Below are 143,053 nucleotides of genomic sequence, written 5' to 3' on the forward strand. Positions count from 1 at the left end.
TGTTGAGCAGGGAGACCTCTCCAACAGGAAGGTCAAACAGGAAGGGGGCGTTCCACACTGCATTATGTCCTCCTGCCCCCTTGGTCTCCTTGGTTCCTATCACCTTTCCATCCTGGCGCAGGTTGATGACAACATAGTGGTCTGTAAGGACATCATGACATCATTATTGGGGGACATATGAGGGGGGGACAGAAAGATGGTGAGAAACATGCACACACACACATACACACACATTATTCTCTATTAGGCGGATGTCTGGTGGATTATCATGTCCTCAAAAGAACATGAGGTCCTTCTCACTGTTATTCATCTCTCCCTAATTCTCTCTCTCTCTCTCTTTCTATCTGTCTCTCTCTCTCACAAACACACACACACACACACACACACACATACACACAATGCTTATATAAGGCTTTAGAACTGAAGATCATGGAGAATCATGTCCTAAAACAAAGTATCTATAAAATCCACTTAAAAACCCTTTCAAAAACACTATTCTCCCATCCTGTTCTGACAGCTATTGTTTCTATGACTATTTACACATTTATAAGAATAAAGCAGGTGGTGTTCTATTTCAGGCTCAGCCACACTGCCCAATGTACTGCAGAGATGAGTTTCTGACAGAGAGATGAAAGATGAAATAGTACACAGGAAATGACAGGAGGCTGATCACTTTCCTTAATCTGATTATGGCGCTCAATCAGAGATGTGACTAACCAATGCTGAGACTGGATCTGAGTTTGGGTCTTTGATCACACATGGCTAGGGCTGGGGCTGTAACCAACAATGGCTGAGACTGGGTTAGGGTCTGCATCAGGGTATCTGAAGTTGAGGGCTTACCTGGGGCACCTGGCATCCTTGTTAACTTGGCCAGGTTTTCTGCCTTGCGTACCATCACCTTGATCCTGTGGGCTACGGTCTGGTATTGGAGCAGGATAAAGAGCTGGCCCAAGGACCGGGGAGCACACACAGAACTCTTCCTACGACTTAGTGTCTCCTGGGAACTCATGCTCTGAAAGGACACAAAAGAAGGGAAGAGAAACGAAGAGAGGAAAGGAGAAAAGGCATAATAAAAGAAGTTGAATTAAAACAACATTTTCCAAAAGATTTATTTTGTCAACCAGGTGCTCTACAAGGTGTCCTGAAGAGACAGAACTTCCAAGTGCCTTTCAACAAACCCTTCTCATCCTGACACTGTTAAACACTGGAAAGGCAGGAACGCATCCCTAATCTGAACCTAGTGTTCAGCAGCCCCACCTCCAGAGACTTGTGTGTTGATAGGCGGAATGAATCCCATTAGCTGCTCATTTAGGGCCGCCAGACTCCGCCAAGCATGCTGCTGTGAGCCCATCACTGTGTGTGGGGGGAACCAGCAGAGTGTGACGAATGTTTTAGCCGGCAAGTGAGCTTCACTTCACTGCTTCAATCTGTCGATCTGTCAGTCTTTGGGTCTGTCAGTTGTTGTTTCCCACAGAGACTAATTTCTTCCAATGTCTGTTAAGGTACCAAGACTGTCACAGAACAGAAAAAGAGAAGTTATTAATAATAATAATAAGAAAAATAAGATCAAAGGAGGAAAAAAACCCTCTCTCTGTATCTCTCTGTTTCTTTTTGTATGAGCGACCCAACTCTGATGATGATCATCAATGTCCCTTTGGACTAAAGCATCAAATAGCATGGGCAAGTGCTGAGTAACCTTTAAGTGTACTGACCAACCCTGCATGTCGAGTCAATGTGATGTCATTTGGAGTGTAATTAATGGAAGTGTGTCTCTGGAATTTGATCCCTGCAATTCTACCACAGCATGGTCTGTTCTCCACAGTAATGTCCCCACAGGAGAAGTTGTAATGGATCACATCCGTATGTCACAGGTGTCTCATGAACACCGCTTTAGCCAGCTACTCTGTGCTCACCGAAATGCCAGAAATTCAAATGAAACCGGATGTATTACACTCTCTACCCACAGAGATCTCCCCATCAAATACATCTCCTCTTCATTCCTCTCTTCTCCTGCTTCCACATCTGACACTGACCCTAACCACTGAACCTCACATACATATTGATGGAGTCTGCTTCACTGCGACCTTGTTTACCATATCCACACAGGCGTGACATCCTTGGCTCTGCATCTACATCTGACATCCATGGTGAGAAACGGCATCCAGAGGCTCTTTAGAAGATACACTCCCTGGATTATGTACATTCATATTTCATGCCAGGCACCTTTTGTATAAATGTCACACACACACACACACACAACGTGCAACCCCCCCCCCCCACCCCCCGTCTGTCAGTAATGGCCTCTGGCAGCGTCTCCACAGCCCCATAGAGGACAACGCGTGGGCACAGAGCCAGCTCACTGCACTCAACATGTTTCCGCTGCAGTCACATTTCCACAATGTCATCATGCCCAAGCAGAGGGGGGGGGGGGGAAGGAACACTAATGGGTGGCCTATTCTGATTAGACATCACATTCCCTCACGAGTAAAACATGATAGGGGCTATTCATAAGCCTCTGCGTGCGTGGTCGTACCATGCATTATGTAAGTCAACAGAGAAGGGAGAAGTGGATAGCAATGGAAAGTGTGGCGTGTGTGTGTGTGCCTGTGTGTGTGCACTTCCTTGTGTACATGCATGTGAGGCGAGTGCCTTTGATAGCCCAACAATGCGTTACTGTGCTTTTACAGTGACAGACAAGATGATGTGGGGGGTACCTTCTTCAACTGGCTCCTGGCAGGGCTGAGCTCCCTGGTGTAGGTGATGGTGGTGTCTGGCTCCCAGTCCATCTCCCTGCACGCCATCTCCAACTCCCCCAGGGCGGCCTCGCGCAGCCCAGAGAAGTCCCTGCTGAAAACGGCCAGCCGGAGGGTGCAGGCACGGAGCTCCTCCACGGAGCCCACCTGTAGCACAAAGCTCTGGCTCTGCATCTCTGGGCTGAGGCTGCGTCTGCGCGACGATGCCACCTGTTGAGGGGAGGGGCAGAGCGGAGGAAGGCTGGCCCGCACCAGCACCCCGCTCCGGCGCCGCGCCGCCCCTGACAGGCCCAGGATGCTGGCGGTCAGCGTGCCCCGCCCGGGCGAGAAACGAAGGGAGAAATGGAGGATCGGCGCGGTCTTACTGAGGATGGATAAGGAGCCGGGGCTGGAGCTGGAACCGTACTGTGTAGGGGCGGGCTCCCCCTGTTGGACAGGAGGTTGCGTGGCAGTAGTGGCGCTCAGACGGCTGTGCTCGCTGCAGAGGATGCTGTCGCCGCTCACCGTGCAGCGCCGCTCGATGGCCCGGCGTGTCTTGGAGACCAGACTCAGCTTGGGGATGGAGGGCAGGGAGGCACGCCCGTGGACTCGAGGCTTGTTGGGGGAGGAAGGCGCGCAGGGGGTGCTGAGGCGCCGCATGGGGAAGCAGGACCTGGGAGACGTCCTCCCCTCCGAGAACGGGGCCGAGGGATTAAAGGGCAGGGCGCTGAGGTCATCGTCAGAGGGGGAGGAGCTACTCCTGGGGGAGGGGAAGTCCAGAACGTCGCCGTCCAGCTCCTCGTACTGCTGCTTGATGGGTAAAGTGCCGGGCGCGGGGTTCAGGGTCACGGTCACGTGTCTGGAGACAGCGGAGTGAGGGGACAGGGCGGCCTCCATGTCCTCTGGTGGATGGCTCTTCCCTCTACGCCAGCACAGGATACAGCCCAGGACCAGGCAGAAGCAGAACACTGCCAGACCAACTGCCAGCAGGATCTGCAGGTGGACTAGACACACACAAACACACAGACACATACAAACATCGACACAGGGCGGTAAGTAAGGGGTTAATGTCTGCAGTGACATCAGTGATTCGAAAGAGAGAGAAAGAGAGAGAACATTAATTGGTGCCCATTCATTATAAAAGAAATTATACCATACCTCACATTTACTAATACAGCAATCATCTTACTAAGTCTCCACACTTGTCATCTATTATCACATTAAACAGGAAATGTCTAAAGTTTCTAATCATGATAAATTGTTTAATTTTGGAAGCTGAATCTATGCTGTTGTTGCATTGATCTAAAACAGAGCCAAGTAAACACATTACAGTTGTTTCATCATCATTTATTCCGGCTACTTCCAAAGCAGTCCTACATGAACATTGCGCCATCTGATTGATTGGCCATTTTTTTTAACGGTCTGAATTTGTCACTAAACCGACACGCTGCCTTTACGTAAACAGTTAGTGACAGTGTCACAGTGACTCATTCGTCAGGCCAAACTTAATTTATCAGGGATGATAGGATGCAAAACATCTTCTTCAAGGGGCTCTTAACAGAAGATCACAGAGAACACAAATTATGATCCTGGCCCACTTACAAAGAAACAGCAGGTGGGTCTGTAAGGGCACCTTGAGGGTTACCTAGATGTGGATGTTTAATAGGCAAGACTATTTCCCCCCTGCCATGCCCTTAATTGTTCTGATCCATTTCACGCACTGTTACAGGCTTCCAATAGAACAATTCCTTGGGCTACAGTTGGAGCTGGTGCTATAAAAAATGAACGGGATGATGCCCTTCAGACAAGACAACAGGTGTTTGAAATTCAAAAAGGAACAAAGTGACTCATACAATACCAGTTCAACTATTAGGTTGGCTTAAGTAGTAGTCAAAAATACTGAATTGTGGTATTAAAAAGAGGGAAGACAGATCAAACCTGACAGGTCTGCCTGTCACAATACATCACATAAGCCCTACTAAAGCCCACCTAAACATAATAATAATAATAATAATAATGGAAAAATCGAATACACTACCCGCCAAATATAGTTTTTCGATGCTAGCCAAATCGGAATACTTTTTATTCTAACATGTTTATTTCCCATTTCATAATGAAAAATCTTTGTAAAGTACAACCAATCCTCCTGCACTCAACATGTTTCACATACAACTTTTTCCTGTTCTGAATGCTACCTGTTGCAATGTACAATTATTCACGTGATAAAAACGTGAATGAACGCAAGTTTATTATTGTAACATTTTATCTCCATTTTATTTCAATAATAGAATAATTGTTAAACTTGCAGGACCGTTAACTCTGTCGAAAGCATGTTATGATGACATGCATATTTTATCTTTTTTTTTATATAAAATAAAAATCACAGAACTTTTAAAGAGAATGATAACTAAAACGAACGCCAAGGTTACTTACCTGGAAGGGCATGGTACGACATGTTCCTTATGTCCTTGGTTGAATCAATGTGAACGCGGTTTAAGATCAAAATCCATTTCTTTTGTCCAGCACGCGCATTTTCACGTTGACTTCCTTGGCACAGGATAACGCATATGCGTCGTTGTGACAGACCCTTTGCTTTTAAGCCAATGACTGCTTTCGGTGACTAAGCTTTCATACCAATTGATCTAAATGTGAGTGGGAGGTAAGGGAATCTGAATTAAGCTTTCAAACATAGAGACTCGACATCACATCAAATGCTATATTGATGGCATGATTGTTCAAATTGAATAAGGAATTAGAAATTTACCTGGAATTGATGATTATTGTAGGCATGTGATGTAAAATTATGTTCCATACACACCATTTAAATGTTTACTTTTCTTATTGTCTTGTTATAAATCCACCCCCCCTCCACACACACACGCACACACACACGCACGCACACACACACGCACACACACACGCACACACACACGCACACACACACGCACACACACACGCACACACACACGCACACACACACACACACACACACGCACACACACACACACACACACACGCACACACACCCAGCACTGTGTGCATCCACTGCCTCTGACTCATAGCCCACTGCGCCAAAGATGCGCTCTGCGTTTCCTCAGATCTTTCTTCTGAAAAAGGCACAGGCATTCAGCAGACATGGTCCCTACTACTTTGAGATTGTCATCTCCTGTTATCTCCAATCTTCAGCTACCGTGCCCTGGGTTTACCCCACACAAATATCTTCCATCTCACACACACTCATAACACACACACACAAACCATGCAGACATACAAACATGAATACACAGAAAAATACACACAAACTCACATGCACACACAATCACCCACAACATGCAGACACATAAATATACACACCCACACACATATGCACGCGCACACAGGGAGCATATTTGAATTTATTTTGAGTTATTACCATAAAATGATGTGAGGGCAGTTATCAGAGTATGGTCTACTTGCTGGATGAAGCAAACAAAGTCACGTTTACACCATGGAAATGGCTAAGATGTTTGATGGCAAACTAATTAGCCAGTTGAGGGTTCCATTGCTGGATATTGTCAATAATGCAACCATCTACAGTAGCCTGTTTGCAACGCAATAATGTGTTGCAAATGTTGCAATGCTAACCAGACCATACATTGTGTTTTTGTTGAAATGGATGTAGGTTTACTCTTGACAAATGTATTTATTGTATATCACTTTGGACAATGTAAACAGACTATACCTTTTCTCCCAACTACTTTTTATTCTCAATGAAGATGTCATAATTCATCAATTGTTTGACCTTCTTTCCATTAAGCCTATATAACAGGCCTGCCTTGAGAAGAAAATACCATACAGAATGACATCTTTGTAAAAACGGTTTCAGTCCAGATAACTGCATTGACATGCTTGTGTGAGTTTGTAAACATTTTACAAAAAGTGTTTGCGTGGGACCCGTGTAATCTGTTCAGATCAGACAGGCCAAACAAAAAATTATAACCAATTTAACATAGTCTAAGAAACTGAGAGAGATAAATTAGTTTGCCCTGCCAGCCTGCTTACAGTCATCAACTGTGCCAAAGGTATTGTAAAAATTCTTGTAGTGAGAATGATGCTACTGTTTGTGGCATTGAGCTGTCTTGTATTTCACACTAAATGTTTATAATCTGAAGCGAATTTATATAAAAAACTAACAAAAAATCAGCTGACTGGATTTACCATTTCAAAATCATTTACAATAAATGAACAGTTGGGGGGTGTAGAGGATCATTTATAACTGTGTTTTACTATAAGTGAGCCATGACTTAAAATGTAATCAAGAATTATCACGAGACGTCATAGTCAGGCTTCTATATTGGTAATAGCAATGAACAAAGGAATTTGTTAATTAAATAGTTCATTAATCCATGAATTAATGGATGGATCGATGGGTGAATTCATGGATGGATGAAGGGGTGTGTTGTGTAGCTCCAGATGTGTGTGAGGGAGCAGTGTGCAGCCGCCACATGTGTGAGCATGCAATGTTCAGCTCACCTTCTAGGTTCTTGGTGAACAAGACCTGTAACAGCAGCCAGAGGAAGAGCAGCAGGATAACTCCCTCAATCATTCCCTTGCAGCAGAAGAAGAAGACAGACTGCCAGACAGGCTGGCCAGTGTAGTCCTCCTCCTGGTGGGGCATGTTGAACTGGACCCAGAAACAGACTCAGACCCAGATTTGGTAGCAGCCAGGAGCTGGGAAGTCCTGCCTGTGTGATACCCCTGATGACGTCCTTCCTCAGAAAAGTTTGTATTCAGTGGTATAGTGGTTAGATGTTAGGGTTCCCTTGCAGGAGATCAGTGGTTGACATCCAGTGTTCAGAACAGTTGGACATTGTACTGAGCTTGACATGTTCTAGGCTGTTAGACATCCCGGCTGAGAAGACTGAAATTGTGCTGGTGAGGATTTCCCCAAAAACTTATTTCAGTGCGCCTCTCTATCCAGCTATGCTGCCATTCTGTCCAGGAAGGTAATCCCTTCCTTCAGAGGAGGGGAGTGAGTGTGCCACTCTGGCTCCAAGTGAAGTGAGGTTCTCTCTTGTCCTGCAGTTACTGTCTCTGGCCAGAATCCACTCACAGCTGCAGTCCTGGTTCAGTTTCCCCAATAACACACACATTTGAACACACACACAGACATATGCATATGTGCACATGTACACACATTCTCTATCTATCTATCTATCTCTTTTTCTATCTCTTTCTCTCTCTCTCTCTCTCACACACACACACACACACATACACGCACACACACACAGTCTAACCCTATTCCTCAATCAGCACAATCCCCTGGCTCCTCCCTTCCTTGAAAGACCTGCAAGCTGTCACTTCCATGAGCAAGTTCTGTTTCAGCAGAGTAGGGATGAAGGACAGACCAGTACTCAGTATGCTTACACTATTCACTACACACACAATACTCTCATGTGGCATAATTCTAATTATATTTGCTTAAACTTGGACATCTAACATGATATTGTAAACCCCATCTAATGCTAATATCCTAAATACATTAAGCCATAATACAACATTGCATACAAATGAAATCCTGTACCACAGAGTAGCATCTTTTGTAGAGAGAGAAATGTTTTTCTACATTATTTTGAACTGAGCCCAACTTTTCTGTTCTCGTCACTTGGTATTTCAATTAGCCTGGAAACACCTTCACAGCTTCAAGACATCTTTTTAAATCATGCAAGAATAATACAGCAATTGAGCAAATAATATATACAGCTAATATATTTAAAGATGGATGATCTTGAGAGATATTTAAAGATATCTAAAGATCAACCCTGTAACAATACTGACACCTATTGGCCATTGATGAGTATACCATTGACTGTTGCATCATCAGTAAGCAATTAATCAATTTCCATTAAGTCAATAATAAATATATTTTCTAAAATGTTATTTACACGGTTGAATGGGACGGTGGTCAGAGCCATCTATCAGAGCAAATGAATCGTGAGCTGACAGATTAATCTGGTTTCCAGGCCAGGTCAAGATACTCAAACAGATTTCCCTCCAATCAGAATTTGGTCGGACCAATAACAACCATTTATCTGATATCAAATCAAATCAAATCAAATCAAATTTATTTGTATAGCCCTTTTTACACGCAAGCATGTCACAGAGGGCTTCACATACGCCCATAGAACTGCCCCTCAACCAACCTAAACCCTCAAGGAAGACAAGGAAAAACTCCCAGAAAAACTCCCAACGGGAGAAAAAATGGAAGAAACCTTGGGAGGAGCAATTCAGAGAGGGATCCCCTCCTCCAGAGACGGTTGGCAAGAGAGAGGAGCAGAACACAAGCTAAACATAGTCATACAGTGTCAATGGGTTTTAAAACACCAAAAATCCATTGTTCGGCTTTATAGACTTTGGATGGGACCTGGAAACTCGCTGTTGACCGTCATGGAGGCTGGTTTCCGGTTGACGACCTGGTCCAGCGTTGGTAGACCGACGACCAGGCAGGTCCTGACAGCTCATACCCCCCACACCACAAGGGATGTGTGGGGGGGACAGAGAGGAGAACAGGGATTAGAGAATGCCAGGAGCAGCTAACAGTTTCAGTCGTAATAGAATGAGATCCCCACCGGTCAAGTGTGGACTAGTGCAGCAATTTAACAAAGCTAAGAGGGTATGTGATGCAGCCCCACACACCAAGACAGCGACAGCCCCCCTTGGTTGGAACATGAAATCTGTTCCAGGGGAAACAACTCTAAAATAGGTTATATTTATACGAATAAGGATGAAAACAACCAGCCCCCCGTTGTCTCCAACTAGTAAACTATAACAATTAAAATATACAGCAACGGAACTATTACAGTAACAATATACAATAACAGGTTTACTTTATTTGTAACATTTAAATGGGCAGTGTGAACATAAGCTAAAATTACAATTTAAAAGTTACATGTGATACACACATAGGCAAACGCACACCCCAGGTTTACATAGAAAGTACACACATTTAACAATCATAGGATTGACTAAACAGGAACGTTTTTAATCTAGTTTTAAATGTCGAAACAGTATCAGCCTCCCTAATTGAGACAGGTAATTTGTTCCAGAGAAGAGGTGCTCTATATGAGAACGCCCTACCTCCAGCAGTTTTTTTCTTAATTTTGGGTATTACCAGATAGCCGGCATCTTGAGATCTTAGAGTCCTTGCGGGGCAATAGGGTGCAAGGAGACCGGAGAGGTACAGTGGTGCCAATCCATGTAGAGATTTGTAAGTTAGTAGTAAAACTTTGAAATCAGCTCTGGCTTGGATAGGGAGCCAGTGTAAAGAGATAAGAGTAGATGTTATATGATCAAACTTTCTTGTTTTTGTCAATAGTCTAGCAGCAGCATTTTGTACCCGCTGTAAATTTTTCAAGTAGGTAATTGGGAGGCCAGAGAACAACACATTGCAGTAGTCCAATCGGGACGTAACAAAAGCATGTATTAGTTTTTCAGCATCATCCTTTGAGAGGAATTTTCGTATTTTGGCAATATTACGTAGATGGAAAAATGCAGTTCTGGTGATTTGTTTAATATGGTACTCAAACGAAAGGTCTGGGTCCAATGTGACTCCTAAATTTTTTACCAACTGGCTTTGAGATACTTTGACACCATCTAAGTTTAAGGTCAGATTGGATAAATTATTTCTGTATTTTTTAGGGCCGAAAATTTGAACCTCGGTTTTATCCGAATTAAGAAGAAGGAAATTTGCTGTCATCCAAGTTCTCAACCCGGAAACACATTTTTCCATAGCATGTGGAAATTCTCCAGGCTTTATGGACATGTATAGCTGAGTATCATCTGCATAACAGTGAAAATTTACCCCAGAGCTTCTAATTATGTTTCCTAAAGGCAACATATAGAGTGAAAATAACAGAGGGCCTAGAACTGAACCCTGTGGTACTCCGTATTTTACAGTAGTGCTCCTGGATGAGCAACCATCATAGTGGACATATTGTGATCTATCAGATAGATACGATCTAAACCACTGAAGTGAAGTACCAGAGATCCCAACATAGTTCTCCATACGCTCCAGGAGAATCTCATGATCCACAGTGTCAAATGCTGCACTAAGGTCTAGAAGAACCAGAACAGAGATAGAGCCCGCGTCAGAGGCTAATAATAGATCATTGACTACCTTAGCTAATGCAGTTTCAGTGCTGTGGTGAAGACGAAATCCAGACTGGAGAGGTTCATAAAGCTGATTTGAGGAGAGGTGCTCAGTTAGCTGTTGTGCCACAGCTTTTTCTAAAATTTTGGAGAGAAATGGCAAATTTGAAATTGGCCTATAGTTGCTAATACAACCTGGATCCAGGTTTGGTTTTTTAAGAAGGGGCTTAATAATAGCTTGTTTGAAATTGTCAGGGATTTGTCCAGTTACAATAGATTCATTAATAATACTAAGCATGGAAGGTCCAATAATAGGGAGAAGTTCCCTACAAAGTTTGGCAGGGAGGGGATCAAGAAGGCAGCTGATGGGTTTCGAGGAATCTACCAGCTCGATGAACGCTTCCATAGAAATAGGGTTAAAGTGGGTAAGAGCCTCAACATGCAGCATGCTGGGTATAGAGTCAAATTCTGTGTTGATGGCCACTCCTCCAGGCCTAGTCTGTAGTTTGTCCCTTATTGCATAGATTTTTTGGTCAAAGAAATCTAAGAAATCATTGGGAGAGAGATCTGAACTAACGCAGAGTGTACTTTTCTTAGTGAGTTTTGCAACAGTATCAAATAGGAACTTTGTGTTGTGTTTGTTCTTACTAATCAATTTCGAGAAATATTCTGATCTGGACCTGATGAGGACTTGCTTGTACTCAATTTGGCTGTCCTTCCAGGCCAGGCGGAAAACCTCCAATTTAGTGGTACGCCACTTATGCTCTAATTTTCGAGTGGACCTCTTGAGAGTGCGGCTCCCCTCTGAATACCATGGAGCCATTTTCTTGTCTTTTCTTTTCCTTGGTTTGAGTGGGGCAACATAATCTAGGGATAACTGAAGAACCAAATTCAGATCCCTTGTTTTAGCATTTAATGATTTATTTGGGACGTCCAGTGCTTCTAGTGCAGCAGGTAGAATATTAGCCAGTTCCATAGCTGTGTTTGGGGTTATGCAGCGGCTAGTAGAAATATTCTGGGTGCCTCCAAGGCTCTGGCAGAGATCCATTTTAAAGGTAACCAGGCAGTGGTCTGATAATATAGGATTGTGGGGGTGGACAATGATGTCACTAATCTTGATTCCCCGTGTGAGAACTAAATCCAATGTATGCGAGTGAAGATGGGTAGGTTTAGAAACCACCTGAGTGAGACCTGTGGAATCCAATAGAGCAGTAAAGGCCTTACTTAGAGGATCTTTTGGGTCATCCACATGGATGTTAAAATCACCCATAATTAAGACAATATCAGTATATGTCACAAGATCAGCACTAAAATCAGCAAATTCCTCTAGGAAGAGGGAATACGGGCCGGGGGGCCGGTATAGAGTAACTAAACTAAATGAGGGAGGGGGGGCAATGGTAGAAGAATTAGTCCTTTTTAGAGTAGTTGGTGGTTTCATGCAAATTATCTCAAATGATTTAAAGGTATTTACGGATTTTAGGCTAAGGTTGAAGCTAGCTTTATATATCATAGCAACACCGCCACCTTTCTTTGAGACACGAGGGATGTGTGAGTACGCAAAATCCGGAGGCGATGCTTCATTCAGGGAGGAATATTCTTCAGGTTTTAACCAGGTTTCAGTGAGTCCAATCAGGTCCAGGTTGCATTCAGACATCAGATCATTAATCAAAACTGCCTTTGGGGATAGAGATCTGATGTTTAGGAGCCCAACATTCCAGTATGGGTTTTTGGCAGCTTTAGACGTAGGTAATCCTTCTGAAAAGGTGGCACTGCTATCAGAGAACTTAGTAGGAAGAGCAACGGGGGAGCAAGGCTGAATACATATCAAATTGGTATAATTCCTAATAATTGAGGGCCGGAATTTGGAAAAATGGCGGGGGACAGACACCGTCTCAATGGGAGAAACAACATCAGCATCCACGCTGGCTACACTACAAGCTGAGCTATCGGGCCCCCAACAGCTCACAACATGCCTATCAACATATCTATCAGACTCTCTAAGAGACTGTGGCCCGGCTTGTTCTAGTGAGTGTCAGGCCTGCTCTAAAATAGCTTCAATATTCCTAGACAAAAGAAAAGCACCTCTCCAGCTAGGATGGAGCCCGTCACTTTTCAACAAGCCAGGTTTGGCCCAGAAACGAGACCAATTATCTACAAATCCTAAACCCTGTTCTGAGCAAAAGCGAGCCAACCAGCGGTTGAGAGAGACAAGCCTGCTGTAGATCTCGTCAGTCCCCTTAACAGGTAGTGGGCCAGAGACTATTACTCGATGCCGACTCATCTTTTGAGCAAGGTCACATGCCCGAGCTATATTAACCTTCGTGACCTCTGACTGCCTCAGCCTTACATCATTGGTGCCGACATGAATGACAATATTCTCATACCTATCATCAGTGCGTGCGCCATGTGCCTTAGCTTGGGCCTTTGCCTTAGCCCTAGTGCTAGCCAGCACCCTAAGATTAGCTTCTATGTCGGTAGCTCTGGCCCCCGGTACACAGTAAACTGTCGCTGGTTGCTCTAATCTAATGTTACGAGTGATGGAGTCACCGATCACTAACGTCTGAGGAGTCCCACTCCCACCATGCTGCAAAGGTGAAACCGGTGGGGCTAAACTTGAGTTCTCCCTCACGCTAGGACTCCCTGTCTGTGATGTTGCGCCAGTCGCATCTAAAGTTACTAGCATACGTTCTTCCTCAAGCGACTGAACGCGACTCTCTAACAGAGTCAACTTATCGAACAAAATGGCACATGTAGGACAAAGTGAGTGGTCGTGAGACATTATAGTTAACTTACGTGAATAGTTTATGCCAACCAAGATAATCCGTCAAGAGCGTTGAGTTGGTTAGTTCAACGGGAACAGTAGCGTCGAGCTCCAAGGAAGAAAGCCGCGCCGAGTAAACCTATAACTAGACAGTAGATGTATGGATTAAATCGGTAAAGACAAAATAAATGAATAAACGAATTAATATATAATATATAGCGGTTAACAAGAAAAAGTTTGGGAAAAGTTTGGAGCAGCTCAGGTGCAGCGCGGTATGTCGTCAGACAGGAAACAGCAGCATGATATGTGAGGGGTTATTATGTGAGGGGTTATTATGACTGTACAGATAATCACTGCCGAGGCATTAAATGACAGCCAAGAGGACATTGTGATGCTCTAATTGGTTGTATACACAACATTGTATGTCACACCCTGATCCGTTTCACCTGTTGGTTTGTCTCCAGCCCTCACCAGGTGTTCCCTTTTTCCCTGTGTTCTCTGTTCTGTCAGTTGCCAGATTGTCTTGTGCTTCACAGTTGTTTCCAGCATTCCTGATGCATTTTCTTGTTCCTAGTATCTTCTGTCTTCACAGTTTTGATCGCTGCCTATTTAGTCTCCCGACCAGGGCCGGCCCAAGCCTTTACGGGGCCTTAAGCAGAATTGATTTGGGGGGCCCTTTACGTTTTTAATATACATATATATATATATATATTTAAAAAAAACATCAAACTGTAATTTCATGTGCTCCTAAGCTGCCGCGTAGTTTGCTTATGCCTTGGGCCGGCCCTGCTCCCGACCATAGGCCTGCCTGCCCCCAGTGTACCTCTGCCATTCGGCCCCGATCCGACCGCCCACCGACCGACCAACAAGCCTGCCTGCCGCTTCCTGTCCCAATTTGGGTCCACTATCCTGCCTTGTCATTATATCTATTATTAGAGACCATTTAGGAAATAATTCAGACTGTCCTTACACAAACATATTTGAAACGTTCACACACATCCATACAATTGAAAACTTCAGTAGGTTGAACCAATATTTTCAAAAACAAAAGTTTAGAAAGAAAAAGAAAACCCCTTGTAAATCTGAATTTAACTGAGAAGTTCGACTCATTTGCATTTCCAAATTGGTCTGGCGATGTCAGATTGGAAGGTGTGTGAGCTGGTTGGAAGCTGTTAGGTTTTATAAAGATATATATATATACACAAGTATATAAAATAGTTTTTTTATTTATGCAAATCACTAGTCAAACATAAGCATCTTCATTATGCTGATGTAGATAGATGGATGATGATGGTGCCTCCATTTCTTCTCCCCACGAAGAGTAATGCTCATGTGGCAGGGTTGGATGGTTGGATGAATGTGTGTGTGTGGGTGGGGGGGGGGGGGTTGGGTAACGTTGGATGGTATAGGGTGAGTGTGTGGTGAGGGATAGTCAAAATGGTATATTTAATGTGAGGTCTGTGTGTGGCTCTGTGTGTGTGTGAGGAGGGGAGGGGGGGGGTGAGGGGTGAGGGTTCTAACCCTCCTTCTGCTTGGTTCTCTCCATTCTTTTCTTTGCCTTTTTAAACAGAAGCCTGCCTAGGAATCCATCTCTGATGGCCTGAATCTGGGACAGGGCAAACTGAAGGTCTGTCTGAGCCTGCTGCTTCTCCTCCTCCAGCTCTCTCATCTGGAGTTCCAGGTTTTCCATTTTCCTCCTCCAGTCCCTGTCCTTCCTCTCCAACTGTTCATCACTCGACCCCTGCCACTGCAGGCACAGGGTGTGAAGAGTGTCTTTATCGAGGGAACTGATCTCTTCCAGGTTGTTGACCATAAGCTTGATCCAGCCTTTCTCGGCCTCCAGGCGGCTCTGCTTCATCTCCCTGAGAGTGACCTGGGCCTGGGAGAGAGCCTTCTCAGCCCTCCCCTGTGCTGCCATAGCTTGGATCTTCTCCTCTACTAAGATGTTCTGCTCCTCCTCTCTGTTCTTCATCAGGTCTGTCAGTTGGCCTGTGAGTGACTCCACCTGACCCTCCATGGCCACCATGCTGGTCTGGGTTTCAGCCAGAGCTTCCTCAGCTTGGGAGCATGCCTGGAGAGTCAGTCTGGACTTGCGTTTCTCTTCGGACAATCTCTCATGAAGAACCTGTTTCTCCCGCGTGTTGTGTTTTACAACGGCCACTAGGCTGGCCTGGACCTGGACCAGCGCAGTCTCAGCCTTCATCTGACCATTCAGAGCCTCCTTCATCTCCAGCATCATCTTCATTTCAACCTTCTGCTGGTTCTGTTTCTCGGTCAGATGGTCGCTTGCCATAGCCATCATGCTGACCTGGGTCTGCTCCAACAGGTCCTGCAGGCGTGTGCAAGTCTCTGTGGCTGACCGGGTCTTTGTATCGGCCACAGTCAGCCTTCCCTGGAGCGACTCGACCCTCTGCCTCTCTTCCCCAAGGCTCTCTTGCAGTCTCTCATTTTCGTCAGAGAATGTTGCTGCCTGAATCTTGGTCTCTGCCAACTGTCTCTCCAGGTCAGCAGCCCTCTCCCTGAGCATGTCCATCCCCTTATGAAGCCACCTGGTCTTCTGTCCAGAACGAGCCTTCTCCTCTGCCAGCTCGTGCTTTAGCCGCGCAGCTGTACCAAGCAGCCTGTCCATCTCTCTCTGCATGTCTGCAGTCTTCTCCTTCTCACGAAGCACCTCGTGCTCCTTTTGGTTAATCTTTATCAGAAGCTGCTGTTCCGCTGCCCTCCTTTCCTCCTCCATGAACTCTCTAGCGCGGCGCATCCTCGACTTGCGAGGTGCCGACGTCTCACCAGCGGAGGCCTCCGCTGCCACCGTTACAGGGGTAAATGCCGGTTTCACTTCAGGAGCAGAAGAACGGTCAGGGTTTTTGATGATTGGTTGAGCGTCCTTTATTGTACTCTCTTCTCTTTGCAGAGCTGCCATTTCCTGCGCAGCTCTCTTTTCTGCCTGCCTCACTGACTTTCTTTTCATTGCGACGTAATTTCTGTCAACGACGGAAGAAAATCCAAATATGGCCTCGATCGCTCGATCGTTACTTAAATACAGGAAACGTGATTATGACGTTGTATGTCCTGCAATACCGTCATCAATGGCTTGGAATATTTTATCTCCGTTCTATTCACGTCACACACGGGGCTGGGGCGCAAACTCGTTTCGGCGCTCTTGTCCAGAGCGACTTAAATCGTATTAGTACAGGGACATTCCCCCCTTGTGTGAACTTCAACCTGTGGCAGAGCCCACACATGACCTACATAGTGTTGTGTGGCTAATAAAATCATTGTCTATGAATACAATAATGTGCCTTGTTCTTCTAAAGTCATATGTGCCTGGATCATAACTCATGATCATCGGCATTTGACTTCCCTACTGGAAAATTTCTATAAAATCAAGACAAACCATCACCAGGGATTGATTTTGGATCCATTTCAGCCCACAAGCATTTGAGGGATTCGAGAACCCCGTTTACACAACAACGGTGTTTTTCGGGCCTGAAATTACAGCCTTTTGGAAGAATGTGGGCAGGCGCTTATAGTGTCTACATATAGATAGACCAAGTGATATGCCCACTGCAAACATTTATCATATTCTCATAGGCTATATATCTTAGTGCATTTAAACCAGCCAAGATTGCACATTTGTGTGGCAAATCATATTGTAATGACCACGATTATGGTATGGTATTAAGAATTAATCGAGGCGATTTAGATGTCCGAATGTATGTTAATTAATTCAACTGGCTGTGGTTCTCACCATAACCCACGCCGCTTAATCCTTACCGCTAGCAAAAAAATGTCTTTTCCAGTTTTCAAGACAAAAACAGAGATATCAAGAAAGTAGCTCTTAATTATAAATTACCAAACCCCGCGGGATTACCCAACTTTTTTTTTTTTTTACACGCATCACCCCTACTTCCCTATAGGCTATGGTTTAGAAACACGGTGTCCGTCCGTCTGAGGGTCACATCATCAAACGGTGTAGGAAGTATGTGTCGCTTTCTCTGTTCGCTTGTCTTTTCAATGGCGTTTTTTGTGGCTTTCTCATTAAAACATATACACGTATCTCAAACACCAAGAATTACTCTAACAGCCAAAGGTAAGTGTGAAGTATTTCTGTTGCGAATATTTGCCTATATGTAGGCTATTTAGTCAAATATTGATAATAATTCAATGATCATTCAATAACTGAGGCGCTATAGTTTGTTATATTTTTACCCGTTACCCGAGCGAGACGCTGTAGCAGTTGACACTGGCAAGCCAATTAAATTGAATTGTTTAAAGAATGACCACTCAGCTCTATATGCTATTTTATTTATGACTTCGGCCTAGGATTGCCAACTTCCTCAACCCCAAATGAATGACACTCAGGGGCAAATCTCGGTTTCCACTTTTGGGGGGGCTAAGCCCCTGAAAAAAAACTATAACTCAAATTATTTTACCTGTGACCCAGCAAAACTGTGGGGGTCTGGGGGCATGTTCCCCCCAGAATACATTTGTGAAAATATCATTTTTATAAGTGTCCTCTAGTGGGTTTTAGGAAGAGAAATTAACAAATTTATATATATATATATATAAATTTTGGGGGGTAATGAAACAACATAGGGCTAGATATGCCCATGGGGACACTTTCTTCCAGGTGCGCGCGCATGCCAATAGCTGACCAACAATAACGGAAATTGCAAGCTTTCATTAGCCATACCATAAACCTACTCATTTCAGTGTAATTTTGGCAAACCACTACTAACTGTACTCGCTTGGATTTTAGTTCATAGTAATAGTCAAGACGATTATTACAAGTTTCTCATTTTGACACACAATAACGCTCACCTCACCAGTGGCCAGTTCACACACTGTCAGTCACCAACAAGCAACAACCGTGTCCCATAGCAACGTTTGCGTGAGTTTTGGCGCGTTTACAGAAGCCAATTACAGCCGGCGAGGCTGAAAATACATGTTATGATTTGCATGTGTTTCCACCTAGAATTTATATATAAAAGGTTGCCATTGCCTGAGCAAAGACAAGTGGAACTGCTGAAATGCCCAGAAGAAAATAAAGTATATGTCGCAGGGAGACAGCTTCTCAAGGCTGACTTTCACGCGCGGCAGATTAAAGAGGTAAAGATATATGTATTCTACAGCCTCAACCCAAACTTTTTGTTAGTTCCTCAAGCCTTCTTGTTCTGTTTAAGAGCAATCAGGGTGTTGCATAAAACCATTTGTTCTAAGAATATTCAAGGTCCCTAACAGAAACGCCATGGTAGTGATGAGTTAGCAGGAGTTGTGGATGTACTTGATGGAGATGATGGATGGCTTCAACTGTCTTTTTGGCAACTTATTTTCAGATTCCTGTGTTTGAAAAAGTTTGTGATATTCCACTCTCATCTGTAAGTACATTTTCATTTGTTATTTAAATTAGTGCATCGAAATTCGACACACCTTTTGGATACAGTTTGTGTAGGGAAAATAAATGCCACCAGCAGTAATTTTTATCTTTTTTTTGTGCTTTAGGATTGTCAATACAACATCACAGTGTTATATAGTAATGAAGAAACAGGCCAACTTCTGATATGTGGCGGGACAAATGGAGATGATGGCATGTGTTGTCACAAGGTATAGCACATCCTGTACATATGTTGCTGTAATAAATTAATTAGAAGGGTGAATGTTAACAGTAGCCTAATATTTCTGTGTAGAACCCAGCGAACTCTTCTGGGTGCACCCCATCTGAACACATAAAGCCAAACTATCAGGAACGGGAGCCATCTCTCCTCATTGGTGAGGATGGATTAACACATCATGCTGCTTTTTCAGATCAATTCTACTGTAGAACATGTGTTGTCCGGGACAATGAAGACTCCACAGTGGCTGTTTGTAACGTAGCCCATGTTTGTTTTGGTCCAGGTACTGCTGATGATGAGCAGCTCTACACCACTCGGTCTGGTACTGAGGGCCCAGTAGGCATCTACAGGTTTGGTAAGACCAAAACCACCCCCAAGGACAGTCATACAGGTATGAAGGAAACAGTTGGCTGTTGGATCCAACAAGTGGTTGTCCATGTATGAGGCGATGCTGCTGACATTTTATTAGTAAAATGGTCTTGAGAACAAGCTATGAAAGACATTTTGCAGTGAATGTTTTTTCCTTTAGCTGGTTACATTTCTTTCAGCACTGCATCTTAAAATGTAATGTTCAAATGTGTAGTCAAAGGTCAGTGGACTCACTGGAAAATAACTTTGGCACACAGAAAAGCAGATGTAAACTTTTTGAGCCGTTTCTTTTCTTCTAATTTGCTTGTCATACCTACAGCAAGGACCTCTTTTGTCTGTGATGAGTCAAATTGAGGTTATAAAAAGGACCATATCCAGGCTCAAAGTCAAGTCGTAAAGCAGTGCAGTCTATAGAGATGTCTTCCTGTCCCCTCAGAGCTGAGGTACTTGAGTCTGGTGGTGAGTGGCCCAAGAGAAGAGCGTCTGCAAGACAAACTGTATGCCTTTTACATGGAAAAAAATCCTGATCCTAACCGTGACTCTGAATTGTGGATTCCCAGGGTGGCCCAGATCTGCATGGTGAGCTGTGTCATTCTAAAAATCAAGAACCTGCATTTACGCATGTTAACATACATTTCCCAACTTTGCTATGACTTTAGGAGTTGAATTTGGTATTCTATCATCACGTTAAACCATAAGGAGGCTTCTCATTATAATGTAAATTATAATCCATAATTCAAATGAAGGGCTGTTAACAGGCTTCCACAGAGCTTGATAACAACCCATTCATTTGCATCAGGTGTGTTGGAACAGGGAAACATCTAAAACATGCAGGACATTTGCTACCACATGTCTCCTGCACTTTGGCTAGTACATAAAGCATGCCGCATATGCATGCTGATTGGTTGTTCTCTGGTTCTAGGCCGATGTGGGTGGACCCAAGGGGACCTTCCAGTACTCCTGGACATCCCAGCTGAGAGCCCGGCTATTGTGTGGTGACCCGACCAGCAAGCAGTATTTCAGCCAGCTAGTAGATACAGCCACTCTGAAAGCAGAGCGCTGGCAGGACACCAGGGTCTATGGACTCTTCAGAAACACCTGGTAGGACAAAACCCATCATGCACATGCAATAGGACATGCAATGTCCTATGATGCCTCTAACCCAAACCCACTAGTAAAGAGCAACTGAAAACTGTCATTGGTTGCTCGGGTGAAAAGATACTTGACCAAAAACTAAACTTAAAGTAACTTCAACTTAATTAAGTTGTGACATTAGGACATGTTTCAATGTGTTCTAATTCTGACACTTTTTAGGTCACAGTTCTTCTTTCTAATCTTGGGAACCAGCAGTTTCCTTTTGAACAGACAATTGTAACCATAGGTTACTGATCTGTCCTTACTTCTCCCTCCAGGGGTGTGAGTGTCGTGTGTGTCTACACCATGAAAGATATTGACAGGGTATTTAAGGCCTCCGACTTCGAGGGATACAAAGGGGACATCTCAAGCCTACGACCTGGAATAGTATGCCTTTAACTTAGTATTAATACTGTTATAACTCTTCTACCGCCTGTCCTTTAATATTGTGTTTGTTGTCCTTCTGACAGAAGCAAATACCACTTTGGGCTAGTGATACTAAGCCGTTATTATTGTAGATGTCTACTGTTGATACTCTGTCCAACTTCAACCTTCCTCTTCCTGTTTTAGTGCAGCCAAGACAGCACAATACTCACCCACGAGTTTGTGAAGCTGGTGAACGACCACAATGAAATGGTGGATTGGGTTATGCCAACTAGCAACAGCGGACCTCTCCTAGTTCACCACCACAATTACACACAGATCCTGGGGGATCGGGTCCAAACCGCCGATGGTAGACAACACACGGTCCTGTTCTTATCCACAGGTAAGAGAAGCTACAGGCACCATTAAAAAGTATATCTGATTAATCAAGCTATGATTGATGAAATAGTACTTTGACTAGAATGTTGTGCAAAGCCCATTCACACAAACCACAAGTTATGAGTTTTCACGGGAAGACTCAACCTTATCGAGTTTCGGGAAACTACACATCACCTAGTAAACAGATGTTGGAAAACTTGGTTGGTTAGTGTCTTACTGTGCTGGGAAGGTGCTAGCTCTTACTATACATTACACATATGAAGACTAACATGCCAGCTTAAGGTTAGAACATTTGACTGTTGATCAGGAAGTTGCTATTAAATGAACACATGACAACATTGCAGATGTTGTAATGTGTACTGGAAGTTACTCAACACAGAATGAGGCATATCCTGCAATAAGTTAACTGTGTGGGTTGAAACTTCATACCTGTCAATATTTGAGTACTAAAATCCAGGACACGTCAGAACGATGGGGCGTGGGGGGGGGGGGGTCAGAGACATAGCTTGAATAATTGAAATAAAGCTTCACGGGAGTTTCACAGGGAGGGGAGGGGGGCGGGAGACGGGTGTGAAGTACGGCAGACTCCCGGGGAAAACGGGAGTGTTGACAGGTATGACTGAGACCAGAACGAAGCTTGCTAAATAAATGATGTACAAGACACCTTGAAGAAATCTGTCTGTCCTATGTTAATTTATTTTTATTTTTATAAAAAGCATCTGATAAATACGTCTTTAAATGAAAAGGATTGTTTCATTAGACTGACCATCTGTGTTTCTTTTGTAGAGAAGGGAGTCATTCATAAAGTTCTCGAAAAGGATGACAAAGCGTTCATCATTGCTGAGTATCAACCCTTTAACAAAAGAACGCACATTCTTAACATGATGATCCACTCCTCCGCGGTGAGTGGGGCAACTCAGACTTTACTGTAGCACACACACATCCTGTATAAACACATTCACAAGTAGATATTAGATACAATAGGTAGTAAATGCCTAGGCAAATATGTAGTTATTGTTCCACTTCATCGTATGATGTAAATTATAAGAAGGGCTACTGTACATGAAGGACATCGACCATCATCTTTTGTTGTTATGATTTCAGAGCAAGCTTTATGTGAGTTCCAGCAGTGAGCTGGTCCAGGTGGACCTGGGCAGCTGTGGCCAGTATGGACCCCAGTGTGAGGACTGTGTCCTGGCCCGGGACCCTTACTGTGGCTGGAATGGCACACACTGCACCCCCGCTACAGGGTACAGACCTGCACCCCGCACTGCCTGCCCTCTGCTCAGCATCGCAACATGTACTGTGGTGTTGGAGAACTGAGAGTTACATTTGATTTGTACTGACCAAAAAAAGAGAGACAAAGAATGGGGGTCGTAAATCGTCAATCTTAGGTGGTTATGTTTAATCCAACGCAAGCGTTTTGGCTGTCGAATATGGGGCCTCTGTGGCTTGTGTTCACACTCACTTACTAAAAATAATATTTAGTAATGGTACACATTGAAGCGATACCATATATGGTCAAGGGAGTAGTGAGAAAGAGCTGTGGCTTTCCTGGAACAGGATGTAGCGACCACAAATGATGGACAAATGATTGTCCATGTTAGATATAAAAAATGACCTTTCGTTATCAGTTGTAGCAATTTGAGAAGCAGTGTGGGGTATCAATTCACTGGTTATCACTGAAGATCAAAATCTTCCTAACATTTGAATATTTTGATGTCCTTTTACTGCAGCATGACTGATGTGACCCATGGGGATGCTACTATTTGCGAGACCCCTCAAAAGGAACTTTTATACAAAGGTAGAGTACAGTCTGTGGTGGTGCTGTAATACCTGATGATGATGATATGGTGTGTCATTTTGTCAGACGTCACATGAGCAATAAAAACAAAGCTAGTTTAAACGTTGAACTGAATTGAAAGAAACATTTCCGTATTTTTCCCTTCTCAGTTCAGACAAGTTCCCCAGCGACAGATGTCCGCCGTGTAAAAATGGACTCAAAGCACTTCCTCATCTGTCCAATGTCGTCCAATCACGCGCAGTACAGCTGGTATCGCAATGATGAGTCCCTTCCCTTCCTTGCCACCGAGCGTGAGTGTCTGCTGCTGATTGAGAGCATGAGTTTTGGGAACGCTGGCACCTACAGGTGTGAGTCTGAGGAGGGGGGCTACCGCAGGACCCTGGCACAGTACACCTTACTGGTGGAGGGTGGCACACCTGGACTGGCATCATGCCATCTGGGCTGGATCATTGTTATAGTCACAGGGGTGCAGATGCTGATGTGTTAGTTTGTGTGCTTATAGGCACTTAGAAAATGTGAATTCTTCTTTGAATGGGCACTTATGGGCCTCATCCAACGTTTGCCACAATTTGCACTTTTGTTTTGCTAGGCTGTGCAATACAGCCATGCTACCTCAGGACTTTCTGCTCTTCATGACTCGGCAGCAGCTTGTTATTGCACTGTCTTGGATTTGCATAGAGAAATGGAACTGTCCAAGAATCCATCTGATCTTTTTCCATTATTTAATTTAACATGACACGATTATGAAATGTATTCCTACAGGCAAGGACTCTTAAATTATTTAACACCTTTAATAATATATTTTAGATTTATATATATACACGTTTTATTTTACTCATAGGAGGAAATCCCAGGGGGGGACACAACCCCACCATTGTGGGAAAGGAAATCTAAATAATATTAATGATATACATTTAACTTATTACAATGTTGGTTATGTGTCACAGCAGTAATTTTAAAGTAAAGTCTCCCTCTCAGGAATTGCTCTTGAGAAAATGTCATATAATTGTCCCCCCCAAAATTGATAGCAGATTTTCACCACTGATTTTACTGGCTTGCTTTTCTGCCAATAGAAAAGTCTGCTGTTGCTGTATGGACCTCTTAGTCTTATTCCAATTCCTAGTTTCAGTTCATTCTGGGCATACTCTGTCTATTAGCTAATGACATAAACTTCCTCTCTGCCAGGGAGTTTCTGTGAGATTGTCCTCTTATCGTTATGATAAAATATTATGCAGCAAATGTTCTGAAACGTTTCCTTGTCATTGTTGTCATTTGTATTGCAATGCAGATCAAAAACAAAAACACTCCTTTTAAGATATAAAGTAAAACTTTATCATGACATACAAGTTTAAAGCCCTGAGAACCACATGTTTATATTACTAATGTGAACAAAACTGAATGTGTCAAAATCACTTTGGAAAAGTGCTCCTCTTTTAAATACAATCTGCACAAACCAGTTTAACAAGTATTCACGTTCTGTCCTAATTTTGCTTGAATTCAAAAAGAAAAACTATAATATCAGTAATATCATTATTATCATGTCCATAATAATAACAACAGTACAAAACAGATGCACAAACCCCACAGATCAATTTATATAAGGAGCATTGTACAAGCCAAAAACAACATAAAATTGATAAATGAGGTATATTCAATAACCACTTGCATATGAACCTGTTTACACAGATCACGTTAGATGTAAAACTATTACAAAGCTAATGAACTCCTAACAGTCTTAGACAACGGTCTGCAGACTTCCAACTTCACAGTTTCCTGAGTGATGTGACCTTGTCTGTAACTGAAAAGGAAAAAAATAAAAGCAAAACCCAAATGAGTCTAAAAGAGCACTAGGCGAGTCACTACAGCTACAGCACTGCATTTGTTGGTGTCACTATAAGTAGACATGCCATAGGTCATGACTTCAACATCAAATGCAACAATGACTGCAGCTCAATGAGGTAACATGGTGATAAGAGGTAGGGGGTCTTCAAGAACACATGTACACACACACACACACACACAATCACAATGTTAGCCTGAGCTGTAAACTGTATTCACAGAGTATGTGGGTTTGTCTGCCCGTTCATGTTATTGTTTATGTTCTGCCAGCCCTGCTGCAGTATCATATATATGGCATTACAGTTAAAAACAATCCCCCCACTAGCATCCACACATCCACTCACTCTCTCAGACACACACACTCATGCAAAGGCTGTAAGGTTACACTGTCAAACTGACTGATTGGATAAAACAAATGTTTTCTTTTTCCAAAACGACAGAGAAACCAGAAGTATTCTAGCAACACCTCCTACAGTAGGTGATAGAGCTAAGTCATCATTATATACTGTATGTCCATCAGAAGGAAAAAAATAAAATCAATGCAAATAAATATCAAACCTTGGTTTGGAAACGTATAAACAAACCTGGTGGTAGGTGTCTAATGTCTGAATGATTGAATTAAAAAGACAGTGGAAACACCGTTCAACTCTTCAAAGGATTAAGCTTGAAGTAAAACAAACAGTTCTTTGGAGCGGAGCTCCTGAAACGTGCTCTGGTTTTCTCACCAGCAACTGATATTAAGGCAGCAACTACATCTTTCATCTGTACAAAATGTGGACTTAGTTTGTCATCTTGAGGGACTGCAGGGGTAACTTCAGGTCCTCAAAGCTGGAACTGTGAGCCGCGCTGCAATAAGGTCTGCAAAACCCAACACCAAACAGCTTTACGCTGTCCACTAAAAAGCGTCAAGGCTTGTTCGGCTCTGTGATTAACATGGTGGCTGAATAAAGGTTTTTCAAAACAGATAAACTGCCTCACATTCAACACGGTTAAAGCTCGAAAATCAATTTCCCCCCTCAAAAAAAATACTTTTCTTCTTTGAATTGCAGAAAAGAAATACTTTTGAGAGTGCCTCCACCTCTGAGGGGAAAACCGGAAAAAAATAGGATGTGATCTTTCTCCAGACAGCCACACTGGCTCTCTGAGGAGATTGTTCCCTGAAGTGGTTCTTAGAGAGTGGAGCTGTTCCGGGCTGAACCTTAATAGCCAAATACCTGTTTACAGCCAGTGAGATGGGCTCCCATCGGCTCTATCCTCACATGGGTCTGCGTACGTATACGTGGAGGTCAAGGCTATGCAAAGTTGATCCTGGCTGTCTTTCTAATTTGTAGATTCTCTTACCTTGATTTTATTGGTCCCCACTAGCCAATGACAGCACAGGATTGTGTGTGTGTTCCAGGCTAGAGGACTCACTCTGCTAGTTTTTGGTATTCAGCTGTGCAATAACCAAAAGGCCACCACCGATCAGTTACTGGGGGTGTTAGAAAAATGACTGGTCAACTGATTGTACTCATGCAGAGTGTCATTGTTGCCTGTGGCGCAATGCCTCACAGCACAGATTGCTTTCATTTCATACAGACCTAAATTAAAACCTAAACTAAACAAACAGCGATGACATACAGGAGAGCAAGCCTATCCCAGTTCAGCTTGGTACAGTACGTGTCCCTACTACCTCTGCCAGACAGTGGCTCACCTAGATGCCCAGAGTTCAGGAGACCACTCCTGAGGACCGAGGAGTTTACTTTGGTGGAGGTTGACCACCACTGAAGTCATGTTGGCTTTGCAGCAATGAGGTATGTAGTGTCGTTCTCCATTCCAGAGTCTGAGGTATTCTTTGAGAACAGTCTCTTCGATTTGTGCATTCTTTCGGTATGATCCTTCCCACTCCCCCCGCCCCGCACCCCCCCTCCCCCCCGCGTAAAACAACGTCCCGCTGAGACTTCACAATGCTTCCTGAGATAGGCGCCTCTCGCCAAATGGAGAGGCGGTGGTGAGGTTTGGAAAGGTATGGTTACAAGCAAACGCTGTGGAGGGGAACACACACACAAACATACACACAACAACTCCTCCATCTAATGCAGGAACTTAAAAAACCTTGGAGCTGATGCTACTTTTCTGATAGTTGGAAAGTAGGGTGCGGGCATAGGCCTGGGGCCTTGCTAGTTCTGCAGCTGGGGAGCATTGCTGCTTTTCCCAGCATGCTGCGGTGCCACAATGACGGATACACGTCCCTCCACGCCGAAGTTGAGGTTACAAGGTCCTTCCACTGAAGTAAGAATAAGATGTTTTCAGACCAAGTCGAGTGGCGCTGTGCCTGACCATTGAAAGATGATGTGAGGAATTAGGTGTTGATCTGTGCGATCGATATCCATTTGGAGTATCAGGCGATGTAGTGATCTCTCTCTACTACATGCTCATCATCATGGCAACTTGAGCGTCCAGGTGGTTAAATGCATAGGTTGTGTGTTGATTGTGAGGTTTCCGTTGCAAAAAGCAGAAAAAAGAATTCCCCCTGATTTTAACAAGATGAAAAACAATACAAAAATTACGTTAATTCATGTTTTTAAGTATAGTCCAACTGAGGTATAGATGCCACTGCAGGGTACTTGATTAGAGGTATGTATAAAGAATAAAACAAAACAAAAAAAATCTAAAACACTAAAATCAAAAGGACAACAACATGGCAACAAACAGAAGTCCTAAATAATAAAACTCTTCAAGTTCGGTTGTGGAACACCTGTCAATGGGTTTTGGCTGTGGATTTTTGATTGTGTTTAGCATATCTTTTTGGGATAAGAGTGTCTGTGTCATGAGTGTGTGATTGTATGCGGAATAAAATGCATAGGTGCATGTCTGGTGTGTGTGTGTGTGTGTGTGTGTAAGAGGACAAATGATATCATATGATGGACAGCCAAGGTTGACAGGAGCGATGAGGTATTTGTTGTGCAACAGTTTCTTTGTCTTAATGATTTCTGTAATCATGCTGGGCCTGGGCATTGAGGAGAAGCCTGAGGATTGTGTTCAAGAGCTAGCCCAGCTAAGGTGAGCCGCTGGTGGATGGCTCGGCCGAGCCGGGCCCCTTGGAGGATGAGGAGGAGGTGGGACTGTGGCTCTGGGCCGATGGGGCAGCAAAGTTGAAGCTAGCGCTGGCTACAGGAGGGACAGCAGCTGACATGGCCGTCCCTCCGCCACCTCCAGCCTTCTGAGCAAACAGGGTTCCTGAAACACAGAGGGTCAACAAGGCTCTTCAGACATTTGTACGTTTATGCAGTTATTTCCTTCATTATGAAGCCATTTGAGAACGTTTTTGAAAGGCAGTCCCCCCCCACCCATTACAGTACTGTTATTGACAAAATGGATGCATTCCCCTGCTCTATTACTGTCCAGACTAGTGTAACCAAGCTATGACTAAGCTTCCTCCTTTTTTGGTTTTGATAGGGATGGTCATCAGAGCTTCCCCAGTCTACTCTGTGTAAAATATATCAAAAGCCCTGGTTAAGAAGCTTGTATGTTGGGGATGCAACAGTGATTGACAGCATCCTTTAAAACACATGATGGACAGTGTTAGACATGCCAAGCTTACCTGAGTAGAGTGTGCCATTGACCTCCACAGACACGCTGATGCTGGTGTTTCCATTGGTGGAAATGCTGAGAGACATATCTTGTTTTTCATCTGGAGAAAGAAAAGGAGGGAAAGAAAACTGTGAGACACTGAGAAAGCAGAACCTTGGTTAAATAAACAAGTAAACAATTGAGAGAAAAACAGACTAGCCCATTGAAACTGATGACACATCAGTTGTATCACCAACAGGGACTATTGCACAGTATTCTTCCAGAGCACGGTGCATGTGACCCACTGCCAAGGAAAGCACAAGATGTTTCACCAATACCCAGTGAACAATGTTCAACTGTGAAATGTTGGAATGCCCTACACTAACATCTGAAAATGTGGTTGTCATGGGTTTTCCATATGTTCATTCAGTTCACTGAATCAGTTCTTCTAGTCTTCTATTTCTCTTTCACTCTCTCAACATTCTGAACAGCGTGTGTTGTCGTTTAGACACCAAACACACACACATACCAGCAACTTACAACACATAGGCCATGTGCCTATCACACACACACAGAGAGAGAGAGAGAGAGAGAGAGAGAGAGAGAGAGAGAGAGAGAGAGAGAGAGAGAGAGAGAGAGAGAGAGAGAGAGAGAGAGAGAGAGAGAGAGAGAGAGAGAGAGAGAGAGAGAGAGAGAGAGAGAGAGAGAGAGAGAGAGAGAGAGAGAGAGAGAGAGAGAGAGAGAGAGAGAGAGAGAGAGAGAGAGAGAGAGAGAGAGAGAGAGAGAGAGAGAGAGAGAGAGAGAGAGAGAGAGAGAGAGAGAGAGAGAGAGAGAGAGAGAGAGAGAGAGAGAGAGAGAGTTTGTGTACATGCATGTGTGTGCTCGGCCCATCTGCCACTGACCTCTGGCGGGGGCGCCCAGACGCAGGTTCATGGGCACCTGGGAGGCCATGGCCAGCAGGTTGTGCTGGAAGGCCTGCTGCATCAGTCTCTGCTGCTCCTCTGCCAGCCTGGCCATCTTCCTCTCGGGACCCTCGCCCACGCCCGTCTCCAACTTCTCCCGCAGCTGCTCCAGCGTGGCGGCCCGTGCCAGGCCGGCCACCTGCTGCTGCCCCAGAGCCAGCGCTGCCATGGAGGGCCGCGCCGCCGCCGCCGCCAGCATGGAGGGGGGGATGTCTTCTGGAGCCAGAGGGAGGAGGAAAGGAGAGAGGTGAGGGGCGCAGGGTGAGGGACGGAGAGTGAGAGGAGAATCAAACGGATGAAGAGAACGGGGGTGAATGGAGGAACGCAGGGTGTAAACAAGGACAAGAACCAGGAGCGAGTTCACGTTGAACATGATTTATGGGAACTCATTTAAATTCTTTTAAAGGAGTTCAGCTTGAGGACACTGGAACACCTGATCAAAATGACAACTACATGTTGAAACTATGTTGAACAAAATGAAGGAGAGGGAACAACAACAAAAAATCCCAATCCCTCCCTAAAAAAAAGATCAAAATAAGTGCCTGACTGGGTCATGTACTGGTCCACATTCCATAGATCAGATGTTGATAAGAGAGAGACAGGTAATGATAGTGATCTGTTTTAGATCTTCATTGATGTGGTTTGAAGGTTTTAAACCACACTGGCCATAAAGGGCTGTTGGCGTGGGAACCTGCTTATTAATATGTAGTAAAGTCTGAGTAGAAAGAACAGCCCTTGGTCTGACCCCAAGACTCAGAGCCTCAGACTATTACCTAACACACACACACACTAATTCTTTCTCTCTTATACACACACACACACACACCATAATGCACGAAGACAGGCACAAAACACACCTGCTTGGATCTTGCACACCAGAAGACTACAACAAACAAGGTATAGTTTGAGGACACAACAGATATGGTAGAAGAGCTTGTCCACAAAAAAAAAACGTTGAAAAGAAAAAAAGGACCTTTGTCTGTTCTATTGTCTATCTTTATATTATATGTGTGACCAACATGAACTACCAGTATGTAAATATTATACTGCAGTTTCACTTATGTACAACAGAGGGCGGTATGACACCATCAATCACCATTCTGATCGCGCGCAAGTCTACATCTGTCCTCAAACATCCATTTACCCACTGAACCCTGTTGCCCAGATGACGGCTAACCCTAGTCACTTCCTATTTTCTCGCTTTGTGATTTTGGGATTGGTCAACCCTTCATTTCCCTCTACCCACCTTTCTTGAGGGAGTGGCCAGGGGAGACGTGGAAGCCATTGAGACCCCCCGAGGCGCCGACCCCCAGAGTGGACAGGTGCATCTTGGGAGAGGTCAGGATGTGAGGCGCGGTGCTGGGGGAGGGCGAGAAACGGAAGAGGCTGCTGCTGTAGCTGGGGCGCCGGCCTTCACGGCGATTACTGTCGATGGCCGCCTGCAGCTCTCCAGGAGAACTCAAACCTTTCCTCTCACACTCAAATGGGTAAAGGTACTTCATATACCTGGAACATACACACACACACACACACACACATACATACACACACGGTTATCAGAAAACCCCAGGGCAGTATCAGAGAACCATGATAGGACGGAAAAAACACCTTCCTTTGGAATAAGGAAAACAATGTATGCAAGACATGTCGCCACAGTGCATCATGAACCTCCATCAGTGTATCTGATACACTGATAGAGACGGTGCAGAGCGAGCGATACATCATGTTTGATAAAGGCCATAAAGCGAGTGGCCTCTGTAAGAACGCAGCAGCGACGTTGGCATGTTTCCACCTTGTCATAAAAACATGGAAATGCCAGGGAGCCTAATGGGAGAGAGCACTGGAAGAGATCAATACTGAGCGGAGGCAGCCATTACAGAAAGCCGGACGATGGCTGGAGAATAGCACAGCAGAGTCAGCCAGCATTAAAAATACATTGAGCCTCATTAAGGCCCTGGGATAGTCAACAGAATTGGAGGTATGCTTGCATGCATGTATGGCCGCATGTATGTTATGTACTGTACATAAGAAAGTATGTATGTATGTATGTATGTATGTATGTATGTATGTATGTAGTAAGGAATAGGCAAGGCTATCGTTACTCTCAACTATGACCTAAATCCCATCAATAAATCCATTGAATCAATGGGCTTGTGTGTGACGTAATGGATGAGGGATATAGAATGAGAGGGGAGAGAAAAAAGACTGGTTAGAACCCAAAGATAGAAAGAGGGAGAGAGCATGTTGATAATTGTGATGGGATATGATCGAGTGCGCCTGAGTGCTCGTTTGTTGTGTGTCTGTACGAGTGTGCATGCATGCTTGTTGTGACTCACAGCGTGAGCGTCTGAGTGTGCACGTGAGTGACTCACTACGTGGGAGGACGTGCAGGCATGCATGAGAGTTAGAGACTAAATGTGTGTGTGTGTGTGTGGTAATGACTCACCGTGTGTGTGTACCAGCATGTGTATGCCAGGGACAGACTGCATGTTTGCATGCGTTGGTGACCCCATGTTCGGACGTGTGTGTGTGTGCGTGTGTGTTATTGACTCACTGCGTCCGGAGGGTGAAGGCAGCGCTGGTGATGGAGGTGGGCAGGTTGAGGCCCTTGGTGATCTCCCTCCAGATCTTCTTGTTGATGACCTCCACCAGGCCTCCCTTCTCCGTTACCAGCTTGTAGAGCATGTACAGGTCCAGCACCTGCTTAGCCATGATGGGGATCCGGTTGACTGGGGTCCCTGCAGGCGGTGGGGAAGGAGGAGGAGAAGGAGGGAGACACAAACCACATTCAGACATCCCCATAGACCGGAAACACACAAACAAACTGTACTACTGTTCAACTCTGCTCCCCCCCCCCCCCCCCACCACCAACATCCCAAATCCCACGTACACATATATACGTATCCATGTACGCACACACAAAGGGTTGATAAAAACATATTAGCCCAGTTACGGCATAACCAGCTTGACCTGGAAAGGAGGATTTGACCAAAACAACCAGGCTGAATACAAAGACTGCAAGGTTCCAGACTTCTGATACATGTGCATTAATCTTGTCAACAGCTTATCTGCACTAAAGCGTGCAGGTAGTGTGTAGACGAGTCATGGGACATGTGGTAGGTAGTGTGTGTGTGTGTGTGTGTGTGTGCGTGTGTGTGCGTGGGTGTGTGTGGACTTTAGAGCATATAATTGTGTGAGGGTCACAATTAAGAAAAGTCAAAACACCCCACTCGACTAGAAGGGTCTGGCACGTGTTGGAGATGTAGGGGGTGGAGGGTGGGGGGGTCAGAGGAGGGGGGTTGGGAAAGGGAGGGGCATTGTTCAGTCTAATCCTGGGGCAACAGGGGGGGGGGCACCCTGTAGCCTGCTATAATGAAGCTCATTTAGAGGGATTGTGTGCGGTAAATCCACACACCCCTTCAGCTGTTAGCCAGTCACAGAGTCAGTGGCTGGGTTAGCCCCAGAGCTAGCCTGATAGCATGGGGAGCTTCTGGGGGCCTGTGCAGGATTTGTGAGAGCAGGTTAATGCAAGCCAATCCCTAAGTTCCCAAGGCTGTTCTTAACCTGGAATAAGACCCATTAATGTCTTTTTCAAAAAGCAATGTGATCAGTGACCCAGGGGATTAGCCCTGATTTGATGTCTCAAGTTAGCAACAGTTAGACCATGCCAGGTTGTCTTTGATTGACCCATTTGCATAGGGACCTATTGCTGGTGGTGGGTTGCAGTTAAAAGATAGGTGTGGGGGGGGGGGCGGGGGGGGGCACATGGCTTTGTGCAGGGGCATCGTTAGATCCTTTTTACTGAGGCACGTGCCCCAGTATAAATCTGCTGTGCCCCAGTAAAATCTAAAGTTTGAACAATTTACTTTATTAGTCAGTGCATTCATTTCGATTGATAATCCCGGAAAAAATACATGCAGTACCCCAATCAATGCTTGTAAAATCAAAGCAGTTTAACCAAAAACACAAACCGATGTCCGCAGAATTCCATGTCAGTGCGCTCTTCTGAGCTTGCCAAATAGCCACTGCAGCATGCACAAAGTCCAGGTGTTGGACTCGGCAAAAAAACTATATTACATGAAGCTCAAAAAAACAGTATTTGCGCTCAAATGAATGCAAAGAAAATGTGCGTGCTCGCATTAACTATTGATATCCCTGCCAAAGCTGATAACAAACTTGCGTCCCTGAACTGTTGTTTAGTGGGTTAAGCAAGGGGAGTTTCCATAACCTAGTAGGGCATTATGCGCAGCAAGCTTGAAAAAAAAAATAAAGGAAAAAGAAGGGATATGAATAGGGGCCTGTGCCCCAGTAGAGTTTTATGTCTAACAACGGCCCTGGCTTTGAGCAGGGTGATGAGCAGGGGGGGGGGGGAGAGTCGACAGCTCAACAGACCCTTCCTGCTAATGACTGTTATACAGTACATTATGATATCTCTGTGGTCAAGGAATGCAACCAAACTCTACACACCCTGTATTGAGTGTTACAACACTCTATGCTCCCCATCTTATGTCATCTCTTCTTTGTCTCTTTAACCTTCTCTTAATTCTCTCTATTTTCATTCAGGCTGGCTGGCAAAACGGTCTCGTTGTACCAGAGCTCTGAGTGAAGTCCACAGGGGCTTCCAGAACACACACACAGGAATTTGAAAGGCGCCCCACCCCCGCCACACAGGCAGTTATTTAATGCAACGCTGGACATCAATCCTGCATCGAACAATTAGTACAAGCACAGGGGTCAGGGGTTGGCCAGGGGTTATTGATGTGTGAATTAAAGTGCAGGTCAGCAGGAAGGCAGGTTTTCATACGGGCTTGCACTGAGTCCCCCGGGACAATGACCAGGCAGCAGACGGGGCACAATAGAGCCGTCCTGCCATGGCGGCGTTGCAGTCAGGCTCCACCACTCGCTCACGCCCGCACTGCCGCGGCCCGCATCATCCCGCGCGTACACACAAATATAGTGCCAATGTGGAAGAATCCCTTAAAGCCAGGTGCAGCAGGCTTGGCACACACAAAACAACAAACAAAAAAAGATCCATCCTGGTCAAACCAAATGGGAGAGATCTTGGACAAAAGCATGCGCAACGACTGTTTGCTTGTTTGTGACTTCTGGTCCAGTCCCTAAGCATTGTCCTTCTGAGCCCACAGGCTCAGAGACTCCAACACCTTACTCGCCTTGTTCACCTTTAGTCCTATACTGCCAAGCTCGAGGTCACAGAACCACTCCATTGCACCGCCATGATATCAGAGGCTATATTCAGCAGAGGCATTAGCTCATGGAGCCTTCATTCAGGCCACGCTATTGGTCGTTTTCCTCCTGTCCGTGCGGCTCTGTGGCTCTGAAGCGGTCTGTAATTGGCTACAGGCTTCACCTCCCATCATCCTTTGCCCTGGACTGATTCCCCCCGTGGGACAAGGCCATCAGGAGCAGGGTGATTAATGGCCCCGGGGTTGAGAGGTCAGAAGGGTGGGAAGTGCCATGGTTGGGGCCCCCACGGACCACTCCCTAAGTCCTTCCTCCTCCTGTGTGCTACTTCTACAGCCCCTGAGCAGAGCTCGGAGCAGAGCTCCACACAGAGCCTTTAGAACAGAGCTCATTCCAGAGCAGAGCTCCCCAGTAGAGCCTAGTGAAGGGCCTGAATTTGGGAGGGGCACAGGATGGGTAGCGAGGGGTCGGCTCTCACATAACAGACAACAGCCATATACTAAGGCACAGCTGTCAGTATAGCCTGTAGCACTATGCAACATGAGAGATATGAGAGAGCGAGATAAAGAGAAAGAGAGAGAGAGATCCAGCAGGACAGTTCCATACACATCTAACCACTTGGTTCAGGTCGGTAGCGTGATAGTGGATGGAGGTGTTCCATTTCCACATGACAGTTCAACCCAATCTACCCATCCCTACTGTCCCAAGGACATATTCCATCTCAATGTGAAAAAAACAAGGTCAGCACATGTGACCCTTGACCTATTTTTGGAGGGAAACAGCTGTCTGCATTAAAGGGTCCTATCATAAATTAATGGTCCGGTGCTGACACCATTGTGCTAAATTAAATATTGCTGATTTCACATTACTGGCATTCTTTAAATAATTAAGAGCTGGAGTGACAGCCTTCTAACAGAGAGGCCAAGGGAAGACTGGAAGCAAGGGTGCAGGAAATGAATTTTTCACCGAATGCTTGACTCTGTGGTGTGAGGTTTCACTACCAGGAGACCACACCTCCTCAAGACCCACTACGGAGAGAGCAACGAAGGGTGGGAGCAGAGGAAGGAAGGATAGGGAGGAAAGACAACAAAGACGAGAGAAAGAGAAGGGGCAGGAGAAAGCATAAAAAAAAAAAAAAAAAAAAGATCTTTACAGGACACACTTTTCAGCGGTTTCAACTTGGGACCCCCATCTGTACCTCCCAGAGAGAGAGGAAGGGAGGGAGGGAGGGAAGAAAGGAAGAGGGCCCAGCTAAAAGCTAGCTGAAGAAAAACAGGATGACGCGCTCTGAGAAAGGTGTTAGCCACCATGATGGGGCCCCTCGCCTCCTGGCTCTGTCACTGTCTGAGTCCTTTCAGACCCTGCACTTCCACTGTGTGTTTATGCTAGTCCCAAACCTCCTCGGCCAGCGTTTACATGTTCGTGGCTTGAGCGTTAGACAGCATTGTCAGGGGCTAGGCCAACCAACACACCCAGGTTTGTTTTATTTTAAATGTCAGGGACATAGAAGGTAAAGCTGTGCAAAGGGGGTGGAATCTATCCCTATCTTTAGTCAGGGGAGGGCTACTCACATGACACACCAATTTATATCAAGTGGTAAGAGATATATATGCGTGCGTACATACATTCACACTCCCACACACATACACACACACCCACGTCGCTTGATATGCTAGGTTAAGATTACACCACACATAGCAAGCAACTATATCACTAGCAACAGGTGGAGAGAGAGAGAGAGAGAGAGAGAGAGAGAGAGAGAGAGAGAGAGAGAGAGAGAGAGAGAGAGAATGAATGAAAGGAATGTGGCAACAGTGTCAGCAACAGTGACTGACAGTGAATGACATCAATTCTCTGATGTGTTCGATCGATTTTAATCTCAAATAAGTAGAGAAAAAGACTCTGTCCTCAGGTTGGTCATGTCACCTTTCCAGGACTGTATCTACTGAGACTGGAAGCACTCGACTCCAAATCGGCCCAGGTCCAAAAAGTAGATGATAATCCTTAAATCCCATCAACAACAATTAGTCGGATGACAGCAAAGTGGGTGAGCTCAGGGGATGGTGGTGTGTGTGTGTGTGTGTGTGTGTGTGTGTGGGGGGGGGGGGCAACGGAAGACAGAGAGAGGAAAAGCTGTAGAAAGAGTAGATTATAAAGACAGTGGCAAAGAGGGTGGGAAAAAAAGAAAAAAAGAAGAGAAAAGAGAGGGATAGAGAGGGCGGGAGGTGCAAGTAAGGGAGGCAGAGAAATACGACCCCCTCTCCTTGGGTCATAAAGATGGGTCACCTGGTGAAAGATGGGGGGGGAAGGGGGAATTGAAGAGGAAGGGGGGTGAATGAGGGAGGGGAGAGGGGATGAAAAGGGTGGACGGCACGAAAAGTGAGACGGCCAACCCAACTGTAACCCAAGTCCCTGCAGTCCCCTGCTTTCTTCAGGGCGCGACAGGCTCGGACACCCCAGACCCGGGTCAACAGTGACAGAAAGGTGAGAGGGGGAGGGGCACATTCATCCACGCATCCATGACTACATCTATGTACATACGTTTTAGGTACAAAAGCCCATATAGAACTAAACTATTTTGCAAGCCAAAATATTTGGTCGAATAGAAAAAGGTGGGGGGACGGGGGGGGGGGGATGGGGGGCTATATCGGAGTCTGGGTTCCAATGACAGTCAGCAGTCAGTCAGAAACTGCAAGGACCAATGAGGTGGTTTAACACACTTCTATTAGAGAGTAAGCATGGACAGAGAAAGATGTCTCAACTGGCAGGTGCAACACTGACAGGTCCCAGGGGGGGGGCCCGTTCACCCAAACACACACACACACACACACAATTCCTTATAACACACCACGCTGGCTAACTGCTCCAATCAATGGACACTCAGATTGACAGATAAAGCTATCAGCTGACGACCCTCATTTGGAGGCCTGCTGGGCAGATCGATACCCCAGGCATCAGCTGCCTTGGCCTGGGGAGGAGGAGACAGCTCTGGAGGATGGAAAGATAGGTAACCATGGAGCTGATCTGAAAACACACACAATCATGTCCTGAGGAGGTTACCAAACTACATGTCCCTCTTCTGGATGAGAAACAAGGAAGGGGAAGTGAAACCACTGAGTGGATGGGTGTGTCTGTCATAAATGCAGTAGAAGATTCCAGTCGTTTCTATATTGTTGTTTCCCCTCCCTCAACCCTTCAGTCAAACCCCATGTGTCCTGCATGGCAGACTCCAGGCCTGCTGAGTGATACAGTCCTGCTATGGAACTGTGCTGCGCTAAAGGTCAATTTAGGGTACTCCGTTTTCGAAAAAACTGACACATGGGAACACCTTCCTCTAGGTGGAACGCCCTCTCCGAAAGCCCTAATTTCGGATAGTTACGGATACCTCCTTGGCTGTGATTGGTCCGCTAACGGCATCATTTCCGTTGCGCCACCTCCTACAGTTCACCTATTCTGGCGGTGAATTGTTTTCAGCTCACAGCCTACGGAGAGAACCATAAATGAAAAAGAGTCAATCGTATCCGTCCGTATCCATCCGCCCGCCCATCTGTAAACTGAGTCGGAGTAGCATCTAAAGCCCTTAAGCTGTGCTACTGTAGAAGGAGGAAGAGGAGGAAGAGGAGGAAGAGGAGGCGCTGAAGGGGGGAGGGGGGATCGTCCTTCGGGTGCAGTAAAGGAGTTCAGTGCTATCCATCACTGGAGTGTGAAGGGCAGGGAAACACTGAGCCCCTCGACATACAGCGCACAGATGGAGAAATGGACAGAGAGAGAGAGACAGAGACATTTCAACTCTCAGTGGGCTTCACAAACAGGTTGAAACATCGACTGAGAGCTGCACGACAGCACCGGCAGAGAGGAGGACAAGGAGGGACACAAGGAGGGGGACAGTGAGGCAGTCCTCCTCCCCTGGTCTGCTCGTTGACTGGTGACTGATAAAGACTCTCCAAGCTCGGCAGCTTGGAAGACCAAATCCCTGTCCAAGATGTCCATAATTAAAGAGGGAAGCCACCATCTAACAACATGAGGGAGCTTTCTGCTTGACTGACTGACTTATTGAGGAAATGACAGGGAGCACAGACATGCATGCGCACATACACACTCACACACACTCACACACAAAGGACAGGAAGCAAGAAAAAAAGGCAGGACCGATTTGGTTAGGAACTAAACAAATAATCTTGAGTTGTTGACTCCAACCTGGCATCCCACAGACGAGGAAACCCACTATTTCCTTGTGTTATGGGAAGCAGAGTATGATGCCACTGTACTGGATGAGCACAGCTGGGTTGTAATTTAGCAGGGCTGGGTGGGGCTGAGTTGAAAATGGCCTAGATAATCTCAGGCTTCTAACATGTCGACACCGTGACCACATCTTTAATCTTTAAACAGAAAAATGTCTCGCCCTAAGAATAGTGTCCCTTTTGGGCTCCTGTCTGGGGCCGTTTATTAGAAAGGCGTGGTTGTATCTTTGTGGGGCTGTGTTTCACATATCACACCCTTTCCTTGGCCTGCGGGCCCAGGCAGCCTGCATGTCTGTCTATCTGCCTACTTTTCTGCTGTTTATTTCTCACCCTGTCTGCCTCTCTACCTGCCTGTCTGGTTCTCTACCTATCTGTCTGTCTCTCTACCTATCTGTCTGTCTCTCTGCCTATCCCGTCTGTCTGCCCAGTGACGGATCACTTACTTTAAGTGGGGAAAATAAAGAATCAAACTTTGTATCTCACACATGCAAGCCTGATGCCTCCCTTCATGTCCCCCCCCCATGCCTCCTTTCCCCTCTTCCCCCCTCTCTCTCCCACTTCTCCCCTACTCCCTCTCACCCTTCTTCCACCCACTCCTCTCCACCGTCTGCTCTGTCCATCCCTTAGCCCCCCTAACAACCCCCCTACCCCCCCCCCCCCCCCCGACACGCGGCAAACTCGGCCTGTCCTGTCTGCCGTCCATCAGCCCCTGCCCGTATCAAAGGCCGGGAGGCCCCAAGTTTTTTAGGGGCTCATTAATCATCCTGCACAGGACAGGAGGGCCTCCTTAATCCAGCCCCTCCCCCCTCAACAACCCCTCTTCCCCAGCCGCCTCTCCCCCCTACCCCTATCCCCCACAGTGTTATCAAGTTTCGGTGGCTGTAACTGTAGCACAATAAACAGAGGGGGAGGGGAGAGTGGGGGAGTAGGAAAGAGAGAGAAAGAGACATTACTATTTGGAATTAAAATGTATTTTTTTGATCGGTTGCAATTTCATCTGCATACTCACTGTTCACTCAGTGTTCATGGCAGGGATTCTAGTGAAAAACTGAATCCAGGCTCAAAGTAAAGGTTTCAGACAGCTTGAAAAGACAACAGATGAATATGCTGAACTATTCACACCTTTGGCCTAGCTAGCTGGTCTCAACAGGTTTGACAGTTGTCTGTAAGTCTGATACCATAAAGCCAGTAAACAGGATGGCCAGATGTTCCATCTGGCTAAACCCTTTTTCCTAAAACTCCTCAATGAAACACCTCCAGAAACTCACAGGAAAAAGAATAAACTGTAACAATCTGGCCAAAGAAAGTTCCTCTCTGTGTGTATGTCTGTTGAGTGTGAGTGGACGTCCTTAAAATAAATACAATATTTAAGGGATTGCATTTTTGGTGCAGGCATTTGGTGTTGGCATATCTCAAGACATTTCCAATAAGCTTTCATAAAAAAAAAAAATGGATTCACAGTAGCTGTGAACATGTACGCGCATGCAAGGGCTATGCTGGCTTTGGAGGGCTGATGGATTCTAACACACACATAAGTCTGTTCATGGTGTAATTGGTGTGGACAGAGCAGGCTGGTCTCTTGGGTTACAGTTACGGGGACTTCCTCTGGAGCCCTGCTGGGATGGACACTGTTCCCACGCCGTCACCAGCACAGCCACCGGGTTACACACACACACACACACACAGACGCACACACACAGCCCCCTGCCCCTTCTCCTCTGAAAAGGCAACAGCCTGAGAACATTAAGGCGATTAAAGGCCATACTGTCGCTAACCTACCAAACACTACTTGGAACTGAGCCAGCCAGTTCATAGGGACATGGCACAATCTCCAACAATTAACTCTTCATCTCTCCCTTTCTCCCTCCCTCTCCCTCTGTCTCAAGCCCTGTCCAGGCTGTAGGTGTTAAATACCACTGACAAGGCCGGCTTACCGTATTACAACGCAGCACACCTAAGTCTACTACAGAGGGATTTCCCTAAAATAACTCTGGCTCTAGATGCTATTACCCTCAGCCCAGATCCCTCAACAAGCAGGGTGATTTCAGGATGACATCCAACAGTACCAGACGGAGGACACTTCCCGGTGAACAGGAATTCAACTGGGAAGGGCAGACTCACTCTCCTCCAGGTGGGGATGGGGGTGGGACTGTTTTTCTGAGGCAGGAGGTGGATGGGGGGGGGGGGGGTAGACAGTAGTGGTGTTGGTGGTGGGGGCATTGAACACTTGTCTTAACCCCCCCCCCCCCCTCTTGCCGTGAGGGCCTGAACAGAAGTCTCCCATACTCGCTCTGTCCATCAGAGCTGCGCTCCATTAATCATCACAAGTGGACAGCGCTGACAGGCATTCCACTCCTCTGGACCCTTTCCCCTTTTTCTTGTCTCTCTCTCTCTCTCTCTCTCTTTCTCTCCCCCACTCCCTCCCTTCTCCTCCATAAAGTGCCCGTAGGTGCCGTAGACTCACTTACTCGCACGCCCCCTTCCCCCCTCGGGCCCCCGCCCCTATGCCAGAAGCCCCAGAGCAGGGGGTTAAAGGGAGTGGGTGTCAAAACAAAACAAACAATCACCCATCTGCTTAATCGCAACCTTGGAGATGGGATGAAAGCAACACAGAAGGGTTGGAAGCTCCACTCTTGTTCCCTTCCCTGCGGGGGTGAGAAGAAGCTGGTTTTGAAATGGACAAGTCAAATAATAATGTGGATGCCGGCAAGGGCTGCCCGCCCGCCCCCCTCCCCCAGCCCTGGGCGGCAGTGGTGGGGTTGTGAGTATGGGGTACTGGGAAGGGGGCTATCAATGGGCCTCTTCACCAACCAGAGGTGTTTAGGACAGCTGGGGAAATTCCTCAGCGATGAACACACACACGCACACACACAATGAAGCATAGAGTCACAAACACACACAAAAAGAAACCCGTCATGCAAACGCGCACAAAAAAAGTCCATGCCATCCCACACACACCAAGAAAAGTAACTCAGTCCCCCCCCCCCCCCACACACACACACACACGTCTGTTTTTAAGCACTCAGGGAGGAAATGGAATTCCCTGGTAAGATTTCCTTCCGCTATTTCCCTCTTCTCAGGGACTGGGGCCCTGCTGCTGCTGAGAGCCGGGAAACACTCCTTAATCTGTCTCCTGCAGACCACTCTCAGACCCATACTACCTTACACTGCCCTAGCATCACTACCTCACGTTGTCTTGGCCTCCCTACCTTACACTGCCCTACCATCACATATGAAACACCGTCATGTTAAATGAATGGCTTCTTGATTTAAATGAATTTGAGCCTAAATCATTTCCAATAAATGATCTGATCTGACGCCTTCATAAGGGTCAGAAGTGAGACGAGAGCCAAAGGCCCAGCAGGTGAACAGAGAGAGCATGCTAGCGCTAACAGACACACACACACAAGAGCATGCTAGCGCTAACAGACACACACGCAAGAGCATGCTAGCGCTAACAGACACACACACACACACAAGAGCATGCTAGCGCTAACAGACACACACAAAAGCATGCTATTGCTAACAGACACACACACTGGAGCATGCTAGCGCTAACAGACACACACACACACACACACACACACACACACACACAAACACAAGAGCATGCTAGCGCTAACAGACACACACACACACAAGAGCATGCTAGTGCTAACAGACACACACACACACACTCACATACACACACACACACACACAAGAGCATGCTAGTGCTAACAGACACACACACACACACTCACATACACACACACACACACACAAGAGCATGCTAGTGCTGGCTCTTACACAGTCAACATGCTGAGAGCCAACAGTACTAAAAGCAGAGTGGGAAGCCAGCCAAGCAATTTGTACGCTGGGATTGAGGCCGCAATTTAGCAGGACAATGGAGGTCACCCAAGTACCTCTCATTGCAGGAGAAGTGCAAGACAGAGAGAGAAAGATGGAGAGGGAGAAAGACAGGAGAAGGTTGGGTTGTGTCTTTTTCAAGGATATGAACTGATCGGCCGGTACACAAGTCAGTGCTGGTGTGATGAGACACCCCCCAGGCTAAAAGCATTGACCTCCTGGACTGAACCACAGATAGCTAGATAGTGCTGAGAAAGAGAGCGGTGGGGGTTGCTCGCCCACCTACTCCACGTCCTCATCGTGAAAACTACCGCGTGTCATCTTGAAATGTTGTGAAATGTTATTTATCTTGGAATATTCCAAACAACCTTAGTTTAGAAATTATGCAAGTATTTGGCTTCACATTTGGTCAACTACCAATCTGTAGGCTCCTATAAGTGCACTGGAAAGTGCCTAAAATGCAGGAGGCAGAGGACAGAATAGAGAGGACAGGAGAGCAGGAGAAGAGACGAGAGTGGAAGAGGAAGAAGAGAGGGACAGGGTAACAAGGTCTTGACAGTTCCTCTCAGTACCAGACTAATACGTCACCCCTTAAACGAGTTTTGCCTGGTTACTGCTTTCACTGGGCCAAGGAGTGTCACTGTGGGTTCGTCTACTTGTGTTGCTATGTCAATATTTGTGTACATATGGGTGTATATAATTCATGCCATTGAGTACATCTTTGTGATGTGTAGTTATGTCTGTCAGCATTTACATGTGGATGTGTGGGTGTTATTAAGGATGTGTGGGTCTGCATTTATGTGTGTGTATGCGTGTCTGTCAGTGGGTGTGTGTCAGTGTCTATAGATGTGTGTGTGTGTGTGAGAGAGAGAGAGAGAGAGAGAGAGAGAGAGAGAGAGAGAGAGAGAGAGAGAGAGAGAGAGAGAGAGAGAGAGAGAGAGAGAGAGAGAGAGAGAGAGAGAGAGAGAGAGAGAGAGAGAGAGAGAGAGAGAGAGAGAGAGAGAGAGAGAGAGAGAGAGAGAGAGAGAGAGAGAGAGGCGCGGAGCGGAGCGGAGGCAGGCTTGTCAGACTAGAGAGTCTTCAGGCCTGTTTGCTGAGTGAATTAATCAGGGCCTAAACAGGTCCTGTCAGGTCTGGCGGAGTGGAGACGAGAGGTCAGGGGGGACAGAGAGAGCCAGATACATCTGCTGCCAAACACCCTCCACACATAATATTGGAAACCTCAACATCTCTTCTTTCGAATTCAAAGCACAAGTTTCTTCTTTTTCCGAACTGTGCGTATAAATATTGTGATATCTGTGTTTCTGTGAATTGGAAGATAAAGTGGATCGCAATGGGCCCCACCCACCATGTGAGGTTTTGGTGTCAAGGCAAGTGAAAGGCTTCCCTAAAACAGTATGTGACAACGGGCGCAGGTGGAAGTAGACATTGTGGTTTCTCACCTCGTTTCTGCATGAAGGTAAAGAGGTCGTCCAAGAACTCCTTCCTGTTGGGGTCGTTGTCCAACTCGTACAGCTGCGAATGACAGTCATTAATCAACCAGTCACTTAGGAATCGTGTACACAAAATACTTCTTCAAATGCCTTTGTGTGAGGCCATCTACTTCTACTCATACTGATGTAGTGTACGTTTCAACATAGACAAACCGGCTTGTCAAGTGGTGGCCTAAAGTCAAAGTAATTTGTCATTAGGGGCTCTCTCATCTGTCAGACTACTAACATACTATGAGTTGTTTGTTTGTGTATTACGTCACTGCACTGTGTTGACGATGGGTGTCTGAATCTCACCTTGGCAAAGTCTCTGGAGGCTTCTCCTCTCCCCCCTCTGCCACTGTCAGCCTCGTCCCCCCAGGACGCGTTGCCATTCTGCACGGACAAGAGGACAACCAGTTACACACACTCGCACATCAGCAGAGGTGCAAAATGTTGGCGCACAAGTTGGGCAGTGAAGTGTCCTCGTTGTGGTGTCCCTTTTCTGCTTCCCTATCCTCTCCCTCCCCCTCCGGTCCACTTTCTCTCCCTTCTTCCCCCCTTCTAAAGAGCAATAGACAAGTATAGGACAATAGGACTCCAGCATCTGGGTCCTGCCCCAACCCACCCAAAACCTCTTTCACAACGGGAGACTACCGAGTGGAATGGAAGTCCACCCAACCGGCCAAGTTCACAAGGGCTAAGGTGAGCAGAATGACAGAGAGGGAGGCAGGCTGGCTGTGGGGGCTGGCCAGCCAGTGCTCCCTCAGCAAACACAAACACACACATCGTTGGGGTGACAGTGACACACATATACACAACTAATGGGGTGTGCGGAGGAGGAAGGGGGGCCAAAGGCCCCACAGGATGGAAGGAGGGGAGTGAGATAGGGGCCGAGGAGGTAGAGGAGGAGGGCCATGGTATGTGGAAAGCAGGAATGTCACTCCTAAACACAGAAGCTGTTAAAGGAGGCAGTGGATATCAAAACAAGTTTCCTTCAGAGTGAAGGGGATTGTTTAAAGCCGCAGGACCAATATGATTTCAGCAGGGAGCCTATTGGGCAGATGGACCCCAGGTCCTGAACACTAGAGCCTGGGGGTCAAATGTTACCAAGGTCCATAATAACCTTGACAGCAGAGGTCTGAAAAGCCAGAAACCTCAAGAAAAACATGACCATACATTGCTGGCTACATCCATGTCAAATATTCCATATATCATGCTGTTATGGTTTAGCAACCGTGGACATATTTCGGAGTACAGGACAGATTGACTAACCAATAGAATCCATATCTTCAACTTATCTCTTATCAAAATAACTTACAGGTGCCAATGTCCAGTACCAAAGTTATATAGATTACTCTTCACAGGCTTCATCCAGACTGTGCATATGGAAGCACATCATGTTATTGACCCTTGCACACTGTATTTGGTTTCTTTTGTTAAAGTTTAACCCTTACAAACGATTATAACAAAGATAATTCTAACAGAATCTTTACGAATGCTGTACGTTTTCATCCCAGCCTTCCTGATAACCAGGCAGTGATGATGCATCACTATCAGTTCCCATGACTGTACCCTGTCCCTCGGCCAGCATGATGGAAAACTACAGAGCTATATCATTTTCATTTGTGTGTATTTCTACTGTGTGTGTGTGTGTGTGCGTGTGTGTGCATGTGTGTTTGCACAAGGCCATTAACGCTCTAACAAGCTTTCCTATCTGGTCCATATAAAAATTGTGCATGTGATATATTGACAATAGTTAGTGACTGTTGGGTTATTGGCCTCAAACACAGGGACACTCTGTGCTTCCCTGACAGAGCAGGGGGTTCAAGGTGTGCCTCACATTAGCAGTGACAAAGGTCTGTGTGACAGCACAGGCAGGGCCAGCTTTGCCACCTGCACACTGACCCCAGCTCTTGTCTGACTATTTTCTACTGAGTGTGTGTGTGTGTGTGTGTGTGTGGGGGGGTACGGTGGCCCTGAAGTGCAAAAGACCCCCCCCCCTAATATGAGTGCATCCCCCAAATGAAACCCCCCCCCCCCCCCCCCCCGAAAACGAGTCAACTCCCCCCAAATCGGATGACTTGTTCACCTCCCCCCAATACAAAAACACGCTCCCCCAAATGGAAAACGAAATTACATTAACTCTGAACGGAAAGGGTAGGTACTACACTTCAGCGCTGATTGGATGCAGTAGGCTAACTAACAAGATAAGAAATTGATCGACAAAAGTACCAAATGCAATAGCCTGACAGAGTTACGTGCACCAGGACATTTGTTTGGCCATCGAAGAATGTGGCAAATAGTATGATACTTATGCAAAAGTATTGCGTGTCAAATGTAAAACTCCATAGCCAAACAACTATATCCTGTTCCACGTTACTCTGTCATTGTGGCATTTTGTTATATTGACTATTAGTTCTTTCTTCTGACAAGTCCTGCTTCCTTCAACTGTGTTTTTAGCGTGTGCATTGTACTTATTTTAATATTGTGAAACGTTAACAGCATATCTAAGATTGTTTCATAGGAATGACCCTGATTATAAGAGTAGTGTCATGACTCTGAATTGTTAACACAAATGTTTCCTCTTTCCTTCCAACCAAAACGATCAAGTTCATGATAATGACAGAGTTACGTGGACTTGTTGTTTGGCAATCGATGTTTACGTTTAACACGCAATTTATGCTGTTGCATAAGTAGCCTATGCTACATGCTTCATACCCAAATAAATGTCCTGGTGCACGTAACTCTGGGGGGGGGGGGGGGGGGGGGTTCATTTGGGGGATGTACTCATATTAGGGGGGGTCTTTTGCACTTCAGGTCCAACGTAGGGGGGGGGATCTGTGTGTGATCTGCAAATCAGATCAGATATACAAATCAGATCACACACAGCTTACAAAACGCCGGGTTGCCTGCCACGGAGTTCACCAACAACAACTAACAGACATTAAATAGGTCTCATGGTACTGTTGTGTGCAATCATTTAGCAGGCGCTTTTATCCAAAGTGATGGACAGGGGGGATTTGAACCACAACCTCTACATCTGTAGTCAAATACTCTACCATTGAGCAACACCTTTGTCAGACGTGTTGGCTCTTGTGAATGGAGCCTTGGTCAGGGGAGGAATGTTAAAGCTAGGTTGTTGACTCCTCCTTAGTGAATCATTCAATACTTTTTTGGGGGGCGGGGGATTTTTTCCCTTTGTTATGACTGGTCATATCTGGCCCCTTCATCAGAGTAGCCACTCCACCCTTTGCTGTACATAAACCCATTGCAACACCCCCTACACACACTAAACACAGGATTGCAGGCTGAAGATAGTTGATGTGCGAGTTATGTACATACACAAATTAAATGTGAAAAATTTAAATAAAGAAATAAATTGAAAAATGATGTGTGCATGCTGATTTATAACCCCCTCCATCTTCCTCAATCCATCTCTCCCATCCACCCCCTCTTCCTCTTACAACATAATGCTGTTAGAAGGTTAACTGGCCAGGCGGTGGGTGGGCTAATCACATTATGACCCAATATGTGAGTGACAGGCGCACAGCCCAATGACGGGCACTAGATGGGTCTACATCTGAGTATGCAGCCAGTGGGAGGAAACTAACAATTCACCCCCTCACATGCATCTATCCTATCACATCCCTGTCCTGCTGACAAAGGACCATGATAAGGTTTGGTCGAGCCAAAAGAGGATTACCTGCTAAAGCACAGCGATTTGCTGCAGCTCGAAGGGTTGAGGAAATACCCTTAGGGAAAAGTTTTGATTGAAAGAAGTCCATTTCCTAAAACCAACAGAATGTTGTGTTTGGAAAAACAAAGGTAAAAGAAAACAGCTTAGAGCTTCGAAGTGCACAAAACCCTGCCTGCAGACATCCAGTGAATCCATATTATAAACACTGCAGACTAGCTGGAGTAGATGTGTACACACCATTTGCATATCTTCCCATTTTCACTAACTACCATTAAACAAGTCAAACAGACACACCGTACCTGAGGGCAAATTCAACACCAATATAATAGTAGTGTTGAATTTGCCTGCAACAAGGCCAAACATTTGCTTTGTAATTAAGCAAATGTTTAGCCTTGTTGCTGGCAGCCACCATTTTGGTGGAGCCAGGCGAGCTAGCACAGGAAGAGGTTAATGGCTGCTGCTCTATTAGAGGAGAGGGGGAAGGGACATCATTGATTGGCCAGGATATTGACAGCAGTTTTCCAATTTGATAAGCAGCCATCATTGTATGAAGGAGCTCGTTCGTAATAAAGATCATGTGATCTTCCTCCTCCCATCCCACAGAGGGTAGTGGGACATCTGATGGAGAGAGGAGGGGTCTAGTGAAAGGGAGGGCAGGGGCGTGGACTGCGCTGGTCAATGCAAAGGTAAATATATCGACAGACTGTGCTCCACCACTGAGCACCACCTAAACAGGCCAACCTGTAGAATTGCATGAATCCTAAGAGCCTGATAAAAAATGTGCGATGTGACTGTGGTGGATAACCCGCAAGATGAGAGAGGACTATTAGAGGTAGGTTGGGGTGGGGGAAGACAGGCAGGGGTGCCTGCCTGTCCGTCAGAGGGTTTCCCACCAGAGTACCCTAACTGAGTCTGTTAGCAGGGTTTCCAAGGAGCCCCGACTTGAGCTCCAATGCTCATCAAGCACCAGCATGTGCCTCCTCTATGCCGGAGCTGGGTTTCTCCTCTGAGCTTCCACCCGCCAATCCTCATGTCCACCCCTCCACCTCTGCCAGCGATCTCCTGTTCCATCTGCCCCTCCCACAGGCTCAGTCCCCCGGGGGGCCTGGCCGGCCATCGAGCCGAGGTCCCATCAATAGCTGTGGATGTGCAAACATGGGGATCTCCCCAACCCCCTCTGGACGCAATCTTACACAGCAGCAGTCAATACTCATCATCCTCAGGCAGCACCACAGCCCGAGGAGCAGAGATGAGGCTAAACTAGGCCCCACAGCTTGACATCACCCCGCAACTTGGTTCAGGGGAGCCCCCTCTCCTTCCCTGCCCCAACTCCCCTTCACCCTTACACTTGACTGCATCAGAAAGAAAGCCTATCTAGAAGAAGAGTCATCCGACAGGTTGAGCAAAGAGCCTCGCCCATTTCCTTGTAAAATAAAATAAAACACACACACATATATACAAACTACATCCCTATGGTGACCGCTGGCCGTAAATCATTGGTAAAGGAATGGAATTGTGTTCTTGGCATGAGCTGCTTCACACAATGGCAGGGGTGGGTGAACTGACTGAAATCTCTCATCAGTTCAACATTCCACTCTAAATCTGTGAATACACACACACAATAATGGAGGCATTGCTCATAGGAAGAGAGCCATGTACGAGTCACCATCTCTGTGCTGACTGCAACACACTCCCCCTACTAATCTCTCCCAACCAAATTACTGGCTGTCAAAACGGTTGAGGGGAGGAAAATGTCTTAAACAGACACAGCAGTGGTAATTTAATCATATTCAAGGTTGTCTGTGGGCTAGGCATACCGCAAGACCTTTGAGATAGTCTTGGATCTGGGCTAAAAGCATGTATGTTGTATGCCAAGATGAAACAATTTCTGCTTTTCCATTTGAACACATAACAATTGCATTTTACAAAAACATTATAAAATGTTGCTTTCTTCCACAAAAACAAACAAAAAAAGGAAAGGGTTTAGGATCACACAACCTATGCGAAAGAAGGATTTTCTGTTTATGATTAAAAAAAAACTAATTTTTGAACTTTAAAATGTTATTTATCTTGTGCCTTCCCTCTCCCACAAGTGTATCGGGATCCGTGCGAAAGAAAAAGTGAAAAAGAAAATACAGAAAAATTAACTTTCATTGTACGCATTTCATTGTAATCTACCCAATTATCCAGTGGGACCTGGCGTAGCCTAGGATTAAATGAGATTACATCTACAGTAAGCACCCGCTGCTTCAAGCTGGGTCTTTGTCCTGCTACAGATGAAAAGCCCTCTGGCCTCCCATACAGTGGAAATGCCCGCTCAGCACGCTTGTACAAACAGGCCTTGCAGGGGGCTGCAATCTGTAATCCAAATCAAATAATTGGGGGCTTTATCCCTCCACGGGACTCATCAAATCATTCGTACAGGCCGTGGCTGTGATGGGGGTTGGGGGACGGAATGGGCGGAGGAAGTGGATGGGGCTCCTTATCCGATACCCGCTGTGTAAAGGATCTGATGGTGAGCTAGCACAAAAGGCTCCGGCTAATCACGACTACATTTGCACAGGAAAGAAAACCTCACTGGCCCCTGGCAACATATGGTGGAATTCCTACAGTCCCAAACACACGTCCTGGTTCTCTGCTCACAATGAGAGTTACTACGATGCATAAAAAAGCTCATATATCACACGAGGACGGCCTTGGAGAGTGAGGCCAGACCTCCTGAGGCCTGTATGTCCAGTCTTGTTGGAGACATCTTATTCTGGGCTGGGAGGGAGCGGAGAAGCAGACAGGATGGCGGGGATGTGGGGGCCATGCGTCGAGGGGGGAGGAGGGGGCCGAGCGTGTCTCTGCCTGCCCATCCTACACCATGCACCTCTAAAAAGGGGTTTAGAGGTTGTGAAAGGCTGTGCACCCCTCCAACCCCCACCCCTCCAGGCCCTATGCCAGACCACCACTCCCACTATGAATCACTCCAATTACAGAGCAAAGAGAATAAAGACACAAATACTACAGCGCGTGTGTGTGTGTGTGTGGGGGGGGGGGTAACTACAAGCAGAGTTGACCAACTAACTGTTTCCTTTCATCTCACAACAGGCAGGTATCCCATAAGAGAAGTCGCAAAGAGCGACTGGGTTCAGGGTTCCAAAATACAAATCTGACAAAAATTAACACAGTTCTGAAGAAAATGATCTGTATCATTTGTTCTATAGTTCCTATCTGTTGGTGACAGGCTAGTCTGGTTGGCCAAATAAATGACTTGGATTTGTTCAGCTCTGCACCCTTCCACCAAGACACCACATTCCACAGACTGAGGGGCCCCTCCCCCATTCCCTGGCTGACTAGGCTAGGCTATGCTAGGCCCCTTTCCCCGCCTCACGTGAATGCAACGTTTACAGGCTGCTGTGGACAGGAGTTCACACTCATTGGTTCAAAGACCCTTTCAGAGGCCAGAGCAAACAGTTTAGCAAATCTCATCTACAGCCCTCGTGCTTACGGGAGAATGAAACTTGACTTAATCCCAGAGAATCAACCCAAGAAAATACCAATTTAATGTTGGATTTTCCATCCAGATTGTACAAATTATCTTGAGGCCCACTCCCCTGTCCCACAACCAGGGCCCCAATCCCCATGCCCTCCCCCTCCTCGTATAATTTGATTTGGAGCTATTAGTTTTGTTCTCTGATGTGTAGGCCTACAGTGAGGGCTCTCCAGACCCGAGGAACATATAGAAGGATCATTATTGATGACAACAACAAGAATCACACAAGAGGAACAAAGAACAGAAAGGGTTTGTGATTAAAATATATACGAACACACAATTCAAATGAAGGTTTACTGATTTGAGGCCTTTTAAAATCCAAGGTTGCTTGTTTCCAGTGAAAACTCGTCTTCACTTTTTTCTACTGGGTTAAAAGCTTTGGCTAAAAATACCTCACATCGTTTAAAGAGCAAGCATCCACTTCACCCCCACGCTAATGGTTGCTGAAAAAATGGCATGGCTCAGATAGGCACATGTATACACATTCTTCTGATCCTCATCAGCCTAAAGGAATTCAGAGCGCAGAGAGTTTCAAGCCCCTCTTCTGCTATTAAGACACATCACATCTAATCCTACATGAACTGGTGTAGGGTCACAACGCCTTCAATGAGAAAAGGACGTCATTGTCTGGGGATGGAGTCATCAAACACAATGCCTCATTCAGAGCTCGTCATGAAGACCTCTGTTGTGACTATCTTTCCAGAATCTTACCCAGTATCAAATGTTCAAGCCATAAGCACAATTCACAGCTTTCACCCGGCTGATCAATACAGACTGATCTTGTTGGGTAGAGGGAGTATCTGGTTCCCCTCAGCAAGCGTTAAGTGTGTGAGGGCATTCCACCTCTGACAGGTCGCCAGGCTCCCTGGGGGTGGGTGGGTTCAGTCCCCCACCCCCTCACCCTGGATGGTCTGACCTGCCCGCCACGCATCTGGAGCTCATCTCCATGGAGCAGCGGCTCTCACCTGCTCACCGCTACAGCTTTATCGGACATTCCCATAAAGTTCACATGGCGGTCTATGTCTACAGTTATGTGTTTGTTTACGAACGGACTTTGCCATGACAGTCCTTGATAGCAGCCTGCCCATGATATCATCCTAGAAAGTCTAGCATTGCTTCTTAATATCGAATCCCGCTGTGAAAGTGGGGGTGTCATGTGAATGCACATGATAGGATAACATATGTGGGCCTGATCTGGATTGTGGAAGCAGGACATGAACATGCCGGAGTGAGTTGTTTAAGAGGAGTGTCACATACAGTAGGCGATCATTATTGTAAGCTGCTCTTACAGATATTTACAAATATCCTTCTTTACGAAAGATTTATTCCATTACTATACGATACAATTATCTATCTATCAAGATATTTACAATTATACTATGACAGACTCAACAGACAAAAGACCAACAGTCGCAACATTAAACATTCAGATATAAAGAAGATAAAGAATCCGTTTAAACTCAAATTATTTCTTATATCAATTTATTTAATTAAATCACAGTAAAATACTTCAATAAACCTATTTGGGGTAACATATTGATGAAACTAAATATTGGTTTATGGATGTTGAGGTTGAATCTTTGCATAACTACTTTGGTAACTAAGTGCATCTGAAAATATTTCAATTGAACTCCTCCATACCCAAAAGAAGTAGCTGTTTATAAGGGTCATTATCTACCAAACCAAAATCTTAGTTTTATGAAATATTAGCTAACAAACTGTTATTTATTCCACATAAAGCACAACTTCAATCCTTTGACTGCATTTTCTTAATGATTTGTGTCTGTATCTAAACAGAATCTGGAGCTTGAAACCATATTAACAACCATTTCCTAAACACCTATATGTTTTCCAATCACTATCCAATTGCAGTTGCCAGATTTGACTAGATGTCTTTTGTTTGACCAGATGGTTGACCAATCAAGGCTAATTCCATTGGGGGTTGGAGGTGCCAGATTTGCGACTCATTTTATTGAACCGGATCTCAAGTGACAATCTTAGAAGAAAAACAGTTTGGCAAAAACAATGAACATCTCACATATTGCAGGCTTGCTCCTTATTACTCTTGAAGGGCCTGCTTTTAATAACTACATTTATGTTCAGCCTTTAAATCATTTACCAACTCAGCTTTAGAAATGACCAACCAATGTTGACATGGTTCATAGTTCTATTGAGAATGTGATTGTCTATTAACTAGTCCAGCCAAAAAAAAGGAAAAAGGAAAAAGATGTATTACTATATTATTACAATAATCTACTGTAACAGATTGTCATTTGTATAGGTGTGTTTGAACCATGCTAACTAAAAATCCAACACACCCTGATAGATATGAGTATTAGTTTAAAGTAAGATGAGTGGTGGGCGTAAAAAACACTGCACACATTACCATAGCCCTTCTGATTCAGAAATAAAGTTGTTACAGGCATTTAGCAAAAGTTGCTCTCTATAAGAAACACCTTAAACCCACCTTTAATGATTTATTTTGTTTCATGTGTGAGTATTACATTTCCAATTTATACATAGATAATACTTAACTCCCAGCCGGAGGAATGTGGGCGTTACAGCTGCAAAAAAAACAGATATAACTATGTAATGAACACAAAATAAAACAAATGTATAAAGTGATTATATATAATATGAATCAATTAAACATAAACACACACTAGATTAAAATAGTGCATTGTTCATTACAAATGAGGCACTCTTTGCAAACAATTCACTAAGAGGAGCATGACCCACAAACCCACTCACAGTATGTTGTAGAACATACTGGTCTGCCCCCTGGTAGTAATCAGCCAGGTTGTTTTCCTGTTGTGCAGAGGAATGGTACCGACAGGCAGATGATTACTGTACACAGCGGCCTATATGTGTGTACTCGGCAGACAAACCATCTGGCTGTGTGCAAGTGTTCACAATACTACACTACACAGGATTTTGGCACTTGGTGTACAGGAGCTGAGGCTAGTGAGCTATCCGGACAGCCAGCCTGGCAGACAGATAGCCAGGCAGGCTATAGTGTAAGCAAAGCCTCTCTACTCCATCCAGCTCCTACATGGACAGGTGCCAGCAGGCCCCAAGTCAACCGCTGTGTTTACCCAGGGCCTCTGACACACCAGGCCAGTTATCACCTCTGGGCCTGGACCCAAGCCAAGCCTCCAGCAGGCTAGGAGACGGCCCAGACAGACACTAACAATAGCCAAACACCTTTCACTCCTCACCTCCACGCCTCCTTGCCCCCCACCGCTCCAGCCCTTTCAACAAGGGAGCAAGCCTAGGGTCGCTACGCTCTGGGAGAAAACACAGGCTAACCTCCCCCCCCTGCCCCACGACCACCATAACACTGTTCTGGAAACCTACTAGCTACTACCTTGCTGCCGTGGTCGGAAGAGGGGGTTGTAACTGAGAATTGGCTCTTAATTGACAGGAGACAGAGGAGAGGCAGCTCAGCTGTGTCACACAAGCCCAGCTCTGCCTATCTGCAGCTGGCTGGCTGAGAGGGGCGTATTGGTGGATGTCTTTGTTTCATCTTCCCCATTTCCTCCTCTGTGTGGCCTCATTAAACAGCAGGTGTTGAGATATGCCATGTGGGAGTGGTCACAGAGATGAGATGGAGCCAATGACGAAGAAGGAAAAGGAAGGTGGGGGAAGGGGGCTGGTTTGTGGTGGTTCTTGATGACGTATCAAATTACAGCAGGCATTACTGTCTCCGTTTCCATCAAAGACGATGGAAGTCTATCCTCTGGGGGAGATTTGAAACAATAAAAAAAAATATATATATATATATGACACCCTAATGGTCATTCACTATTTGCATTTCAGTGAGAGATGTCTGTGGCTTGCAGTTCAATGTGAGTGCCTTCGTCCTAGGCAGAAATATGCATCAGGGGTGATTCAAACCGTTATTTGCATTAACTCCTGGAAGAGCCTTTGCTTCATGTTCATGGCCCACTTCACTCCCTGGACGAATAAGGAGGATGGTAACCACAAACTAACAAAAACATGGCAGCTATCTAATCCATGTGATGGAAATAGACATAAATGATCAAAGGATGAAATAAATTAAAAAAATACTTATTTGAAAGAAGAAATGTGAAAAACACGCAATACAAATATGCACAACCTTTATAGACATAACAGTCTATCAAATAAGTCAAATGATTGATGACATACTAAATTAGGTTAGCATAAACGTGGTTGGGGCAAAAGCCAACTGGAGGGTAGCTCTCCAAGAACAGGGTTATGCTGCCCCAGACTCCCCTAGGGGGTCTTCTGTCAGTGGTGGCAGATGTGCTGTTTGGGCCAAATAAAAGAAGAAGTGTGTCTCTCACTGCTCCACAGAGCCTCCTCTTCCAGCCCGTCCCATTCAGAAGGACCCTTGAGGGTTTCCCCCCTCTCTTTTACAGCCCCTGTGACACTGAGTGAAATGAGTTGAGAGATCACCAATCCGAGGCCTTAGACTGACTGCAGAACAGACATGCTTGTCCTTCCATCCACCCCCCCACCCCCCCAACGCCCATCTTCTTGTCGAATCCCTCAATGGGAACGCTAACTGTTTGAAGAGTTAACTCTTTAATTCCGTCTGGAATGTTTCCTTTGGGTGCGGCATAGTGCAGTGTTGAGACAGACCAACCAACCAGCCACCCCCACCCCCCATCCCATCCCAACTCCTCCTTTTACAACATCTTCTTGCCCCTCCCCTCCCCCCTCCATCTCGTCACCAAATTCAATACCTCTATTTCTGGGCTTGAAGGAATCTCCCACACTAGGGTGTTAGGGGCAGGATAGCACAACCCAGCTAGATCAGATGATGCCAGGCCCACATGGTGAGCTATCTAGGCTTGGGCCTAGATTACTCTAGTTTGACCTCTGTAACATCTGCAGAGATCCAAGTGTATAACTGCTCCCCAACTTAATTCTTTATACAGACAAAAGCATTAGACAACGTTTTGTTTTCTGTACGTCTACACATGGCCTGCCAAACCTGTATTGAAACTTTGATTTTTTAGCTACCTTTAGAAATGGTAATAATATTAATGTGGGCTAAATGTAATCCCTCAGTGTCTCACAGATCTTTGGAGGGTAAAGTGAAAGGCATATACGCAAATGTTGTCATTATGTCTCGCGATTTGTTTAGTTGACACAGAGGTAGATCATGCAGACCTACCCTTCACCAAACGCAACTTGGCAACGCTCACAACACTTTGAAGAGGCGCTGAGACACAGCACATTAAGACTCAATGTTTGTTTCCATACCAATACAAACCAAGCATGTCCCAAGCAGTTTGCTTCCACGGGGGTAGAGCGTTTTTTAGTCTCTATCATGAAGCAGAACCATTAGGAAAGTGGACAAACCCAGTGCTAAAAGCCCCCCCCCCCCCCCCCTCTCCCACCACCACACCCTCTGTACACAGCCAGGCCTTCTAGTTAATGAGCCCAGACGAAGCCCCACAAACACACCAGACAGAACATCAAATGAGAAAATCCCAGTTAGTCACGTAACTAACCATAGACATTCACACGCAGTTACCGTCTGTTGACGGTAACACTATATTATCAAAACCTGTGGGTCAGGAGAATCCACAACTCAGTGAATTGGATTAATACAAACATTATTTAATATGTTAGTTGTGGAAGGCAAACACTTTCTATTTTGAATTACTACATACATTTACATATATGCATAAGAAAACAGAGCCTGGTACAAAGCTCTTCATTTATGGGATTTAAAACGTCCAAAGACATTCTGAAATAAAAGTATTAAGAAGTCCATAATCTTTACAGCCACAATCTAAAAACAAACCAGCAATCAGACACCTTGAGCATGTCTAATCTGCATTGAGACCAACGCTGAAATTAACAGGCTAAATTTGGAAACAACTTTAACCCCTCAGCCTATCAATCACTTAGTTTGCACATTAGCTTGGACTGTGGAGTTACAGTTTTTTCCCCAACGGAAGGCAAGGGTAATAAAGCCTCTTTGATAAAGTAATCAAATATAAAATAAATTACAATTAAAAAACTAAACAATACTAAGATTGATCACATTATAGGCTTTATTTGTCATGTCTAGAAATGATTGATAGGCTATATATAAAATAATTGGCAAGGAACAGTAATTTATTATTAACTATCAATGAATGGTTAATTACTATCAACTAACCCTAATCAGGTGTTGAACCTATGCAAAGCTGTGGTTGACATTTTGTTAATAGTAAATAAATGCTATAAACATCGACAGATGGTCTACAAAGGACTCGTATATAATCAAATAAAGTGTACATGATAACAGCTCCAAACCTCTAGAATTTTTTTTTTTTTTTAATCTGGTTTGCCTTTTTGTGCTTTCAACAATGCAAAATACTAGAGAAATATAGATCCTTATAGATGAAAATAACCATTTAGACCATTAGAAGTGCATTCTGGAATCTGACAACTGCTAAAACACAGATCTTGTCACAACAGGCAGAAAGAAAAAGACAACAAACTTGGATTGGCTGGGAATGTAAAAATCAGTCTATCCACCCTGGCCCCCTGAAGGCAACTGCCACGGGCCACAAAAAGACTGTTGGTTCGATAAACAAAGGAGATAAGATAGCTCTTAAAATAAGGTCAACAAAATCATTGAAAACAATATGATGAACAGGAGATGAGAGAGGTTTGGAAGACAGAAAGCAGGCCAGGCAGATCAGGCTACACCTGTTACGTATGGGCCTCCGAAGGCCCCACCATCCCCAACCACAACCAGAATAAAGGCTTGTCACGGTTGGAAGTGGAGATCTCTCCCACGCTGGCAGCAGCCTTCCCCGACACTGTGTGCATGCGCACCAGGGCAGCGTTTGTTCCACATTCCGTCGTCCCAAATGCATAGTTGAGTACATCTGCTAAATACAATGTCCAGCTCATTCATCATACATGAACCATAAATTAGGCCAAACATCCCCTCCCTCCCTCTCCTCCTCCTCCTCTTTTCTAAAAGCATACACAACCCCATCGATCCTCCGCTGCAGCTGTGCATCTCACTACTTCCTGACTGATGCGTTGCTGTGGCGACAGCTAAATTATGCAACAGCATTCATTCAAACAAACAGGTTTGGCCTGGGCAGAAGCAATGGGAGAGACAGAGCAGAGGCAGTGGAGGCAGTAGCAGATGTTGTATTGAGGTGGCAGGCAACAGTTGAGGCAGTCAGAGAGGCTGCAGCAAAGACAGAATACAAGCATTTGTTGGGACTGCAATGGTAGGCTCGATATTTAAGGATGAAGACCAGGTCCTCTCTTGCCAGACAACTCTTTCCCTTTCTAGTCACAATAATAACAATGCAAATGTAGCGCCTCGCCCACAGTTTTTTCTGGCCTCTTTTAACATGATAAACACCGTTGTTGAAGCTACAACAGAAAGTATATGGGAGAGGAAACTGACAGACCCAGCTAACCACATCCGCAACGTCTGAAATATATCAGGGTTCTCAAACTAAAACAGCAACACCAAATCTGTGGTAGAGGAGTTGGTCCGTGTCGGTGCACAGTCCACAGGCGTGATTACAACTCTATTAATCACAGACGATTAGTATGCTAAGGACAGGGAGGTGTGTGTGTGTGGGGGGGGGGTGCATAGGAGGAGATTACAGGGGTCAATCGGCCTGCGTGTCCTACTGCAGAGGAGGGCCACAGGGGGACGAGGCCTGGCCAGGCCCCAATGACCCTCCCTGAGTCTGCTCCACGCCACGCCTTTTGTCCAGCTCCTTGTTCGACAATTATTCACCCTGCTGTTTGGGGCTGGGCTGAGGTCACCACACATACATCACTGACAGGACAACATGGCCACTCACTTCACCCTCTACGTCCTCCTCTCCCCTGACACGCGTATGTATATGTACAGTAGAGTACTGTAGTGGAGGTATACACAGAAGCCCAAAAATGATTGGATAACCTGAGTTGACATTAGAACATGTAATCTAATACTGAAGTCATCGGTTTGACTTTCTTCATTTAACTTTAAGGCCTGTGTGGAGCACTTCAGGTTACAGTGAAGATCCTGTCTGTGCCATTGCTTTTAGATCATCATAAACACACATCTCTACCCCCACGACAGTGGTATTTGCCTATAACTTCTCTCTGGCCTCAACAAAACAATGCTACAGAGAAAAAAACGGCCCCTTGCCTCCCACTCTCCACTCCACTGTCCCCCTGCCTCCCCCCTCCAACAACGGCTGCAACCTGACACTGCCTGAGGAGATGAGCCGTCATTAAATACTGCAGAGCTGACATAATGACAGGAAAGATAAAAGAGAGGAAACAAAAAAAGGGCAGACCAATTCTGGCCTCACAAAGCCTCCCCCCTCCCCCTCCCCCCAGAGCTGTGGCTGAACCCACCCTCTCAACTAATAAAAGCCCCAGGCCACAGACAGGGCCTGTGCTAGGCTATACCACCAGTATCTGGGTCTCCCTGTCTGCTTGCCTGCCAGTCACCAGGCTTCACAAAGTTTAGCCACCTCTGAACAATACCAACTACAATACCACCACTGCCTGCCTCTGTTTGAAGTGACACAACAATAAACACCTGTTTAATTCCCTTACCACAGTGATCCTACAGTGGTGCGCTTTCAATGAGCCCCCCTCACAATTCTCTCTGCACCGGGTTATGATGGTGTTCCATCAAGGCTGAACCTCTGCTGCCTATCTGTCCGCCTGTCTTTCTGTCTGAATCTACATGCATGCCTGTCTGTCTGTTTCTTTCCACTACCATTTAATCTAGGGCTTACTCTGTTGTCATTTTAAACATCCGTTTTAAACATCGCCCCTAGGCCTAGTAGAAGAGGGGAGGGTCTATATTTGGAAATGTACAGAGTGACAACCCAAAGACATTTCCCCTTTAAATAGACAGTAATAAAAGACTGGAAAATGATAGTGCGGCACACTCAACCTAATGATCAGCATACATAAGATCTGCCTCTAACTCTGTCATCTCCTATGCAGCCAGGCTTTTTATACCAGCCAACTGGTTGCCCACAGAATCCCTCCCTGTAGGCGCTAACCCTGCTAGCGCTGCCGGTCCCACTGCCCAAGCATAGCTTGCCTTCCAGCTGGCATTCCAGCACGCCGTAACACAGCGGTGAGGAAATATTTACCTTCAATGAAAAGTGCCCTTGGCACAGAGCCCATCCCCTTGAGAGGGTTTAAAAAGTTTGCTACTGTGAGGCGGCACTCCTACTTACCTCCACACCCCCCTCGTGCCCCCACCCCCCGGTGAGCTGACTCGTGCCCGCCCGCCCGCCCACAAAAACCTCAAAGCTAAAACCCTGGCGGTGCTGTCTCTAACCTGGACCTGGGCCAAACCTTAAGAAAAAGAGAGAGAGAGAGAGAGAGAGAGAGAGAGAGAGAGAGAGAGAGAGAGAGAGAGAGAGAGAGAGAGAGAGAGAGAGAGAGAGAGAGAGAAGCACAGGGCTGGCTGAGACACACACACAGCACAGAAAGACAGAGTGTGAGAGAGCGCGCCAAGCAGTGTTGTGCTCCTGCCTGGCCTCACGCCAGGACACACTTCTAGGATTTTTTTGGCCACAAAAGCTGACGGACGGCTCAGCCCTCCCCCGGGATCTGAAAGTGGCTCACAAAGATGCCGTCTGAGGGACCCGCGGCCCAGCCTTGATTAAGACGGCTCTCACAGCAGGAGAAGGCTCAGCAATCACACAAAACACAAACATGTAGAGGGGGAATAATGGAGGGCTTTTCCACTCTGTCCTCTGTGATGGTGAGTTAGTGAAAGGACATCTGTGTTTTGATTACACAGCTCTGTGTTGACTCAGTGTTTAAGGAAAGACAGTTGAACCTTGATGCCAGATTAACAACGGAAACAAAAATTCTCTAGCAAAATGTGGCCATGGTTTTTTTTGTTGCAAGGGGCAAACCTACTCTTTGGTAAAACAAGTCTCTTCAAAACACGTATGGGAAAGGGATTTGTTTAGAAGACGTAACTACAAACAGACAAATACCAAGCCTGACATAATAGGGAGAGAGTGACGGCAGACAGACCTGTTTGAAGTGATCGTCGAAGCTCCAGTCAGCCTGTCCGTTGGGAGAGGTGGCAGAGTGGGGGCCAGCTGGGGAGAGACTTTCATCGGGCTCCTGCTTCACTCTGACGGGGGGCGAGGAGGTCTGCAGGGGGGCTGAGGCTGTGTAGCTGCCAAACTGCCGCGCCGGCAAGCGGGAGGCACCTTGCTGCAGGGCCATGGTCTGCTTGCGGAGGTACTCCAGCCCACCAGCACTCCCCTCGTCCTCCTCGCTCCCTTCATCTCCCTCCATCATCTCTTCCTCTTCCTCGTCGTCCCCAGAGTCTCGACCCCTGTCCTCTTCGTCCTCTCTCTCAGAGTCCACGCTACTCTGGTTGGAGACCCTGGACATCAGCCCGGCTCCAGGCCCCACTCCAGCCAGGCCCTTGGCCATGAAGCCTGCCCCTCCAGCCCGGGCTGCAGCCAGGATGGCCTGCTGGGCTGCTACCTGCTGGGCGTACATGATGTGGGCCTCACGCAGCCGTCGCTCCTTGCGCTCCATCTCCAGCCGGGCCTGCTGCTGGCGCTGCAGCTGCTCCATGACAGCCTCCAGCTTCATGCCCCCTGCCGTGGCCCCCTGAGGATAGCCCCCTACCAGACCTCCCTCCTGAGACATGCTGGGCTGAGGGAGGAAGTGAGAAAGACGTCAATAGCTACCCATAAACCTACCACTCTCAAATTACCCAAAGAGTTGTCTGGCTTGGCGGGTCCAAATATGCAGGCCACAAACTAACAGCAAACAAGAGAACACCTGGGTGGGGGCCAAGTGGATTTATTGATGTTACAGTCATATAGATAACATGTAATCACATCGTATGAACATCACATGTGGGGAACGAAGTACAGTATGGACAAGCATGCTATAAACAACAATGTGACATGCCTTCATGGAAATAAGGGAGTAATGTCATAATAAGAATAAATGCATGCGTCTTGACAGATGTTTCCTCAAGACATAAGGGTGTGATTTAAATATGTTTAAGATATGACCATTTTTTATGTAGAGTTGTGCCCAGAAGATTAATTAGGTAATTAATTCAGTAAAATTGTAGATGTGTTCCATTCGAGATGCAACAATCTTGCGCAACATTAACTACGCAGGAGAGGACTACTATGTTTCAAGTTACAATTAAGGTATCGTGTCAAACACATTTTAAAAGCTACGTACGTGATATGTATGCACTTTTTAAGTACTACCAAACTATAATAAAAAGTCTACACTACGACTGCACTTTCGACTGTGAAAATAAACTCTCCGGATGTATTGGCAAAGCTCCTTACATATTTCCAATACTAAATCTACGCGTTAAAACACATGAGTAGCTAAAAAGTAAAACACATGACATTATTTCTAAACTCTAAAGTAGTTAAGATTAAGGTCATTCGTGAATGCTGTAGCCTACATTACCAATTGCTTTACCAATTGATCAAATATTCAGTATATGAATGAAATGCGGGCTGCTGTTTACGCACGGCGTGGTTTGAATTCAATCATTTACATTACGGACCCCAAAAAAGAAGGAACACAGAAAATGTGAATAATGTTTTTGTAACCTTTCATAAACTTAGTACTAATAACGTTAAGGCTTTATACAGTGACTGTAGTTTTAGTCTCGTGCAACATTTGCTTAACAGCAAAAAAAATGATATGACACAACGACTGCTCGGGCAGGGCATAGCGCCAAACGGAGGGACAACTCACCATTTGTGCCTTGCTGCTACCGGAATTGTCCACCATCCCTCCTTCCTTGCTTATGCTATTCCCTCTTCGCTGGCACGCTTTCAATCACTTGTAAACACACTGAGAAATAGTGCATGCACAACGGTGTTGAATTTGTCCACCAGCAGATGAGCGAATGAAGGTCGTTACTCTCAAATGTTGTTGTTTTTTACTTTTCTTTTTTCAATTGTAGAAAAGAACGGACACGAAAATAGCCCGATCTCATATCTCGAAAAGCTTGGCATAGAGGTAACTCCTTTGACTCGATTTTCCTTCCCCCAGAATGACACCCCCCGCTTAGGCGCACAACATCATTAGGGCCCGCCCAGTGACAGCAACAAGTTACAGAGTTGCAGCGCTACGTTGGTTGAATAGTTACAGCACGTATGCAAATCCCATTGGAATGGCACCGCTGTCACAGTCTAATCTTGCGAACAGGGGCTTTTTTTATAGAGTACAATAGACTCGTGTGTTGTAACTGTGTTGAAAATCCATAGCGATTACATTGGACATGGATATGAAACAATTAGAATGTAATACCCTACTCAATGAATGTTTATGCTTTTAGTATTCAGAGGCAAACACGAGTCTACGTTCCTTGTTGTTTCTTGTCCAACGTTATTTAAACTGTGGAGTGTCAAATAATCTAAACATTTTACTGTATGTCTTTTTTATAGTTGTAATTTAGATATAGGCATACGTTCTAGATTTAGCGTTGAAGATTGTTTTAGCTCAATGCTTCCCCCTTGTGGATGAAATATGTTCTGAAGACAACCATACAGTTTCATTACTTTATACAGCCTTGCTCACATTCAAGTTATTCAACATGTATGTGTAATGTATTTGTACTGAATCAACCTAGTTCTCAATTGAAACATATAACAAAGCCAAGACATGGTGTATAGTTTTTATTAATTGAATATAGCAAAATAATATTTATAATCATATACAAATAATAGTGTTTTCTGTGACATAATAATTCAAGTTATTGCATTTAGCACTCAGTAACACTTGGTATCTTGTAGCACTGGAGGATTAAGAAGCAGATTGTCCTGTGAGTTGCATAGTACAGGCAAGTGCAGTGTTGTGACTACTGACTGCACCTGATGCAGAGTGCAGTAATTAGCCTAATGTACGTGGAACTACAAAGCTGACAAGACACATTTCCTCCCCATTAAGTCTCCAGAAATAAACATAAATACTCTTAAATTGGGTGAACACCTCCTCAAAAAGTGCCAGAAATCACTCCTTATGTCCAACAATGACAACATATATTTTACAGTATATGTATTTAACACTCACAATGCACTGCTTTAAAAACCAAACCAAGAAAACACTGTAACATGATAGACAGCTGGGAAACGGTAACATCTGCAGAGTGAAATAAAGAAGATGAGAGAAATGAATGTCAAAATGGTAGTGACAGGTTCAAGGTGGCCTCTGGTCAGTTCCCTTACATAGGGAGAACATTACAATGAGCTTCCTCATTGGGAAGCCTGGTAGGAGGTTGAGGAACAGGGGAGTCATTTATGTAGTGGTTGACATCAGTGACTGGGTGACCAGCTCAAACACACAGTACACACAGTAACTGACCCGAGCACCCCTGGCCAAGTTACTACCAAACAGTGCCATTTTGTGGGAGGGGAACATGCCAAACATTTTCATATCAAGAATGTCATTGTTTTTGGAACACAGCATTGAAAGAGTCAGTCTGACTAAGTGCTGGACTGCACACGTAACAACCAAGCACCATTTACATCACATTGAAGCATTCATTCACATCCAAAACAACTTTGTAACAACATCAGAGCCATGGACCAAAGGACTTAGCTTTTTAGAGTATAGATCCTACTGAATTACAAAGAAACAAATACACATTTAGAAGAAGGTTCTAGAAGGAAATGGTAAGGGAATGTTCATGTTCTGGTAGGATTTCCAAATAGCTCACTTTGGAAAAAAGGCGATAACACCAGACAGCTACAGAGCATTAGCACTTTGGACCGCTATGCTTACTATGCTGCATCTCCCTTTATAATGTATAAATGGCCTTAAAGCGATTGACCGTACAAGCATACAGAACACAGTACCCTATCTATGTCCGATGAGCGGGTACAACACCAGAGGAAAGAATCCCCCTGCTCTACCATACAGAACCTCTGAAGGGTTTGCATTTCATCCAGTTCCATAAAAAGACCAGGGTCAGCCTTCAGGGCGACAGATCTCTGACAGCGGCTAAGGCTTGGGACGGCCATCTATCCATTCACGTGTATGTGTTGGGTTTGTGCAGAGCACGGTGGGAGCATAGCCCTGAACAAGCAAAGGGGGCTTAGAGTCTAGAGGGATGGGGGGTCCATGCTTAGTTAGACGGTTGGCAGATGGGCCTGGCTTTAGACTCTGGCTAAGGCCACGGTAATTGAGAGGTCAGGTGATCTGGGTTATCAGGTCCAGGTCATGTGATCCGGGACATCAGGTCCAGGTCATGTGATCCGGGACATCAGGTCCAGGTCATGTGATCCGGGACATCAGGTCCAGGTCAGGTGATCTGGGTTATCAGGTCCAGGTCAGGTGATCTGGGTTATCAGGTCCAGGTCAGGTGATCTGGGTTATCAGGTCCAGGTCAGGGACCTGGATAGCTCACTGCATAGAGCAAGACGAGACCTCCGAACAGCAGCAGCCTGAGGGGCCCATGGCTTTAGGAGGAATGAGGTCCAGGTCCTCGTCATCAGGGATCTCGTCCAGACGGTAGCCGTCCTGCAGCAGCTGTCTGCTCAGGTCAGGGTGGACCTGCAAACACGGATCAGGGGACAGTCAAAGAGAAACTGGCGGGAATTCCAAGAGATGTGTAGGTAGGCAGTGGCAGTTCACATGAGGTGTGTGCATGTGTGTGAGAGTTAAATAGAGAATAATGACTAAGGGGACACCAAAGAACTAAGATGTAGGACAGCATGTCACCACAGTCCTCACCTCAGCTGAAGAGTAACCTGAGGAGTACTGCTCCACATCCTGTTCTTCATCACTGCAAGGACAAAACACAAGACCATTCGAGATGAGGTCGAAAAGTTTCTAAGCCTGTCTGAATGAGCTCTCCCTAAATGTGCATGACACACTGCGCAGGACACAGTAACTTACATGTTATGTAGAAAATCAATACCAATACAATACCATCATCGGCTGCTAGTCTTACCTGTCAGAGTCTAGTGCTACCAGGGTGTCTTCGGCGTGTTGACTCAAGGAAGCATAGCCCTTGTTAAACTTCACACTTCTGGAAAACAAAAACCAGAATAACTTGAAAATGCATGGTTTGAATATCTTATACCATTCCTCCAGAGTGAATCACAAAACAACACCTACGTCATGTGTTTAACATAACCAGACATTATCTTACCTGTTTCCACCTTGTCTGGGCTGTTGCAGGACTGGCCCCCCTGATGTAAGGCCTTTTTTCTTCAATGCTTTCCTGGCCATCTCTCTATGCTTCTCTGCAAACACAATCACAGCGACATTGAGTTAATTAGATACATTTGTATAACAGCCCTCTATCTTAAGGAATTATTCACTGGGAAATCATTTTCTTTGTTGGAATGTAGACCCGTAAACCAGAATGAATGACACAAAAAACATGCCAGACGATATACTATGTAAAATACAAGTGGACAAATGGACCCACGTAGTTTCATATGAATCGCCGGAGCTTTAGACATGATGTAAGGCCCCCTCTTCTCCAGTGGTCGGATGCCCCCATCAGCTGTCTTGCTTCTTGCGCTGGTGCCAGGACACTAGTGTCCAAAGAAAGGAAGCGTGTTGGTGAATAGTCAGTAAAAAAGGCCTACATAGATTTAGACCTAAACTATAATTGGTGTATTTTTCATTTACGCTTGTGTTGCTGAGCTGAATAGCTATAAGCACATAACAACAGTAGCTAGGTTCGTTGCATTTATGATGTTAGCTGACTTTATTCGGATTTTTCATATGATACAAAATCAAGTACTGGGTGCCATTCGCAAGAAGACCGACCAATAAATCTGTTCCCGTTCGTTCGTCAACAACCAGGCTAGCTGGTTAGCCAGCTCTTCAATCCCTTATGAAAACTTACCGTCAAAACTTTGGATTCGGGTAGGTCAGCAAGAAGAGTATCCCTCTCCTCCTCAATATCATTCATGTTGATGAAGATTGTCACGCTATACACCACAAGACAGGCATTCTCACTATCTCGACTTCCCTAGACACCCAAGAGGAACGTTTGTTATTGGATAGCTAATGCTAACGCTGTTAGCCAGGCAGTAATCAGCCTAGCTCGCTCGCTATTACAGTTGTTGCAAAAAGACTTCCGTTTCCTGTCCAACCACATGATGAACCCATAAGGATGGAAACTGCTCAAGCTTACTTAGTGAAGTTAAGAGTTATTTATCTCTGATCAAATGTGAATAAATACTTAAAATTAGGATGACATCCATGCAGTCTTTTCATATCGGTTTGGTTCATGTATGTGGTATTCATTCTTAGGACCGTTTTCAGGGCATACATGTTAAAGTTCTCATTTAACGATTTTCATCAACGTCAAAATCAATGTGATTTAAAATGCGTGTATCCAGCAACACACAAGATATTCTAACACATTTTAGCACACAGTTGATGTATCAAGAAAAGTGTTTTATAATTTTTAACCACAGAAGGAAAGGTATCAGTTTACTTCACTGAAAAAGACACTAAGAATTTGTGAACAAAACTGAGAAAAATCATTTGATTCAATAGTATATTGCTTTTTCTTTATTAGGTCCATTTATTTATTCACAACCGGATAAGAAGTTTCAGTCAACATCATAGACATTGGAACTGGGACATAACTTTGAAGAACAGTGATTCTGTTTGAACATCAATGACCTGAAGATAAAACAATGACAGTTTATTAGTTTTTTTCTGCCCAAAAATTAAACATTGTTGTTTTTTAATAAGCTACAATACAGAACAACAATCTTGTGCAGGTAGACATCAGGACAATTTCCATGCTCTGGCCTAAGGTTTAGTGCACATGTTGTACTAGTGTAAACTCAGGAAAAAAAACACAATAATGGCAAATGCTACATTCCTTGATTTAAAAAATGAATGCACAACATGGTCCCAGAAGATATGAGAGCATAACACATCTAGCACTCACCCAGGTATGGGGTCTATAACCTGTCAATACCAAGCTCCTCTGGTGTCGAGATGCCTAGCTCAGCCAGAGTAGGAGTCAGTTCCTGAATCAGGTATGGGTAGATGTCTTTGTGTGGGCCTGATTTGTCCTGTATCAACACAAAATGTTTATTAATGTGTGCAAGAAAAAAAAATAATAATTAAGAAATCAAAACCATTCCAACATATAAGCTTAACGCATAGCACCTGAAACATCTCATACCAGTAACAATGCAGTAACATTGCCAACATTAGAGAGGAAGACAATGGCATTTTGATAAACTAATCTCACAGATAATATATGCAGTTTGAGAATAATAATCAAATGATAATGGCAAGAATCAAATAAAGATAGGTTCATGTTTTGATAGCATGTTTTGGCAGCTGACCTTGACTGCCTCGAGGATGCGGATGGCGCTGGCCAGGTCGTTTAGCCTTCGGCAGGCTCGGAGAGCTGAGTCCAGGATCTTAGCTTCGGGTACCAGGTCATAACCGATGAGGGTATTCATGCCTGCAAGCCAAGATAGACAGACAGACAGTATTGGCAGTAACTTTACTGATTCTCTAGGGGGAAATTGGATCGTTACAGCAGTGAAAAGCAACACATGAGACATGTCAACAACAAAAATCAGACAAAAGCTAATATGGATCCTAAACTACGATACAAAACAATATTTAAAAAAATATTTTGATCCTAAATGTTACAAATACAATCCAATGAGTCCATAAAGTAACCATAAACAAAAAATGAAACTTCTCAGGAGAGGTAATGTGTTAAAGCAGATCTCTACACAAACTAAAGAGGGAAGCATAGATAACTAAATCCTTATATCCCTGTTAAATATTTGCTCAGTTACCCAAATTGCTTTAGCTAACCTATTAACATTTTTACAGGGCCCAGACTTAAAAGTCACTTTGAGTTTCCTATGTTTGGAAGTTACCTTTCTTTAGCTCCCATGCATCAATGTCTGGCTTGCTGAAGTACGTGACCCAGCGGGCATCAAACTCCTCATCTGTCTCCACCTTGCCATGGGAGTATCCTCGGCATAGCAGTGGAGCTGTGAAACAGAAAGTGGTTGTGATGTGGTCTGTGTTGCTTTAAGGACGAGATTTGTGGCATTGTCAAATAAGTCTAGCTAAAATAACTTATTCTGTAATCTCATAACCCACCCAATCAACCTGGCCTCCTTCCTCCAATGTCAATCATTATTTTCGAGATCAGTCCAGATTTAAAAAAAAATAGCAGCATGAAATAGATTGTTGTCGACCTAAAGTCGAAAGACCAAACAGTCGACATGCTGTAATCCGCATACTGTTGTTTACATATAACATTGCAATAACTAAAGTGCTTTCTCCCTACTGTCGATGTAAGGTCTGTATTCAGGTTATTATTAGGTCATGTGAGGACAGCAATCACCATCGGCCTACCACAAGCTCCGTTTGATTCAGGAATGAAAATATGTAGCTTAAATATTGCACATCTCTATTGTAGTCTAAACTGTCGCTGAAAACACAACGGCTGCGCTTAGTTTAGTGAACGTGTGATGATGTCCTGGTCAAACATGGGTCATCGCAAGACAAGGTCACATTCTAAAGTACCTTTTCGATGGCTAGCTTGTTAGCTAGCTCGATATCTGTGTGATATGGATACCTACTTTTACAAACACGCTCACTATAAATGGCCGAAAATGAAGACAGAAATGCAACATTTGTAACTATTAATCTAACATGCTAACCAATGTCACCCTGACAGAATTACAGGCTAGCAAGCTAACGTTAGCTTAATGTAGCCAGCCAGTCAGTCAGAGTCGCTAACGCTAGCATGAGGACCTCATTGAGGTACTACGGTAGCAAGATACAGTAGCTAGCTTGATCTCTTGGCAAATATCTTAATCAACCTATACAATACTGTAAACTTGGGTGTCAATCTTACCCGAATGACAGGGTTGTGGCCGCGCTAAACTCCGTATTCCAGAAGTTGAGAGTCGAACTACGGCTCTGAACATTATGCAGACCTGCTTGAATCAGTGGCTTATGTTGCCTTACGGTACACTGACTAGGAACCGTTTCAGACCGACATTAGAGAGGAGGCCTTGTGCGCATGCGCATGCTATAGCCATACTCAGTGAAGGGCTACGTGCTGGGCCATAGCCATCATTCGCAAGGAAACTGCTTTAACCAATTTTCAGTATGGCGTAGAGAGAACGATCAGATAGTCTGTATGAAATTTTCCAGTTTAAAGACTAGTTGAACGTATATAAAGTTATTTGAACGATGTCCTCTTTTCACAAACTGACCTTGGCAGTGATAGTTGTTTTTTTCCACTAGATGGCAACATATTGAAATAGTGAGAGGCATGAACCTAGATCCTTCAGAGTTTGTCAGAAGAACTACATCCTGATCGTCCAAAGTGAAATTGCAAATCTCAGAGAGATGTAATAGCCTACATTTTGTGACCCAGCATATTTTCAGAATTAAAGTTTTGAAGAGGTTATTACACATTTATCTACGCACTGAGTAACCATCTTTTCCCTAAACATTATTCTCCCATATGAAAGTTTGCATTATGATGTTCAATGGTGTTGTGGTCCAACAATTTAAGATAGCTTTTCAAGTCATGATTGGTCTCTCTATTCTCATCTTTTTCCCTCAGAGTTCTGGCAGCCATGTATTCAGTCTTTATTATCTGCACTTGCAGCTTTGACTTCAGCACTGCAATTACATCCTCAGCTGCACTGATTAATCCAACATAGAAGAATTTCAGAGAAGCGTTTTGAAAAGACATTCCCACTTACCCGGGGGGAGTTGTGCCATGTTTGTTTATGTAGATATCCCCCTAGTCAGTTAAATTGCAATAAGATGTTTTCAATGGCTGCTTAAGTGTGCTTGTAACCCCTTGTGAGCAGAGGGGACACGGAAACAATGGTGTGCGAGAAAAGTGATTAATTCCCTCTATTTCACTTGTGACACAAGATGGAGGATGTCTGGCTCCTGTCATTTTGAGTACATACTTCTCTCTATTGTTGAACATGTTCCCTTTAGGGTTGTCCATTAATATCTGTATGCGGTGCCCAGCTTAACCCTCCATTCTTTTCTGGAGATCACACAATCAATCATTGTCCTTTCCCCTGACAAGGCAGAGTGAAAGTGTGCGAGAGAGAGAGAGAAAAAAACCTTTTGGCCTGTCTCAACAAGAAAGAGGAATGGGGTCTTCTATACACTAACTCTGGCAGAAAACATAGCCCCAGTAAATATTCAATTTAAAGGATTTCTAGATAAGGGGGGGTGAAAAATGGAGGCTGCGCCCATTCTTCTAGATAAGGGGAGACGGAACCATCTGGAGGCTGGGAGATAGTGAACTCCCACGCCATTCCACAGACCTCGCTCTCATCTGACGGAGAGAGAGGGGAGAAGAAATAGAGTGCATACACTTTTATCACAAGTTCAAAATGAATTCTCTCCTTCTCCTTCTCTCTCCCTCTATCCTTTCTCTCTGTTCAAATTCTATGCAGTTGGCAAGCTTTCCCTCAAAATGTGCAACAAAGCTAATAGATCCTAACTTTGTTGTGATGATCAATAAAATATGAATAAGATGTACTCTCAGCATTGTTACAATTATATATATTATTGGGTACATTGGAACATTATTTTCAGAGAACAGTGTAGAGAACTCAATAACCACCTCCATGATTACCTCGGAATAAAACGGTATAAATAGACTCAGCTGGTGAATAACCTTGTCCCCACTCTCATGCTGAGTTTTGACTACTTCACAGTACTACCCTATTTGTTACAATGCCACATTGGATTTAACACTGGGATAATGCTTTTGTCACTGTGTTTTATCAGGGCTCTCACTCAAGTGTGCTATCAAGTTCTATATAATTACCCCCCTCTGCATTTTACTCTTGGCCTAGAATTTGTAATGCTTGATAACAGGATTCGGGTCGATATGAGATTTAGTTATATCCTCGCTATCTATGTGACCTGCATCACTGGCTGGCTGTCCCAGAGCCTCCACTGTGAAAGCTGTTAACTGTGTGATAACAATGACCTGAAGCGATAACCTTCCTGCGGTCTTAAGGACACACAGTTTGTTCCATATGGGGTTTATTGCAGTGGCAGCGTTTTTTCCCTACTCAACCTTGGCTTCTCTGCTTTGCTCTGATTCATTTAATGGGTTCGTGAAGGAGGTTAATCGGTGTGTCTGCCATAGAGAGAGAAGAGCTGGCCAACCACTGTACTCTTGTCCAACTCCACACAATAGGATTGTGCCATTTCTAGCTTATCCTTTCCAAGACAGGTTCACCCTAACACTGGGTGTAGACTCAAAAATTCATCATTTGCAAGAGAACTCCAGTGGTCCAATGCATAAGCCACTGAAGGCTTTTTGATCATTAGCGATATTAAGCCGTGCGGCCCTGACTTTGAAGATTTTCATTATGATCAAGGGAAAAACTCCCATTACATTAGTAAAGTTTTATTATTATGCCTAAAGCAGACATGGTTTGTAAAGAGCAAATGCAAGAGTGTCAGATTTGAAAAGCTCTCATTGGGCTGTTTGAGAAGGAGAGCAACATACATCATTTTTTCTTTTATATCTTGAACAATTCATTCAGGGTTTGATGAGTGTATGCACACTGCACACACCATAGAATTGTACAGTAGTGTATACTGCACATATAATGGAACACACTACGTATGGCTAATCTGATGACCACAACAATCTTTTGAAGAGATTAACCATTAATTTGTTTTGGTTGAACCACCTCATAAGAAATCAAACAATAACAAAAAACCTACAGAACTGAAGGCTGAGGTAGAACTAACATTGCATGAATAAAACTTACAAATGTAAGCAGACTGTTGCCCTGGTTTCACATTCTAAGGGGACAACGTGAAGTTCTGTCAGCCACAGTTTTAATCCATCTCCCCTGCCTGTTGTGATGTGGTGTTACAATCATAATGATAATCTGTGCCTGTATTTTTGCCTGCAGGCTGCTCTGTCAAACAGGCAGGCTGGGGAGCTGTGTGTCTTATCAGCAGCTATGTCATTAAATCAGCTGTCTTTTAGACAAATTTCACTCCTGCTAAGCTTATCAAATGATCAGCACCCAGGGATTACCTTTCCAGACACAGTGTTTTACCGTTGTAGGCTGCTATGAGTGGTGAGCACAGAGAAAGACAAACGATTATTTTTCAAATAATTTATTAGATTTTTGAATATGATTAATGTTCCAGACAAAACAAAACTCGATGGATATACTGTGTTACATTTGTAATTGTCGATGTCTTTGAACAAACATAGGCATATTCATCAATAATCATTTAAATGTTGAGCACCCACCTTTTGCGTTTTGATTATACACTATACAGATAAAACAAGACAAAAAATAAAATAAGCAACATCTTATAAAGAAAGAGAAAGACGACTAAAATTGAATTTAGTCCTTTCTTGTGTTTTGTGGTGCTGAAATTGTGTAAGAGAAAGAAAGATATTCAAGCTCTTTCGGCATGACAGCCGTCATTTAAAATTATGTTGGCATGACGACGAAAAAAACATTTCACGGGGCTTACAGTGTAGTTGCATTCCATAAGCCCCCAAAAGTACAGAACTTCCGGCCCCATTTCAGGCTGACTTGTGCAGTCAGGGGCCTGTGTGCTCAGTTCTGCTCAGAGAGCTCGGTTCCGTCTGAGTGAGTGCTCTGATTGTCTGGGCTACTTTGTGCTGGGGCGGAGGGCAGGACTGAGTGAGCTTCCCTGATCCATTCCCCTCTACTTTCATTCCCCTCTACTGCCCCTCGACAGTCCAGCCAAGTCAGTCAGCGAGGGGTAAGACCAGACCCCCCTCCTACTCCTCCTCCCTCCCCTAGACACACTCGCTTGCTGTCAGGGTGGCTGCTACGGGGAGACACACCTAGTGTTCTCTTGCTGGCTGCCTGTGGGGCACCCTCCCCGGCCCTGTCTCTCTCCTCCCAGAGAGCGCTGAGGGTCTCTGGGGGTTGGTAACCGGCTTCCTGGGGGTCCAAGGGGTCTTTGGAGAGAAGGATGCTGATGGAGGGCACGGTCCTGTGCACCGTCATCTCCGAGGCGCCCCCTTCCTGACTCTCCCACACCTCCCTCACGCCCTTGTAGCGCAGCTTGGTCATCTGGTGCAGGCCCCCCACCTTTCTCTTCATGATCTCCGCGCACGTGATCGTCTTGGTAACTGCGCGCCCCGAGCCGGTGAACACCACCTGCCTCAGACCACCCCCAACCCCGCCTCCCCTGGCGCTGACCCCCATGGCTGCACCGCCAGGCACCTCCCCCCTCTCCCCCTGCATGCGGGACATGGCAAAGCCCATCAGATTGCGGATCTTACTGCCCTCCTTGACGCGCATCTCTAAAACCCCTGCTGGCAGCCCTGGGAATGGGCAGGGACCATCCTCTTCAGTGCGACACATCTTCTTGAACCCCCCTTGCCCCAGTTTGAGGGCGGCGGGAGGAGGAATGGGGAGTGAGGTCTGCGACGACGTAGAGATGCTGTTTGGTGCGGTGGAGGGGGATGTGGAGGGAGGGTGTCCACAGTACGCCTGACCCTGGAAGGGAGGATACATCTGCGGGGTCACCGCAACCTCCACCTGGACCTGCCTGTTCACCTCCAGGGCTGTATGGGGTCCAACAGGGGCTGGGATCTGGTACTGGGTCTGGAAACCGGCAACTCCGCAACCTGTGAACATGGCTTCTGTCCTCGGTTCTTTCCTGCACAACCAAGTCCAGTCAGAAAATTTCCCCGCATAGACGCCGGGCTAGCATCATTTTCTGTTTCTTCTAACAGTCTTTTTATTCAGTCAGCGGTTACAAAGTTTTAGGGCTTCAGACGAAAAACATGATCCTGCTCTGTGAGAGTTCTTTCCACCCAGCTACTCAGACAGAGCTGGGAAAACAAGATAAACGCCAGCTGGTGTATGAAGAATACTGATGGGACAATTCAAGACGCTGCTGTAAAAGAGTATCTCAATTTCACGCCATGAATGACAATCTTGAAAGTTCAGGAAAGACGAGGAGAAAATCTTTCAGCTGCAGCGTCCCTGTCTTCATTCCAGGAACAGCTCATTTTTTCAGTGTAACTTTTCAGAAGAAAACTGAGTTCCCCTCTCCCGCAGTAAATTGCTGTCTCAGCTGGTCAGCTTGATCCAGTGATCCATATCGCTCTCAACTCCTAGATACACTTCTTGGGACGGTCCAGCATCTTCTTGTGGCCCTCTCGGTCAAGGTTTTCCAGGAAGGTAGTGGATGTGGAGTGGCCGGGTCCCTATCCTCTCTTGTCCCCTTTCACCTCACTCTCAGATCAGGAGCAAACCCCCCTGGTCTGGTCGTCCGTGGACCTGTGTGTGTGATGTCTCAGTAATGCACTGGGTGGTGCGCTCTGTTTCTCCCTACAAAGAGCTGTGAATGGACAGGAGCTGGCTCGCAGGCGGAGTGTCTGCCTGGATGAGGGGAGCGTGAGAGAGAGAGGGGAGACAGCCCTCTTAAAGGGGCAGGCCTTTCATGTCTCTGATGAACCACTCCCTCTCTCTCTTTTCATAATTGAAACGTGGCTTGGAAGCCAGGGAGGAGGGGGAGGGAAAGAAAGAGTGGGGGGTACGTCCCTTTAAGAGCCTGGCGGAGCACAGAATCCTGGGCAACTTTGTCAATCTCTTTAGAGGACGTTCCGGCGCCTGTGTTCAATGTAGATGACTGATTAAACCTGAAGTTCTGAAATAGAGAGTCAGTCAACCTTTAAAAATGCATTTTCAGTCACGAAACAATGAATTAAATTAGCTCTCTGCGTATAATTGAAAACATCCTTCAAAGAGCCACTGAAAGTCAGCGGCATTAAATTGCACCATACTTAGCCTTTATCCTATTAGATGTTTTTGACCATTACATTTTCCATAATGTGCTGTTAATAGCTTCACTGTTGAAGCAATCAAGTGGGCCAGTGAGAACGGCATGTCTCTTATGGTTCAATAGATATACTGTTATGAGGTTGGGAACACACTTGCGATCAAGGACAGGAGGCCCACAAAGGCATGCCATTCGGTCACGCCATTGAGGTTCTAATGGTATGACCGTCTTCATTAGTGGGCCAGGGCTGTCATTGCAGGTGAGGCAGTGGAGGGGACAGATGTGGAGCTGCTTGACAGGTGGGGGTAATAAGTAGGTTAATAGGTTCTCCATCACCAGGGGAGGGCGCTGTCACACTCAATCCTGCATTTGCCCAGCTGCCACCAGCTGTAGCCCAGTCCAGCCCAGTCAGACCTTCTAGTCCATTCCAGAAACTAAACCAATCCTATCCCCGCCAAGCCAAGCCCCACCCCACCTTCATGTCCTTCCATCCCATGCCAGCTCACCCCATTCTAACCTCCATCCTATAGCAGCCCCGTGCCAATCCAATCCTATACCATTTCAGTCCACTCTTCATCCTGTTTCAGTCTAGCCCAGCCACCCATCACAGCCCAGCCCAGTCTCCTGGCAGACAGGTGGGTTTGTTTAGCAGTGTGATGGACAGCTGTGAGAATGGGTGAAGACAGAGCAGTGAGGCTGAACCTATGAGTCCAGCAGGGAGGCAGACAAGCCCTAACTATTCTAACTCCCATCAGCCTCCCTCAGGAGAAACACACATGGAGAATAAGAACCAGTATATCTACCCTTAGTTGTTACTGTGAAGGTAACTCACACTGGCATATTATTATACTGGATCTCTATGGTAATGAAAGAAAATAAGAAAAGTAGTTTTACAGCAAATGGCTTTTGTTTTACCAAAACACTTGCAGAAAATGTTACTGTTGGCTTTGTTTGATTTAGGATCAATAGCAATGATGATGAAATATTTTCAACACTCGCAAATTAACCCTAACCCTATCATAATTTTCTGTTTGATGTTAATTTCTGTCTCCATTTTTGTGTGTGTGTGAGTGCCTTTGTTTGTCCCAAACCCACAAACACACCAACCATACAGCTCCTGAACCCATTCAATCCACTGCAGGGAAACAGCAACAAACATCTTTGTTTTCCTTCTTTTCTCCAGCGATGGAGAAAAGAAAAGAGAGGAAGAGTGGGAAGGGAGGGGAAAGGGGCGGAGGAGAGAGCAGAGGGTTTGGGGCTCTCACCAAAGTGATCATTCTGCTGTTTGGGGAGAAATTACCCTCATCAGTCATAAGGAGATGCACAGCTGCCTAAGGGGATGTAGCGATGTTACTGCATAATAAACTGATGGAGAAAGAGAGGGAAAAGGAGAAAGAACTAGACAGACAGAAAGAGGAAGAGCAAAAAAGAGAAGGAGAGGGAGGGAGAGAGAGAGAGTAAGAGAGGGGTAGAGAAGAGAGGCTGATTTTAAGTGCACAGAGGTAAAAGGCTGGCTGTAATCACGGTCTCTTCACAGCTTATGTTAGCATCACATTCAAACCTCCATTTAACCTTCCAAACACATCAGCTTGGAGAAAAATATAGATTTAGCAATCTTGTGTCGTAACAAAATGTGTTGTTCTGACAATGTTCAATACCTAAATGCAACGTGTGACTCGAGGGTTTCATCTCCGCCTTTGTTTTCAGCTAGGGTGATGAAAACATCAGAGAGTTGTTGAATAAGGGCTGTTTTCCAACCTTTTGAAGAGAAGCTTTTTTTCGAACGGTTCCCATGTTTAATGGCGTGTCGAAAGGAGAGGCAGCAGGGTCGGCCCTCACGCTTGGTCACTCAACCTCCAACACCTCCTCCTCTAGTGCCCTCTGCTCCTACACACCTCTCAAAACACTTACTCCTCACTTTATCAGGGCTGCGTCGGCACCTCTGACAACCCCCAGGCATTGAAACACGGCAGCTTGAACAGTGTTACTGGCTGGGCAACACCTCCTCCTCCCGTCAGCCCAGTCTCCTCTGCTTTCAGCTGCAAAAAACGCAATTTGTACCTTGAGACTGTGACAGATAGTGATGGCTATCTCCAGCTGCTCTATGTTTAGCTAGAGTGCTACAGTAGCTGCTCGTTGGTGGTCGTACAGATTGAGAGGTGTCCTTGAATTGCAGCATTGCAGAGCAGTAGGGGGAACAAAGTGAGGTTTGTGTTTTCTGTTTGCTGGCAGAACAGCACACAACGGCAGCCTCTCTCTGTGCCAGCCGGTTGCTCGCTTTACGTTAACAGCAAGAGTTTCACGGTCATCAACCAATGCTGGCCTGGAGGCTGTCATTTTGCTCTGTGTGGAGCTCGCCTGCAGCTCAGCAGTTCTGGACCACAAACTCCCAGCCGGCTTCGATGGAGGACAAACATGCAAGGAGACACTCAAACACGCACACACACACACGTATACAAGCAGATGCATGCACACTCAGACACAACCATGCATGCACACATTCAGTACACACACACACACACAGATGCACTTACACACAAACATGCACGCACACACACGTGCATGCTCAGCATAAGGCAGGCAGTTGGGGCAATTACAGAAACATGGGAGAACATGGAGCGACAGGGCCGTCATCATAGGGGAAATAGAGTGAGCCGGGAAAAATGACGACGCCATTAATAACCCGGAGGCCGAGGGAGATGGGGAGCGAGTGACCCTGTCTCTGTTTTCTGTGCGACAGCACTTTGAGGTGCAATTGGTTTTGTTTATATTTGTTTTGGGTAGACCTAAATGGCTGCCTTCATGTGTCTGTCAAAGGCAGGTTGAAATATGACAAATGATGCACAGTGAGGTATATGGTGCTGTCACTCATAACTCCATTATTCTGCTAAATTACACATTTTATCTCTCCTCTCCTCTCCACTTCTCTCCTCTCCTAACCTATCCTCTCTCCTCTCTGTTTTCCCCCCTTGGCACTGCAATGCAGATGTGAGCCTCACACAACGAGGATGGCAGTAACTTTCATCCACAGAGAGAGAATGAAGTAGAGGGAGAGAAAACAGGATTGGGAACTGAAAAGAAGGGATCTGCATAGAGATAACAGCGGGTAGGGATTACAATGAATGCCCCCCTCTCCATTCTCAGCACCCAAATGTTTAAGCACTTACAATAGAAACAGGAGTGAACGACTGTGGAAGCATATGGGAGCAAACCACTGATTAATGACGCTTGTCTACTAAAGTGACGTTCAACATCTTCCACCGAACAAACTGTAATGCAAAGAAGCTGTGGTCTTCCTTTCAACAAGAGTGCACTTTTTTAAAGTGTCCCCCCCGAGTATTTTAGAATGACATTTTGAGTTTGACATTTGAAGGGACGAGGGAGGAGCAGAGTACTGTTGTTCTCTGAGGTATATGCGCATGCTCTCTCCCTTTCATTAACTCCAGTGACTTGCTCTTAATTGCCATTGGCTGAAGATAGCGAACACGCACACCATTCTGTCCAGCCCTCGGCACACTTGAATGGTTATTATTGGAAAATGTTGATCAATTTAATTAAGGGGAAATTAGCGTTCCATGTGAAACAAATGCAAATAGCAAATAAATGGCTTCCAGCAACTATTAGCTAATACCACAATTTCCATTTAGCAAAGTGCTACCACCCAAAATATTCTTTTAACGGGAAGTCAGACAACTGGTTTTGTCGGAGTACTTAGCAAAAGAACAGCATGTCCAAAGGGTAGTCACTAACACGCACAAACACACTCAAACCATCACCCACTAGGCTCTCAGAGTAGTTTCTGATTGCTGGACTTCAGGTGTGACATGAAAGCTGTAGGTGTGTTGCGTGCCCCCTGGAGACCCCATGGTAAACAAACTCCCGTCCGTGTGTGTCAAGGTGGCCCTGCATCCCAGACCAGTCAGTGTTCCCTGCATGTCTTCCATTCACACCAGGTTCCTGCCTCCTGCAACACGCCAGGAAGTGGACTAGGAGGAGGGAAAGGAGGAGGGTCAATCCAATACATCCATGGCATGGAGGAGGTAATACCTTCAGGTAACACCTGAAAAGTGTGTGTATGTAGTTGTGTGTGTGCCTTAAGTGTGTAACCCATGCATTAGTATGGCGTGACTGCAGGGGCACAGTGTGTCTGTGTGTGTCTTGCTGTGCCCATTGTCAGCGCCAGGCGTACAGCTGTCTGCCAGCCTCAGCAGGTCGGACGGCATTCGCCTGCCCTGCACTGACCTCCCTCACACACAAACACACCCCTGCTTGTTCTCCTCCAACCGTCATCGAGCCAGGCAGTGAGCTCCTAAACACCCGTCATGTTCAAAAACACGTCTGCAGGTCCAGAACCAGATTTGTCCCATTTTTAATTGCGTCGGAGAGCAATCACTCCGCGCCCTGCAAATCCCCCCGTAAAACCGCGCTGCTTTACAATGGAAGCGTAATTGCAGGAGTTTAATTGCCTGCCAATGTTCTGCTCCCAGCCGCCCGCTCGCACTGGAGAGGCCAATAATTAGAAACACGAGAGAAAAAAAAAGAGGTGGCAATTTTGCGTCAGCAATTATCATAATGCAAAAGAAGTGCCATTAGGGTTGTTGGACCCGCGGTGTGCTGTCCTCTGACTCTTGCCCCTGTACCCCTCTCAGCTGCGGGGGGCAGGGGGAGGGAGAGACAACAAAATAGGTTTTCCTTCCCTCCCTCCACCCCCAGTCTCTTATCCTCTTTCCACTTATTGTCAGCGCTGATTTAGTCATCTGCACCTCAACGGCTGAGGAAATAGCAACTGAACCGGGATTGTCGGTGGTCTTGAAGACTGGGGCACCATAAAGGGAAGGTGGGGGGGTTTAAGCACATCCGTTCCGTTTGAGCTCTCTGTTTTCAACGACAGGTAGAAACGTCATTCGTTAATCCTCTTATTGGCGCTGTGAAATTGTGTGTGACTTAAGCGAGCTATTACATAGTCAACTGACATTATCCTGATAATGTACCATTGTGTTTGTTGGATTCCCAACTATCGTTTTCCTTCACAGGTTAATATGAGGGGCCGTTTAGGAAATTATTCAGACAGTCCTTACACAAACACATATGAAACATTCACACACATTCATAGTAAATGTGAGTTTTCAGTAGTATAAATGTGTGTGAACGTTTCATATGTGAATGTGTGTTTCATATGTGTTGGTTTAAAGATAGTCTGAATTATTTCCTAAACGGTCCCTCATCGGTTACTGCAAATTTGCATTAGTTTAATACTGTCTCATTTTGTGGCTGTACTATAGTGTAAGACTGTAGTGAATAATACAAAATAGGCCTTCTCAAGGATAAGTGAAGATAGCTCTGTTGTATGCAGTACTGTGGAGGAAGGGAAGTGTCCCTGGATACAGAGCAACTTAATACATGGATACATAATCAACAAAAAATGACTTTGGGATTCACAAAGTCCTTCACCATTAAGGCTGAACAACTCTCCCAGGCTCTCAAGCAATCAAGCCACGGGATTTACACAAGATTTTAATTTGGATGCATTAACTAACTCCTCTCGGACTGAAAGGCTGGCAATTGCTTAGACAAAAGATATGCACTGATAAGTTTGGAGGTCAACAAGCTGGTAGAGTGAAGATATCAGCGGTGGGTAGCATGCACACACACACACACACACACACACACGCACACCCACGTACAAACAACAGCAGAACAACAGATACAAAGACTTCACTCAGTCAACTCAGTTCTGCTCTCCAATCAAAGTCTGAGATCAGCCCAGCGTTTTGTTTTTACAGCATGTTTGAAATCCTCCAGGCTCGGGACTCACTCTTCACATACAGATGAGGTGCAGCCCCAAACACGGGCCTGTTAAGAAGAAAAGACGGATAAATCAAGAAGACCGACAGACTCCTTTCTTGGAGAATTCCCTTTTAGCATATTCATATTGCTAGGTGAGAATATTCCTCTGCGGTATTGAATGGGCGGGTGCTTCTCCTCCAAGAGCATTTTGCTGATGAAATCAAAAGTCCTTTCACACATTCAAATGAGGTGTGCCTGGGCTGTGATTGGTATTGGAAAAGCATTTGTCGGAACAGAGGCTGACTGTAGACGCCTTAAATACAAGGTAATCACAGAGTTGAAGGCTGAGTAGGGCTTGAGGTGTGCTCTGACTGCATAGTGAGGAGAGAAGGACAAAGCATTATGATGGTAATAAGCAATAAACAAAACAAAGTCATCCTTGGATCAGTCTTCTGTCTCTCTCTTGCTTTCTGTCTCTCCCTTTTTCCCTTTTTCTCTTTTCTCTTTTCTCTTTTCTCTTTTCTTTTCTCTTTCTCTTTTCTTCTCTCTCTCTCTCTCTCTCTCTCTCTCTCTCTCTCTCTCTCTCTCTCTCTCTCTCTCTCTCTCTCTCTCTCTCTCTCTCTCTCTCTCTCTCTCTCCTCTCTCTGTCTCTGTGTCTCTCTCTGTCTCTGTATCTGTCTCTGTCTCTGTCTCTGTCTCTGTCTCTCTCTCTGTCTCTCTCTCTCTCCTCTCTCTCTCTCTCTCTCTCTCTCTCTCTCTCTCTCTCTCTCTCTCTCTCTCTCTCTCTCTCTCTCTCTCTCTCTCTCTCTCTCTCTCTCTCTTCCCCTCCACACCTCCCTGCAGCCCAACATTATAGACAGGCACTTTTTCACTCGCAGCTAAGCTAAAATGTAAAACTCAATTCTCATTATTTTGCGGTGAATACACGCAATTTCTAATCTGTCATGAAGCTGAGATGCGTGCATCCAGCATGCCTGAAGGTAGGAAAGCAGGCATGCTGACAGACCGGCAGGCAGGCAGACAGCCAGGAAGGCAGGCAGGCAGGCAGGCACACAGCCAGGAAGGCAGGCAGGCAGGCAGGCAGGCAGACAAACAGGCAGACAGGCAAACAGACAGGCAAGCAAGCAGGCAGGCAGGCAGACAGCCAGGAAGGCAGGCAGGCAGACAAACAGGCAGACAGGAAAGCAGACAGGAAGACAAGCAGACAGGCAGACAGGAAAGCAGACAGGCAGACAGGAAAGCAGACAGGCAGACAGGAAAGCAGACAGGCAAGCAAGCAGAGAAGCAGGTAGATAAACACGCTGGCCTCATCTGTAGCCTGGTCTGAGGCTTGATGCAAGGTGATCACCTTGGGATGATCACCTCGGGATGTGACCACTGTCTCTGCTTTACTGCAGGGAGAAAGGGTGTACTGGCTGCTGGCACCAAGAGAGCCCAACTATGCAGTGTGTGTGCCACCCCCTGGGGGCAGGGTAAGGGTGTGTGTGTGTGTGTGCATGTTGAGGGGGGGCAGCCCTCTAATTTTGTACCCCCGGGTTTAATGAGACCCTGTCAGGGCACCCCTACCTCAGAAAAGTGCCTCCTCAAATTTGCTGCTATTGTGGAGGCTCTGGCAGTAAAGGGGTGTGTGTGTGTGTGTGCGCGTGTGTGTGTGTGTAAGGAGGCAGGGGCGCTGAGACAGCCGTTATTATGCCTGTGAGAACAGACTTTGGCAGGGGAAGGAGGACAGAGAAGAAAAGAGAGGAGAAGATTGCGTCTAGAATTGTGGAAGTGAGGCAGTAGTGGGCTTCAGTCACTTTATCAGTGCCACAGCAGTGCTCTCTCTCCGCCATCCATCTACACAGAGCATTCTTCTCCCCCTCAACCCAGGAAAACACACTCTTTCACCCTGAAAGCTAAAAGCAATCACCCCCCCCCCTTTTCCTCTCTTCCTCTCCTTCCCTTCTCTCTCTTTCTACCCACACGCTATCTCCCCTCTCAGCATCTCCCTCTCCCAAACATTTGTCTTTTTCTCCCTCTTTTTCACTCCACCTCTCAATCCCTTTTGTGTGTTTGTATTGTAAACAACAGTACGGCAAACAAAGGCGCAAGTGTGAGAGCATGATTACACTGAGAGAATAATTGATCCGGACGAAATAACCAATGGATTTCTTCTGTGCTCTGTGCATGGAAATCTACTGTGCTTCAGGTCATCTATTGGGAATCAGGGAGGTATGTAATACAATGAGTTTGCCCCAGTACACACTGTTAATAATCTCTTTACACTCCAGCCCCCTTTCCATTGATTTTCAATTCCAACACAAAATATCAAATCCCAACAGATTTCAGATAGTTTTATAAATATATGAGTATTCGATGTGTGTGTGTGTGCTGCATATTAAGGTGTGTGTGTGTGTGTGTGTGTGTGTGTGCATGCATGCACTGTTTTATGTGTGTGTTTGGGGGTAAGGTGAGGTTAAGTACACCTGGAACAGAATCAGTGATTGTGTGGATTTCAGCTCGTTTATAAGTCAATCATCAATACTTTGATGACTTGACGTGCTGTCTTGGTGATGCTTGGTGTGTGTGTGTGTGTGTATGCTTGTATGAAAAGGGGTCAGTATAGTCACCTGACCAGTAAGTACACACAGTGTACTTTGGATTGCCATGCTGGTGCGCCGCAGAGTGACCAAGATCAGTGAAGAGAGAGAGAGAGAGAGAGAGAGAGAGAGAGATGATCTGTCTCTCTCTCTGCTTCCTTGCCTGTGTGTTTGAGCAGAGGGCTGGACAGTGTCTGAGGGTCTGCCTCTAAAGAGGCTGTGAATGATGTTATTTAGAGAGCGCTGATTGCTGGTTTAACCTGGCGGCCACGCTGCCTGCTGCTGCATTAATAATCGCAGGGAGGCAGGAGGGCTGGCGCGGCCCGTCGCCTTGTTCAGTGCTTGCCGCTATCTCCGCACCCGGCCCGGGAAAAAGCCAGCAAACAGCAGGGGAAGTGTGGCGGAAAATTACAGCGTCTTCACATGCCAGCCAGGCACCCATGGAGGGAGGTTGGATGGGGTGGGGGGGGCAGGGGGGGGGGGATTGAGGGTGTGTGTGTCAGTGTGTGCGTGCATGTGTGCTTCTGTGCGTACGTGAGTGTGTGTGTGCTGTATGTGGATGTGGTATGTGTGTGGATGCCTGTGTTGGTGAACGTGGGTTTACGTGACAGTGTGTGTGTACGTGCATGTGTGCCCAGCATCTTGAGCAGTCATAGAGACCCTGCACCAGCACGATACCCAGCAGCCCCTGTGCGTCGATATTAACTATGCTGAGTGAAACTACTTCCCTCTGACTCCGACTCACGGTTCCAGCGCCAACCCGTCCAGTCAGGCAGACGTTTTGATTGGTTGTGCGAAGATTAAAGCTACACACTGTCTGCAGGGGGAAAACAGTATAATTGATATTTCAGCTCAGGGCAAACTTGCTCTCCCAGTCGCAGGCCACTGGCTGCTTCAGCAGAAAATGAATGTTAGCTGAGCTTAGCACCAGAACAGCACCCACGCTGCTGGGAAATATAGAGAGTCTCTATGGTCCAGTGGATGGCTGCTGTGACTCGCTCTCTGTGAAATGAACACGTAACTGGTGGATGATGTGTCCAGCATCAATCGTCTGTACTAATACACTTGTAAAAAAAGAGTTTTATGTATATAAATGTATATAAAATTATGTATATATCCAACCTTAAGGATGCTGTAAGAAGAAACTGACTAGAATATTTGTGGCACTTTTGAGGGTAGCTAGCCAGTAAACCAATATGAATGTTTCAGAGTTATGTACAACAGTGTGCTTGTGTTTTGAAAATGGGTCTACAGTGTACCCTGGTCACCCCGTGATTGAAGCCATCTCTGTGAGCTATATATTGAGAGGGGACCATGGGGCCTTTGGACTCCAATTGAATTAGACATTGTAGCAGTTCACACCAGTCTACACAGGTTGGAAGTGGTCATTTAGGAATTTGACATCCGTAACATTTTTGCCATCCTGTTCCAATCCCAAATACAGTGCATGTTCTGGCCAAAGCAGTTGAAAACATCTAGAAACAACATCACACTTTCACACATTTGAGCATAGTGTACAAAATATAAATAGAAAGATGCACATACCAAACAGGCTATTGAAATGACTGATTGAGAGTTAAATAACTATATACTCCTCATTCTGTTCAGTCAAGTTACCTCTCCTGAGTTCACAGTTCTATGGAAACTGCAGCCATGTATTTTGAAACTCATTGTTAATGTATCTCTGTTGAGACTCTGTGTGAGTCCTGAGTCTGTGACCACATTAACCACATTACAGCTCATTTCCATTCCAGTAGTGTGCTTTCTCAGAACACTGGAGAGCAGGACCACATTGCCGTGACCCTTCGCTCGCTCGCTTTTTATTTCCTGCCTCCATTCAAGACCTCCTTTTACACACGCATACACACTCTCTCTCATCCTCTCTCTCTCTTCCTTCCCCCCTCTCTCTCACAGCACGTCCTCTTTCTCTCTCTCTGTCCGCTATGCTTGGCCGCCCTCTCCTTAATTACCCTGTATTCTTCTTTAGCTAATAGAAACGCTGATGAAACTGATTACACACGCCGGCGCCACCGTGGATGGGCCTGTGTCGAGCCAAGAGCGGAGAGCGGGAGGAGAAAGGAGAGGGGGGATGAAAGACAGAAGGAAAGGTCAGGGGGAAAGATAAAGCATAGAGGGATGGAAGGGATAATATGAATTTAGGGCCAGAATCCAGAGAGAGAGAGAGACAGGAAATAATTTCAAGGAAAGAGAAAAAGGGCCAGACACACTTGTATTGACCTGAATTAAGTCGAAAACAGCGAGTGATTACAAGAAAGGAGCGAGAGTTGGAGAGCAAGAAGAGAAGGATAAGAGATCAAGATAGGGATGGAGGAGCAAAGTGATAGCTGGAGCAGCGAGGGACGGAGAGGGGTGATTGTGGCGGCGTCCACGGCGGCCAGTGTCCTCGGGGAAAGGACTCGTCTTATCACGGTGGGCAGACAGCAGCCTGCGTTTCTCTCATTACGTTGTGTTACAGTTCCAGATTACCACAGCCTCACTCCTATCATCACACGCCAAAGGCTACCGCTGGATTCGGTTTCGTTAGAATCCACACACACGAGCTTCAAGTTCTGAATGTAGATGAATATACTTCTCTTTCCCTGTCTCTGTCTCCCTCATGAGCGTTAAATCAATCCTTCACTTCAGTAATTGAGGTTCCAGTGCTGCAGAGAAATTGAAAGTGAATGAGGGTTCTTCTTCTTTCTCCTGATTGAAATGGCGTCTGAGAGGACGGTTGCGGTGATTAGCTTGTTACTATGTGATTGTACTCTCTTTCTCACTGAATCAGATCTTATTCTGCCCAAACTGGGATGCACCAAGATGCTGCACACTTACACAAGGCCACAAAGTACCATGTAATAGCAGAACCATTCGAGGTAATGCCCAATAATCTGTGTGAATTCAAGAAAATGTGATATTCAGAATGTCTTTTATACTGGAATAAAGTTTCCCAAACTGTTAACAAGCAATTCTGTGCTAGATTCATTCTGAAGGCTTGTGAGACAGGTGACACAGTTTTGGGAGCCGTCTGTGTCATTCCCCATGTGGGTTTCCTGTTTCACGAGTCTCTTTCCTGAATACAGAATGCCTGCGAGGCTTCCGACCATTTACATGTTAATGTCTGCAATTTGTAAACATAAATTGAAAATGTCACCCGCTCAATAGCCTCGCCTAGATAAGTAAACACATTAACCAAACAAGTAAGGCCACTTACTGTCCCCTGCTAGTTCCACCCAGTATTGAAAATGGGTAAGAGGAGGAGGAGGAAGAGGAGGAGAAAGAGCAGGAAAAGGAGGAGAAAGAGAGGAGGAAGACAACGAGGAATAAAGCGAACTAGAGAAAAGGGGTAGAGCCGCTTTAATTCGCGCTGCACGTACTTGCCGTGGGGGCGAGACGATTAGGTTTGTGATGAGAGGCAGGACTGTGACGGAGAGGGCATGGGGGGTGTCAGGATGAGCGAGGATGAGGGAGATGAGAAAGAGAGAAGCATTATCTCCTTGCGCTTTCAGGCACACACACACTCTCTCTGTCTCACACACGCAAAGGAAGAGCTAATGCAGGGGTTGCTGCGGTTCCCCGTCCTGCACACACACATTCATCACTCACTCATGGGTCTGACACAGGCCTCTGCCCCACAGGCCAAAGACACACACACACACACACAAACACACTTCTCCCAACGTGCTGTATGTTTACTAGACTCCTTCATCTTCTTAGCTGTAGTGACAGTAGGCATTTCCGAATGACAGCAGCCGGTAGATGAATAATGACCAGCAGAGAGCAGGATATGGGTAGTCAGATACATCTGCGCCTGAGCCTCAAACAATGGCAGTCTGACTGTCCTGTTCTAGAAACATCACTGACTGCATTAGGGTCTTTTGTTAGCACACAAAAGAAATCACTGATGATTCAACATCATCACACTCAATGAATGGGATTTCCCAGCCAATGTATATACATGGCATGGAAAAGCTGTCAACAAAACATGGAAATCCGGAAAAAAATAGCTGGTTGAATGTGTGTGTGGCAGGATGTGTGTGTGTGTTAATCTCTGTCCGAGCACTTGTGTGTGACCTGTATTAATGGACGTTCCAGTACATTTGATACGACGCCAGCGTGCTCCAATTGCCTGCGATGCCTGTAGGACATTAATTGATAGCTGGGTTACGCTGTCTAATAAGTGTCATAAATAATAGTTTAGAGGGACGAGAGGAGGAATCACGACTACATTAAGCACAGCTCTGACATCTTAATGAGGATTCAACTGAGATGTGATCAAGCTGAATCCCTCAGAAGGGATACATTAACGGCGGTGGCGAGTAAGTGTGTGAGTGTGTGTCTGTGGCAAAACCTCTGTGGAGTCCCAAGAGATGATGATGATGATGATAGGACAGACTGATACTGGTGGTCAGTCATGTGTCATCCAAGCTCTAATGTCTCTCTCTCGCTCTTGCTCACACACACACACACAAACACGCACACACATGCACACACACACACACACACATACCCTCACCACAGCTGTTGAGGATCTGTCAAACCTCTGTTTGCATCCCCACAATGCACTTCTGTCTGCCCAGCAGCTCCTCTGATTGGTGGAGCCATTTGCACCCAGAGGCTGCTCCACTGACAGGCTCATTGATTTTATTCTCCCATTATTGTTGGTACACAGTGCTCCATGCATACCAATGCTGATATCCAACAGACAGTCAGCTAGGCAGGGGGTAGAATGACACCCAAATTGCAATAGTTTAGTTATGGGGGGGTGGGACCTGGAACTGGAAGATTGGGCAAACTCTGCTCTCTGATTGGGTGAGTAGCTGCTTTACACACATGTACACACACACGCTTCGCAGTATCACCTTGGTTCAGATAGCGGGTGCCCAGCCAAGACAGTCATCAGTGGAATTGCAGGTTTGGCCATGAGAGGATTCTCTGTGTAACCAAGCCTCAAATGAACAGGATGAAACTCCTTAGCTGCTTTGAAGAACAGAGTTGGCAACAAAAGGGTGTGTTTATGTGTGTGTGTTTGTGCTGTGTGTGTGAGAGAGAGAGAGAGAGAGAGAGACAGTGTAAGTGTGTGTGCATGTTGTGATCTGCCATGCTTGCGTGTAGGTGTGTTTGTTAAAACACACTCGTCGGAGGACACCCAATGTCTTCACTGTCAATCCAGAGAAGTGAGGAGAGCAGCTGAATCCACCCTACAATAGAAGTGTCATGCTCAGCTCCTGCAGCACAGCCAGCCTAAGGCTCTGTCATTAGCCTACACTCTCACTTGACAGGCGGCTTTTGTCAGCCCCAAGTTTATCAAACAGCACCAACCAAGTTTTCATTGTGAGGGCGCTGATGTGCGTGAGAGGTGAGGGGTTTCTCCGAGACAGTGTGTGCGGGCGCGTGGGTGTGTGTGTGTGAGGTTTTCTACATGGGCCCGCAGGCTGACAGTCCTGCTCGCGGTAAGTAGGTAATTAGCATGAATTATTCAAATGAAAGATGGAGGGAATGGGGGCGTAGACCTGTCCACCTGGCTGTCAGCACACAAACGCACACACACACACACACTCGCACACACACGCGCACACCCACGCACGCACACACGCACACACTCGAATCCACACACACACACACACACTGAGCCACTGACATGAAGCCACAGAGAAGTATAGGGATGGGTTGGTATTTAACGTTAACTTCTTGACACACACGCCAGCCACGCACTAAACAACAAAAGGGGTCAAAAGACAAAGACAAACAGTTAGAGAGACGGACAGACAGAAAGATGGTGGTGACACACACAAACACACACGCACACAAAACACACACACACGCCCTGGTCCCAGAAGCCTGTTGTCCTGGATTCGAATCTCCAGCCGCCTGTCAAAGCACCCACTGAGTCATTACTGCCAAGGCTTATCACTCCCCAGCCCCTCAGCTCTGACTCTGTTTACCTAATTGATCAATTAGCTGCTTCAGAAGACTCCCTCCTCACCACACGTTTCATTCAGCCAGCGTTTACATTTGTTGCTTTAATTGCATTGCTGTCTCCTTTCCCAAAATATTTACAGACTCGGGAGCCCTACTCAGCTCTCACTGTCCCCTGCTGACTGCCAGAGAACACGTCTGGAACGGGGATGTGTTTTGAAGGGCCATGTTGTTGTGAATGCTGGGAGTGGCTGAAATGGTTGGTTGAAAGGGGGTGCCGAACTGCCAAACTACTTCAAGCAACGTCACGTCATGACATGCAAGAGTGTTGGTTAGAAGTTCAGTTGATTCGGGAATGTTCGCCCGCTACTCTTGCTCTCTCTCTCTCTCTCTCTCTCTCTCTCTCTCTCTCTCTCTCTCTCTCTCTCTCTCTCTCTCTCTGACTGTTGACTGTGACTCTGCTAAGGTGTGAAATCAGACTGACATATCCTCCTGGACTTACACAAAGTGGCCGTTTCTCTCTGACGGACATCCAGCTTATCCTCAGCTCCCTGGAGGGCTGAGCTCTGAGCTCCTGTCTGGGTACTGATGGACACTGTTATGCTGCCCTCCTGAGGACCCCTGACATATTGCAGCTCAGTCAGGAAACTGATGATGATGAGATTGATGTAGTATTCTGAAAAAGATTGGAAGGGTTCTATATTGTTCTTTCTTCTATTGTTGCTTGACATCAGCCTCTGCATGATGTGATTTGTGTTTAGATCTATGAGCTGTCTTGGTAACAGTGTAATCCTTCCAGAAAAATACTGAAGATTTTTCTGTTGGGCACATTATTAACAATGTTATGGACCACAACATTAATCATACTGTCAAAGTATCAACGTAAATATGCTGTGATGTATTGGGTCTCATGCAGTGATCTCATAATTGATACATTTTCATCTCAAATTCAACATTAAGATGCTATTTACTTTATATCCACCAGATGGCATTACTTGATCACAATTGGTTTTCCAGTTGCTGGAGTGACCATTCCTCTGTGCTTGCTGACAGCTTCACTCAGGCATCATCAGTCTGATTGTAAGAAGTCTGACCATGCTGAGGTAATGTCAGTGTGCACACTGTGTTTGTGTGTGTGTTTTGGTTTTGTAATCATGGCTGCAGTCTCAACATATCTCTCATCCGTTCCCCACTTTTACAGTCTGATCTCACAAATGTATGCTACTGCGGATGGAGACATTAACACATTGTCACAAACACACAAAATATTTGACCTTATTTGGTAAAGGATTTATTTATATTTGTTATAACTGAGTACATAAAAAACAAAAATTGTGTGTGTGTGTGTGTAAGAGAACACACTTTAAAGTGTGTGTGATTGTGTTACGTAGCGGCTAACAGCAGTCGGCTAACGACCACAACCTCTGTCAGCCTTCCTCCTCCCTCCAGAGTCCTCCAGCCACCAGGCCTGGCCGCGGCGGACCCAGCCTCTACCCATTAACACCCAGATTGGTAGCTAGCGCGCAGGGACGGAGAGTGACACGGACCAGGGCGCCTGGCTCCGGCCCCACTCTGCCAGACGGCTCTTTCCAAGGACATTACTGCCAGGCTCCAGCTGATCCACACTGGCAGGTTATCATTAGCGAGCTTGAGAGAGCCGGGCCGAGGTGACGGCGGGGGAATTGTAGGCTTTCATATCCACAGGCCAGGCCTGCAGGATGCCAGCCTGTTTGTGCTGTAATTTAGCTCAGGGGTGATGGAAAATAGTGGGTTCATGTAATGACCAGTTTGTGTGCCCATGTAAAAGCATTCATCAGGAAGAGAGCGTGATGGAGAGACTAGATGATAGAAAGAGAGAGAGATACATTGTGTGTGTGTTTGTGTGTGTGTGTGCGTGTGCGTGTGTGTGCATGTGTGTGTCTGTTCCTGCGCTGTCATGCAAATGAAGTTAGATTTCAAGTTTAGTTTGATATTGCCTTATCCTCACAGGAACAGATAACATGGTCCTCGTGTTCTTTGCTTTGTTGAGTTACGACCACGCTAATATTAATATGATGTTTTATTTTAGAACTCTGGAGGCCTTGTGTCAGTGGCTCTCTGAAAAACAAAGACTACAAAAAGAGGTCTAGAAACAGACCACAATACAATGTCCACAGACTGTTCAAAACGCAATTTGAAAGTGCAAAAAGCAAAAGATGGTTGTCTTTTTGCTTACTTAATATTTTGAGAATAGTAGTATTGTGTAATGCATATGTATGTTAGTTGTATTACTGGCTTCTATTAACAAAATGTGTCTTTCTGATGAACGGATAAATTTAGATGTAATGTAAAGTTACTAGTTATTTAAATATTGTACTTTATCCTCATCAATTAAATCCAGTAGAATATGGGAAAAATATTTGAATTGTAATATCTGATGAGTAATCATGTTGACTTTTGACATCATGGAATTGTAATAGAATACATCATAATTTGTTTAATATTGGTCAAATGTTACTTTACTTTTTGCTTAAGGTTTCACAATATTTCATGCTTATTATCATGGGTCATCCACCAAAAACATTTATGAAACAAGTCCCATTAGACTGCCAAACCCCAAAATGGAAAAACTGTCATAGTTCAAAATTGAGATTGAATAAATGATTAACTATACATTCTTGAAACCTGGCACTCAAAATGCATTTTTTTTTAAATTTTGAATGCAAACATCACAATTGTGCTAAATTACAAGAATGGTATTTTTATCAGTCAATGCACTGTCTGTGAGGAATTTTGTTTTGAAAGGACAGCCAACAACAAAGGATAATCTTTTCTATAAAGCACACACCTACTTGTATGAATGAACAACATCATTCATAAATAGGAGTGCACACCCCAACCTCGGGCTTACTTTATTAATCTATTTAGTCCCTTTTTTGAATTTCATCCTTTAAAAAAATCGATCCTCCATCTCTGTCTCCCTTGGCAACAGGTTATAATCCATAGTTACGAAGAGCTGTTGCTAGGTGCGTTGCCGAGATACGGACCTTGCTCTGCACGGGAGCTACGTGGGAGGCCAGGGGGTCGCGGCTGACGGCAGAGAGACAAGAGAGCTCTGTAAAGAGACGATAATGACAGGAAATAGAGACACGAGATGGACGGAGAGACGGAGGGTCCAAACACAGATGGGAGGTGGACGGGGGGGGGCCGGCAACGGCTGACAATGTGAGGAAGGAATGAAAGGATCGACACAAAGGGATTATGTAAAAAGAAAAGAAGAAAAAAAAGATGTTTAAGATTATGGTGTGTGTGTGAGTGTGTGTGTGTGTGTGTGTGTGTATGTGTGTGTGTGCGTGTATGTGTGTGATCACCATGATCACAGTGAGAGGAAATAATTTCCGCTTTGATTGACAGCCAAACCCGGTCTGTCACAGACTGAATAAAGACCAGTCCCACCTCTTTCTTTGAGACTAGCGACAAAGACATAAATGAGCATCAAAATGATCAAAAGGTTTTGATTGTCGGGTTCTGCCCTCCTTGCTGTGACTTTGTGTTCTTGTACATCTAGCACAGTGTGGAACCCAGAGAAAGGGAAAGAGAGCGAAAGTAAGAAAGAGTAATAGACAGAGCGAGCGAGAGGGAGAGAGATAAAGCCAGACAGACAGGCAGATTTGAGATGGGAGAGGGAGACAGAGGGAGCGAGATAACTCACAGGTTCTCCTGTTGCATATCCAGACCCACTGGGGGACAGGGTGCTCACCCAAGATAATGTTTTTCTCACTTTTTACAACCGCACATACACCTGACAGGTTTTTCTATGTCAGTCTAAAGAAGGACCAGACACCTGGCACAGTTTAAGTGCACCAATGAAGTAAATGTCAAATCCCGTGTGCGGTAAGTCATGTGGAAAAAAAAACAGCATGTCAAATATAACCAGCACACGTACGTGCCATCAAACACAACGCATGTCCTCTGAGGAAGCATGGATGGCGTTGGTGATGATGTTGACGCCTAAGGGACCACTCCCTGTTCAGTAGCCCCCGAGGACTGCTTCATCTTACTGTATGCATTGTTGCTGAGAGTCAGGTCCTGATTCTGCCACTCCCCTCCGCACCTGTTTCCTTCTCTTCTGTTCCTCTCCTCTCTTTGCCATCTCTCCTCCTTCCCCTCCATCTCCATGTTCTTCTCTTTTATTCTCCATCCTACTCTTCTTTCTTCTCTTCTTGTCTGCTTCGTTCCTCGTCCTCTCTTCACCTATAGAGGGCAGTAGCACTGTATCCCTGTTCCAGACCCTCCTCTGCATGTCTGAGATCAAAGGCAGAGTGCTAAGCCCTAGACAAACTGTAGAACCAACCCACTCTCTTCCACTCTCCAGGACAGGTTTCCAACATTTTGAGGGATATTAGTATGATATCATAGGATGAAAAGCCAAGGTAATGCCGGGTCTCTTCGCCTTCTCCAGGAGATCTGAGCAGAACTCCACTACCTGTGAACACGTCTCTGGGGACTGCATTACCGGGGATATAATAATGTCATAAAAGAAATATATATAGACAATATGTCACACTTGTGTGAATTTCCCAGAAAGAGGTTTATTGTATTCACATTTCACCAGGTTTATGAGGCAGCTGAGTTTGCAGGCAGTCATTTCGCTTGGATTGGGCATTCCGAATTCTGGCTTGATAATAACATAGCTTGGTTCACGTAATCAATACTTTCTTTTTAGACCTTGAGATATTCTCGCGTGGAGAGTGAAAATATGATTGATTTAAACAACATGGAAGGACATTTGTTATTAACTTTCCACTCTTATTGCCAACCTTTGCAAAATCCTGCTGTAGCATGTACACAAAAACCAAGATGCTAATTTATGTAATCATACATAGAGTGGCTCTACATGAAAATGCAGAAAAAAGACAATCTTGTGTCATACATTGGATTCAAACTAACACACTTGACAGAACTGTGATTCCTGATAAAACTGTGTGCAAAACCTTTATTTTGGAATCAAATTGACCTGACCATAAAAGGTTCTAATTGTTTCCTCTTAAAGTACAGAAAAGTAGCCTGAAATTACATGGAGTTCTTAATCGAAATCTTTTCTTTTTCTCAGAGTGAGTAGCTGGTCCCAGCCAATCAGACAACCCGGCTGCCACGCTCCTCATGAACGTGAAGGAAGAAGAGGCCTTTGTCACATGACTGAAGTGGCTTCTCTAATTGGTTTCAATTCTTAATTGAAGCGCACTAAAAATGCATCAGTAGCTGTGCCACCACAATTACCTCATGCAAATCTCTTGATGAATTGACGTGAGGGGCGTAATTGCATGTATGGAAAAATAGGGGAAAAAAAGATAGATTTCGGGGAGGAATAACATCATTTCAAATCAGTTCACACGCCAGCTACAACATGAGCAAAGAAAGCATTTGTCACCTCTGAGTTTCCTTTTTTGGAGCACAAGCTGGTTTGGAGAGTGAACAGAGATGTCTGCACCTCTTCACAGAAGCACACGGTGTGGTGGCTTCATTCGGATCAGCTTTTCTTTCTCTATCATGTGTACCATATCTATGCAAATGTCAACAGAGAGGAAATAAAAGAGATCGTTTTTGTTTTGGCTGTGTTTGTTGTTATCAAGATGGAGCATTGGTTATGACTTTCTTATATATAGCCTTGCCGACTTGGAATGCTGAGGCGCTTCACATGCACACATTCACGCACGCACAAACAAACACACACATACATGCACAAACACACACTATTTGAGAAGAGAAATTAAATCTGATATGTGCTGAGAGGGAATCTAATTGCCTTGATTATGCCTTTTGTCAATGTTCTGGGCATTATCTCTCTGAAGAGTGATAGTGTGAAAGGACTCATGCAAAGGGTTAAAACATCTTGTGAGTTATTGCCCACCACTGTTGTCATAGCAACAGGTTAATAAGTAGCTTCTCTGATCTTCCTCTGTCGCTGTGCAGGTTGCTAAGATACAAATTGTGTCGCAAACCCAATACAGTGAGATGCAAACATGTTCTAATAAGAAGAATGAACTTTAAAACACTCCCCATAGTCTACAAACAAATATGCAGAAATTAGTGCCCAAATTATGCAAGAAATTCAAATGTAAGCAAATGTAAACTTGTAAACACATGACAGTTCACAAAAAAAGGACAATTTGATTTTGGCTGCTGTACCCTGCATAACTACAAGCATCCGTCAGCAAACATTTGTTCTAGTAAAATGAACAGGTGATTGGTCCAGACTGGAACACACCCGAACCAAGCAATTGGATTGGTTCCTGAAAGGAAACAGACCAATCAGATGTGTTGGCAGGGTAGGAGCCAGTCTCTGTTCCTAGATACATGGTGTGAACCAAGGGCAAATTAAAGAGTTGCCTCCGAGTTGCATCATTTTCCTCCTTGCAGGTCTATTAGTAGGCACTCGGCACAGCCTCTTTACGAGAGCCACTCTGAGAGCAGAATGAGACACTCTTCCTGCAGTGTTATGCCCTTTTATGAACCAGAATGACATGTGTTCTAATCCAGAGAGAAATTAGCTAATGGGAAAAAAATATATTTTTTATCTGTGTTTTATTCCGTCTGAAAAGAAGCGAAAGCACAAATTCTGAATTAAACGGCTCAGCCTATCCTGGGGAGTTCCACAGACATCCTATGATGAGTCCTATGATGACAGAGCTCAGATATTAAGATAACTATTATCATTTTTTTCTAAAAACAAAAGGAGAGGAAGAGAGAAAGAAAAGAGAGTGAGAAAAAAAGAGAGAAAAAACAGGCCGTATATATCTCCACCTTACTGGTCTCTCACGTGTTCCTGTCTCGCTTCTCCTCAGGCGGACTCCTTGCCCTTCAAGTGGCAGCGGCGTTTTGTCCGGTGGAAAACGTGCATTGATTGAGAAGACGGAGCCACATCCATACTGACACAACAAACAAACAAGCAGCTGGACGGGAGGAAGCTGTGAGGCTGCGCTGGGGAGCAACGGGGTTGTTTTTCATGATAATGCCTGATCCCTCTGTTCTGCCTGTCACTGGGGCTCCCTCTCTGTCTTGCCTGCTCGCCTGTCAGGCAGAAAGAGGCAGGCAGGGGGAGAGGCAGAGAAGGAGGCAGGGAAGGAGGCAGGGAGAGAGGCAGGGAAGGAGGCAGGGAAGGAGGCAGGGAAGGAGGCAGGGGGAGAGGCAGGGAAGGAGGCAGGGAGAGAGGCAGGGAAGGAGGCAGGGAAGGAGGCAGGGAGAGAGGCAGGGAAGGAGGCAGGGAAGGAGGCAGGGGGAGAGGCAGGGAAGGAGGCAGGGAAGGAGGCAGGGAGAGAGACAGGGAAGGAGGCAGAGATGCAGGGAGAAGACAAACAAATGAAAAAACATGGTAGACATGTAGGAAGGCATACTGACAAAGAGGCAGGCCGGCGGGCAAGAAGGCTGTCCAAAAAGACAGGCAGACAGAAAATCGGTCAGGCAGACAGGCAGGCAGGCAGACAGCTGCGTGTTAATTCTTGCAGTTCTGTGGGGGTGTGTACATGTGTAATTTGGCCTGCTCGTGAGCAGCGATAATTGTGTATGTGTGTTTGAGTGTGTGATTAGAGAAAGATAATCAGAGAATAATGAAGCCTCAGTATGATTTATGAAAATAGATTAAATGTCACAGCTGAAAGGTGCCAGGTTAAATGACACTGACCCACAAAATACTAAGAGATTTTCAACAAAAACTACTAGTTTTTCTTTTTAAAGGCGGGGGAGAAGCAAAGAGGCTAAGGCTGTGTGTGTGTGTGTACTAGGCTGGCTTTGTGGCTAGCCAAGGAGGTTCTTTGTGGTCCAGTGTCTTTCAGTTTAGTGTGCCTTCGTTTGCTGAGGAAAGTGTGTGTAGCAGTCCTATTCTGATGAAAGGCCCTCAGCTCCCACCGGGCCTCATGCTGCACAACGCTCATTCAATCTCCAGCTTGATTACTCGATTGGAATCATTGATTGGAGGGGAACTTTAATGACCTATTATCTCAAGTGTTAATCAGTTGTTGACAGACGGTCTGCCCTGGGACCAAGCGTGTCAGAGGGATGGAAACGGCCATCAAGTGGCCTCTTACATATACACACGTCAGATGGGTTGAGGGTTAGAGAAGCAGGAACTCTGGATGACGAGTTCATTGGTTTCTTTCCCCTTGAGGTTCCGACTGTGTGCTCGAGTGACATCATCTTTAGCAGTGACTCAGATGCGCAGCATCTTGCTCAGACCTTGTGCGTTCACTAAATTTTATATTCCATCGTTACCGCTTGTTTTTTTTTTTTACAGTGAATTACCCCAAAATGAGAGTGAGATTGAGATATAAAAAATAGGATGGGGACTGCACGACTTCTCTGTATGCACATTTCATTTCGTATTTATGGAAACTGTGGCAATTGAAAATCACATCAATTCAAAAAGGAAATGTGGAACCCTGTTAAATGTCACCTGGGGGACACACACAGAGGACACCGGTTTATGAATAAGGTCCATGGCTGTAAAGCTGAGTTACAGACTGCGGTAGGGAGCAGGCTTGTAAAGCTAATCCACTCTGCTGTTAGGCTATGACTGTGAAACTCTAATGACATCATTAGTAACCATCCAAACACAGAACCTTACTGGTTTGCTCCAATCATTATTATGCTTGTTCTGGATTACTAATTAGGCTGGCCTTAATGGACTGACGTCTTTAAGGGGAGAGGGACTCTAAATTAGGTTTGGATATTAGGTTTTTTTTTTTCAAGAAACAACAATTTGGGCTTTTGACACATTGTGTGATTATAAATGTAGGCTAATAAATAAAAAGAAGCAAAGCAAAAGTGAGTTCCTGAGAGGTCTGGATGTCTGTCACTGATAGCACATTTCTAACCACTTTAATAAGCACATTACCGAACCAAACTAGTTATTTGGACATCCCTAATGTGTGCCTGTTGCTTATGTTCTGTTCCTATTGAAAATCAGAAGGCAAAAGCTCCAAACCATTTACGTTTGTCTGTCCCCCTCACCGTTTCTCTGTTTCTCTCTTCCCCTACATGCTTCCATTAAATGATCTCTCTCCTTCTATCCCTACATCTTAAAGTCTCATCAATGCTTCTTAATTTCCATCAATACCGGCACACAACTAAGCTCTCCCCACCTGTCCTGTCACCATGGAAACCTCACCCCTGACAACAAAGCTCTCTGTAAGGCACAGAGTGCTGTATTCTCCTTGATTAGATATTGATTACGCTTTTGTAATACATAATAGGATCAAAAGCAGCTTTGCTTACCCCCAGTCCACTTTACACTTCTATTTAGTTGTAAGCTTTGTTATTTCAGAATCTGCATATTAAGAGGGATGGGGTTGAAACCTGGCACCCTTTGTTCCTCCACTTGGACTTTAGAGGTTCTAGTTGAGTGAGTGTGGTATATATTTCAGACTGTGACTGGTTGCCAGTAATTCTACCTCATTCTAACAGACAGAATGAGCTTTCTCTTGTAGTTGAATAACCTTGTCAGTTAGCCACTAGTACTACAATTAGCAGGCTATGCAACCTGTTAGTCTTGTTGCTGTTTTCAAAGAGAGAACACTAGTTGTAGTGCCAAATGCTAGGTGGCAACAAATTTTATATATTTATAATACTTATTCATTTATTTATGGCATTTGTATCTTTATCTGTATTTGTCAGGAACAGTTAACGTTGCATGTCCTTGAGGCCTGAGCCATTTACCTGCTGCATTTCAACTTCATACAATGCCCAGTTAATATAATGGGTAATGGGACCGCAGACAGGGGTAAGGCTAATCTAAAATTAGAGTTCAAAATTTTCCAATTCCAAATGTGAGATTTCATAACATAAAAAATCGGAAAAGATGCGGATAAGATTGACTCTGAAGAGTCTTCAGAATTTCTTTTTCATTTACGTAATTGTAGGGGACCCCCCAAGAGTAATAGGGTAGGTAATTTCAAACCCTGGTTAGAGATATGTAGCTGCATATTTTAAGGAAGGTGGGTGTGTGTGTGTGTTGGAGGCTTCCTGTGACCTAATGTAAATGGGTCTGCACTTTAAACAGACCATTGTAAATGCATCTGCGGTACGTGAGCCTGGGTTTTCCAACATGTTGCTTATTGCGAGGACATGCTAATAGTCCTGTTTGCAAGTACTGGAGTGTTCACAAGCTCGCAGCTTAATGCACCTGCATAGATAGATTAATGGACCATATAAGTCACATGCTAAATATGTGCCTAGAGACAAGCGATCCGTCAATAGGGTAAATATTTGTGCATGTGCCATTGCTGGGAGGAGATGATGGAGACTGTGATGCCTGTGAGAGGATGTAGAGCTGTCAGTCATAGCCTGCACTTAGAGAGAGGGGGCGTGCAGGTCTTTCTCTGTATAATGGGGTATGAAGGACATCTCTTGATTGATGTAGGAGACAACATTGTCCTAGGGATGGCACCGCTCTCCCGTCGGAACCTGTCAATCAAAGTTGTGTACTGTAAACGACATCAATGGTACAGTAAGGAAACCCTTTTTAACTTAAGTTGGAATATTTGAATAAGGGATCATGTTGCAGTCATGATGACATGGTCAAACACATACATCAGTGTAGAGAAACAACACTGTGTCAGTAACGATCTCTGTCACACCCTCTTACTCAGTATCTTCCTGTGTATCTCTTTAAAGTCTCGGCAGACTCAATCAACATTGCCTATCAGAAGTTTCTCTGCCAACCCCTCCCATCCGCCCAGCCCCACCACAGTGTGTCGGGCTCAATTGAGGAAAAGAAGGTGGATGAGGTGGAAGGTTGAGAGACCTGGGAGAGCTTATTATCCGCCTTATTGGTGGATCACCTGGGCAGCGATATGAAACATTCTGACCTCCTTTTACAACTCCAAGACAGAGAAGGACAACAAACTGTAATAAACCCCTAGCCCCGCCCCTCTCCACGGTGCATAGCTAACTTTGGCTGTCACCCCCCTTGCTCCAAAATGGAAGGATAAAAATGGCAAAGTCAAAAAGAATGTTGGCGTTCTACTTTTGTGTAACCCCCCCATCGTCTCCCCCCCCCCTCCTTTTCCTGAAAAAACAAACAAAGCCACCCCCCAATCCCAGCACAGTTTCATCAGCTTTAGGGGTTACAGGACAGATTGAGTATTGACAACAGGAGGCTGCCAGGGCTTATGACTCTGAGGCAGACTGGGGGGGGGGAGATAATTCAGCCCCACTTCACTCCGAGGAACTGTCCAGTTTGTCATCAGGAATCATTGAGCGTCTGCAGCACAATAAGCGGATCTCTGGAGACACACAACAGGAGTCACCACGTGAATGGCCAGGAATTACTGTCCCAACTGGAGCCCTTTTTCTGTTTTATTGTCGACAGATTTAGCAACTATAAATCTGCTGGCCTACTCTCTCCTGGCAGAGAGACTGTAAACAGCAACCCTGAGGGCCCAGGGGCCCTGTGGTCATCCAGCCCCCCCCCCCCCATGGTGACATCCTCTATCAGGAACTGAGGTGTTGTTGCTGATGTTTATGACCTCTGAACTCTGTTGGTGATGTGTTGTGGTTTGGCTGCTGCCCTTTGTTGCTTGAGAGTCAATGCGAGAGGAAGCGAGTTGGTCCATAAAAAGGACTTTAACCACAGGACCTCGACGTGACCCGTGCCTCAGCCACAAATGTTTCCCAGGCTGTCAATAAAACTGTCTACGAGGTGAACCATTGATTGGCTCATCGATCTCTGTTCTCTTATTTGCAAGCCGAACAAGCTCAGCTCTTAGTGCACCTGGTCTGGTTTCAGCTGTAGCACCTAGGATGTCAGATAAGACCGTATATCCCATTTCACTTTAATCAATGCACAATTTGTTCTCCACCCACTTTCAATCTCCATCCCATTTATTATGTATTATTCGCCCTTTTTAAAACAATTCCCTACCAACCTTCTCATCTAATTTGGTATTCAGATATGGTTAGCACTATTATCTCAATTAATACGATGACACGTTCTAAATGCATTCTCTGTATAATTCAAGTGACACAAGACACCACACATTTCACAGCTATATAAATCCGGGGTCGTCACCCTCAGAGGTTCATAGGTCTTTACATTGGTTGACTGGAGGTTATGGAATTAATTAACATTATAACATATGAAAGTGTGATGAAAGAAGCACAATGCAAGCATAATCTTTCTACAGGACTGTGCTTTATTTTAGTCTAAGCAGAATATAATGAACTAGAGAACTACAGTTCAGGAGCACTATGGGAGAGAAACCACCCCTTGTCAGGGAAAAACAGACCCGTGCCAACACCAATTCAAATTACAGCTCTGTTTGAAAGGAAATAGAATTAACTAATTTTGTTCAAGTAAAATGAAAAAGTTACACATTTATTCAATCATTCAAACAAAATTTCATAAATAAACCATTGGATATTTACCAAGATAAATTATAATAAATTAAATTAAACTTCAACATTTTGGCAGAAATAAAATAAAAGTTAGGTGTATGAAAGCAATTTTGCGAAGCTGGGAATGTTATGATTATTAATGCAAAGTATTGTGGGAGATTTTTTTGTAATAGTTCTTTCTGAAACGTTTTTCAAAGGCTGTCATTTTGAGTTGGGTTGGAGCAAAGCAGCTCTCTTGGGGTTGAACGTGTTCAAATTTGGTCCTTGTAACCATGGGAATGGAACTGAGTGACCACATCCTCATCGGTGTCAGAAGTGGGATTGAGGCAAAACTGACACTAGACAACCTCAACACCTGACAGCAGTTCAGCAGAAACGCTTCATCTCTGCAATTCAACGTATACAATATTGATGTATATGAATGAGCGCCAACACAGGTGAAGAAATATAGCTGATACCCCCAGAAAACTGCGTGCCTGACATGCTCCCACAGGTAGTACTATCGGAGAGAACGGACTGTTATTTAAGGCAGACTCCTTAGATCAGCTTGGTGTCAGGAGCTAACCTGACTAGACCAAAGCAGTGCAGTGGAACTATCTATCATTGGCACATTTTCTTCAGTGGCTTCAGAGTCAACCACAGTTATTACAATATAAACGTTATCTCAGCCTAACACTGAAACAACCTGCTATGTCTAAGAGAAACTTCCCATAGTCCTTTGCATGCAGAGAAGATGAACATGGGAGATATGACTCTTTGATTTGATAAAAAAAAACCTGTATTCAAGATGAAGACAAGAGGATCAAACCAAAGAGAATTCATGGCTTATAAAAACAATGGTCATGGGAAACGATGATTTAACATTTTGAAAACAAACAACAAAATGTCTGAGGTTTTCCAATAGAACCAAAGGCCTCCTATGAAATCCTTTTAAACATGCAATTACTTACAACAGCAGATTCCCCTTGAATTGAGTTGTGCCTCATCTCTTTGAATCCACACATAATGAATCTTTCATCATCTTCCCCTACAGTGCAGTTTCTTAATTCCTGTACAGAATGTAGGAGCTTTCTGTCAACAAACATCTCTTTTAACTTGTCCATTTACAAGGAATTTCACAGAGGGATTGTGCAGCAAAATCTCCCTTTAACATGTATCATAAAAGCAGAATAAACCTTGTGACAATGGGTCCATCCCAGCTTCAGCAGATAATAGAAAACAAAAGAGAAAGAGAGAGAATAAATGAAAACCATTTAACCACATGAATATAAATCCATTTGAACATCAGCGCTTCAATATACAAGAAATAAAATCCTTTGCTCTACTGTTTTTGATAAATTATTTAATAGTTTCCTTCTCTTAAAGTCAGTGAAATATATTAACTATTCATTTCATTTTTTTAATTGTTTGAACATGATTTATTGTACTGTCTATAAAGAAGGCTTAACATAATTAAAAAATAAGCTATATTATTATATGTACAGGAGTACTGCAGCTATGTAGCTGAGGAGAGATGAGGCCAAGGCAAGCAGGCAAGGGGGACTGCAGGGTAGTAGTCTTGGCATTCTAGAAATAAGTGTATCCCTCTCACCTGGCCCCTTCTCAATCTGATCCTACACCTGTGTTTGGATAATATATACATATATTTTCAGCCCCAACTTGGCAGTCCTACCACCTTCTCAATGGCCTCTCCCCCAACTCTCGCTAACCCAACCACGGTGAGCTGGAAGGCGGAGGAGCGTGGCTGAAGCTGTCTCCCGCTCCCCTGCGGCCGGCGAGCCCACCTGGGGGGCGGGTCTGCTCTTCACGTCTTTGAGGTCACATCTATTCGTCTCATCATCTTCCCATTGGACTAATCCAATTACTGCTCGAGCAATCTTTCAGCTGTCAGGAATAGCATGTTGTGTCCGTGTAAACAGAATCCTAATGAATGGATCACTCCAGGCTGGAATTTAGGCCACACCAAACCATCTCCGTCTCCTAGCCCTGTCTGGTCTCCCTCAGCCTAGGGGTTAGCCTGTTAGCGTACATGTCGGCTGGATAGTCAAAGGCTAAGGGTTAAAAATGACCCAAACACTTGAGCAGATCCCTGCAACTGCTGTGGATACGTTTGTTTAGTGACATCATCGTCCCACACAGTCAGACATCTAGAGACAAGCTACTATAATACACTTCATATGACCTGCCTCATTTTTTAAACATATTCTTACTTACTACCTAGTATATACACGAAAGAATAAAAAAGTCTTTGTCTTCCTCACTTTGATTTAAATCTCAGCTTTGTTGTCAAACATGATTGCACATCTTCAGTGATTGACTGCTCCTATGGTTTGTGGTAGGATACAAGCTTGTCTTCTGTTTCTTTTTTAAATGACATGATGACATGATGACCTGATAGATCCAAGGCAATGTTCATAGACGTTTCAGAGCCCCTCCAGAGCTTTCTCCCCTGCTTTCCGTCTCTGTCTCTTAGTAATCCACCAAGGTTGCCTGGCTAGAGACCCAGCATAGCTCCCGCTGGTCCCACTGGCCCCAAAGGGTAACCGCTCTTCACATCCTCTCCCTGGCTGGGACCACGCAAGGCAACAAACCATATCCACTAATCATGACATCAACGAGACCGATGCCCTGAGTATTGAAGGGATTTGGTTGAGTTTGCCTGGATATCCCTCATCCATCTATGCCTTTTTCATCTCCAGTCCCCCTGCCCCTGCTCCTGCTTGGGCATACTTCCTCCATCCAACCTTTCTCTACCCTCAACCCCTCCTCTAAAATCCCATTTCCATGGTAAAAACCCTTTTTGCGGTAAAGCATGATGACGGGGAAAAAAACCTCTTTCCCAAAGCAGCCATTAAATGAGAGGCATTAATTTCTCCCTCCTGTCCAACAGGTTCCTTTAATTATCTCTCCACTTTCAGTCAATTACATTTCACTTCCTTTCCTTGACAATCACTGCTATTTTAGGGTGAGTGCTCCTCACCCAGGGGGCTGGAGACTCGCACACACGCTCCAGCAACTGCCTCCCTTGCCCCCTTGGATGGGCTCTCCGACACCCTCACAGGGTTCTCGCTCCTCATGAGGACTGACCTGGCAGAATACTAAATAAAGGCATTGGTGTTGGACCCGGAGCCTATAGCAAAAGCTTAGCCAGGATGAAGTTAACTTTGTAGAAGTCCTTTACATCAGGCAGTGAAAGCATATAGTAACCTCTTTTGCCGTAACCTCTTGACATTAACTTAATTTTGGTTGTGTAAGCATGCTAGCTGCGCTATGACTAGGCTTATATGAGCCCTGTTTCTGGACAAGTCTTTTTTTCTGAACAGCCTGCAGTGATACTGAGTTCCAGACTAATATTAGCATTAACCTAAAATGTCAACTTAAATGTTCCCCGCGGAGCATGAGTGGGTGTTTTTCAGTGAGCACGGTGGTGGACTAGCTCCTGCAGGAGGCGAGTCACTGTTGAGTTAGCATTCTCTGAAGCGGCTGGAGCTGCCGCATTGGCTGGACTAAGGGCCAGACAGGGCCAGAGGCTGGGAGCTGAGCCGGCAGCTTCTGTAGTAAATAAAGAGAAACATAAAAACTCCCTGCTTCTCATTTCCGTTGTTCCAGTCTGGTTTCCCAGCTATTTCTGTTTTAACTTTATGTCACACAGATAAGATCCTTTTACTGGGTGTCCAAGCAATAAAAACATGCTGGTTTGAGAGTGCACCCTGATTCCTCATTGCCTAATTTAGCCTTCTAAGCCTTTAACCTGGCTCTCTTTGACAGTTAAGATGCTTTGTTAGTATAGAGCTAACTCAACAGCAGAAAGCCAGGTTAGGTTGAGCCAAACCTGCCCTTGACTAACCCTGGCTCTAAGTGGTCTCTCTAGCCATGGGAGGGCAGCCTTTCTGGGAGAGGAGCCATCAGGGAGAGGGGCCAGTGGAGCAGTCACAGCGGGTACATGAAGGGGCTCAGGGGACCAGCGTTGGGGGATGTGTTTTTCAAGACGGCAGAGGAGATGAGTCTGGGAGATTTCATTGCTCATGGAACATTAGGTTTCCCATTGATTAATTCAGCATTCATAAATAATGAGCACAACAGGGCTGTAAAGAACATGCATTCATGTTGACCTACTTCACATGAATTCACGGAGCTCCCAAAAGAAGTTTGCTTTGTACCGTGTTATTTTTTTCGAAGGCAATTTTGAGACCAACCCGGACCAATCTTGCAATGTTGTCTATGAGCATCGTTTTTGATTCCAAAGAAACTGTGCTTCACCAATACTCTTTCAGTGCTGAACAATACTCTGTGCTTTGCAGGTGTCCCAACTGTAATACAGCCACATAGAGACGACACATTTCAGAGAGGATATTTTGTAGGAAATGGCGGCCTCTTAGGAGATTGTTGAGACACATTTAAATGCTGAAAGCTGAAGCACAATGACACAGGCCACTTGAGAGCTGCAACTGAGGATTTTCTGCAGAATTGTTGGTTGCTACCCATTTGCATCCTGTTTTTGTCAAGTAGCTTTGTGCCTGGAGCAACATTCTCAAACCACTACCCCATCTCCCCCCCATGTTTCCCTTTTGCAACAATCGGTGCTTGCGTCAATCAAATATTCAATGTTAACACCTAACTAGCTATGATATAGGAAGCTTTCTCCTCGCTCCTCAACTCCACCACTCTACTGGTAGACACTGTATTTTTGGTGCCAGGTCAGCTGTTGTCAGGCTTGCCAGGAGTCGGCAGCACAAACATAATTCTCTCTAATCTTCCTTCTGTCATCCCCATGCATTCAGGGGACCATCCCGACTGTAATTTGGTCCAAGTGATTATACTGATGATTTTTCACTTGGTTGCTACTAATGTATGGAGCATGGCGATTACACCGTGATTAGAGGAAAAGGTGAAATAGCATATCTAATAAGGTGGGGGAGATAATCGAAGGCTAGTGAACCCAGAGATTGGGCCAGGTTTGAAACATTGTTCCAGGGGGAGCCGCTGGCTCGACAGAACAGCCTGGTTTGGTTCTGGAAGGCATGAGTGAACAGAATGAGGGTCTGTCTGTTGCAGAGAAATACAGAAATGTCAAATAAAAAAAACAAGAGAGCTAACATAGGTAGTGTTGGCATAACATTGTACAGCAAAGTAATAAATCAAAACCTGTTCACAAAAATAGTGGCATAGTAGTGTACTGTTCTTAAGCAGCTGGGCAAGATGGATAAGTAGGGAGATAGAGAGGGTGTGAAAGTCATTGTGGTGTGATAATGCAGGCTGGGTTTTCAGGCAATGCTGTGTAGACTTGGAATACATCTGCTCTGTTTTGGAGAGACAGTCCCAGAGGTAAAGAGGAACAGGCTGGACAGAAGGCAGCAGGAACCTAGTACATGCCAACACTTTGCTTTATCTACCCTTCAATCCTATTTCCCAAGAGCAGGCATCCTCGGGTACGTGGTGTTCAGCAGAGGAGAGAGGTCGGCCAGGGCCTCTGATTGCATGGATTTAGTCCCCAGGGATCCACCTCAGAGCATCACTTTAAAGGATCAAGTAGACGAGCCTCGGACATGGTGACATGGGGTAGGCGAGGGGGCTTAAGGGGTCAGGTTTGGTTGTTGACTTCCACTTTTCTTCTCTTCTACCTGCCCCACTTCCTCAGTCTAGACCCCCCCCCCCTCGTCTCACACCGCCCCCCTCCCTTACCACCCACCTCTTTCCACACCTTTTCAACAGTCGGCTCTGAGGGATATATGGAGTGTGTGAGATGGTGTTCAACCCAGGAATTTGGGGAAGTGTTGAGAGTGATTGAATTGCTATCCATCCTCCCCCCAGACTCATTGCAAACATATTGATCTTGTTTTATGGGCCCACATCCAGCACTGTAAAATGGTCAAAATAAGGTCTCCAAGACACTAACTCAAGACCTGACAATTTCGGAGCGCTCTGCTGTGTACTGGTTGGTATAGCCGGTTGAGAGGTGCTGAAGGATGGCTGTAGAAAGATACTTGACTGTAATTTCAGAGCAGGTAGTGATGGGTTGTGATAGTAGGTTTTTTCCACAGGTTATTTGTATTACACATGGAGTAAGCAGAGAATCGGGAATGTTAACAGTGGCATTTACACTATGTACGACAAAGCTAAATGAGCTGTAAAAGCGTTCACTCTTTTGCTATCAATAAATCTAGTTGGTCTTCAGAGTTCAACTTCATCAGAAGATCGACAGCAGAGAAACAGGAGGCATTGTTTCCCTATCTTATAAGAACCTAACAACGGCCTCGGCGAACATAAATATCCTGCCCTCTCTAGCTCTCTGGCCTAAAATGCGGTTATTTTTAATGGGTCTATTTTTTCTTGTTGCCAAGGGTCTCAAACGTCGCGAGAGCCAATTCATTAATTTCCTGTCGAGTCCACTCTTTTGGCAGTTTCGGTAGCTATCATTCTCACTTATCCTTTTCTGTGCTCTCCTTAATGCTTTGTCCATTTTGTCCTTCTCTTTTTTGCCAAGTCTTCTCCCTTTAACTCTTTAAACATGTTTCATAACAGCACGCTCCCTGTCATTAATACAAAAGCTCCAAAAAGGAAAAGAAGAATAAACACATGATGTCCGTTTTGCTTGGTCTTTACAGTGGATTGTCGCTTAAACACAAAGGCTAGTGGGAAGCCTGTTGTATCTGCACCCTGTCCAGTGCAGACTCTAGGAAGTTAAATCAGTGTTTTTTTTCCTTTTCTGCGTTTCCTCCACAACAGTTCTTTTGTAGCTGTCTGAGTGCGGTGAGTTATACATCATGATGACCGAGATATCCAGTGGCCGAACCTTAATATCCAAGAGAGAAAGACTCAAAGCCCACATGGACTGACAAAATGATTTTTTTTTTCTCCTTCATTTGCCCCCATTCTTTACAGTTTCAAGTACTTTTTTTCTTTAAAAAACAACGGCAAAAATTAGCAAATCTACTTTAGTCTAGTTTTCTACGTTTTTCTACTCTACAACCTGGTTCAGAAACAGCAACCAGAACAGATAATCAGCCCATTGGTACTACGTTTCCTTGTCTTTTTTGAATTTACACATTATTTCCTTTTTCTTTTATTCATACTTACAGTAGGCCACTGGATATTGATTTTAATGATTTCTTTTGACTACTATTAAATTGTAATACTTGCAGCTACAAGGTAAGAGTTTTTAAATATATATTTATATATTTATATATTTATATTCTTTTAAAAAGCGTTTAGTCCTTTGGTCCCTATTTCCTAAGGAATGATGCATGTAAATTATCCTGGATTCTCCTCCTTTCATCTTCTTGTCTTCAGAGCTCGCCCTGTCAGAGAGCACAACACCTGTGTAGGCACAAAAACCAAAATGGCAGCAGGCTGGTGTGTGTGTGAGTGTGTATGTGTGTGTCTGTTGAGATGGCATTTGCACATATTTATACATGTACATAAGAGCTTGTTCAAAAAAAATGTTTACAAGTGTCCTGTCTGTAAATGTTGATGTGTGTGGGTGTGCATTGGTTGATCTATTTATGTGTATGTGTGTGTTTATATATAACTGTGTCAGTATGCATGCTTTGAGCATAATGTGTCTATAAAGGTCTCCATCTTGTCTAAAAAACAGCAGCAAAAAGTTGGTCTCTGCAAACAATCCTCTTCTTCAGGCGCCAAAGCAAAACAGAAAAAAAGAGGCATTTGCGAAGTAAAGGAAGAAGAAAAAAGAAAAGAAAAAAAAAAAGTCACCTCCAGGCTCCTTCTCCTCAGTCACCCAATCTCTCGGCCAGTTTCCAGCAGGATCAAGGGACCACCCTTCTTTCATGATATGTAGCAGAGCAAGAAGTCTTTGTACTTTATACTGCACTTGTGGAAATAAGGTGTTGTGGCCCTTCATCCTGAAATAGAGATAGGTGAGAGAGACAGAGAGAGAGAGAGAGACAGAGAGAAGTCAGTCTGTGGCAAGACTGTTGTCTGCAGGGTGCAGGGTGCTGGCTACTAGATAACACATAGACAGGCACGACATGTGAAGCAGACAGGAGCAAGAGAAGAGTGTTCAGTCAATCTCTAATAAATGTTTGTGTAAAGGGGATGGTGGGTTGTGGAACAGACATGTGAGTTGGGGCGCACTGACAAAGCTAATCCTAATAGGTCCTATTATTTAAAACAACTGATCCCGTAGCACAAACATGACCTAATGAGATGTATCCTGAAAAGAGCCATAAGCTCTTGCATGGTAGCCTGATTTTAGAACTTCGGAACAGGTCCCCATGACAACAGAGAGAAGGCGGTGAAGGGGTGGGGGGTGGGGGACACACACCTAGGACAAACGAAACACACAGATGTGGACATGATAATATGAAGATAACAATGAAAAATAGCTGCTGTCTGATGAAATACATTAAAATAATGTAGCAATGTGTGTTGAGATCCTTGAACTGTAACATATTGTGACACATATTGTACAAATCTAAAAGCTACGCCCTGACTCCCCTAAATCCCCTCTCTGCCAAAAGCAACACCTTGACGGATGCACATTGGATGTGTTTGTATGTGTCTCTCATTGGTGTTTATAACAGCTTGTTTGTGAGGCAATCATACTTAATGTATTCTGAGCCTTAAAGGCACAGTTCAAAATCAAAAATAAATATTTTCCCTCTTACCTGTACAGTATTATTTATCCATATGGATTGTTTTGCTGTGAGCTGCAGAATTGAGTAGAAATCGGCCATAAAGAAACTTGCCTTCTCTTGAATATGATAAAACTAGATTAGGCTAGTCTTGTGGTGCTAAAAACATAATATATATATATATTTTACTCAACAGCAATGTCTCTTTCCAGAAATTATGACAAGATCCCTCGATTTTATCCACAGACCTGGTAGTGAGCAATTTCATGTAGGAAAAATGTATTTCTACCAAACTACTCCCACCAACCACACCACCGCTCTGAAGTCCACACAATTTGGCAACTCACACCAAAACCACGTAGATGGGTAAATAGCACTACAGGCAAGAGGAAGAAATAAGGAGGTGGGGGTGACCTGTCCCTGTAATGCAATCCAAGAGAGACTACATCCCAGCTCATCATTCTCTCTGAGAAAAGCACCAAAAAAGCTGACGCTGTGGAGGGAATGTTCGCCTGCCACTCTTGCCAGCCAACAAGGCAGCAAGCCAGCCCACAGCTCTCTCTCTCTCTCTCTCTCTCTCTCTCTCTCTCTCTCTCTCTCTCTCTCTCTCTCAAATGAGCTTGTTACCATTTTACAATGGATAATTTCTTATTAACCATGGGAGATGAGATGCTAACTTATTTCGTAGTGGTGGAGGAAAGCAGTACCATTAGATGCAGGCCTTTGTAGCTGGCAGACCTGATTATAGACGTGCCATCTCTTCACAACACACCCCTAATTCAAAGCAGACATGCACCACATCCATCCAAGACTGAAATAAAAACATACAAGATGGATCTGCTTCAGTCCTCAGTGGTTTTTCCAGACGGGAGTTTGACACTGACAAACAAACCCCCAAAAACTTTAAAAAAACAAATTCTCAAAAAACTTTTGAGAATCTTGTAACAAAAAAAAGTGTGCTTTGTTACTAGAACTTAATTTATTTGGGTATCAAATATTCCCATCATGCATGCAATCTTATCAGAACATGGTCAGTGTTCCAACACTGTTTGAAAGAGACCAGTAATTAGAGAGCTGGAAATGTGGGCCCATCCAGACAGACTTGCAGATGGCTAGCCTGAGTTTAATTCATGCCACTGAAGGATGCACCACCAATGTAGCAGGGAATAGGGCTAAAAACCTGTTCACTAGGTCTTATCAGGGTTGGCTTGTAAGAACAGACACTAAGTGTAAATTACACAGGAACAACCCCTTCCACTGTACAGCTAGCCAGGAGACCGGCAGCATCCATCAATGGAAGTGCTAAGGATTTAGTTTATGGCGTGATAATTAACACTAGGACCAGGCCACAGTACAGTAAGCTACGGAGGGTTTCATGTTACACAAAGTATGCCAGCTACAACCTTCAAAAGCAAAATAACACAGAGGCCTAGACTGGAAAACCAAACAACAAACTGTAATGGGGCAATTTGAGATATTTGTTTTTCCAATCCCAATCTGTGCGTGTCTTGCGTGTCTATGTGTTTAAGAGTGCATTTGTGCGATGATATCTGTGTGTGTGTCGTAGAGTGGATTCTTGCTGCGTGGGGCCAAGCTTGTGCCTGCAGCTTTGCAATCCTATTGTAATTGGTTGGGCCTGCTCATAAATAAATATATGAGAAGTGATCCTCATGCTACGCAAACAAAACAATCCCGCAGAAGCAGCCCTGGTGCGGATGGAGTGTGTAGAGGAGAAGTGGAGTGTCAACATTTGTCTGCACTCTCTGTGTTGATGGAGCAGATTTAATTGGCTGCACAAACATAGGGTCATCTTGGCTATCTCTCAACTAAAGAGCAGCTGATTGAAAAAGCTCCATTTATTTTCTCGACGCATCAGAGACTTGAGGTGCCAGAAACAGGTGTCAAGTCCTCTGTCTAAACAGAATGTAGACTCTTCATTTGCATAAACACCAGTGGTAAGTGAATATGTATATAAAGAGAGGTACATAATATAGAATATTCATAGACACTGAACTGGACACAAGAGAAAGTAAAACACACAAGATCACAGTACAACAGCAAGAAGGGGTCAAAGGTCACGCCGGATCATGTGACCAACCAACCAATCAGCACGGCCACAACTACCAACTATCAAATAGGCATCAACGTACGGCACTTCACAAACTGCCAAAAAATATTAAAAAGTGGGCGAAATATAAAGATATATAAAGATATAGAGATATATGTATAGAGAGAAACCAATCAACTTCACGTCATGCAATGCGGTCACAATCCTGTCACATGACGTCATCCAGATAGAAAATGACACCATGGGTTCAACTTACAGGCGTGGGTAGCTCCGCCCCGTGACTGGCGGGGGTGTGGCTACACAACGTTGGGAGGCCGCCTCACGCTATGATTGGACCTGCCAGGGTCGCAGGTTGGTAGTGGGGTGCAAAAGAAGGAAAGAATCGGTGGAGTTTGTTTTCTCTTTTCTTAAATTGGGAAATATGCTGTAAGTAAATCCCTTCCCCCTGCATGTTCCAGCTTATCACCTTCTCCGGCTGACTAAATCAAATGAAGGCGGTTGTTACTGTCAAAAAGATAAGTAAACAAATCAAACAAATAAAAAGGAAGAAAGAAAAAGAACCTTCAACAAAACACAAAATAATAGCCCTTACTTTTTAAAAGCATTTCTGAAACACTTTTAGCTTGAGAACATTTACAGGTTAAAAGACCGACTTGGTGCTTTCTATTCACTAAGATAAGGCTGCCAGCCAAATACATATTTCTGAGCGCAAGTAATTGGATATTTTGCCTTCCATTGTTTGCTATGATGTTGTATGTGCAGAAGGCAGCGAAGCCTTTTCTAAAATATATGGTTATCTTTACAACACTTAATAGGTTGTCAGAAAACAGTACATAGTAAAATGGACTTGTCTCCTGTTGTGACAAGTCTCTAATTTAAAAGTTCAAGGTCATGCTACTGATAATACAAAATACTAATGCCACGATATCCACATTTTCTTTAGTATACTGACATGCTAAGACTGCATTTGTACCACATAAATAAGTACTACATCTAAAGCTCTGATATCTCTAAGCACTATACAAAATGTAACAAGTGAATTATTCATTTTTGCTGTTCAATAAACGGAATCTATATTATTCATATATTATATAATGTATTTTACATTTCACACTTTTTTTTTTTTACACTTCATTTAAACATGATAAGTTATTTGTTGTTTCTACATTATATATTAGAATAGCTTAACTCCAGAAAAGGCTGTATTACCAATTGCTGTGAGAAGAGACAGTAAATAGTGCTAAAACTCAAAAGAATTGAAGACCTTAAAAAAAAAAAAAAAAAAAAACACCTTTAAAAAAAACATACATAACAATGTCCACAGTCCACACTGGATAAAACTGTAATCTGTTAGAAGGATCTACAAACCTAGGGGCAAACAGAACTTCAAAAGCAAAGTTTCATTTGATGCCTTTCAGAAAGTTTGGTTTTACCTTATTTTCTTCAGCAAGATATGTTACAACATAAAACATCACAAGTGGAGTGGCTGGATGAAACAACAAGAACATGGAACACAAACAAAACCAGACAATGTGCTTTCATAAAACAACGATACAGAACACTGAAAGAGGCAAGGTGGACAGAGATACCCCCCACTTTTCACAAACACACACGCACACACACACATTTTCGCTAAAGCACACTCTGAAATTCCTTCCCCTCCTCTCCTCTCTCTCTCTCTCTCTCTCTCTCTCTCTCTCTCTCTCTCTCTCTCTCTCTCTCTATCTTACAAACACACACGCACACACAAGCACACACACAGACACAACAATACACACAAGCACACACACACCTCCTGCTGATGTTACTGAAAGGCCTGTTTGTTTTAAGAGACTTGTTGTTAGAGACACACTGAGCATGTCATAATGATTGGCCTGTTGTCAACGCTTTCAGGACATTCTTCATTTGTCCCGCAAGGTGCGACATCAAAATCAATCCCCCCTCTCCTCGGGCAGTCTACTCTGACAGGTTCCTTTCAATTAGCACAACACATGTTCATTTGAATGCTATCAGACGACCAATGAAAATAACATTTATTATTAGACATATTGCATGCCATCGATGTCACCTCCTGGCTATCGTGTAGAAATAAATAAAAACACATGAATGTTGTTTCAATGCAAATGATGCAAATTGCAATGGGGAAACTATAATGTAGGTAGCCTGTGCAATCAGTCGAGCAGACATTGGAGATATTACTTATCATGATAGCATGGGAACATGAGCAGCAGACTGAATAGATAGTACAGCTAGATGTTGTTACTGTATGGAGGGAGGAGGCACCCTGGAGCCTATGTGCCGCTCGACCCTGAGTACTGTGAAGGGGCCAGGGTAGAGCCGTGCAGCATGGCACAGGCTGGCACAGCCTGGCACAGCATGGCATGTGGGCTGCCCTTACCTGGGTGTGGGCGCCCAATGGGTCAGTAAGGTCGGTTGGCGTCCTTTGGCCTCTTGAGCTGCACCTTCAGTCTCTTCATGCCTATCTGGAATCCGTTCATGGCCTGGATAGCCGCTTGAGCGCTGGATGGGTTATCAAAGCTCACAAAGCCTGAGACAAAGACGGGGGACGGGGGCATGGAAGAAAAGAAAAGGAAGGGGAGGGAAAGAGAAAGCGGGAGTCTTTTTAGATTCTAACAATGACACAACAAAAGGGGCTTTATTTTCTCCATTCATGAGGTTAATTGAAATTCTGTGAAATAAAAAAGATGATTACAAGAAATAACAGAAGTGGTTAATGACATACATATCAGACACTGCCACGCTGACGAGTGCTGAAGGACTGGTGTCATTTGAATAAAAGTGTGTATGCAGGCGAGAAAGAGATAAGCGTTTCACGTGTAGGGTTGAGATCCAGATGAAAACCTGTACATGTTCAGTCCTGCTGCATGTGAAGGGAGCCATCGAGTATGACAAGCTGTGTGTCTGTGTGCGTGTGTTTCATAGTGTGTTTGCATACATGTCAGCTTGCATGCTTGCCTGTGTGTGTCGACTAGTTGCATGCCATAAGGTGTGAGATGTGTGTGTGGGTGTAACAGGTGCAGGGTTGAGGGTTGTGGTGGCAGGGCATTGTTTGTGATGGTGGAGGTTAAAGGGAGTTCTGATTGGTTGACTGACTGGCTGACTGACTGATTGAATGAATGAATTATTGGTTGGCTGGATTACTGGCTGACTGGCTGGCTGACTGGCTGACTGATTGGTTGAATGACTTGCTGGCTGGTTTCCACAGAGACTGAGGTGCCTGTGAGTTATCACCTAGGTTTCTGGGTTCATTCAGCTCCAAGACTGTCTTTCCCTCGAACACCTCCCCCTCCCCCCCCCCCTTCAACCTCCAACCCCCCCACACTGGGACTCCTGCCCACTCTTATCAGACACCTCAGTGATTGACGGCCGGAATTTTCCGCTTGCCAGCTGATTTGATCGTGCCGCTATGGGTCCAATTTAATTTGGGGGGAGAGGGCAGGCTTTTGTCAGCTTGGGCCGAGATAAGGCTGCTGCTTTTACAAACCCTTTAAACAAACTGAGCAAGGAAGAGCCTGTCAGGCCAGCAGCGATCCTTCTCTCCGGCACCCTGCCGCAATAAACCCCCCTGTTCACATTTACATCCCCCTATCCATCCCTCCATCCACCAAAAGGGCAATTGTCAGGGTGGAGTTAAGAAGGGAGGGAGGAGGACAGGAAGGAAGTCGGGCAGAGGAGTAAAGGGAGATGGTAAACTAGGATTTACACCATGTAAATCAGTCGGAAGTTTAACAAGGATGTTTTACACAACTCTGCCGTCTTCACAGGAGCTGTGCCTGCTCTTCACCAGGGCACGTTCACAGGAGCTGTGCCTGCTCTTCACCAGGGCACGTTCACAGGAGCTGTGCCTGCTCTTCACCAGGGAACGTTCACAGGAGCTGTGCCTGCTCTTCACCAGGGCACGTTCACAGGAGCTGTGCCTGCTCTTCACCAGGGCACGTTCACAGGAGCTGTGCCTGCTCTTCACCAGGGCACGTTCACAGGAGCTGTGCCTGCTCTTCACCAGGGCACGTTCACAGGAGCTGTGCCTGCTCTTCACCAGGGCACGTTCACAGGGGCTGTGCTTGCTCTTCACCAGGGCACGTTCACAGGGGCTGTGCCTGCTCTTCACCAGGGCACGTTCACAGGAGCTGTGCCTGCTCTTCACCAGGGCACGTTCACAGGGGCTGTGCCTGCTCTTCACCAGGGCACGTTCACAGGAGCTGTGCCTGCTCTTCACCAGGGCACGTTCACAGGGGCTGTGCTTGCTCTTCACCAGGGCACGTTCACAGGAGCTGTGCCTGCTCTTCACCAGGGCACGTTCGCAGCCATGGCCACATGGCCACAATTCAACCCCCCTCAAACTGGTTCTGTTAAACCTGACCGAAAACTATCTGAAATCATAATTTCATGTTCCACTGCATCCCACAGCTAGAAAGACAAGGGTCGGGTTGTGTAAAATAACCCAGCCATGGAGCAGGACAGGGCACAGACGTGAGGGAGCGAGGGGCTTGGGATTGGGCAGTCTTGTACTACATGCAGAGGTCTGTCTACAAGTGACTACTCAGGTACAGTCATGGAAGCGTGTAAGTACTGATGGATTCCATGCAACACGGTCTGACTTCTAATTCTAAGAACAGCCCTCTGCGGTGCTGATGGTTAGTCTAAAAACAGCAGAGTCTATTTTAAAAGTAGGTGTTGCGGCACTCATATGTGTGTGTGTGCGCGTGTTGGGGTGAATGTTTGTGTGTGTTCTTATCCCCAGACCTTTTAAAATCCATTTTCACTTGGCTAATTCCACTTAGAAGGGTGAGCTTTGATCACCTTTAAATGTCAATATTGAGTGGCTAAAGACAAAGGATTAAAATAACGTTCAATCCCTAAAGAACCTTGACTAACGCTCATACACCAACACACCCTCCCCCTTCCCACATCCCACCCAGCCCTCCTGCTGGGATCAAAAGCCATCGCTTGTAAAATAGGGTTTAAAGCTTGAGAAAAAACACATATAGCATTTACGCTAATCACACCCTGGGCACTGACTGACTGATTCCCTGTCTGGTTTTCACGTCTGACATTTTACATTATTAATCAACACCAACAATTAATGGTTGTTGGAGTGGATGCCACGACATGCGCATCCATCGTCATGGAAAAACATTCATTTCTTTATTTTTCGTTGAGGGGGTGTTCATCGCTGTGTGTTGTTGTCATAGCCTTCTTGGGGGATGTTCTGTTTGTGACAAGTTGATTTCTTTATCACGATGATAGAATTTGAACTATGCATGCTAATTGTGTATGAGTGTGTGTACTATATGTGTGTGTGTGTGTGCATGTGTGCCGCATCTGTTAACAGATTACGCTCCCACTTTTGAAATGAAGCAGGGTAAAAACTCTGCTCTGCGCGGCACTGGAGGAGCTTGGTGATTAAGTTCTCTTAATGCACAGCATCTTCACTCCAATTTGCTAATGTCTCTCACCAGGGCCCTGGGGCTCATGCTATAAAAAGGGAAGGAGAAAAAATAATCAGAGGTTAAATTATTGTTTTTCAGCCAAGATCTTAATTAATAGCTGGGAAAATAAGATAGCAGGATGAGTAAGGTCAAAATGTCTTTGTCCTGTCTCCTCAGCAACTGACTGTCAGTAGTAATGATAAACGTCAACTGCTGTACAAGATATGAGGGCACAGCTTGATTACCTGGGTCAAACATTTTCAAGTATTTGAAAGAAATTGTGAGTGTTTTTGTGACTATGACTATTCTTTACTGGTTAAATGAATTTGGGTTGACCTCAAAAGCTTTACAAGAAACCAACTTCAACCTATTTCAGTATTTATAAATTGTATTTGAGATAGTATTTCTAAACAGTATTTGCATTTGCTTTAGTATGGACTGTCTGTGTGTGGGAGACAGGTGTTGCATCGGATGGGAAGATGGGGGGTCGGGCAGCTGGGAGGCTGTGGGGCTGGGAGGCTGAGAGACTGGGGAGGCGTAGGTTTGGAGGTTGGGGAGGCTGTTAGGTGGGGAGGCTGGGGAGGCTGTTAGGCGGAAAGGCTGGGGAGGCTGTTAGGGGGGAGGCTGTTAGGGGGGAGGCTTGGGCCGTTTGGAAGCTGGGGAGGGTGTAGTGGCAGGGGAAGCTGGCAGGCTGTTCATTTGGGAGGCTGAGGAGGCTATAAGGTTTGGAGGCAAGAGGGGCTGGGAAGCTGGGAGGCTGTTAGGGTAGAGGCTGGGGAGGCTGTTAGGCTGAGGAGACTGGGAAGCTATGAGACTGAGGGCATTGTCTTAGGCATGGATCTCCATGGACGTTGAAGGCCGGGAAAGATGCGGTCTACAGTTAATGCGAAATAGTCTGAAAGAAGGTTGGGAATTTGAGTTTTTAAGGACAATGTACAAAACCACACACACAGACACACATACGCACACACGTACACCTCCGAAACTCTTACCCAGGCAATATGTGATATGCATCCACTGATGGGTTGAACCCACAGAGTATAGTGTGCCCCCACCCCCAACCGCTGCTCACTCACACAGAACACGTTGGAAAATATTAATTGCAGCTTGATTAGGATAGACACAGGGAATAAAAGGAATCACAAACTCATTGCAGATTCCAAAGTAGGCCATGAGGAGATTGCCAAAACACCCCGACCAACTCCTCAACCGTTTCCCTAGATTTTTTTGTGTGATTATTTTGTGTGACTTACCAAAACATTTGCTCTGATTCGTTGCTCTGTCCACGAAGACTTTGGCAGAGATGACGTTGCCGAAAGGGAGGAACATCTGCATGAGCTCAGCGTCTCCGAACTCCTGGGGCAGGTGGTAAATAAACAGGTTGCAGCCCTCTGGTCCTGACGGGGAAGGGAAATGGGGGTGAACAACATAGAAGTTACATGACAAAAAAGCGACAGATGATAGTAAACAGACAGACAGACAGACAGACAGACAGACAGACAGACAGACAGACAGATAGATAGATAGATAGATAGATAGATAGATAGATAGATAGATAGATAGATAGATAGATAGATAGATAGATAGATAGATAGATAGATAGATAGATAGATAGATAGATAGATAGATAGACATACATTGAGATAGATAAAGAGAGAGACAGAGAAAGAGATAGAGTATACATTGTTTGTTCCCAAGTCACCAATTACTGTGTGACAGTAAGAATGGCTCCCGCTCCCTCCTTCCTTCCCTTCCTGCCTCTATCCCTCTATCCCTCCTGCACACCTAGCTGTCACATAGACGCCTCTGATGAGGCAAGGGAAGAAGCTGAGTGAGAATGATAAAGTGAAGAAGAGAAGGAGAGAGACAGACAGTGGATTAGAAAGAAACAGTGGATGCGAGAATGTGGAAGAGCAAGAGAGAGAGAGGCAGAGAGAGACAGAGCGAGAGAGAGAGAGAGAGACAGAGAGAGAGAGAGAGAGAGAGAGAGAGAGAGAGAGAGAGAGAGAGAGAGAGAGAGAGAGAGAGAGAGAGAGAGAGAGAGAGATAGACACAAAGAGAGAGAGAGAGAGAGCTGTGGGCTGGCTTGCTGCCTTGCTGGCTGGCTTCGACCCGGTCTCATAGCTGGGGGTGATAGCATGAGAAGATGAGCTTGTGGCTGGTAGGAAGCCTGATAAGGGCCTGCTCTGCTGAGCCTAGCACCACCGCTTCTACTGATGGAGCACAGACATAGGCTGCCAAAGAGAGAGAGAGAGAGAGAGATACAAGAGAGAGAGAGAGAGAGAGAGAGAGAGAGAGAGATGTGTAGAGGAGTGAGAATAAGAGAGAGTGAGGGAGACTGGCAGAGAGAGAGAGAGAGCGAGAGCGAGAGCAAGAGAGAGAGAGAGAGAGAGAGAGAGAGAGAGAGAGAGAGAGAGAGAGAGAGAGAGAGAGACAGAAGGAGTGATATAGATAGAGAGGCAGCAGTCTGACTCCCCCAAGCTGGTGGTTAGATGAGGTGTGTCTCAATGTGATACTGAGGGCTGCAGACTGGGACACACTGGGAGGCAAGCCAAAACATAGATGGAACAGGTATGGATGTGTGTTTGTTTGTGTAGTACTGTAGTAAAGTGTGACTGAAGACACAGACAATATAACCTAGGGACATCACCTGTAGTGACTTAATTATGGGCAAAATCCCTAATATTAAAGAAACAGACATTAGAAAACAGCACCTCCATTTAAGCAATAGTACACTTGCTTATGGATGTTGAATATTCATGACATATCATTCCAAGCCATCTCATTCAATAACAGAAATGAATAATCATATCTGACAAATGAAGTCAAGAGGAGTGATTTACAGTTATCCTATATCCTATGCTTTATTACATTTCATACAGTTCTATCCACACTAAAACTAGGAAAGTTAATAAATGATTATGCATGTAGCTAATTAATCTAATGAATATTTATAACCACTTAAACACACTGTAATGGACTGATTAACCAGTGGAACACTGCGAGTTTGAATTAGTGCAGTTTTTGAATAATGACAGACTAACTTTCCATCTTGCTGCTAATGTTCCACTCTTTCAAAGAAGGAGTCTCCTTTTCTTTATGTATTTATTTTACAACCTGCTCCCTCGCTCACAGCAAGCCCCCCCCCCCCACCTCCCCCCAACGCCAGGCTGATTCAAAACAACGTAGCAACATTAGAACGAAACATGGCAATTATCACCTTTTTATCTCTGGGAGGTAGCGTCTACTCCTACCTTCTCTCTGCTGCTGTGGAATGATGGCTGCTTGCTGTGGAAACGCCTGGCTTATAGGTGCATAGGCGGCAGGGTAGGCTGCTGTTGCAAAGGCACAAGGCAAAGTGGAAGCATCACATCTCAGCGCTCGGAATCCACACAACAACTTGATCATTATTCCATTGTTCTATGTCTCTTCCAGACGGAAGATGAATAAATTGTGTTTGGGCTTGGAGGCTCGATCTAGTCCACTGACTGATCAATACACAAAGAGAAGGCAATGTTTAACCATAGGGAAACAGAGAGAGGGAGAGGGAGAGAAAGAGAGAGAAACTTCTCACACAATGCTAAGGCGTATATGTACCAGGTATGTTGAAGCAGAATTGGATATCAGAGTTTGTCCATTTCACCTGTGATGTACACTTGGAGGGTGTGAGAAAGGTTCTAAGATGCGCTGCCTCGTGTGCTTTTGGAATTAAGATTTTTGTGAGGGTGTATAATCAAGTCAACTGGAAATCCGTCCAAATCCTAATGTAAAGTGTCCTAATCCGAGCGAAAATTGGCCATTTCTCTGGGCTCTCTACCCTGCCTGGTGCAAGCCTGTCTACTGGTGAGAAAGACAGATGAAGGGAGAGGAAGAGGGATGGAGAGGTAAAGCGAGGTAAAGTGAGGGGGATAAGGGAAAGAGAGAGAGAGAAGTGGGGGTAAGAGGTAGAGGGAGGGAGAGAGGGAGGGAGGGACAGGCAGATGGAGAGGAGAGAGGAGAGGCAGATCACCTGCATAGTGCTGCACACCCGCATAAGCCTGCTGGAGAGGGTCAGTCACTGTCGGACTCTGTGCTGCAGAGAGAGATAGAGGGATGAAGAGAGGGGGAGAGTGCAAAAAAGAGGAGGAAGGAGAGGGAGAGAGAGAGGGGGGGGAAGAGTAGGATAGAGATAGAGATGGTGGGGAAGGGGGAAACAGGCAAAGAAGAGAGAGAGATTTGAGTTGTCATATTTCACAGTTCTTCAAAATGCCCATGTGCCCCCAGATGTTTGCATCAAATATTAACAACATGTCAAACACATCGCTTTGTACTTCATTACCAGTGCAGATGCCTTACATAATGCAGGAATCAAGCAAGTGTGTGTGACAAGCAGAGCAGACAACATTAAGAGGCTACTACTGAGCCTCCTCAGATTAACTATGATAGACTGATGGATGGACTGATGGATTTTTCATGAAAGCTTGGCTGACTCTTTAAACAGCTTGAAATGCATTTTATATTCTATAACCAAAACAGTCTATAAGATCTACACAGCTCCCATTTCAATGGCAAACCTAAACAAAAAATACATTTTATTTCATTGGCTTACCCATGTAATACTGTTTTTTGATTGGCTCACCTTGGTAATAGAGCCTTTTGATTGGCTCACCTGGGTAAGGATGGATCCCATTGGTGTAGATGGGCTCAGAGGTGGGCTGGCCATTGCTCTGGGGCGGCAGGGTGCTGAACCCATTGACCCCGATAGGAGCAGAGATGCTGGGCACAGCCGTGGCACTGATGCCCGGGGGCGTGCTGGTGCCTGCAAATAGAAGCCTGTTTCATTACTGAGACCACAGGGGGTGTGATTCATACACACACATATGCACACAGACACATACACAGACACACTTAAATACTCACACCTAATTCCAGTAACTAATTGGACACAAGGGCCGAGGCCTCTCTGTCTGACAGTGCCCTCTCCTCCCCCCTGGTCACATGTCACACCTGTCACCTTGTCAACGTCCTTTCATAGTTGATGGATTATTACCAGTGTCCTAATCCCAGAGGAGGACATTTAAGTCATGTAGGATTAAAGTTTGATAGGCATTACCTGCTGTATATAGGCTTTATGGATTACAAATGCTAGATGCAGCCAGGGCGAGAGAGCCACTTTATTTAATTCATTGGCAGAGACTCTAGCTTGGGGCAGTCTGCCTACTTAGTGTCGAGCTATCAGAGCTCTTCACAACAAGGGCTAGGAAGACGGGTCAAACTCAGGTCTGGGATTATCTGGCACAAATCTTTGCTGTTATGTTGTGTAAGCCAAGGACTTTGCATCCAAAGTCATCAGATTGGCTTGCTTCCCAGATACACACACAAACAGGAAAAAGAGAGAAAAATAGCGATAGAGAGGGAAAGAGAGATAGAGAGAGAGAGGGAGAGCAAGCAGGTGGAGAAAGAAAGAGAGACAGAAATAGTGAGTGAGAGAGAAAGACTATATGCTGCCAGCTGCCAATGAAGACTGGGTTACATCGTACATCATTTCCAATCATGCTTCACTCCACACACGTTGTCTCTTGTCTGTCAAAGTCATTCTCTTTAGCAACGCACATTTTTTTCCCTCTTCTCTTTAGTTTTTAAAACACTGAGACCATGAGGAACGCATTAGATCTATCAAATCAGCACTAAATAGCACTGATGCTAAGACTAATTCCAATTTAACAAAACTACTAATATCATACTATGTATAACAGTTAGCATAGCATTGGAGGGAAAGCGCAAGCAGCAGAGAAACAAAATGCAGCAGGAAAAAATTGCTAAACTGGCACAGCTAATCACATTTTGAGAGCAACTGGAGGCTAAACCACAAAACAAACAACCAAACTGTGAGACTTGCCACAGTACCTGAGGAGGGCGTCATGGGTGCGGCCACCAGTCCGTTGACGTTGAAAGCTGCCATTTGCTGCATCTGGGCAGCAGCGATGGCCGCCATGGGGTTTAGGTAAGACCCCTGGGAGGCAGCCATGAGGGCTGCTTGCTGCTGCATCATCTGCTGAGGGGCACAAGAGGGGATAGACAGGTGGAGAGGAGAGCGTGGAGGGAGCAGGAGAGAGGGGGAGCGGAGAAGTTGGGATAGCGAGGATGGAGATGAGAGGATGGTATGAGGACGAACGCGAATGGAGGGAGGAGAGAGATAGAGAGCCAGAGAGCGAGTGAGTGCAAGAAAGAGAGAGATAGAGAGAGAGAGAGAGAGAGAGAGAGAGAGAGAGAGAGAGAGAGAGAGAGAGAGAGAGAGAGAGAGAGAGAGAGAGAGAGAGAGAGAGAGAAAGAGAGAGAGAGCAAGAGACAAAGAGACAGAGTGAGGGGGGGTGAAATAGCCGCAGGACCAGTCGATTTTTACTGTTACATCTATGTTTGCCTGGCCCTAGCCAATCTAGAACAGACAGGCCTGTGTAGCCCTGCAGCCCTAAAATGGCCACTTCCCATAAACATACACAGCCGATAGTTATAGCCAGAAACACTATAATGAGCAGTAGTGTGTATGTGTGTGTGTGTGTGTGTGTGTGTGTGTGTGTGTGTGAATAGAACGTGTGAGTACATACAGCATGGGTGTGGGCGTGTGTAATAGTGTGTGTGTGTGTGTGTGTGAGTGTGTTTGAGTGGGTGGTTCTCACCTGGAAGGGTGAACTGTTAGCTAGAGAGTGTGAGTGCACATGCTGCTGTCTCCAAACTTAAGGAGCTGTGACTTCATGTGTGAATGCTTGGGCTTTTAACACAGTATTACGGCTCAGTGCCCTGAGCACAGCAATGAGACAGTCAGGAAAGTGTTGCTGTCATATGCTAAGCTAGGCTAAGCTAAGCTAGGCTAACGTTGCTGTCAGAGTGTAAAGCTCACCGTCTCCTCGCCCGCTGAGCCGAGACTTACAGCGTGAGAGTAGGCGCCGTAGGCCCCAAACTGGATGGTCATGGGGCTGAAGATGCCAAGCTGGCCCGCCATCTGATGCATCCGGCGCAGGGTGCGCTCCTTGTCTGTGTCGGCAAACTTCACCACCAGGCTGGACGAGGCGCCCTTCAGAAAGACACACACAGAGCACCGCCAGTTGGGACTAATACACACACACACGCGCGCACGCGTGTAAAGAAACACCAACATTTCCAGAACTTTGAACCCCCCCCCCCCCTGAACTCGAAGAAGAACAGTCCTCTGTGGGATAGTCCCCATGGAGCCGTGAAGCACATCTTCAATTACTGCAGTCTGTCAGAGGGGGCTGGGGCTTACCAGTGATCTGTGCTCGGCTGGACTTGGCTGGGTCTACTGTGTGCAGTGGGAGTGGACTGTGATCCTTAGCATTCTCCCCCAGGAGCAAGCCCCCCCCTCTTCCTTTCCGTATCGCGGCCTGCCGCTCCACTGAATACAACGCCAGGTAATTAGCTCTGACAAAAGCCTTTGGCGTGTGCAGGGCAAAGTATTGACTAATGACACTGCTTTATGGCAGATATAGTGCCGTATTGATGTCTGCGCTCCTGACTTTGCATCCAATTAAATTATTTGAGAGACAGAGACCAGAGTTTCTCGTGTGACGTCCAAGAGCTGTAGAGGAGGAGAGGAGGACAGGGCGAGAGGAGAAGAGGAGGCTGCCTGGCAGGAGGGCAGTCAGCAATGAGCTCGCACACACATACACACACAATCACACACACACAGGCTGAGACACTGTCAAGAGGCCCCAGCTCCTATCTAATTACAGCAGGAGCGTGCTGGTAAAGAGAGGAGCAGAACAGGACAGAAGGACACAGTCAGCCAGGGGGCAGGCAGGATGGGATTAGGCACCTCGTAAAAAGCAAAGACAAGGGAGGAAAGGACTCCATCGTCACAACTTGTAGTCGTCGTTCAGAGGATGTGTCACACAGTGGCAGCTTCAGTGCCAATTCAAGCTTTTTCATACCATATTTCTGAAGGAAAGAAAAGCGAGAGATGAGGATAACACACTGTGCAGTATGTGCGGGTGCGTGTCTGTGTTGGAGAGAGTCAAAGTGTCGGTGCATTTTGGGCTGAGTGAGTATGTTTGTGTTAGGGTATCGGAGGCACCCCAGGGGTGCTGATTCTCATCTCGTCTCCCGCCAGAGCGAGGGGCCCATCCCTGCCCCCAGCCCCCTACACCCACACCCTACCCTCCCCCCCCCACCTCCACCCCACCGACCCAGAGGGGGACCCATCTGCTCTGGCTCCCAAGATGCCATTTCAATTAGCTGAATCGATACAGTGCAGCTCGGCTGCAGCGCTACAATGTTTGCTCCTTTCTCATTTCATTGCATCCCACCTCGTGCCCTTTCCCTGTTCTCTGCCCAACTTGGCCAGTCCGGTGAGAGGGACTGGCCTGTCAGATTTAATGAGGTCGCCGGAGAGCAAACAACTCCCTCTGGCGCTGAGCTTCCCTCCCTTGGTGGAAGGGGCCCTGGCATTTAAGCCACATCTATCCCCGTGCTTTATGTTATCTGTGTATTCCTTTATTCATGTATTACCTCATGAAGAATGGATGGAGAAAGCCAGAGGCATGGTTTGTTCACACAGGCATGACTCAGGAATGGGCTAGACTGGTCTGGTTTGGCCTGGCCCAGCCAGATTTGTCAGAGCAGCGAACAGCACAGACTGAAGAGCGGTAGACATCATCTGGTGAATGCAGCAGTGAAACTCACTAACTCAGACTGTGGCGTTGCCTTCGTCTCTGTGACAGACAGAGTGCTGCGGCTGAGAAGTACTTCGAAAAGAAAACACATTTCCCCCTGAAAAATGAATGACAAGCCTCGCCTCATTAGAATTTTTTTTTTGGGGGGGGGGGGAGGGGGGGGGGGGTGGGAGTGTAGAGAAGAAAGGATGTCATATCTCTGTAGATGCGAGAGGCATCCTAGCTGGATCTAGAGCCGGATCACCGAGACCAGAAGAGGACTTCAGAGAAGCAAAACACGCCAAAGGATTGTGGAATAGGTCTGGAGGAAATAGGAGAAATGCAAAGGGCCATGTAATGAAGGAGCAGGTGGTGAATCAGCCAAGACAATAGACACTAGATGCAAAACAGCCTCTCCTCTTTCTCTTGGTCTATTCCTCCTCTTCTCCTCTACTCTGTCCTGTTTCCTCCTCTCCTCTGCTCTGTCCTGTTTCCTCCTCTCCTCTGCTCTGTCCTGTTTCCTCCTCTCTTCTACTCTGTCCTGTTTTCTCCTCTCCTCTGCTCTGTCCTGTTTCCTCCTCTCCTCTGCTCTGTCCTGTTTCCTCCTCTCCTCTGCTCTGTCCTGTTTCCTCCTCTCCTCTGCTCTGTCCTGTTTCCTCCTCTCCTCTGCTCTGTCCTGTTTCCTCCTCTCCTCTGCTCTGTCCTCTTTCCTCCTCTTCTCTGCTCTGTCCTGTTTTCTCCTCTACTCTGTCCTGTCCTCTCTCTTTTCTCATCTCACCCTGACAAAACAAACAGAATAATAACCGGCGCCGGCATGACTCCTATCTCTAACGAAAATGAATTCAGTGAATTTGATAAGGGCCAACAGGGAGCCTTCACTTCTGACAGGTACAACTGAGGAATTTGTCACAGGTTCAAAAACTAATCTAATTTCGAGAACAACACACTTGACTGGCGAGAAGCTCCGATATTGGATTTTGTATTAGCCCCAAAAATATGCGAAGGAGAAAAAAAACAAGTCTGTAATTGAGGGATTAGAAATAAGCTACAAAAGTGAAACGGTATTCTGCTTGTATCTGTACAGAAGGATGTGAAAAGTGTGTCATAGACAGACGATTAAAAAAAGAAGACATGCGTTATCCAGCTTATGGGAAACAATATGGAAAACACCACCTTCATGGAATATGAATGAAATGGCATGTTCCACGGTCGATCTATATTGTTCAAATAATAAATATATACAATACAAATATAATATATTTAATACTAAAATTGTTCACATTTTCATAGACAGTAAATTGGCATTCAAGCAGTTCCTGGGGAGTTACAGTTTGGTTATCACTCCAACCCTAATGTTGCACACCTGAGTCTAATAGTTAGCTGGTTGACTGAATCGTGTTAGTTCTAGCTAGCCTGCAGTATTAATTCTCAAGGATGAGCTTTAGAGAGTCCTTGTAGTCTATGAGTCGGTAGAGCAAATCTTTCCTACCCAAAAAACACTGAAAAGAATGTGGAGGCGATGATCATGCTCTTCAAAGGGTTGAATACGAAACAATAACTGAAGCAATCGAACAAACTCAGAAGTTTGTCTGGTCCTGAGATGAAGTGTGTGAGGCCCTGCGGCCCTGCCTCCTTGAAGCACTCCACTTCCTGAAGCATTCTGGGAGGCATGTGTCTCATTAGCGCTGGAGTCTGTCCGGGGCTGTCCTCACTGTCTGCTACATGGAGCTGACCCTCTCCCCTTCCCCTTCCCCTTCCCCTTCCCCGCCCCAGCCCCCCAGCTAATACCACACACACACACACTATTGTGTATGCACACACTCACCCACACACATGCAAACACACACACACACACTTACATGCCACACACACACACACACACTTATGTACATATAAACAAACACCATTACTTGTCCATGTGGCTGTCAAGCAACACACATACAACCAGACAGAGAAACACGTTCCGTCTTTCCAGCTAGCGTTTGACAGACTGCACTATGTGACATGCTTTCCAGCTCGGTGTTATCTCTCATTAATCTGAATCTCTGCTCTCACACACACAGAGAGCTCACACTCACCTCTCTCATACACACTTCCCCAGCTCTCACACACACACGCACACACACACATTCCCCTCTCACACTCTCTCTCTGCTGCTCCTCATGCCGGTGTACTCTGCAGGTCCTGTCAGGCTTGCTGCGACACCCAACACGACATTGTCTGCAATTTGCTGGGTGCTGTCTGCTCCCGGCTCCAGCACTTGAAGATCTGCCACCTGTGTCTCTCTCCCTCTCTTTCTATCTCCCTCTCCATCTCTTTCTTTCTCTGTCCCTATCTTATGCTAAGCCTTAATTCACAAGTTGAATTGAGCAGGAGAGAGCGAGGGAAAAACTGATCAAAACAGAGAGAGCAGAGAAAAAGTGCAGAGCCAGAGAGGGAGAGAGAAATGGAGGAAGAGGTTGAGAGGAAGAAAGAGAGAAAGACAGAGAGAGATAGAGATAGAGAGAGAGAGAGAGAGAGAGAGAGAGAGAGAGAGAGAGAGAGAGAGAGAGAGAGAGAGAGAGAGAGAGAGAGAGAGAGAGAGAGAGAAAAAAAAAACACTTAGTTGGGCATGATCACATTTTAAGTTCATTTCAGTTTCGGGCGGGGCGCCTGCAAACCACAATAAGCATCAATTAAGGCTCTGACCTGATCTACCAGCCAGTGCCCTTCAGTGTCGTCACCCCCCCCACCACCACCACCGCGAGCACGCTGCACCTCACCATCCCTCCCTCTCTTAGCTTCATTAAAGGCCGTCATTAGAGGGGACCGGTGTATATTGGGTGCAGGTATTATTTATGGGGCCTGGGGCGTGTGCCAGCTTACACAGATGCTGGAGAGAGAACATTAAGAGAGAACTCTTTGTGCGAGTCTCATCTCCAACCACACAGCTGGCACGGACGACGGCACGCTCTCTGGATCCCGCCTCCTGTTAGCGGCTTGTTGACGACATGTGGCAGTGATATTATCCAAATGAACTGCATCCCCCGGTAGCAGTCTTAGCTGTGTGGTAATGGCCACCTTGCCTATTAATCTGACTGGGAGAGAGGGAGCGAACAGGTGTGGCAGAGAGGGAGAGATATGGATAATATAGATTATTAATGAGCTTTTGGATGGCTGATAGCCTTGTCTGTGTGTTCTGGGGGTCCGTATGTCGCTTTGGACTGGGGCTGTGTATGCTGCAGATCCAAGGTGCTTGGAACTGGATTGATACAGTGGGACACCAGCCTAGCTGGGTCTAGTCAGACATGCTCTGGCCTTGCCCAACTTGTTCTGGCTTGACCTGGCCGTCGCTTGTTTGGGCTAGTTTGGCCTGGCCTGACCTGCTTTGGTCTGGGCTAGATAGCCACTTGAACACAATATCCAAGTTACGTAAAGTCTAATCTTTCTGAGCTACCCTTTTACTACTCCACTGTGATGAAAATCATTCAAATATGTAAGTGGAGAGATCTTCTCCATGTGTCTTTCTGCCAGAGACTTGGCATGAATTTATATTTACAGACTAATATAGCAGTATTGGCTTGAATAATTTGTAATTCAGGATAATAAAAACAAGCAAATTTGTAAGACTTGCAGTTTGACAAGATTGCAGGGTAGGCAATAATGGGTTTGTCGACATGTGTTGGTTAAGCTTTTGCAGTAATACACTAACAAGGAAGACAAGGTAGAAACAACATTTTTTGTTAAACACTGTAGTTGGCACTTCCAAACGCAACATTTTCAAATTCTGTAAAGTCCTCTGTTGAGGATGAATTACAGGAAGTGATGTCAGTATGTATTTCCTGACAGTAATTATCATACGCTTTCTTTATTAGGCAGGCGAATGGGACATCAACAGGCTAAATAAGCTCATTCACGCCCAGAAGATACATATACAATGTTCAGCTGTTCTGTCTGAAAGAGCTGGATGCTGACTTGGAAATTCTTTTGTAGACAACAATACTGACAGAGGATGTATGCAAGTCTTTCTGTGTGTGTGGGGGTTTGTCTACTTTGAAAAGAGAAACTTTGAGGGCAGAGCTCTGTGTGCGTGTGCACTTGTACTTGTTTATGTGCGTGTGTGTGTGTGTGTGTGCGTGTTTGTGTGTGTTTTCTCATTCTTTATATGGTATTTAGACATTAGGACTTATGTATGTGTGGGCATACATGTATGTGCGTGTGGTTGTGGGTATTGCTGGGGAAGGGCTGTGTATAGTGTGTGTGCCTTTGTGCCTGTGCGCATGTGTGTGTAAGGTGAATACTCACTGGCATGGTCTGTCCACCGTGCAGGCTGTTGATGGCCGCCTGTGCTTCTGCATGGCTGGAGAACTTGACAAAGGCACAGCCTGTATTCACGCATACATACACAACACAAATACACACACGCACAGACACACACACACACAGAAGAAAGGAGATAACGGACATCAGGGAACTGGCCTTGAGAAGGAAAAGCTAAAAACGACACACTGCACGCACACACACTCCAAAAACACATTCATTATCATTGTTTTCATGTTATCTCATTTGTTAATGTATTCTGCCATTTGTTTTTTCAGTGCATAACTCTGAATAAATCAGTCTAATTGTAGGGAAGGCAGGAGCTGCATGGAACATGTCGTCCCTCGCCCAGCCTGACCCCCCTTCCTACCCCCATCCACCCTCCCCCCCACCCTTCCACTCTCTGGGGCTCACAGGATCCAGAACATTTACTCCCCAGCCTTGTTTGTGATTATTAATCTGTTTAATATTTACACATTGTGATCTGTGTGCAGCCTCTCATAAAAGAGATTATGATGACAAAGGCGTAGTACTATAATCTTTCTATCTGGCTGTATCTGGGCACGTGTGTGTGTGCGCGGTTTTAGATGGAGGGGCTTTGCTCAAGGGACATTCAAAATCATCTTAAATCTGTTGGCTTGTGGTTTATTGTGAAATAAAAGAGCCAAAGACGGGAATGATGGAACAAATCAAATAAACCGTCTTCCTTCAGGTATCATTCATTTGTTTTTTTCTTCTAGTCAATATCATCACAACATGCATCTTTGACAGCTTGTCTGGATATAGGAACCCAAACAAACCGAAGCAAACATCGGACAGTTTCTTCCAATCCCCTATTTCCCCTTTCTCAAGAACGCTTCTGTCCACGCTCTCCATTAATACAGGCTCTTTATCACCGTAGCCGGAGAAGAGGGTTAGAAAGAAACTGCCTTCCACCCTCCCTCTCCCCCCCACCTCCACCGGCCTCTCTGAAGCGCTGACACGCCTTTGAAAAGCTTTCAACGAGCCAATTAGATTTGTTCATATACATTTATTCATCATGTGCTCCCCGAAGGAGAGCTAGATGATTCATTTAAATTACAATCGCTGATGGCTTCACCCTGGGGAATCTCTGGCCAGCCAGCTCCATTACCCTAGCTATGGCTCAAATGGGCTGGCCAGCGTCCTGTATGGACTATTACTGTAGGGGGTACAAATGAATAATTTCCTGACCACCATCAAGCAAACGTCTCCATAGGATGGAGTTCAAATGAAAACATTACAGTACATACAATTTCCTCTGTCACGTCGCCGTGGCAATCTGCTCTCTATCATGAGCAGTACGTTAGAACCTCATCAAGTTCAAAAATGAATTAAGTGTCTGTGTTTGTGTTGGGAGCTGTGTGCAGATGAGGAACAGAACTAATGCTGGCTGTCCGCCAGAGATGTGATAAGGGCCGGTGTTGCCACGTCAGCCAGGTCTGACACCCAGGAAGCAGAGGAGGACTACACAGGGAGGGGAGATAAGTCACCAAGGGCCTTTGATTGTGTCTCTCTCACACAAACATATACACACACACACGCACACATTCTCTCTCTCTCTCTCTCTCTCTCTCTCTCTCTCTCTCTCTCTCTCTCTCTCTCTCTCTCTCTCTCTCTCTCTCTCTCTCTCTCTTTCTCTATCTATCTATCTATCTATCTATCTATCTCTCTCTCTCTCTCTCTCTCTCTCTCTCTCTCTCTCTCTCTCTCTCTCTCTCTCTCTCTCTCTCTCTCTCTCTCTCTCTCTCTCTCTCTCTCTCTCTCTCTCTGTCACACACATACATACACACACACACACACACACACACACACACACATAGGCACACTCCCTTTCTTGTGGGACTCTGCTGGAGAATTGAAAGGTTTTTCCCATCTCTGAAATGAGTCACCCTGCAGTGTTGCCATTTGATTGTGTACCTGTGTTTGAGGGGTCAAAACCATCAATACAGTTAACCTTACGGGTGCATAACGTCCGAGACATTTTGTTCAGGGAACTGAAGCTCCTACCCCCTGACACAGGGGGTAGGGGTCATGCCAGGCGGCTCCTGCAGAGCCCTGACCAGGGGCCCACACATAAGGACTCATGAATCCCAGTGCAAAACATTGAGGCTTTTTAAAAATGTGATGGATTGTGAAAAAGAGACTAGCAAAGAAAGAAAAAAGAGAGAGAGAGACAGAGAGAGAGAGAGAGAGAGAGAGAGAGAGAGAGAGAGAGAGAGAGAGAGAGAGAGAGAGAGAGAGAGAGAGAGAGAGAGAGAGAGGGAGGAAAAAAATGAATGAAAGAAAGAGAAAAAAGAGAGAGACAAGAAGAAAGAGAGACAAGAAGAAAAAACGAGATTGCATCACTTTTTACTCTGAGGTTCTGTGGAGCTCTTTTGAATTCCCGGGGAAATAATATGTATGCATGAATTCCATCACGGCAAATGGCTGACATTTATAACACAACTTAATTACAGAGCTAAAAGCCATCTCTCTTTTTCTCTCTGACGGTTCCCTGCTCCATTCCACTCTGACAGGCTGAATGCTGCACAGAGAGGCACAGAGATGGATGTTCAACTTCTTGGAATTGTTTGGTTTTGATTTTGACGCCTGGATGCTAAAAGCCCTGGAGTAGGGAACAATTACATCAACAGAGGTCAAACGTTTTGTCCGCTCTCCGAACTCAACTCTTGGCCTCATTTGAGTTATGGTGGTCTGCACGTCTAGATCACTGCTGCTCGTCATTTTAACGGACGCCTTAAGAACTGTGTGAATTTGTTACACGGCAACTGAACTAGTATGGGTCAATCAGCTAATAGAGCCTAACTGTAGTTTTTATATATATATATATATATATATTTGTTTGTTGAAATTGATATAGAAGATACTATGCAGGGATGAAGAAGCGAAAAGGACTATGAGAGACAAATGCCATTATGTCTGATGATGAGCGGAGAGATGGAGAGATGACGGGGGAGGGGGAGGGGAGGTGTGAGGACGAGAGAAACGAGGGAGCAAACTAGCTCCCATCTCACACAACAGCGCCAAGCTGATTTCATTTCATGTGTTGTCAATCAACGGACAAGCTGGGCCAGGCTAGGGGAGAGAGGGAAAAGAGGGAGAGAGGAGGGGAGAGACAGATAGGAATAGAGTGAAAGAGAGAGAGAAATAGGTACACAGAAAGGGAAAGAAGAAAGGCAACTGAGGGAGAGAAAGGTGAAAGGGAGAAGTAAAAAGTGAGAAGAAAGGGGAGAGAGATGCAGGTCTTGTGAGACGCTGCACAGCAACAGAGTGGGGATCAACAGTGAGAAGAACAGATGTGTACAGAGATAGGCGCGTGGCTCAATATAGTCAGCCTTGCTCTTTGATGCAATGGCATGCATTATCAAGCTTCCTGCACCTTCTCACACATCCCCTCACACGTTCAAACACTTAATACAGAGGGGTGAATCACAAGGAAAAGACTAAGAGAGGGAGAGAGAGAGAAAAAAAGAGAGCATGGAGAAACAAAAGAGAAAAAGGCACATCTCGCTCCCTCAATGCTCATTGCTTATCACTAGAAATAACACGGCTTGTAGTCTATGAGACATGGGGCTATCAAACGGGGAGACATAAACTAACACTCTCTCTCTCTCTCTCTCTCTCTCTCTCTCTCTCTCTCTCTCACACACACACAAGCACACACAAGCACACACACACACAAACCCACATTCTCCCCTGAGCCAAACACCCTACCATACCTCACATTCACCCTATTGAATCATCCGGGCATCCATCCACAGCCAGTCATCTTTAATTTCACTAAGTTCTGACAAACAAACAGCAGGTGATTGTGTGTGTGCATGTGTGTGTGCATGTTTGTCAGAGCTGTCTACTCCTCAGAGGTGTGTGGCAGTGGTAGAAGCCAACATTGGGCTGATTTATTTACAGTAGGACATTATCGTCCACGCAGTCCTCTGGGAAAGGCTGACAGGGACGTGAGAAACAAACATAATTACACCCTCCGCCTCGCAGATAACAGAGAGAGAAGGAGGAGAGGGAGAGAGGGAGGGAGGCAGGGAGGGAGGGAGGTGTTTGGGATCTGTCCGTTGGGGAGACTGGGGACAAGGAACAGTGTGGCAAACGAGGGACAACAAAGGGAGAGCTGGGGGATTGGGAGAATGGGGGAAGTGGAGTGAGAAAAGAGAGGTGAGAGGAGGGAGGTGTGATGGTGAGACAAAGAGAGGGAGAGGTATGGAGTGATGGCTACAATCCTGTCGAGTATGTTGGAGGTATGGCGTAGGTGAGAAGAGAGGAGGGAGACAGGAGGAGCGAGGGAGTTTAATAAAGAGAACAAATAAGAAAGTTAAAAGTTATAGGGACAGACAAAAGAAAGTGAGAAAGAGAGAGAGAGAGAGAGAGAGAGAGAGAGAGAGAGAGAGAGAGAGAGAGAGAGAGAGAGAGCATTGAACAGTAAGAGACAGAGAGACAAGGAGAGATAAACAGACAGAAATCCAGAGAGAGAAAGGACAGAGTGAGAAAGAAACAGACAGAAAGACAGAAAGTACAAGGACAGAGTCCCACATTGAAAGCAAGACAGACAGACAGACAGACCAAGAAAGAAAGAAGAGAGAAAGAGAGAGAGAGAGAGAGAGAGGGGGAGAGACCGAGAGACAGGGAGAGAGGAACATGTGTGTTTGGGGAGCTGACCCTTACTGGCCCCATCAGGCCCCCGGAGGACGGTACACTCCTCGATCTGGCCGAAGGTCTGGAAGAGGCGACGCACGTCCTCCTCACCTTGCTGCTTCCCCAGCATCCCCACAAACAACTTCCTGTCTTCTGGAGGAGAACCCAGAGAGGAGAGGAGGGGAGGGAGGGAGGGAATAGGAAAAGAGAGAGGGAGGGATGGAGGGAGGGAGGGAAAGAGAGAGAAACACAAACAAATGCTACAGCTGATGGCACTGTTCTGCTAAGCTGTGAGGAACTTGCCACAACCCCCTCCCCCCCAGCCCCCCCCAAGCCCCCAGCCCCCCCCCCCCCCCCCCCCCGCGCTCACACACACCACCTCTTTTATCAACTGTCGGCTGGCTTGTTTGCGTTTTGTGGTGTCTGTCTGTCTGTGTGTGTGTGTGTGTGTGTTTTCCCCTTCAGTTATCTTCCCTGGGAGGGAGAAAGGTAGAGAGAGATCTTCTTGTCTCTGATGAACTGTCTTAGCCGAGCTGTCTGGAAGATGTTGGACACAGATGTACCTGGGAGCGTGTGGGGTGTTGAGCAAGGTGGAAGACATGGAGCCATGCAGAGATTCGCTTCTACAGTACCTGACTGGCTGGGGTGGGATTTAAGAAGCGTTCTACTGGTCACGTTGACACCTCTACTTCAACCAAAAAGAAAGTAACTTCTCGGTTTTCAAGATGAACATAGGTCTGGCCCTCCTACCTCATACTACAACTGGCCCCCATATCTCCACCATGGCCCCCAGTCAGAAGGAGAGGCATTTCTCATTAATCTCCTGGATGTCCTTCCATTAGACAGAACATCCATCTTCTTTACCTGGCCCTACATTATGCCTTTCCTACTCAACTGCGTTGTGGAATGAAATAGCTGCGAGCAGGAAACCATCCCCTGGAAGTGATAGGAGGCGGCCAGCCTCGAGGAAGACTCGTTTATTGGAAATGACACTGTTGATCTTCAGCCGGAGTCATTTCACCGTGCAAGGGGAGGCTTGGACGGGCTGGCAGGTGAGCCAAAGAGGTGGGGTGACGTGTGTGTGTGGTGTGTGTATGTATGTATGTATGTATGTATTGGAATGTAATGGCTTGAGCATGTGTGTGTATTTGTGTTCATGTTTTTTTCTGCCTGTGTGCGCGCGGGCGTGTGTGTGTGAGTGAAGAGGGCAAGAGCGTCACCTGGGCCTCGACAGATGTGACTCCTCCTCTACCTGCCAGGCCCCATTAGATGCAGCTGTTTCTAAAAATAAATAAAAAGCAGAGTGCAGGGCTCCCTCTGTCCCTCCCGTCCACTGGAGCTGGACGATCTCATTTGGCAAGTACACGCTCTCTGTGAAGTACACGTCCACTCGCCTTCCCCTGCCCCGCCCCGTCCCGTCCCGCCTGGTCCCTGGACCCTCCTCGCTCCCTCACCACACCTTAGTCTAGCCTCACACTCTTTCTCTGACATCTCTCTGTCACCAACAGCGCTTAATGGCCATCGCGGCACTGCTCCGGCCCTCCTGTGACGCACTCATGTTTGGGGACAAAAGACCCATCTGAGAGGTAGATGTGGGAGGTCTAATGACAGAGTTACAAGGCTAATTGACTGGTGGCAACATTTAAAAAAGACGCTAAAGGCTCTGTGTAAGGCGATTCAAGGAGCGTGGCAAGTGTACTTGGGAGCCCTCCGCTGGGATGCCGCTGGGAGAAATTGAATTTGGACCCGCTATCTTTTCATTGCCTGACCTAAGTGCTCCCCTCTCCTCCTCTCCCCCTCATCTTCTCACACTGTCCAACCGCAGGCCCTGGCTGGAGTATGGATTGCTATTAATTAGTCCACTTTGCACCTGTCTCCGAAGCCCCAGATTATTGAATTGGTGAGTTTCCTCCAGATGTCTGGCCACTCGAAAGCCTTTAAAGCACAGATATACATTGGAGTAAATAGCGGGCAATGCACTTTACACATAAAGGGATGTCTGGCTCCAGAGAGTGGCCTGAAAGATCTCCATAAATAAATTGAAGGGTAGAAGATGAAATGAATGACTCACTTTTCTATGGCACTCTGTGGAAGAAATGTAGATTTCCTGTGTGCTTACATTATTCACTAATCAAGAGAACTAGTCATTGGATACTAGTTAGCATGTTCTCATGTAAGCTTGCTATTAATAAGAGTAGATTGTGTCTATGTGTCAGGGTTAATAGATGTTTGAGATCAGGAGAAAGTACTGGCTAAATGGTCCTTGTCATGACTACAAGGAGAGCTCCAACTATGAACTCTGTAGTTTGAGTGGTCATGTGTTGGGAGCTGTGAATCTCTTTCTCTGAGACTGTTGTAACGTCATTACTGCCTGACTGTCACTATCTATGTTTACATTCTTGTGCCCTATAAAAGATGGTCCTCTGTCCTTCAGAGCGGAGAGAGACATGAATGAGACCTAAGACTGGGGTTGTGTTGTCATTTATTGTCAGAGGTCTGGTTTTCTCTCCCAATCTGCAGATTGATAAATACTTCCAAGAACAAGAATAAAGAAATCCAGAACTCAACGGAACTTAGTCACGCCATGGTGATAGTCATGCCTCGGAATGAGCATGGCCACAGAGCCTGGGCGATGGGTAGACTCAGCGCAGACAGGCTCCACTTAGGACAACCCGGGTAATCAAAACGTTTATATTTTATTCATTTAGCAGACACTTTCATCCAAAGCGACGTACAGATAGTGCATGAAGAAAGTTTAGCAGAAGATCAAGGATCAGAAGTGCATACAGTAGCTATACGGTATTTTGGTGGTGAGAGTCAAGGAACAGTTTGCCTCACTGTAAAGTAGGCTAACTACTCTTTGCTATCAGGCACACCCTCTCTGCTGGACAAAAATGAAATCATGCAGAAAATGTCTATATATGTTTTACTTTGGAATACTACTGCTCCCCCAGTCTTGCCTCAGTCATTCAGTTCTTGTCCGTCGGTCCTCTGGAAGTTCTCGTGAGGAACATGGGCTCAGTTTCCAGCCATGTCCAAACGGAGGTGGCATGTGGACGGAACCATTTTATGAATGCAAATTAAAACAATTGAAAAAGATCCAAAAAGTTATCAAAACACAACTGACATCTGACAATTGCTAGTCTCAGGAAGCCTATTCATTTCAGCGGCCCGGTGTATTAAAAATTAATGGATTTTGCACAGACGCCATATGCTGTCAAGATTGATGCTTCTCTCTCTGGAATAAAGTGTTGCTTTTGTTGTAGGGCTTCGACAGCAGCGTCTCATGGCTTGGGGTTTTATTTAACTCCCTCTGTCTCTTCTTTTGTATTTTAAACGTCTTTCTCTCTCTCTCTCTCTCTCTCTCTCTCTCTCTCTCTCTCTCTCTCTCTCTCTCTCTCTCTCTCTCTCTCTCTCTCTCTCTCTCTCTCTCTCTCTCTCTCTCTCTCTCTCTCTCTCTCTTTCATTCTCCTGCTCTCTCACAGGACCAAGGCCAGGCTGAGAAACCTACTTAGCTGAAGTAATTCCTTTCTCTTCTGTTTGCAAACATATTTGCTCTAGAAACAATTAGTGCTCCTACTCTGACACCAGTGGTAGTTAGCATGTCTTTTTAATGATGCAACATTTTCATCATTTAAAGTGTGTTGTCTGGGAGTGGGGGTGAGTGAGAGAGAGAGAGAGAGAGAGAGAGAGAGAGAGAGAGAGAGAGAGAGAGAGAGAGAGAGAGAGAGAGAGAGAGAGAGAGAGAGAGAGAGAGAGAGAGAGAGAGAGAGATATTAAGTCAGATAGTTAAAGAGAGACACAGTGAGTGAGAGAGAGCGAGTGAGAATGAGAGGAGAGACCGCGACAAGGACTGAGAGAGAGAGAAAGAGAGAGAGAGACAGAGAGAGACATAGAGCGAGTGAGGCATGTGAGTGCTTTGAAAGAGCGGACAGCTGCATCCAACGATAAAAGATGCCTGCTAGGCCTTGGGGTGCTTTTCCAGCGCGGCGTAATGTTGCAGGCACCACATCAGAGAGTCTGCTCTGCTGATGGTCTCATTAGAGGACCTGACGCTGGCACATGCCTGCCTGGGAGGCCCTGGCATGGTGGGCACAGGATGCCAGCTACCAGCAGCGACAGCACTCCAGCCAGCCTAGTGCACATGCCCGGCATGAGCTCAAACACAGCTTCAGTCTACATGTCTAATGCTGGTTCCACAGAGTTTTGGATTAGCTACAGTCTAAATCTACAATACTGATTGCATTGTGTACGGCTAGTATTAGCGACAGTCCACATGGTCAATACTGCATGGTCAATACTGGCCAGTATTGTGGAGCTAGTAATACTGGCTACACGGTGGGGGTCAGGTGGCTGAGCAGTTAGGGTGTCGGGCTATTGGTCAGAAGGTTGTTGGTTTGATTCCCGGCTGTGTCAAATTATATTTTGTCCTTGGGCACGGCCCTTCACCCTACTTGCCTCGGGGAGAATGTCCCTCTACTTAGTGTAAGTCGCTCTGGATAAGAGCGTCTGCTAAATGACTAAATGTAAATGTAATGTAGTGCTATATCTGTATTTGTTGATATAGAAACATCAGAGACTGTCCTTGACTTTGATCACCCCCATCTCCACACACACCTACATGTTGCTACAAGAGGTATACATTTATGAATGCTAGTAGCTGATTGAACATGCTGAGGGAGTCAGTGGAGTAATCAAATGGGAGCAATATTTCCATTGTCACGGTATGGGGGCCCAAACGAGAGGAAACACATCCTGCTTGTGAACGCGTTACTCACGGCTCTGAAGTTGTCACTTCTGTTTACTCCGGAGAGACGAGAAGAGCTTTACACCTTTCCCACTGTCCCCAAAACCAACAGCGAAAAACAGAACAAAAGTAATAAAAAAAAAAAAAGTCTGTGATATTACTTGCCCCCATTTCCATCTCCCCAAAATGTAACATACTTTATTCCAAGTGCAATTTTTTTTTTTTTCAATTGACAGATCTGGGCATATGTTCTGGAGGGGCAATGCCCTATCACAGAAGTCTGTAACAAAGCAATTTAATTGAACGTCCAGCAAACCTTGAGTTATTACTCAGTGGAGTCCAGCGTTGCTTCCTGGCAGACACACACTGCCAGCAGTCTTTCATACCCTTTTTTTACTTTGTTAAGATTTTTTTTTTTTTTTTTTTTTTATACATCTTGTCCAGAGGCACTCAGGGATCTTTGCGGGCTTCATTTGCATGTAAAGTGGAGCGCTGCTCCTCAGCAGGGGCGTGAGATGCCTCCAGACCGCCACTCCCCCGTGGCCCGCCAGTCTGTGGCAGTAGCCCTCGCTCTCCCGGCTACCTGCTGGGATGGGGCACGACGGCACAGCCTGCGACAGCTTGAGGTCCTGTCAATCTCACCTCGCCGCCGCCCGGATCATGCTCCTGAGACAGGGGCGAGGAGACAAGGACAAACTCGGCCATCCAACACACAGTGAGTTCCTGAGGAGGCCAGCACTGGGGTGTGGGCCTGCCACTTGTGGTCCGTGACATGCAGGTGACAGTTGGTGCCAAAAAAGAGCCTTGCTAGCAACAGAAGTGATGGAACATGAGTGGATACATTTGCTGTGTACGGACCAGGTGAAACGTGTTGAATCGGGTGGCTTTCACAGTAGGGACAGAGTGAGGATCGCGTTCTTCAAGTCGACCGAAGTAAGGGTGGCCTCTTTAAAAAAAGTGAAATTGAAAGGACCTTTCTCTTTTCTTTTTTGACTTCAGGTAATGTTTCAAAAGCCTATGAGAGGAATGGAGGACACGGGCACTCTGTCTTATCACAGTTAATAAAGGGAGAGGCTGTTTGAGCCTGACCCTTCATCTCTCCCCATATCTGCACCGCCTCCTCTTCAGCTTGGGACTGGCTGGAAGAGGGGGCCCTGGCTCCTAGATTGTGTTTAGATAATGGCCATCTCCAATCATAGATAATCTGGGCCCATCTTTTCTTCACAGACAAGGCGGCAGACAAGGTCAGGGGGAAAAGATTGGCGGGCGGGCGGGCGCGGAGGAGAGCGAGGGGGAGAGCAAGGGGGAGAGCGAGGGGGAGATAGGGATGGGGCAGCTCCCAGATGATTTAGTGCTGGGATTCGCTCAGCTGCTTCCATCACCCTCCGTTAGCTCGCCCATCCTGACAACCCTCCTTACTCTCTCGCTCTTCTCCCCCCTTTTCTTTCTCCCATCCTTATTCTCTATCTGGGCC

General features: G+C 45.5%; 8 protein-coding genes across 15 annotated transcripts in view; 1 reads left to right on the forward strand and 7 right to left on the reverse strand.

Annotated features, from left to right (window-relative positions):
- Positions 1-7,389, reverse strand: part of LOC146246762 (uncharacterized) — an 8,573-nt gene extending 1,184 nt beyond the window's left edge. Inside the window, exons 1-4 of the mRNA XM_084682692.1 lie at positions 7,245-7,389; positions 2,715-3,736; positions 841-1,012; positions 1-141 (exon numbers count right to left, since the gene is read on the reverse strand). The exon at positions 1-141 is cut by the window's left edge and continues 26 nt beyond it. Coding sequence (XP_084538818.1) covers positions 1-141; positions 841-1,012; positions 2,715-3,736; positions 7,245-7,389 — 1,480 coding nt within the window. The remainder of the gene's footprint in view (positions 142-840; positions 1,013-2,714; positions 3,737-7,244) is intronic.
- Positions 7,390-15,123: 7,734 nt separating this feature from the next.
- LOC146246763 (uncharacterized) lies at positions 15,124-16,604 on the reverse strand. The gene has a single exon (XM_084682858.1). The coding sequence runs from the start codon at positions 16,586-16,588 to the stop codon at positions 15,137-15,139; it is 1,452 nt and encodes a 483-aa protein (XP_084538984.1). The 5' UTR covers positions 16,589-16,604; the 3' UTR covers positions 15,124-15,136.
- Positions 16,605-17,596: 992 nt separating this feature from the next.
- LOC146246764 (semaphorin-7A) lies at positions 17,597-24,554 on the forward strand. The gene is made up of 14 exons (XM_084682155.1): positions 17,597-17,710; positions 18,596-18,729; positions 18,957-18,998; positions 19,123-19,224; positions 19,308-19,389; positions 19,516-19,623; positions 20,038-20,180; positions 20,524-20,702; positions 21,014-21,122; positions 21,306-21,501; positions 22,284-22,399; positions 22,602-22,747; positions 23,234-23,301; positions 23,451-24,554. The coding sequence occupies exons 1-14, from the start codon at positions 17,602-17,604 to the stop codon at positions 23,786-23,788; spliced, it is 1,872 nt and encodes a 623-aa protein (XP_084538281.1). The 5' UTR covers positions 17,597-17,601; the 3' UTR covers positions 23,789-24,554.
- A 2,495-nt stretch (positions 24,555-27,049) lies between these two features.
- On the reverse strand, positions 27,050-63,706 carry LOC146246765 (AT-rich interactive domain-containing protein 3B). Of its 2 annotated transcripts, none has more exons than XM_084682157.1 (9): positions 63,399-63,706; positions 61,680-62,318; positions 44,734-44,811; positions 44,389-44,461; positions 32,209-32,392; positions 30,901-31,160; positions 29,595-29,867; positions 28,724-28,813; positions 27,050-28,359 (listed from the first exon to the last, which is right to left on the reverse strand). In XM_084682157.1, the coding sequence occupies exons 1-9, from the start codon at positions 63,432-63,434 to the stop codon at positions 28,178-28,180; spliced, it is 1,815 nt and encodes a 604-aa protein (XP_084538283.1). In that variant the 5' UTR covers positions 63,435-63,706; the 3' UTR covers positions 27,050-28,177. The 2 variants fall into 2 exon arrangements, with proteins under 2 accessions (XP_084538283.1, XP_084538282.1); XM_084682156.1 differs by having other exon boundaries at positions 29,595-29,870.
- A 603-nt stretch (positions 63,707-64,309) lies between these two features.
- On the reverse strand, positions 64,310-67,747 carry fam219b (family with sequence similarity 219 member B). The gene is made up of 6 exons (XM_084682345.1): positions 67,510-67,747; positions 67,084-67,192; positions 66,802-66,895; positions 66,601-66,678; positions 66,381-66,432; positions 64,310-66,200 (listed from the first exon to the last, which is right to left on the reverse strand). Exons 1-6 carry the CDS (start codon positions 67,573-67,575, stop codon positions 66,051-66,053), a joined length of 549 nt encoding a protein of 182 aa, XP_084538471.1. The 5' UTR covers positions 67,576-67,747; the 3' UTR covers positions 64,310-66,050.
- Positions 67,748-68,155: 408 nt separating this feature from the next.
- On the reverse strand, positions 68,156-70,681 carry cox5ab (cytochrome c oxidase subunit 5Ab). The gene is made up of 5 exons (XM_084682098.1): positions 70,522-70,681; positions 69,530-69,646; positions 68,978-69,099; positions 68,572-68,698; positions 68,156-68,297 (listed from the first exon to the last, which is right to left on the reverse strand). The coding sequence occupies exons 1-4, from the start codon at positions 70,592-70,594 to the stop codon at positions 68,585-68,587; spliced, it is 426 nt and encodes a 141-aa protein (XP_084538224.1). The 5' UTR covers positions 70,595-70,681; the 3' UTR covers positions 68,156-68,297; positions 68,572-68,584.
- Positions 70,682-74,382: 3,701 nt separating this feature from the next.
- On the reverse strand, positions 74,383-75,895 carry rpp25b (ribonuclease P/MRP subunit p25, b). The gene has a single exon (XM_084682697.1). It carries the CDS (start codon positions 75,305-75,307, stop codon positions 74,411-74,413), a length of 897 nt encoding a protein of 298 aa, XP_084538823.1. The 5' UTR covers positions 75,308-75,895; the 3' UTR covers positions 74,383-74,410.
- A 40,298-nt stretch (positions 75,896-116,193) lies between these two features.
- celf6 (CUGBP Elav-like family member 6) overlaps positions 116,194-143,053 on the reverse strand; it is a 97,732-nt gene continuing 70,872 nt past the window's right edge. Inside the window, exons 4-13 of one of the 7 annotated variants that reach the window (XM_084682550.1) lie at positions 136,857-136,985; positions 132,149-132,232; positions 129,037-129,041; positions 126,131-126,274; positions 125,110-125,257; positions 123,826-124,021; positions 123,233-123,369; positions 122,478-122,558; positions 120,477-120,620; positions 116,194-116,321 (exon numbers count right to left, since the gene is read on the reverse strand). In XM_084682550.1, the coding sequence (XP_084538676.1) occupies positions 116,194-116,321; positions 120,477-120,620; positions 122,478-122,558; positions 123,233-123,369; positions 123,826-124,021; positions 125,110-125,257; positions 126,131-126,274; positions 129,037-129,041; positions 132,149-132,232; positions 136,857-136,985 (1,196 nt within the window). Of the gene's footprint in view, positions 116,322-120,476; positions 120,621-122,477; positions 122,559-123,232; positions 123,370-123,825; positions 124,022-125,109; positions 125,258-126,100; positions 126,275-129,036; positions 129,042-132,119; positions 132,233-136,856; positions 136,986-143,053 lie in introns of all 7 variants that reach the window. The other 6 variants (XM_084682544.1, XM_084682549.1, XM_084682548.1 and 3 more) reach the window with 6 other exon arrangements.

The sequence above is a fragment of the Hypomesus nipponensis genome, chromosome 19, assembly GCF_054491055.1.
Source record: "Hypomesus nipponensis isolate SF chromosome 19, ASM5449105v1, whole genome shotgun sequence".
Classification (NCBI taxonomy): domain Eukaryota; kingdom Metazoa; phylum Chordata; class Actinopteri; order Osmeriformes; family Osmeridae; genus Hypomesus; species Hypomesus nipponensis.

Bases quoted from the DNA above. Each gene is read 5' to 3' on its own strand.
- LOC146246763 (XM_084682858.1), bottom strand. From the start codon at position 16,588: ATGAAAAGAAAGTCAGTGAGGCAGGCAGAAAAGAGAGCTGCGCAGGAA.
- LOC146246764 (XM_084682155.1), top strand. From the start codon at position 17,602: ATGTGTCGCTTTCTCTGTTCGCTTGTCTTTTCAATGGCGTTTTTTGTG. The intron at 18,999-19,122 runs GTAAGTACATTT...TTTGTGCTTTAG, and splicing joins GTGATATTCCACTCTCATCT to GATTGTCAATACAACATCAC. The intron at 19,390-19,515 runs GTGAGGATGGAT...GTTTTGGTCCAG, and splicing joins GGAGCCATCTCTCCTCATTG to GTACTGCTGATGATGAGCAG.
- LOC146246765 (XM_084682156.1), bottom strand. From the start codon at position 63,434: ATGGTGGACAATTCCGGTAGCAGCAAGGCACAAATG. The intron at 31,161-32,208 runs GTGAGTCAATAA...TGTATGTTCCAG, and splicing joins GCCTTCACCCTCCGGACGCA to GTATATGAAGTACCTTTACC. The intron at 28,360-28,723 runs GTAAGCTTGGCA...TCTGTGTTTCAG, and splicing joins CAATGGCACACTCTACTCAG to GAACCCTGTTTGCTCAGAAG.
- fam219b (XM_084682345.1), bottom strand. From the start codon at position 67,575: ATGAATGATATTGAGGAGGAGAGGGATACTCTTCTTGCTGACCTACCC. The intron at 66,433-66,600 runs GTAAGACTAGCA...TTGTCCTTGCAG, and splicing joins GTAGCACTAGACTCTGACAG to TGATGAAGAACAGGATGTGG. The intron at 66,201-66,380 runs GTGAGGACTGTG...CCGTGTTTGCAG, and splicing joins CAGGTTACTCTTCAGCTGAG to GTCCACCCTGACCTGAGCAG.
- cox5ab (XM_084682098.1), bottom strand. From the start codon at position 70,594: ATGTTCAGAGCCGTAGTTCGACTCTCAACTTCTGGAATACGGAGTTTA. The intron at 69,647-70,521 runs GTAAGATTGACA...TCTGTTTCACAG, and splicing joins GCCACAACCCTGTCATTCGG to CTCCACTGCTATGCCGAGGA. The intron at 68,699-68,977 runs GTCAGCTGCCAA...GTGTTGATACAG, and splicing joins GCATCCTCGAGGCAGTCAAG to GACAAATCAGGCCCACACAA.
- rpp25b (XM_084682697.1), bottom strand. From the start codon at position 75,307: ATGTTCACAGGTTGCGGAGTTGCCGGTTTCCAGACCCAGTACCAGATC.